A 115,820-nucleotide genomic window follows, 5' to 3' on the forward strand; every position below is an offset into this window, starting at 1 on the left:
ATCGTTTGAAAGAGGTAAACGAATGATCATAGTTAAATTTCGATTCAAAGCTTTCGTGACTGCAGGGATTCATCTTCTTGGTTCTTTCGGTAAAGTCACGTAGAATGGAAATAATAAAATAAAAAAATAAAAACATAATAAAATAATTATAATGGTTTATTTTTATTATTTTATTATTTCATAATAAAAATAATTATTATGTTTTATTTTTATTATTTTATTATTTCCATTCTACGTGACTTTACCGAAAGAACCAAGAAAATGATCATAGGAATGAAGAAATAAGAATGTCGAACATGATGTTGGGAAAGGCTGAGTGGCACTACCTTTTCCACCCATGCCCCCCCACACCCCACCATCCATACCCACTTAGTAATGCGTTGCCAGTGCTGCAAAGTAAAAAACACACCGGTGGTCCTGTGGGATGGTCATTAAGCCTGTCTCTGCTGCTTGTTTGGGGATGTTAACGTATTGCGGAGCGTTTTTTCTGGCAAGAGAACAGCCATTGTGCGTGCCCATGTCGGTGCCAAATTAACCGCTCGTAATGAATTCATTCCGCACGAAACCCAAAACAACGGCTCGTTGTAAACGAGATATATGGTACTAACTTGAGCTCGCGTGTGAATATATCTCAAACGCAATAATTTTAATTATGCACTAAAAAGAACCCTTGAAAACACCGGATAATAAACAATGAAAGTGAGCACATTTGGCCAATGAATGCTTGAGACTTGAGAGAGATGCGGTCCGTATGAGGATAGGAGAAGGAGCTTTCACTCTAATTATAATCAATCGTGACCTTTTTTGGTAAGATGCCCCAGGGTCCTGTAAAATCCTTGGAGATTAAAAGCAAGATCAATGGTCAAAAAAGAATGGGGTTTTTACAATTTGGAACAAATGAATACCAGAGGTGTGGACTCGAGTCATGTGACTTGGACTCGAGTCAGACTCGAGTCATGAATTTGATGACTTCAGACTCGACTTGGACTTGCATAACAATGACTTTGTCCCACCTCTGAGGTGTGGACTCGAGTCATGTGACTTGGACTCGAGTCAGACTCGAGTCATGAATTTGATGACTTCAGACTCGACTTGGACTTGCATAACAATGACTTTGTCCCACCTCTGATGAATACCATTTGGAATCAATGGTCGGCCTCAGCACACAGATGGTGTTTTCATTCTTCCATCTTTTGTTTTCAAACGAAATAGCTATTTACGTTTGTATATTTTAGACAAATATAATCTTGGGTGGTGGTGGTGATGCTGCCGTGTTCTTGCAATCCGGATGTCGCTGGTTCGATTTGCCGGCGAAGCAATGCTTCTTACATCATATTAATCTAATCTGTCTATTTTTACTTTAACACTTAAGGCCCACTGAGCTGTATAGCTCTTTTTCAGAAGAGACCTGGCCACAAATGATATCTCAACGAAGTGGCTTATCATGTGGAAATGTATAGCAGACAAATACGAAATGAATGTTTCTAATGTGGGGAGGGGGGGGGGGGAAATTCACGCGACCACGGGGAAAACACGCAAACTCGAAATATACAGACATCACGGTCGAGATCGAATGCACGACCTCCTGTATACCAGGCGAGGTAGTTAACATCTCGCCACACCTCTTGCCCACCAGGCAGCACCAATGGGTACACCACAGTCATTCATCAGGTCGCGTGTGTAGGGGGTGAAGTGTCAGTAACTCGCATCTCTTTCACGATGCCTGGCCATCATGAAATCTAAGGTTGAAAATTCATTTCTTTAGAACTTCTTGGTTCTTTCGGTAAAGTCACGTAGAATGGAAATAATAAAATAATAAAAATAAAACATAATAAAATAATTTTCACGACGTTTCGGCCACAACGCAAGCAACCGTCCTCAGGTGGAGAACAGGTCTGTCGAGTAGACAGAGTCTGAATGACAGACCTGTTCTCCACCTGAGGACGGCTGCTTGCGTTGTGGCCGAAACGTCGTGAGAAGTTATTTTATTATGTTTTATTTTTATTATTTTATTATTTCCATTCTACGTGACTTTACCGAAAGAACCAAGAAGATGAATCCCTGCAGTCACGAAAGCTTTAAATGCGTTCAGTTTGTTGTCCTTCCCCCGCACATACGATCAGCACGGTTGGCTACGTACGGTGCGAAAGAAGTTCGAAAATTCAACGTGGAAGAGGAGACCAGGATACTTTCCAGAGGTAATCTCTGAAGCTCCCTGTAGTTGCAGGCCCTTCTGCCAAGCAGTGGTGTAACTTTTCATATTTTACAGCAGTAATCAGTATCGTGTCATCTGCAAAAAAATTTACCCTGGAATGATCCAGGTCAGTGCCCAAGTCATTTACATGAAGAGAGAACAACAAGGGGGCCGAGAATGGAACCCTGTGGAACCTCTTTTGTTATCTTAACACTGTTTGACCTCCAACCATCTGTGAATACAGTTTGGGTGCGAGAAAAGGGGTAATTTTTTAACCATTTTACTGTGTTTTCAGAAAAACCGAGGCAACTTAGTTTACTAAGCAGGGTGTTGTGGTCTACTGTATCAAAGGCTTAAGACAAGTCAAGAAAAATACAGGCGCAGTACTGCTTATTATCAAGGCTACTGTTAATGTGATTCAGAGACTCTAATGCAGCAGATGTGGTGCTGTATTTTTTTCGTAACCTAGATTGTTTTAGATGTAATAAATTGTTGGCGGACAGGAAACTGCTAATTTGGTAGTTCAATAATCTTTCAAAAATTTTAATCAATGGGGACAAAATTGAGATAGGTCGGTAGTTATTTGTATAATCTTTAGGGCCCCCTTTGTGAAGTGGACGAACATAGGAGTGTTTCCATTCTAGAGGAACTGATGCTTCTTTGATGGACAGGTTAAAAATATGGGCTATAGGTTAGTATATTTGGTGACCAACAGTTAGTAGAGCAAAGACGGGAATACTATCCGCTCCGCTAGAAGAGGACCCTTTGAGGCAGCACAGTTTTTTCAGAACATTACTTTCGTGCATAAACTTAATGAACACGCTATTTGTGTAGTTAAGTTTAGCTGAGAACACCCCGTGCCCATCCTATTTGCACGTTGTAAAACGAAAATCGCACGTGTGCCGCGACACCTCAGTGACACATTCATCATTCCTTATTGCTGTTACACTGTGTACAAACCGCCGACTGCATCTACACACCAAGTCAAACTAATTAGTGCTTCATAACTTTTTAAGTGGGCTTTGCAAAAACCAAACACTGCACTTTCTAATTTCGTTGTTTTCTGGTTGACAATCTGTGAAGTGCATTATGGGACATTTTTTGTCAGTATCAAAGTATGAAAAATAAAAATAGGTTTGACCTTTTCTGGAAATAAAACAGGTATTAAGATATTCTTGGTTCTTTCGGTAAAGTCACGTAAAAGGGAAACAATAAAATAATAACATAATAAAACAATACAATTCTCACGACGTTTCGATTGCCACACAAGCAATCATCATCAGGTGTGAAAACCACAGCAAGAAAATTTAAAAAAAAGTGGCGTTTTTTTTTTACGTTAAACAAACCTGCCACTTTTTTCAAATTTTCTTGCTGTGGTTCCTATTTACACGTTGTGAAAATTTGAAAAAAGTAGCGTTTTTTTACGTAAAAAAAACCCATCACTTTTTCAAATTTTCTTGCTGTGGTTTTCACACCTGATGATGATTGCTTGTGTTGCAATCGAAACGTCGTGAGAATTGTATTATTTTATATTTGTATTATTTTATTGTTTCCCTTCTACTTTGACTTTACCGAAAGAACCAAGAAAATGAATCCCTGCAGTCACGAAACCTTTAAATCCAAAAAGGTATTCAGATGTTCAAACACCAAATAGATACCTTATGCAAGGAATCAAGTCTACGTTAACCACACGGACTTGCGGTGAACATGCAAACAAACTCTGATAATGTATTCATTGTCTTTGCAACTCATTGGTCTACACCAGAGACATCCTTCTTTTTTGGCCTAGTCTTTTGTCAGGGCGAAGAGAAGATCGATTCTTCTCCTTGCATCATCTTCACGGTGTACATTTAACACAACTCCACAGCTGTGTGTTTCATCAGCAGACAACACCAGTAGTTATTACAAGCAAAATATAAATAACATGTGATGCCAATGAATCTCTCAAATCTATCTTGGCCGTATCTCTCTTTTCTCATTTCCCTACATCTCTAATTTTCTTCTACATTTCCCTTGTCTAGATCTCTTCTATGTGACTGGGAATATATTTAAAAATCCCTCCGACGTCCAAAACACATTCCTGCGGAGGGAGCTGGTAGGAACGTTGGGTTGCTCGGTCAATGGCCAGGGTCAACGGCGGCGTGGTGTATTCCGCAAATATGCCCGACTGTGAGGGCGGGCACAAGCCGGCGTGAGTAGGTTAAACGTTGAGTTTTATAAGGGCACCACGGGTGACCAGCCCCTCCCCACCCAGCCCCACCCCTCCCACCCCCCCACCCAGCCCCCACCCTCCCCACCCTCCCCACCCAGCCCCTCCTTCCCCACCCAGCCCCTCCCTGCACGACGGACGGACGGACACAAGAATCTCCTGTGGGCTGGTGTAACCAGGAGGTTCCTACCAGTATAATTTCTGCGTAGGACACTCCTAGTGGGCAGTGTTTTTTAGGTGTTTGTTTTGTTCACGTACAGATTCATGTATTGTAACGTGCAAATGAGGCGCTTACAAATTCCACCAGACGGTTTGTCGCACAATCACATCTTTATTAAACTTCAGTTCCACTATTTCAACAATGCAGTGGTCCATTCACTAATAAAAAATAATGGCCCTAACACATTAAGCAATGTACAACATGTACAACCATTACACTGGCTCTTTAATTACACCATATTCGGTTTTTGTACAGCACAAAAACTTGATGCACGGTTGTATGATTGACAAAGATGCAACTGAAGAAAGCTTTTTGAAGAAAGAAAAAACCCACTGTTTTTATCATTGCAAAGCACAACTTATAACTTATGGTGCTCATATACAATATAGTGTTCTTATTTGTGTGCTAAACTAAGTTGAAATCCATCAAATTGACGATGGTTTCAGGACAAGTAGACAATGAAAAAAACATCCACAAAAGCAGCAAAACACTGGCACCAAGAGATGTGTTCTACTTACGTAATGCACAATCGTATCGTCTATATGATGCGATTCGAAACATTATATATATTTACTCTATATATAAATCCACATTTGGTCCCGTGCAGTCATTTGTTGTACAAGCAAAGGACCGCTGTATCTCCGTGGGCGATGTTATAAAACTCTTCATTTTGTTTTCAATTCAAAATTATTAGCGGCTATGCGTGTTGCTCAGATGAATATATATAGCGACACCTTTGTGAAATATAATTGACTTTTTCTTCTCGTAGAAAGTATATACACAAATTTATAACATTTATTGCTTTTTATGCTTTGAATACACATGAACAAGACATGAAACATGTCAGTAGCAATGCACGGTCGTTGACGAGCTGATTTTTGTCTTTACAATGCCACAGCATTTGCAAGACCTGACCCTGGCCATGAGCATACATTTGTGTCTTTTGTAAAGCCAGTTGCATTTATTATTAGTATTATTCACATCGTTTCAAAATACAATATTAAATATAACACAAATACAAAATATAATGTACACAATTGTCACAATAATCCCATCATGTTTTGCACCTGCGAAAAAGAAGCCAAAAACAAGCACTTGTGCAAAATTAATTTAAAAAAAATTAAATTTGTAACATTAAAAAGGCAAATCAGACATAGAAATATAAGATTTTTTTTTTGAAAAAAGTAGTGATATCTACAAAATTTAAGGTACAACCTATTGTATATTTTCTTTCTGAAAGCATTTGTTAATTTTAATGAGTGTGGTTAAATATCTGTCCGTTAGGATTATACAGCCAAGATGTTGACCAACGTTTTTCTGAGATTGCTTTTGAAAAAATAAAATAATAATGAATCGTGAATATATTTACGTAGATAAGCGTATGATTTCATTTATAACATTATTTGCCAATATTAAACTTATGCCAAGCATAACAATGTGTATGTCCTTGCTATTATGATTGCTATATTCTTTCTAGATTAGGTATTTAGGGTCCATAACGTCAAAAATACCAGCAGATAAGAATCTACATTTCACACATTCACAAGATACATATCGTACTTTGCACACCAAATTTGCATGAAAGTAAAACCAGACGATTTAATATTAATTACACATCACTGAGATTAACTGTGGATGTTCTAGTGTCTATTAAATGTCCCCTGCCCCCCCCAATGTTATCCCCTTTGTGCCATCGGCGTCACGTCATGTGACGAAGTAACCTTTGGGGGTCTCTCACACAGCAGTGCAACCCTTCCTGTCGGACAACAGCCCACACGAGTGGGATATCACAGAAAAAAAACCTGACAAGGTCCGTTCCGTGGACCTCTGATCCACACACAGGAGAGGGCAGCGCTTTCCACTTGCTCTGCATGTGAGAGTGTGGTTTGAGAATGACATTCAATCTGATATTTTCATTCTCTGAGCTGGAATTTAAGCCGAATTGACTGCAGCAACCACATTTCACGTGACCTTTTTTTTGGTTCGGGGAGTAATTGGTGACCGGGCAGAGACCGTCAACTCATTAGAATTGAGGACCCGGTCTAACCTAAGGCATTCAAACCGAGGCCCTCAGCGGTGCCAGCTCATTGTTCTGAGGTCTGAGTTACCGGGCCAACCGAAACTATGCATATTTAATACACCATCATTGCTAAGTTACAGGGTCTCAATAAATTGCATCAGAGCACGTTGCATTTATAACTGTCTACAATGAACAGGTGCTCATGTATCTAATCAAACATCCATGTGGGACACAGTTTACACAATCATGGATACTGCATTATGAACATGTGTGTAGCAAAGTGTGAAAGCAATTAAAACTTGCGCTTTAAAAAAAATTTTGTTGTTGTTAATCATTACTGTTTACATTTACACAGCCTTACATATAATCGGGTCTCAGGGTAATTTACAAGGTATTAAACATTGCACCTCTCCCGCCTGTTTCCAAAGGTGGACTTTACAAGTAAGCAAATACCATATCAACCCCATCACTTATATAATAGTAAATACCATACTGGATGATCAAGTTATTAGCTATTAGATGTCAGCTAAATTTAGTGTTTTAAATCATCTGTATACTCTAATTGTCCACCAGTGGTTCATTCCATACTGTAAATACCATACTGTAAATATCATACTGTACATTAATAAATTAAACCAATAAAAGTTAAATGGCTCAACGTTCCACATTTACTCTTTATTAAAATTATATAATTATTTCTCTCCAACCATATGCACTCACTTCCCAGTCCTAATTCCAAGTTCAGGATCATTAATCGCGGCATGATCCATTTACTAATTAAAGCCATTGTGATCTCTGAAAGAAATTCACCGACGCTAATGAGATTTTTAGCTCCTGGCATCTTCACAAAGGTGGCAAACGTTAAGAGGTACTGTATGCAAATAGATTTACTTTCATACACGCATCTGCGGGTTTGGATTTCCGTCTGTGCAGCAGCAGCAGCAGCAGAGGCGTTGCGCTTAACAAGGACGCCGAGGAAAATTGGCTCTACAAAGTCCCAGTGAAACACTGCGAGATTTTTTTTGCCCCACCATTACGACGAACCAGCTGTAGCGCTGAGTGAACAGAAGGAGCCAACGCTTTGTTTCCCAAGGTCACGAAGATCAGATGCAAACCAGCTCAGACAGCGATTTCAAAGCCAACCGGGGTGGAATAACAACCGTGCCGTTGACGTCTTTTTTTTAGTTTTACAAATGCCACAGACGCGCATCTCGAGAAGACGAGCGAGCACGAGCAGGATAAATGTTGTCGGGTGAAAAAAAAAGGGTAGACGCGGATGGTTCAATTCAACGTCACGTCCTTTAATTTATGTTTGTCCTCTTTTTTTTTAAGTGAGACGTTTTTTTTTTCAAGTTGGATAGTGTTTTCGTGCAGACACTGCACAATAGGCATGCCCATAAAGACCGAATGGGTCTCTTTTTTGCTGGCAATGTGTGCTGACACAGAGCAAGCTGTGAAATAACGAAGCACTGGGAAATGTTGTGCAGATTGGGAATAACAAAACACCGTCGATAATTCGCATCGTACAAATGTCACGAGTGTGTCATACGCAGCATGATGCCCTTACGCATAAACGAAATATTACCTCGTGGTAAATCTTAGACAACAATCAAATTACGATATTATATGTGCGCACGAACCAGGCATTTGCTGGGCATTATAAAATGAACGCTAAATTCAGAATATGCCATCCATAATATAATAGAAGCATGGCCATTGGAATTCAATATGCTACTATATGTTTAATTCTAAGAGACTTTTGTTTTGTATGCAAACTCATTAAGCATTTTTGTGGAGCATCAATTATACAATAATGTAAAAGCAGAACTCCATACTGTATCTCCACATATTAAATAAAAACTGATAAATGTTTTAGTCTGTTGGCCTTCCAGACCGATATCCAGCAGTAATTGTTTGAAGAAGACTCTGGGCTGGTTTCAACCTTCTGTTGGTGAGAGGGTTCTGCTGATGAGACCCAGATTGTCGATAGCGATCCAGAGTTTGCTTGCTGGAACAAATGCTGCTGGATAATATTGTTCTGCAAAGCCAGTAGGTTGTTGGGCTAAAACACATTTGCACGTACGTGAGGACACACAAATGGAGTATTGCTTTTACGTGTTTTCATTTTGTGTTGTTGCCTAGAATAAGAAGCAAGACAAAGATTCCCCCCACTCCCCTCGTAGCTCTAATATGCCGTTTGGAGTTAATACCGTCAGCAACCACTTATGAAGTTTGGCACGGCGCACAAACGATGGGTGGTGTGATGTGACCACCAGCAGCAGCAGCAGGAGCACACACACACACACACAGTGCATATTCTTAGGTTTTTTCGGTAAAGTCACGTAGGTAAAAAAGTTAAAATTAATAAAAGTAAAATAAAAATAAAAATCACGACGTTTCGGAGGCAACACAAGCCTCCGTCTTCAGTTGGAACAGTCACAGCACGATAGCCTCCGAAACGTCGTTATTTTTTTTAATTTTACTTTATTAATTAATTTTTTTTTTACCTACGTGACTTTACCGAAAAAAACCTAAGAATATGAATCCTTGCAGTCGCGAAAGCTTCAAATATAGAATTCACACACGGTGCACACAGCGAACACGGACTCCCGCGTGGAATGGCTCAGTAAGGTGCGAAAAGAAAAGAGCCGTGAGCCTGCCGAATGGGTCCCGGGGAAGGCCTCAGCATGGCTGATGGCTGGCCCACTCCGAGCGGGGACGACGTGAAGATCGACGGAGCGGACGAGTTGGGCGGCCCTGGAGCCAGGCCCAGCGGGTTGGCCGCTGCGGCAGCTGCGGCCGCAGCGGCCAGGGAAGCTGGAAGGAATGCCAGAGGCTTGCCGCGCAGGTCTCTCGCAAAGGAGACCTTGCCTGCCTGTTTGTTTGTTTGCACACAGCATAAACAATTGGAATCGTATTGGATCGGTAGGCAGAATTATGGATTGTTTTTTTTTATGATATGATCGCCAATCGGATTGCCACCTCTGCGATACAAAACGACTTATCATTATCAGAGTTGCTTCTTTTTGTTTGCTTTTTTGACTACTTGTGTTGTGGTTATTGCAAACATGATGCCTTGAATAAAGGTGTCAGTTTTGTACCAGTTTAAAAGGGTAAAAACCTACGACTATACTTTGCCACTGGTAAAAGAGATCTCATAGTGTAAATCACGTAGATAGGTTCAACGAAAATAACAAAAAATAAGCAAAAAACTACGACGTTTCGATCGCAGCACAAGCGATCGTCGTAGTTTTTTATTTTTATTTTCTTTGAAACTATCTACGTGACTTTACCAAAAGACCCAAAGAATATGAATTCCTGCAGTCACGAAAGCTTTAAGTCAAGATTCATTGTGATGCAACGGATAAACTGACAAAATCGAGACGCGCGATGTCCCGAAAAGACTTACTGATTACACAGGACAGATTCCTTAAATTTAGGACGATCCGGGGTAAATCAGGACAGGTAGAAATCACCACTGGCATTAGTGAAAAGTTAAAAGGATATCATTTTAACTCTACAAGCACGACATTTCTATCAGAGTTTGATATATTCAAGATGTATGCAATTAAGAGAGAAAATTCATGCTACAAACAATAACCTTAACAAAACACAAATGGTATGAAAAATTGTGTTTAGATGATCATTTATTTCGTGCAGTCCACAATGTGGAATATGTGACTGTCCATCTGGAACTTACCGTGACAGGGCCGGAGTGGCGATGTTGCTTGTTATATGGAGAAAATTTTGGTTTTGGAGGTTTGCCCGCAGATCGGTCTTTGTGTCTTCTGCTCGTGATATGCTGCGGTGACAAACGGCCGTACAATATTACATGCGTCTGTGCACCCTGGTTGCTATCAAGAGTTGTGGGATATGCCCGTTTCATCCGCAAACTGTTCAGTGCAAACACTGCGAATGTGACGTCACTAAATTGCACTGAAGAAATTGACGAGACATAATGAAGCCTCGTTATTAAATTAATGATCGATGCATATCGGTGGCGCATTTTTAAAGCTATACATATCGGATACTTTTTTTCCCTGCAAAACACTACAGGAGCAGTTAGTCGATTGGCAGGTCACATACGGTGGGGTAATGTGTGGGTACTACCACTTGTTCCACAATGTCGAGCCAGTGTTGCAAGAGTATGAGAAATACCCTTTCTCGAGGGGCTTTCTAGAGCTCTCTTTAGCGAAGACGCTTGCCCTCTGCAATCAGCAGGGCAGCAAGTCTACCATCACCATGATTTTAACCGTAGAATGTGCCATTGCACATTGTTGCCAAGGACATTTAAGAGATGTAAACATTTACCTATTATTTTTACTGAGCAGCTTGAAGCGGCAGTCTTTCATCGACCGCCCATAGTCCATGTTCAATGATGAAAAAAGGTACAAATCCCATCGGAAAATACGGAGCGGATAAAATATATATCACAAATCAATGCGTCCCTCTATAAACTGACAACACTAAATAATTTTTCTTGAAAGAAAAAAAACAGCAGGCAGTTTGCCTGAGCATAATATTTCAGGGCTGCACCTTAACCTTTAACCAAACGGTAGCCACGAGTAATTGTCCAAAAACCTTACAGTCTACGGAGATCTATAAGGTGACCACACGTCACATTGACGGACATCTCTATAATGTATGCAGCTTCCCGGGGGGCAGGAAGGCACACCTGCTTCAGCTGCGTCTCCGAATTCACGTGGACGTCGCAGATCTCGCAGTAAAAGGTCTTGTCTTGAAGGCCGAAGCCTGCGGCGCTGCCATTCTGGCTGCTGACTTTGCAGCCCGGCCTGGGAAATGCTCTTATGGAACCGCCACCACTCCACGCTTCAAACATCGTCTTGTGCTTGACACCTTTAATATGAAAAAAAAAGCAGACGAACGTTTGTCGTTATCGTGAACGCGAAGCGATTTGCGTTCCCGTCATGTCGTAGGCATCGTGCAGAGTATGAATAAATTATTACACTTGTGTTAAACACCACTCATTGTTGACATTTGCCAAAAGCTTCTCAGACCTATTATGACATCAACACGTTATTGCTTATTCTTTGGGTCTTTCGGTAAAGCCACGTAGATAGTGGCTTCACCGAAAGAGCCAAAGAATATGAATTCCTGCAGTCACGAAAGCTTTAAGTCATGTTATTGCTTGTCTAGGCATTTGGCTGAAATATTTTGACCACTCCTGTAACGTTTTCAAATCATAAAAATAATCATCTACAAACCCCATGAGAATCTTTCATCCGTTAAGCGCACAGTGTATATGTTATGGGATACATTTTAAGCACCGCCATCAATGCCCTGGGTTTTCTGCCATGGTGCTGTAATGGGTTAGCCAAACTCCCTGCACGGGAGTCGAAACACTCGGTGCAGAAGGTCTTTATACCCGCTCGCCTCTGCCCACCCAGTGGTAAAAATGGGTAATAAATGGGTAAATGACCTGTCGATCGGCAGGTCACGCATGCTGAGGTAAAGTGCGGAGAGCAGTAGGCGGGGAGCGGTTAGCACTACACTGAGCTACGAACCCTGCGACCCGAGTTCGATTCCCGCTCACGGCCAACACCAGTGAACTGGTCCTGGGCCTCCCCCTAGGTCGACTCAGACTCAAATTAGTACCTGGTGCGGTGTGTAAACATCGCTCCTAGGGAGCGATGTTTACACACCCAGCACCCTCGTGTGACGTGCCGGCCTTCATAGGTGCTCGCTAACAGCACTTGCCCCAACAGTCTGTTAAGGCTATACGGGGGAGCTTTGTCTCTGTACTCACACTCCTTCTAATAAGATGTCTGGGTAGCATGGAAGAGGAGGGCTAAAATAGCCTCTAGAGCTGCCTGCAGTGGAAGCCCTTCCACCAGCGGGGCTTGCAAACGTTTAATTTGTCGACCGCTAATGTCCACGTGTCTGGCTCACCGTTGTTATGAGCATCCAGCTGTGACTGCGAGTTGACCACCACCTTGCACAGGGAGCAGTAGAGGAGGCGCTTCGATTTCTCGTCCTCCGTCTCCGTGCCCAGCGTGGCTGTGCCACTGTTCACACTGCTGATGCTGCTGCTACTGCTTCCACCTCCTTCTCCTCCTCCTCCTTCTAAACCTCCTCCTCCTGCTGCTGCTGCTGTTACTCCTCCAACTCCTCCACCAGAGGCAGAGGCTGGATCCGGCTGTGGTAGCTTGCCGTTGTCACCCGAGACGGTACTTGGGGACGAGGGTTTATCCGCGGTGTCCAGCTCTGCTACCGCTCTCCCCGCGCCGTGCGTCTCTCTCCCGACATTGAGATTCATTGATTTCACTGAAAATCAAGTGAGAGAATTAATAATATAATCCATTCGACGAGTGCAAGGAATACCTGAACATTTAACAATGCCTCAAAATATAAGATGCTACTGTGGAAGAATGGTTACCGCACTAGAGATCACCGGTTAAATTTGACCGCCACGGCTGTTGGAACGATGGGCACGTTTCTTAAATGCCACTGCGTCTTTCCAGTCGGCAGAATACGTGGTGTCCACGGCAATTAGTCTATCGGTGGGTCAAGTGTGGTGGGGTAAAGCGTGGAGGAGGTGGCGAAAATGCCCTCTGGAGTGGTTCCCAGGAGCTCCATCTCATGGAGGCTTTTCCGACAGTTGTGACAGAAGCAAGATATGGCATGGCTGCATCTTTACCAACGTTTCTAGCATTAATGGGCCATTACACATCATTGTTGAGTAAATTTGAGACATTTCATATTTGCTCATTATTTTCACCGAACCAGCATGAAGCGAAAGTTTTTTTTGTCAATTCCCATAGGCCCTTCTCAATGACGCAATCTGTTTAAATTTAAAAGGGGAATTTCGATTATAAAATAAATAAACAAACCTTTCTCATAAATGCCTGATTTCCCTGGAAACTGACAATATTATAGTGGTTAATAAAAAATGCAGTATCTAATAAGAAATTCAGTCTGCTTAGTACAAGCCTTTGACCAACTGATTGTAGGTTTAATTGTATCCTGAGGTGATACACCTGTATTAGTCATTCTGGTTTTGTAAATAGACTAAGGTGACACGATCACATGCACACAGCGTACCTTGGGACTTTGAAACATAGGCCCCACGAGATAAATACCAAGATGTGCGATATACAATAACAACTCATGTAATTAGGCAGGCAATTTACATTTTTAATATTACTTTTCTCACATGTCAAAAGCAATGTTTTGATCGGCGTATTAATTATGCGGGCGTCTGAAATTGAATGATCGTCACCATAATCATCGGCATCATCATAATTTCGTATGAATTTAAAATATAATTCAGCGTGAAAACTAAAATTGCATTGTCACACCACTCAAGACGCTCTTGGTTTCACGTAATTAAGTTCATGGATATATTTTTGTTCACTCTGCATAAGTGAAATATTACATTGGCAATGTTCCTTAAATGCTCCCTAATGAACAATAAACACCTGTTAATGCAAACAAGCTAACACGTGTCACTACTTATATATTCATTAATGAAAACACACATATATAAACCACACTATGGGTTTCGTTGTGGGATTAAATCGAAATAAAACGAGTTGATAAAAGTAGGCGGATGATAGCTCTCCCTGAAGATCAATCCAAAGAAAATGCACAATGTGAGCAGAGAAGCCAGAATGTGCCACGATGGAAACATTCCGAGTTAACTACACAGACTCCATGACAGCTCCATTATTAAGTTTGCCCTATCGTCATATTTGTAAAGCATCGTGTGATGCAAAACCAGCTCGATTATTGCCAGAAAGTTGATAGCTGGCGAGGCTCGAGGGAACAATTTCACACCAAAAAAACCCTTCAATTATTTATTAAGTAAAGCAAATTTCAGCCAAATATGTTTTTTCTTGGCAGCCACAATGATTGCTACGCAACTCTAAACGCCTACATCATTTTCACACCAATGGTTGCCAGATCCATTTCCTGAGAAATCGTCATTCCTTCACAAAATTATACGGGCCTTATATTTTTTTGTTGCACAACACTGGCCCATCTATCCCCCCCCGAGTCCAATATTAGCTGTTGATAAAATACTACGGTAATAACATTTGTGCAATTTTTTTCCTCATATATATAATATATATTATTCATGCATAGAAAGTTTCACAGTACTTAAACAGTCAAATTCACAGTGATTTCTTGCTCATCTGAGCATTGGCACGGTGGGAGCGAGTTTCTCAGTCATCTCTCTCATCCACATGGTGGGGGGGGGGGGGTGAGTCTACCACAAAGTGGTAGTTATTTTATCAACCCCAGAGAAGATGAGTGGAGTCAACTCCTGACCAAAATATGAATGCACAACTTTACGAATGTGAACCACTCGCCCTCCCACTGAGCCACTTGGCCAAGCTAATTTAAGCCGCTGTATTCAAGCAGTGGCATATTCCACGTGTGGTGATGAGAAGATTAAGCAGACTAATGCAATATATATATATATCATCTCGTGCTTAACAGAACCACATGAACGATTTATTGCCAGCTCAATTTATTTTTAAACAAATTACTTGAACACAAAAAAAATCTGCAAATTAATGTTTTAAGAACAAGGAATGCGGCTTACTGTGGTACTTTGGTATCTTTTTTATCGCTTCGTTGGGGCCTTTATTGCCCATAGAGTCGGGTTTAGATGCCCCGTTCCGCTTAACTTCATCTTTGCCAGAACTTTTACTCTGTTTGTGCATTCCACCCTCGAGTGATTTGAGTCTCTTGGCATGCTTGTTTCCTTTGAAGTGAGCAATGGCTTGAGTCTGGGGGAAAAAAAAAACAAAGACGCATGCACACACATCACTGAACACAATAAACATGCAGCTTGACCATCAAAAAAACATACGCAGAAGGACCACTTTTAAGTGCTCAGATTCACCAAGTTGTCTTTGCATTTAACCCACATAAAGCACACGGGGGAGTGAAGTGTGGATACTCATACTTCAGAATCAGAATCTTTATTTATCCTGGAAAAATCCAATGAGCTTTCAAGCAATTTTTCAAATAGGTACAGCAATACACCAAAAATGTGTCCGGTCAACGTAGAAGAGTAGACCCTCTAAATATCACTCGCGTGGAGGCCCTTCCTGCCAGCAGTGGCGTGAGCAAATAATTGACGGGATGCACCTTTACCGTTATTATTCATCATCATTATCAGCAGCAGCGATTCTCTATCCACTACTGGATGATGGGCTGCCCGGGTCGTGTGATGCCATGTTTATTCAACCTACTCAATGGTCTTCTATTTTCTTGCATAAATACCAATAATGTACAGCCCTTCATCAATATACTGCTGGATGAAGGTTGTTTGACCACACTTCACCATGCTGAGCGGATACATGTGGGTTAATTACGGAGGTTGGGAAAGATGGGGTGCCCAGGACTGTTTCAAATGTTACCTGCCACTGATTTTAGCCAGGGCCAGGAATCAAAAGGGCACCACGGTGGTGATATGTTAACTAGCTCGTGGGTTCGATCCCGACCCTGATGCCTGCATATTTGGACTTTGCATGTTCTCCTTGTGGTCGCGTGGATTTTTCTCCGGTTTATCCCTACACATTTAGAAACATGCATATAGAGTTTTAGGCTCCTATAAATTACCACGTGATAAGCCACTTCATTGAGATATCATTTGTGGCCGGGTCGCTTCTGAAAAAAAGCTATATCGCTCATCGGGCCTTACCTGCAAAATAAAGTGTCCATATATTAGGGGGGCACTCGCCAAATACTGCCTGTTTTTTTTTAATTTGTGCTCAGCCCATTTGAAGCAAGTAAAATGTACGGAGCTGAATATTAGCTTTGGGCACTGCGAGGCCATCCGTCATGTGACCATGACGGCAATGCTGCAGGGTGGGAAAGAATGTGGGGAGCGCAGAGAATGGGAGCTGCAACAGCAGCAGCAACAACAACCCTCACCAGGAACAAATGGTGAGACAGCAAGAAAGACAGAGACACAGGGAACCCGAAAGCAGTAGATATGTATGTATGTTGAACTTTTTTCGTCCCGTACGCAGCCAACCGTGCTAAACGGAGGTGCGGGGAAAGCAGTTCTAAGAAAATTGTTTCAAATCTAGATTTAAAAGTGAATAGCTCCAGTGGCTTCCTAATATTGGATGGAAGAGCATTCCAGACGGCTGCAGAAGCGCATTTGAAAGCGCGTGAAGCAGTGACCATCTTTGTGCAATGGCGAGCCAAAAGCCGTTGCGAGGATAGCAGCAGTTTGCATGATGGTTTATGCTCCTTGACGAGATCTGAAAGGTATTGTGGTTAATACTGGTAGGAACCTCCTGGTTACACCAGCCCACAGGGGATTATTGTGTCCGTCGTGCATCCAAAAATGGGAGGGGTGGGGCTGGGTGGAGAGGGGAGGGTGGGGAGGGGCTGGGTGAGGAGGGGAGGGTGGGGAGGGGCTGGGTGGGGAGGAGTGGGGCTGGGTGGGGCTGGGTGGGGAGGGGCTGGTCACCCCGTGGTGCCCTTATAAAACTCAACGTTTAACCTACTCACGCCGGCTTGTGCCCGCCCTCACAGTCGGCCATATTTGCGGAATACACCACGCCGCCGTTGACCCTGGCCATTGACCGAGCAACTCAACGTTCCTACCAGCTCCCTCCGCAGGAATGTGTTTTGTGGCAAGCACTTTGTGTGTAATGAGCGCGACCTTACAACGTTGAGAAACAAGACAGAGACACAGAGGCAAAAAGGAGAGAGACAGAAATACAGAGAGACAGGGAATCAGAAAAGGAAAAACACAGAGGGAGACGGAAGAGAAAGATGAGGGAGATAGAAAGATAGCAAGAGAGACAGGGAGATAGGGATAGAGAGCCATACAGAGGGAGACAGAGAGACAGAGAGAGAGAGAGGCAGATGGACACAAACACAAGGGGAGACAGTGATTTTTGGTCTATTGAAAATAACACGTTGACAAAAAAATACTACTCTGCTTCAATTTAAAATTCGCAGAATATTCAAGTAAATAATAAAGAGTGCTACTTGATGCGCCTCTACCATCTGCACTCACGTAAACGTGCAAGCACACCCACAGCGCACCCTGTACAAACAGATGTTACTGTATATGCGTAATGGCTGGTGGTTTAACACTCAAATTTACAAACACATTAAAAAAATCCCATCGAGATGAAAAATAAAAAATGGCATCAACGTCTTAAATAGTTGTACTGGATGCACGCTACGCTTATACTCGTGGCGAAATTCTTAATTCCTGTTGGTAGAGGCAACAACGATATACCATATTTCGATTTAAAGCTTTCGTGACTGCATGGTATATCATTCTTCTTGGTTATTTCGGTAAAGTCACGTAGAAGGGAAATAATAAAATAATGTATTATTATTCTTTCGGTAAAGTCACATAGAAGGGAAATAATAAATTATTTATTATTTCCCTTCTACGTAGACTGGAAATAATAAATATTTATTATTTCTCTTCTACATGACTTTACCGAAATAACCAAGAAGAACGATATACCATGCAGAGCATGAGAAATGGGTGACATGGCAGGAAGTGCTGTTTCCATCGAACGAGTGGGTGCGTGTCGGTGCGTCATGCGATGTCGGTGGAAGATGGGAAGGAAGGGGGGGGAAGGCATGTTTATGGTTTTACAAAACAAGCTCTGAAAATACTCAATTGAAATGTCAACCTGAAAGACAATAAGCAGAAGGAGAGATATTTGAAAAAAATGTGTAATAAAAAGAAAGAAATTCACACCACAGTAGTTTCAAAAGCAAACACATGCTGGCGTTGGGCAAGCAGTAGAGGGTTCATAAAGGAATTTCAAGATCAAGATATCATCAAGGCTAAAGCTGTTGATCCAACCACACTTGGCTAACTGGGTCTACTGTCTATCACAACCCAAAGCCGCTGCACTGTAGACACGTGACCTCTAAGATATGCCCCACAGTCTGGCCTTGGGTCTTCCCCCTTCATAATAAAAGGGGATTTTGTTGGGTTCGATCGTATGAATTTATTTTGTTTGCATTTGACTGCAAGTATTGTGGTTAATGTAAGCATGATTCCTTGCAAAAGGTGTCAGTTTTGTTGCCAGAAAAAAGGGGAAAACCCCTATTAGTATATTTTGGTACTGGCAAAGGAGGTCCCATGATGTAGCTGCTCACCCCGAGCTCTCATTACTCTGGTATTGCGTTGTCTTTGAACTGTGCGCCTTTTGGCGTCATCTGGTCGAACACCATATGAGACTAGGCTCTAAAGAAAGCTGTCTCTGGTGTGGACCAATCAGTTTCAAAGACAATGCATAAATGATCAGAGTATTGTTTTTTGTTTGCATTTGACTGCAAGTATTGTGGTTAATGTAAGCATGATTTCTTCCAAAAGGCGTCAGTTTTGTTGCCAGAAAAAAGGGGAAAAAACCCTATTAGTATGAAAGTAGTGTTAAACCTACCACCAAATTCCAGCTAGTTACTAGTTCAGCACAGTGGTGTGTTGGAGAGTATACCCACAGCATTTACAATTCGAGTACGACGTTGTGCTGGTGATTACAACAACCTGCTTTATCAGGCGATGAGCCAGAATTGTGAATAATTATTCCTGTCTCGGTCTTAAAAAACCTTCATTGTGGATTACATTGGTCGCGAAAGCTTATTTATTAAACGCAGTTTGCCTAATGGTTGCCGGACCCATGGAGACCACTCCAGTGCCTGCCTTGGGAACCGGCCATCTTCCATCCTGTCCTAGCCAGCACATCCTTTGATGCCCATTCGCATCTACAACACTCGCAATGCCACGTTCTCTTCAATAATTCTACGTTGCTTCTTACCCGGTCTTGCCATAAAATTCCTAACCTCGGTCTCAGACACATGTCCTTGAAATTCCAACAACTGATTTGCCATATGCTTAATTAAGGGCCAGCTCTGTGACTCATGCAGTCATACCAAAAAAACAGCACTTCCACCTCAAAATACCTAAATAGAAACAATGGGAGGAATTTAAGTCCACAAAATCGTGACCTCCTTATGCAACAATTCACGTGATGGAATACATTATTGTTTGAAACATTTATGGGGAATGCTAGCGCCTCCACCGGGGGCTTTCAGGGGTGATGTGACTCTTTTGCATGCAACAGGCACCTCCGAGTTGAACCTTGTCTGGCAGATGCTGCAGGAGTAGCTGTGTTTCCGGCGAGGTAAAATGGGTACTCCAAACGTGTGCGTGATGACCGCCTTTTGCACCGGGTCCACCTTTAACGAGAGAGAAACAGCACTCCAATGTGACGCCAAGATTACAGTGGCAGCGATTCTTTTTGTTGATATAATATATATCTTAATATTCCTCTTCCAAAATGTATCCTTAGTCTCATAGCATTGCACTGCAGAGCACTGGAAATTACATTGGGAGAAAAGACCAAAAAATACTTTTCAGACCATATTTTTACATCCTCATTTTTTCATATATATATACAGAAAGCAATTCAACGACAGGCTACTTTTTCAAAATTGCTTGATTGTCCATGGCAAGCATCATACATAACAACCAAGGTCACATGTCTTTCCCGCACTGTTACATTTCTTTCGAATGAACAGCTTTGTGCGGGGATCATGGGACAAAAGTAGTGCAATGCATTCTAACATTCAAGCGGTAAATAGAATTTTCGGATAGATTTAAGTCACGAAAATAAAAGAAAAACATTGCCACCAAATAGCACGAGGGACGGACAAGAAAAATAGGAGAACGTTGAATAACGTTTCGGCAAAAGTCAAGACACACTGCTTCACCTTGAATTTTCGGAGCGAGATTTCATACAGAATACTTTGCAAGCTCCGTTGCCGCACATTGAGTGGCCAGTGGAATGTGTCGATCAATACCAGGACATTAACATCCCCTGATTTTTTTGTAGAGGCCACGAGCAATGAACACGACCGACCAACGAAAACCCCCCAAAAAAAAATCCCCACTGCACTCATCAAACATGTTTCCCACCCGCATAATTTTCCAAGAGTAATATCCAAGCGGAGCGATGCAAACATTCCTGATTGATTACTTTTAATTGCTTTCGCTATTCTGCATTGCATAAAAGCACATGCGTGGGAATATTTGTTTTTAAGATGCGTGATCTCTGCAATAATTTTAGTTTAATCGAAGCAAGTAGCCTCCTCATCACTTGCACAATTTTTACGCCATGCAGCGAAATAACTGGAATGGTCTGTGCGCATGAGGTGCAATGAAAAGCCACCTCCCTTTTGAGTTGTGCGAAATACGGACCACTCCTGTTTCTGTTCAGTCTAATGGATTATAGCCCAATCTATAACCTTTTGTCTGATGGCCTCTGCACCATGATTCTACATAAACATAGCGTAGTTCTTATTTCCAGGTTTGCACCAGAGGACCTTATGCAATCTGACTGCATCATACAAAGCCGTCAGGACTCCTGAAGACAGATTTCCATGGAGCGCTTTCAGAACAATGAAAATGAATGCTATTATTAATCCTTACACAAGTCCATGAGTAAAATGTCAACATAGGTAGCTTTAAATTTTTGTAATTTGCGGGTGTAATTTTCTACACGAAAAATAATCCGGGTATCAATTACAACCACCTTTCATGGCAAATGTCTGAGCAATTTGAATAATTTTGCAAGCGGAAGAATGTAACTAGGCGCAGCTTCTTATAGGTGCATTGGTATGTGATGCATCTTGACGTTTCTAAAAGTAATGTGGCAAGGCTTGTTAAGTTAGGCGGAATGGATACTGCAGTTCATTCTAAAATGTTTGCTCAACTGTCCATATATTTTTGAACAAAGGTTAGAATATCACGCAAACTACTTGTGTTTTGTGGTGGAGGGTCTTGAGATGCATTTCTGTGTAGATGCTATATATTCACATTTTACTGTATTATACAGTGATCCACATACACAAAGGCCCCACTTACACAAGTGGGACCTTTGTGTATGCTCGGGCCAAGTGCTGTTTACAACGCAGCGGTGTGGCCTGACCACTGCGCCGAGAACCTCTTTGACCGATTCAACTGTTCTTCTTGGTTCTTTCGGTAAAGTCACGTAGAATGGAAATAATAAAATAATAAAAATAAAACATAATAAAATAATTCTCACGACGTATCGGCCACAACGCAAGCAGCCGTCCTCAGGTGGAGAACAGGTCTGAGGACGGCTGCTTGCGTTGTGGCCGAAACGTCGTGAGAATTATTTTATTATGTTTTATTTTTATTATTTTATTATTTCCATTCTACGTGACTTTACCGAAAGAACCAAGAAGATTAATCCCTGCAGTCACGAAAGCTTTAGATCGAAATATTCAACTCTTGACAATTATTAACATCGAAATGGTATCTGAATCTGCCTTAGGGCTTCCCTAGGCCATTCGTGGAAACTCGAGGCGTAGATTAATTTTTTATGTTAGCATGACAATTCCCAGAGCTACAATTGATGAAAATTGAGTGAAAAAAAAACAACAATTTTTTTTACGGCGTTTTTGTTCTTGTTGTGCAGTCCTTGATGACCTGGCCCAGACCATCAACTTGTCAAATTGATAACTTGGTTTGAATCAAGGTGCTCTTGAAATAATGTAGAAGTACCTTTCGGAAATTTGTATGTAATAACGAGAGACAGGGTTGCCAGTGTTGTCAGAAGAATAACTTTTGGATCCAAACTCAGCATCTCAGCGGTGCCAGCTCAGTGTGGCCTGACATTTATATTTTCAACGTCATTTTTATTTTTCCCCTCGGAGCCAGGGTCATTTCACCGCGCATCAGTCATCTTCCTTCGTGTGTCTGTTTTGTATAAAATATTCCGACCACACGCCACAAGAGGTGCACAACATCGTGTGACCTCTCACAAAAAAAGAGGAAACTTGCAAAATAAATACCTCATGGAATGAATTTACTATCAAATGTCTACCACTTGTGAAATAAGAAACGCTACCTGGGGCACCTCCTGGAAATTTGAGAACTTAGTTTGGCAAACAAAGATATATGATTAATTTTGGATAAAGGGACTAATTTTGAAAACCCAACAAGAATATACATTCCTAAGCCAATTAGTCAGAGCCTATCAGGATCAAATTGCTCAAATCATTAGGCGAACAAGTGTAAGGTGGAGTGTAGTTTTAAAACTGAATGTGATAATTAAAGGCAACATGCAAATGTGCCTGAGGAATAGCTTTTTAAAAGAGTGATTATCACCTTCGATGCAGGGCTTAATTTCTCATGGAATATTTTGCAGGGCACCCCAACAACTGGAGGGAAAGGGGGGGGGGGGCAGGGAAATATTTTCTGTAGCTCAGCCCCAGACAGCTCCGGTTGAAATTAAGCCCTGCTTCTACAACATATGGGTACAGAAACAAAGACTTTGGCAAATAAAATGGAGGGGTGAAAACTGGAAAGTGTCCAGAGGAACAGGGAGATATTCATGCTTGGAAACACACTGAGAGGCAAAGAGTGGAACACAACGAACAGAGAACAAACACGTATTGACAGATAAAGAAAATAAGTGGGCTTTGTCAAAATGTATTGCTTGAAGGCGTGATGGCTGATAGACCAGACTGGTTAAGGAATGGTATCCAAAAGAAAAAAATGCACCAGAGATGATGGTCACCATGGATGTGGATCAATGGGATTAGCTTTTGTGAAGAACTGAGATAGATTGTGGCATCACAAGGCCACGAGGGACGTTGACAGCATGGGGGTGCCTTCATCTAGCAGCAGATATGCGGTGGCTGATGATGATGGCAGTATTTGTAGCTCGTAGAGGAAGCAGCAACATCGAATACCGTGGACCACTGAAATCACAACTTGGTTTGAAACGTCTGCTGATCTTGAAGTGCAACTGAGACATAATCTTCCTTCTGACTTTGTCAAGGCTGCACAAAAAAAGCAGACATCTGATGTAAACCGCGATTCTCATACATATATTCGCGTAATTTGTATTTTCACGTGCTTAAGCACCAGGGGGAAAAGAGAGTGATTTATTAATTATAGAAAACTCCATGGAATGCCATTGTTTAAGTTTAACTGGATGGACATTAGGAGTGGACACATGGTTTGGGGTTAGTGGGTGTGAATTGGTTTAAGAAACGAACTCAGAATATTTAATCAATTACTTGTATTAAAGGAACAATGCACACACTGGGAATGCCTGCACATTTTAATTTCGAATAAGTTCAGAATCCATTCATTTGATTCTTAAAGGTGAAATGGCAGGTCCATATTCCAAACAATGGGCTCCATATTAGGTTCGAGGAGGTACCACTTAGCATAATAATCCAGATAAATTGAGTTCACTCCATTGCTCATGTCCCCAGAATGCCAAGCAGGAGAATGTGCCAAGGTCACATTAGTCAATTAGACGGAGCGGATTGAAATGAAAAAATGAAAGCCAGCATAGACCACACAACTTGATACAGCAAATCTGGCTGTGACGGTGATGACGAAGACTTGTGTTGCCTCCGAAACGTCGTGATTTTTTATTATTTGATTTTTTATTAATTTTTATTTCATTTTTTTTACCTACGTGACTTTACCGAAGTAATGAAAGCTTCAAATCTAGAATTGACTACACTATTGATGGAATGGGTTTTGTGAAGGAAGGCTTTTGATAATAATAAATAAAGGTTGTCGAGGTAACTATGAAGGATATTTTCGACGAAAACAGATACACGTCAAGGCGCCCTTCCCCCCTCCATCCCAGCTTAAATAGTCGCTCCAAGCCTGGAGTGTGTCATTCAGACTCTGTCTACTGCTCTCCACCTGAGGACGGCTGCTTGCGTTGTGGCCGAAACGTCATGAGAATTATTTCATTATTTATTATTTCTTTATTATTTCCATTCTACGTGACTTTACCGAAAGAACCAAGAAGATGAATCCCTGCAGTCACGAAAGCTTTAAATCGAAATTTAAACGTTCATATTTGTTTTTGTGCGTTGGGCGACGTGGCGGTCTCACGTGACTATTCTTGTCAATATCCCTCCGTCACCTGACGAGCTTGTCACCTCGACAAAGATATTGCCGACACGCACCAACGTATCAGTCAAATTGTGACCAACAAAGCGTCCTCCTCGCCAATGGTTTAGCATCGTTCCTAGCTTTATTTTGGTGATTTCGAAAAGTGTATTGGTTTGGCCATGTTTGTTTGTTGCAGTACAGAGTTAGACTGATGGCCTTCATCTAAGTTGTCTTGTGGTTGTTGTTGGTTGTTTGACTTGCATCCCACTGGGATTTTTGCACACAGCGTTGGTGTACGGTGATTTTTTTCTGCAATATTTTGCTATCTTTTCTTGGATTTTCTGTTTGCACTTAGTCACATAGTCACTTTAAGATGTTTTTTGTTCTTGTTTTTTGTTTGTTGCGGTTGCACCCGATTCAAGAGCCGAATGGCTCACAGGGCTATACCTAATAAATGAACTTGAACTTGAATGTGACATCGACACGCGATCACGACGTTTTTACTCAAATTGCTTTGCGCTTCATCAGGTAGTGAGCTCTGATATTGGGCTTCACCGCGTGGCAAGCGATCGGTTTTCTGAGATTGCTTTCAATTAATACGAGGGGTGAGAAGCAGTGGCACTGTGGTTGACACCAGACGACCCGAATTCATTTCTCAGCAATGGCTAACATTAGCAGGTGGGTGACATCTAAACCACTCAACTTCGCCAACCCGCACTGCGACCAGCGTGGTGAAGTATAGTCAAACAATCCCCGTCTTCGTCCAACAGAGGATTGACTAAAAAATTAACCCGTAAAAACAAAGTTTTTCACTATAAATCCTTTATATGCGTGGCGTCTAGAGTCCTCTCGTCCTCTGGCTTGAGATGGCTGCCACCTATGGGTCAGATGATTGCCTGCCACCATTAAGCAATTGGTAATTAAATATAAAAAAAATTCCTAAAAAGTGTAAAGTTATGGAAAAAAAATTTCACGAAAATAAATTGTCACGCACAACGAGTCTGTGTGCAAAATGTCAGCTCGATTGGTGGACGGGAAGTGGGTTAAAAAACGACCGAAATATTTGCACGGTCGTAAGCGCGCAAGCAAGCAAGCAAGTGAACTTAATATAAAGGATTTAAAAAGAGGGCTGTATTTACAGTATACGTGTGTAATTGTCCCTTGTGACCCACAGCAGCCACTAGAGCCAAGAGAAATGACTATATTCACTCCAATAAATACAATTAGGCTTGAAAAACAATGCCAATTGTGACCACAAAATCACGAAAGGAGCGAAATGATGGAGGCTTAGTTGGTATATTGGCCACGCTTAGTTGATGACAGTGGCAGGCAACCGACGATGTTGGCAAAGATCACACTTGCAATAACGTTTAAATTCAACATCGAGATATCAAATGTAAGCAAACGTGGTGAAAGTGTCTGCAGTGGTGGTGGCATTGGCATAAACTTAGCAGTCTGCATAATGCGTCCATCACCCCGACAGCTCAGTGTGCCCTGCATCACCTTGCCAAATCCCTCCACCTCTTTCAAACCCCGAAATGCCTTGCCTCCAATCAGCTGACAAACGGCTCGCCTCCCTTTAGCCACCACAACGGAATCTTACGTTTCTCGCCCGCGACAATATATAAGTAGGAGATTTTACGTTTAGGTTAAGACCATTAAAAAATAAAACTTTTAATTTGATTAGATTTTTTTTCAGTATAATTATATATATAAAAAGCCGTTGCAGTGTTTAACTGGTCCATAAACACGAGGCTTCTAATTACCGTAAGCAGAATTTTACGTTGCTATAAAATGTATTGGGGTAATAGGGCTGCAGATAAAAGGTGTTTGCCTGCATTAGCCTTATACATATCATTCTTTAATCTTGGGGATAGCGCAGATATAACTCCACACTGCAGGTTGAATATGCGGGTTTTTTTCCATGCAGAAGCCTATACGGGTGTGCCTTGCTCAACGAACGAGAATTTAAAAACGAGAAATTTTTACCAATTTGTTCGCAAAACGAGCAAATTGCTCACACAGCGAGCGAAGACCGATCGATCAAATGTGTCCGGAAGCTGTTTGTCTACCAGCTCTCCTGTGTTTGTGTTTGTAATGTGCAGGAGGGGATCACGTGGTGGCACTGTTACTGGATGGGTGATGGAGGGGTGTGTGTGTGACGGAGGGTGGCGGCGCTAATTAATTTCAGACGCTGAGGATGGGCACCCGTAAGCCCTGTAGGTTCTCCACGTGTGTTAAGTGTTACATTTGATGTGTTATTACTTTCATTTAAAATAATAATCAGTATTTCTCACGTAAAAAAAAAACTTTCTCAAAAGCAGAACATCTTGGGGCTGAAACGTTGACTCGGCTTCTGATATGGGGGGCAGTGAGTACATGGGAAAACGACGATCGTTGAACGAGTTGTCGCTTACCGAGCACATTTTCGCAGAAGGATATCTCGCTCGTTAAGCGACACATGCCTCTACAGATATTTATAAGGTTTCTAAGGAGCACCAATAAATCAACAGCAGTATCCGGAGGCAGACTTTGAAAGGAAAACACGGTTTTGAGAGAACAACGGTTGCCACGGTGGCGAGATGTTAACTACCTCGCCTGATATGCAGCAGGTCGTGGGTTCGATCCCGACTCTGACGCCTGTATATTTGGAGTTTGCATTTTCTCCCAATGGTCGCGTGGTTTTCTTTGTCCTGGTCCTCCAGTTTTTCACTCCACATTGTGAAACATGCGTTTAGAGTATTTGTCTGCTATACATTTCCACGTGATAAGCCACTTATAATTGAGCTATCATTTGTGGCCAATAAAAAATAGTTTACGTTTAACTGTGATGTTTTCCAACTGCAGCAGCTCGTGGAGTTGACTGGTTTGTGCTGAAGATAAATTTGATTTGTCATCGCGCACAATTTCAAGGAACTCCGTGGCTTCTATATTTTCTCACAATTCCCATTAATCTGACAAAAAAAGTGTCTTCTGGTTGATAATTGTTTTTTACCCTTCTATCTGGCAACAGAACTGACACCTTTTTTACAAGGAGTCATGTTTGCATAGACCACAATACCTGCAGCCGTAATGCAAACAAAAAACATAACTCTGATAATATATGCACTGTCCTTGAAGTTGATTGGTCCACACCCGAGACAGCTTTTCTTAGAGCCTAGTCTCACATGGGTTGGACCAGATGACGCCAAAAGGCGCACAACTCAAAGACAATGCACCATCAGAGTATGAGAGCTCAGGGTAAGAATTTACACCATTGGAACCTCATTTGCCAGTCAAAAAATATGCTAATTGGTTTTTTACCCTTCTATCTGGCAACAAAACTGACACCAGTTTTGTTGCCAGATAGAAGGGTAGTAAATAATGCATTATGGGATATTTGAAAGTGAACACAGCACACCGGTGGACGTGTCTGTACATCCCAATGAGATGGTGTTGTGCAAATCGACTTAATGGTCATTTTGGGACTTGTCGAGAACAACTTAGCCTGCAAGATTATTGAATGCTTAGAACTGTTCGCAGGTCAGTTTAACAAGCATTCGAGTGAGATATTGCCGTGAGAATTTGAACATTAGACCCTAGAGTAATGAATGTGTTAAGATAGTGAAGTAAATGAAAGTGAAAAGGTAATTTGATTCAGTCTCAAGGTGTCCCTTTAACTTTTGTAAACAACACTTCCACGTGGGTACATTGCAACAAAAAAAGTCTATTAAGCGAGACGGGTGGGAGTAATTGACTAAACAGAACGCCGCGTAACGAGGGGTGTTCTTTTGGCAAGGTACGGCCCGAGCGACGGAGCTCAGAGTCTCCCTTGAATCTGTCACCATAACAAACATTTATCGCTGAATTAATTAAAAACTGGGGATTGCAATGCCCATACGAGCATCGACGAGACGACCATGCCCGTGCATCTCTCAGGGGCACACCTGAACCACACAAAGGATTCCCCCTGCAAGCGTAGATAGCGTTGACAGGTAAGGCCACCCTAAAATGTCGTGCAGTTCAATTCGCTGAGTGTGGATACAGATCCTGGCCAAGGGGATTCCTCTGACTTGTGTGATGATGTAAATCAGTGCTGTATGTTAATAGAATTGCGTAAATGTGTACTTTTTCATAATTAATATAAACTGTTCCCCAGAGATGAGCGATGCTTTCTCTAACAGCCCAAAGGAATATTTTTTTTTATCCCACCAGTCCTCAATTATGGCAGCATAAATAAGTCCAGGCCTCATTAATAATATTTTTTTTTTAAATGCCCACTCTTTGTGGTGTAATTAGTCTGTTGTGTACTATTAAAAGCCACATTCGTTTTGGTAAAATTTTAAACATTGCCTTCGGGGGATAGCATTGAATATGAAATGGAAAGGGACTTACTTCACCAGATATACAGTAGCCACCTCCCAGTTATGTAGATTATGCTCATAGCACGCCTAGCCTGGAGCTCCCTCGTGTTTAATTCCACCTTAAAAATCTCCAAGATGTCTCGCTGTCCAAATTAAAAACTCATTTCTTTAGAACTGCTCTTTGTGTTTGGTCTATTATCGTTCCCCCGCGCCTCTGATTAGCACGGTTGTCTACGTATGGTGCGAACGAAGTTCAACATACGTACGTACATACAAACATCTGAAAATGAACCACCGTTTTCATTCCGCCTAACTTAACAAACCGTGTCGCGATACTTTTAGCAACGTCAAGGTGCACCGCAAAGCAATGCACCGATATAAAAAAAAAGCTGCGCCGAGTTACATTTTTCAACGGACCGTTTTCTGAATTTTGATTTAAAGCTTTCGTGACTGCAGGGATTCATCTTCTTGGTTCTTTCGGTAAAGTTACGTATTTATGGGAAATCCAGGTATGTGATTAGTACTATTAGTACTTAGTACTAATCACATACCTGCATTTCCCATAAATATGCTAAATTCCTCTTGATATGCAAATTATTTTGTCAAGGCGCCCTTCCCCCCTTCCAACCCAGCTTAAATATACGCTCCAAGCGTGGTGGTGTCTCATTCAGACGCTGTCTCCCCGACAGACCTGGTCTTCACCTGAGGACGGCTGCTTGCGTTGTGGCCGAAACTTCGTGAGAATTGTATTTTATTATGTTTTATTTTTATTATTTTATTATTTCCCTTCTACGTGACGTTACCGAAAGAACCAAGAAGATGAATTCTGAATCATTCAGAGCTCCACGAGCAGGGAGCGAAACGTCGGACATCGGTGGCAAACGACACGCGGTTCAACACACCGGAGAAAAACCGACGCAGCAGCGTCACCTGAGATCCTGTTAGGAACACTAAGCACCAACATTGGATATAGACCGAAACAATACTCTAGAAAAGCTTGCAAAGTAATATTATAAATATTACGCAAATGTAAAATCGTACCTACGCCATTGGGAATAAAATGCGTTTGTTTTTGTTGTTAAAGGCATAAGTGGAGGAAAAGTTTGCAAGTATGCATGGGTCAAGTACAAAAAAAAGTCGAAATGATTTCTTGCTCAATTGAGCAAGTGGTGGAAATTCCACATTCCGATGGTGGGGGCGAATCAATACACAAGACAACCCACTGTAGACTTTTTGAGCAAGTGGTACTCATTTTATATACTCCAGAGGGATGATGGAATGAGTCAGCCTCCAACCAGGATTTTATCTCACGAGCCACTTGCTCTACCATTGAGCCACCTCGTCCGTTTTACAGCCCTCGACCATGTGCAAATGTGCGAGTGGCGAGAATAAACCAGCATATGATAATATAATGCAACCCTCCGTAGCCACACAAAGACTCCTCCATAATATAACAGCATAATATAACAGCGGTGCACAGTACAAAGAGATATTAAACGCGAGCGCTCCCTTGTATTCTCACCTCTATCTGATGCGCTAATGTCCATGTCAAAAGATTTAAAACATGGAAAATAAAAGCATCCGACCCAACCTATTGATCACGCAGGCACACTATAGCCAGCAGCGCTGCTCCCATTTAGTCTAGGAATTAATTATTCCTGGCACAAGAACTTTTTAACAATGTCATTCTTCAGATTCTGGAAAAAAAATACGCACTAATATCTATTTATCACATAAACCCTACTTATATATACGTGATGATTCAAAATTACCTCAAACGTAAAACTGCACATCAAAAACGGAGGAATGTGGAGTCTGCCTTCAATCGGAAAGTACGCTATACATCTAGAATGTTTAAAAACAATTCTTTTCGCCTGTGAAATTTCGATTTAAAGCTTTCGTGACTACAGGGATTCCTCTTCTTGGTTCTTTCGGTAAAGTCACGTAGAAGGGAAATAATAAAATAATAAAAAGAAAACATAATAAAATAAGACAGCGTTTGAATAGACACTGTCGTTCCGACAGACCTGTTCTTCACCTGAGGACGGCTGCTTGCGTTGTAGCCGAAACGTCGTGAGAATTGTATTTTATTATGTTTTATTTTTATTATTTTATTATTTCCCTTCTACGTGACTTTACCGAAAGAACCAAGAAGTTGTCGCCTGTGCTTAAACGTAGAGGTCGTGCCCATAACAAAATCCACAGAGGTCAACGCGCGTCGTCGCAGACAGAGCTCACACCGTACGCTACCACAACTGAGAGCCTGTCCACTTTCTGCAAGCCCTTTAATCCTGCCCTCCATCTGCACCAGCAGCGTAACTAGCGTGGGGCAGAGGCCGCAACCGGGTACCCGTACCCGATACCCGGCTACCCGTTTGCGACCCGGTGCGGCCGGGTACGGGTAGACCGTGAGTCACTGGTGAGTAACTGTTTGTCACTCATTTCCCAACGTCTTGTCTCTTCTCACAATTCAAGTTCCTAGAATCAACCCACCCGCGCCTGCAACATGGCTTCATCCCAGAGGTCGCAATCAGGTACCCGATACCCGTACCCTACCCGTACGCAGCCGGGTACGGGTACGGCCGGGTACGGGTACCCGTTTGCGACCCTGGTGCGGCCGGGTTCGGGTAAGAAATCAAAACCCGTTTGCGACCTCTGGCGTGGAGCCAGGGGGTATCTCTCCCCGGTGGCCAAAGCTACGAGTTGATGCTCTCCTTGACAACCGCCGTGAGATGTGTTTTGAGCAGCATTTGGGGCCCCATCTGACCGATTGCCGTACCCCCTGAGCTGACAATGCAGATCACTCTGCCACTCCTGGGCACCATTCCATTCTCGCGAAAGGTGGCGGTAATTTGTCCAGGAGCTAAATGCCAATGCCCGAGGCCTGCTCGCCACGACGAGAGAGCAACTTCAGTGGAGACTTCGTGTAGTTTTGCTATTCCTCCATTGAAGGGAGACTACGGTTGTGATTGATGTATTGTGCAGTCAGACAGAGGTGTAAGAGCAGATAATAATAATGTTGTTTTTCTCCCCCAAGTGTGAGACCCTTTTTAAAGAATCAAAACGTTTTGCTTTTTTAAACGACTGTATATTAGAACAACGTTTTTCTGGCTGGCTGGCTGCCTGCCTTTCTGGCAGATGTGCGTCACCACCACGCACATCTGCGTGATGACATCACCCGCATCCCATAGGGTTGAGCCCGGTTCGTATGTATGCATGTATGCTGAACTTCTTTTGCGCCGTACGTAGCCAACCGTGCTGATCGGAGGTGCGGTCCGTGCGTCGCAAATGTGCGGGCGGTGCTCGTAAAGAAAACCCACGAGTTTCTAAATCACAGTGCCTTGCTCGCGATTTTTGACGAGTGCTTTTGAAAAACTCATGCACCCTTCCCATAGTACTAAACAAGGCCCTGTTGCATACACGCATTTTTAGCCTAAGAGTCACCGTCTCTACGTTGAATTGCCCTCCAAATTGTATACAGTGACCCAGGTAAAGACAAAGTTGGGTCTGTAAGCAGCTGGATGGGATATAAATACTCGGGCCAGACATGTAGTAAAAAGGAGGTACATATGGAAAATAAACTCAAAACATTCGGCATTAACAGTGCCTTACAACAGGATAATATAGCAGGCAATTTTTTTGGAACAATGGCGCATTCCTCAGAATTGCTCTGAAGAACGGAAAATTAGCTCTCCAAACCACCAGCTCGAAAGAGCTGAATACGCGGACATTAGGCCATTTGCACCACGGATCCCAAACAGTTGAGAAGTGTGGCCGTCCCAACAACAGGCAGCAGTGAAGCAAAGACACCAACCGAGAGCAGATTCGTCCTCATCAGAACGCATCATCACAGGACAATCGTCAATGTTCACCGCTGCCTGATACGCCTCCGAGAGCCCCGTTTGTGGAGCTCATGTACACCACAATACCATGAGGGGCGAGTGGCTTTAGTCTGGTGAGCCATTCATCCAGTAGTAAATAAATCGTGGCTGACGGTGAGGATGATCGTTTATTTTCTGTTATTAGGCAGTGCGGACGACAAACACGTTGGCACATTTTGATTTGTGTGCTGTGCACCACTGCCAAAATAGTCCCTTAATATGTTATTGCAAAAGGAGTCAGCTGAGCAGGTCCCGTCAAGGATCGTGTATCTTGCTCTAGCAGGCGCAATTTCCCGAGCCATGCGTGCCCGGTGCACTGCAATTGAGTAGCTTGACACAATCCACCGACACTTGCAAACATGCCGCACATCTGACGGTCTTCCCTTCAGGCGCAACGTGAAAGCGTATACCATCATTTTACGTAGCAAATATAAAAAAATCAGGCAAAGTGACCTTTTCAGCCGAGATGGAAAATAGAACACTTGGATGTTGGAATAAACTGCGCTGAAGCCATTTCCACACCACTTGTGCGGCTCGCCTCAGTTTATTTCGGGTAAGACCCACAGAGCCAAGAAGGTCCATGATACGTCACCAGTAACACCTGCTGCCGAGTAATGCCTCCCCCATGGCCACCAGATGGGTCACGCAATTGACCGCAGATTAGAGCGTGGGTGTTTTCCGTCACCGTGTCAGACAACGCCCTGCGCAACCGCTTGATGAGACCACTTTCCAATGGTGTCGATGACCGTCGTTGCTGCTGTTGTCGTTGGACTATCCTTGTCTTGTGTGAGTAGCGAGTCGTGGTTTTATCGCAAAATAGTTTGACGATCAATTACAGATGGGATCAGCGGTACACGGCAGAGGTGTGGACTCGAGTCATGTGACTTGGACTCGAGTCAGACTCGAGTCATGAATTTGATGACTTCAGACTCGACTTGGACTTGCATAACAATGACTTTGTCCCACCTCTGAGGTGTGGACTCGAGTCATGTGACTTGGACTCGAGTCAGACTCGAGTCATGAATTTGATGACTTCAGACTCGACTTGGACTTGCATAACAATGACTTTGTCCCACCTCTGAGGTGTGGACTCGAGTCATGTGACTTGGACTCGAGTCAGACTCGAGTCATGAATTTGATGACTTCAGACTCGACTTGGAACTTGCATAACAATGACTTTGTCCCACCTCTGAGGTGTGGACTCGAGTCATGTGACTTGGACTCGAGTCAGACTCGAGTCATGAATTTGATGACTTCAGACTCGACTTGGACTTGCATAACAATGACTTTGTCCCACCTCTGGTACACGGGATGATGTAAGGGAGACGCCACGCGGTGTTTCTGCCCTCGTCTTGGAGTTTTCATCACTCAAACGTTCGTGTACGCGATTAAAATATTCCTTTAACGCGACACCGCCCATCCATTGGATCATTCACCGGTCAACAGAAACAGCTTTCATTGATTGGAATAACTTACCATCTCATGCCTTTCCTTCTATCATAATAATTTTTAAAAATGCTTGAATCTGCAACAATAACAGTATGGCCAAGCTTGGCAGTTCTTTACGTGGTGTCTCCTCTCTATCATCATCAGCAGCCATGGTCAATCCGTTGCTGGAAGAAGGCGTCCCAAAGCTGCCACCGAATATCACAATCCTGCTGTGCTGTAATCCACCTATCAACTGCACACATGCCCAGTGAATTGCTCCAACCCCGAGGTTACTGTCCTAGCCTCAATAAAATGTCCACGAATGTTATTCAAGTGTATTCTTATTTGGGAAACATATTATCCTTATGGCGGTACCCCAGGGTAGCAAATAATACAAAATTGCCGAGACAATTAAATATTTTATTTCTGGGACACTAGTTTTCCCCAGGGGTGTTACTTCACTTCCGCGACTGGGGTACCAATCAATCTGAAATCGGTGCCACTCCGCGATGTCGAAACGGAGCTAGGACGATTGCGCTGAAACTCTGAACGCTCGCACGCACCACGTGGTGCATCGTGTACAGCTCGTCGAGATGAGTCGATTGCCGCATCGCCGACCATCAACAAACTAAAAATGACTGCATCACGGAAATTATGCGAGAGCCGGGGTACTCTGGTAGCCCGGGGTACCACCATAAGGTTAATATGCCGCATTTTACTCACAATAATATTTTATTTGGTGATATTTCGGTAATGGTAATCATCTTTAAAATATTCTTCCCATAGTTGTAACTTACATTATTACCCGTGATGTGTTTCTCAATTTACGATTATTATTTTTTTACTCCAAATAATTTGCTGTACATTTGTGGGAGAGAGTAATCAACATGTCTCGAAAGCATCTCCTGATCCCATCGTCCTTTTTCTGTTACATTTTCATTAAGAGTCCTCGACAAAAAAAATAGTATTGGCAACATTCCACAAGGTCATCACAGGTCAAAAAACCAATATCACAATTGTTTCGTAAGCTAATTTTCAATACTGCTCTAGACACATTGTTTCTACAACTGCATGACTCATTTTCCCCAAGCTGCCATGCCACGGAAAACTTTACGCAGATGTTTTCATTGAGTTTTGACTAAAATGCAGTCACATACGTACTATTAATATCAGTGTGCGCAGTGTGCACTTTTAATCATTACCCACTTTTAAATACATCGTGGCGCTAGAAAGTTGATGCGCAATTTAAAGTGCCGACGCTGAAGGTGCTAATGCAAAAAAGTGTTTGAAAAATTATCTAATTATAAGAGTTCATTGTGAGAACCCACATTGACATATTACGCATATTTTCATTAAGTAAGATGTGATTCATTGCGATAGAGCCCATTTTTTGGATTATACAACATATTAATGAGATATGGTCAAGGTGGGGGAAGGAGGAATTGACAATATATGTCTCTCAAAAGGATGATTGAGCGTGGGCCACTCGTGAGTGACCGCGCGAGCGTGCGCGTGCGTAACAGAGATGATACAACGCAGGCGTGCAGCGCTTCGGCTCGACAAATCGTCGCGAACTCATAGTCGCGATAAAATTCCAAGATAAATTATCTCTCGTTGTCATTGCCTCGCTTTGTGTTCGTTTCTCTCTTTCACTTGTGTCATTCGCACGCATTTGTTTGCTCCATAACCCCTGTAGTCGGCCTCGGCTTACTGAGCGGTGGAGTGAGCACAGCTCACGATCGGGAGGTTGCGAGTAAAAAATCCTGGTTGGAAATCAACGCAGCCCATCATCTCCCCCCCACGGTTTAATAAATAAGTACCACTTTTTGTGGAAGTTAACGGTAGTCGTCCTATGGATTAAACTTACCCCCTGTCATAGGAATGTGGAATTTTCACCACTGCCTCATAGCTGTTAAAGAGTAAAGAAGCCGGACATCACTTTGATTAATCATCCAAGAGGTAAAGGCGCACAGTGCAGGAACCGTCAATAATATAATCTCAATCGCGCAATTCGACGCACGTGTTTGAATCAGAATAGATGTTTTTTTTTTCTGGCATATTCCGATGAGATATAAATCTCTTTTTCACAAATGTCCAGTAGGGGCAGGTCAGAACGTTACAACAACGAACAACACAAACACAAAACAGGAGTGCAAAGTATAGGAAAGGTAATCGAATAACTTAAAAAATATACAAAACAAAACGAAACAATTTTAGCGAGCGCGCGAAAATGTCTTTTCAATCCGCGAGTCAACGGACTCCGTTGCGCGCGCCTGGCACTCGAAGGTGTAAGCGGGACGCACATTGTTGTTGAGGTTGGCGAGGAGTGGGAAGTGCAGCAACGGATTGATATCCAGACCGGGCTGCAGAAGTCCAGTCGGGCCCCGCACCATCGCAGGAAGAATCCCTCCCGGGCAAGCATTGGCTGCACAAGACGGGGACAGATGGACGTGACAGACAGACACACACGCCACTTAGGCCGTAAGGTAAGACGTTTTACGTTTAATCCCGTTCCCATATATGGGGCACATAATTTATTTTTATTCTAATAAAAAGATCTATTGTTTTTGGGCGTGAAAATAAAAGTTCTCCATGTGTAATCCTGCAGTTTATTTTTTATCACTGTTTAAAGTTGGCAACAGTTCTTTCCTCGCGTAATCATATTTTGATCATCAGTGATGAGGCTTCGCGGAACAATCGTCTGACCAAGAACTTTTAACATAAAGTCGATAATGGTTTTGTCTATGAAAAAATTCATTTAAAAAGTAGTGCCCAGGTGTGGGAACGAAAATCATTTTCTAGCCACTTTTTCCTAGTTCACCTTATGGCCTAACTCTCAAAACTTCCTTTTCATTTTAAATGCGTCTTCATGGCCACTGCACTGCCGTGATTATCCAAGCCGGACATGTTCACCGCGCCCCTAAACCGCCCAATGCTCTGCGCATAAAACCAATCTAAGCTAATATTGCAACTCGGAGAGCCAGAAAGAACAGGTTTGATGTTGCGTATAATTGGCGGCTAGTAGCTCGGCTCAGAAGGAAGGGTTGGGAAGACGTGTTATTGTGATACAACGTGTAATGCGATTTGTTTTTATTGTCGGATTACGAGTGTAATACAGTTGAGTTCTGGTTGGCGGGGCGGGTGTCTAAATTATGCTTATGTCGTTAACCTGTAAAAATTATTCTGTAAAAAGAGGGCCGTGTGTTTTTGAAAGGGGGAAAATATGTCTCAAAATGTTCAAGACGAAGACTAAAAAATGTGTTCCATATTTCTCGATTTTTTGTTAAAACACGGACGCCTGATTTTAATTGACCATCCTATTTTAAGCCCCCTTTTTAACGGCATTGAAGGTATAGTGCTAAAATACGATCCCATAAACCCGTTTCTTGAAAAAAAAATGAACGACCTGAAACCCATTACTGCAACATTATCTTCCTGCATTTCCTTTGGCTTCCTCTTTTTTTGCAAGGCTGATCTTTTCTATTGGCAAACATGACATTTCCCCACTGTCTGCACGAGTAATTCCTGTAGGCATTTTGCTGCGGCGTTTAATTGCAAAAGTCAGGTTGCTTAACATGATGCTTCATATTTCACCTCGATTCGGCACTGTTTGATTTTTTTCACTTTTCGGGATGAAATTTAATTTCCTCCCACCAAGTTTTATTTGTTATTGTTATAGGTAACATTTTGGTATGGTTTAACTTTTTTTTCATGCTACAAAGGCAAAACAAACCAAAGAGGCCTAATTAAACGTTATATACTATTTCAGAACAGATTAGGCAAAAAAAAAAATTTGCAAATGCTTTAATGCTCGGCGGTTGTGTGCACAGAATACGGCAATGGGCTTCGGGAAGCCGAGCAGTGCCTGCTTGCTGAATCACTCTTCTAAAATATGGAATCAGAATCCATTAACCTTTTTTTGGTGGCAGTCGAAACTGAAATAATACATTGTAATGCTAACAACCACTCCAGAGCCCAAGGAAGACACGGGACAAATTAGGATGGAATCCCTTCGCATAAATAAATTTGGGATCGGGGTGGGGGGGGGGGACACTGCTTATGGCACTTCGTAATATGTAAATGACATCATTAACATTGTAATAAGCAATAATGATGTTGGTGATCATCAGTACATATTTGACGATATTCACGTGTACAAATGTACCGTTATGGGATTGATATATTACGACTGTACAGGCTTTTGAGGTTGTGCTGTGCGTCTCTCCGACGTGTGTTTGGTTTCGCGCCTCGCGTTCTTGTTTCTTGCAGGAGCTCCCAGTACGTGCAGCGAAACGTTGGACATCGCGCCGGACGACGCGCGGTCGAACCCGAAAACGAATGGGAGAGAGCTGCAGATTCACTTATTGTTACGCAGCTTCAAACACGACACCTGTGTCGCTCTTCAACGGATAGAACACACACTTGTGTACTCCAACATGCAAACAACCAAACAGTCCGTGCTATCGCTCTCCATTCAGCTATTACGCTCAGCATGATGACAATTTCAATGTCAGACAACATCCAAATCGCGCTTCGGATCCATGTGCCACGTAGGCTTACAATGAATGCACAACACGTGGATTAGAGCACGGGGAACGTGGGTAGAGAACAAGTTGGAGACAATTCTCATAATCAACGTTTTTGGGTTTAGATCGCGTTATTTATAAATGTGTCGTAATCCTCCACCACCCGACACGGCCAATCGGGAAAAAAGTGTCACGTTGACAAAAGACAAATAGTTCACTGCTTTAGCCCACCGGTGTGTTGAAGCGTGAAACCACAACATTTACAATTTGAGTACGACGTTTTGCTGGTAATTGCCCGATGATGCTGGATGCAATTACCAGCGAAACGTCGCACTACTCAAATTGTAAACGTTGTGGTTTCACGCTTCAACACACCGGTGGGCTAAAGCAGTGAACTATTTGTCTTTTGTCAACGTGACACTTTTTTACTGATTGGCCGTGTCGGTTGGTGGAGGGTTACGACACATTTATAAATAACGCGATCTAAACCCAAACACGTTGATTATGAATAATATTGGTCGCGAAAGCCTGCCACGTGTTAAACTGGAGACAATTCTGTCTGCTGAGAAGGGTGAGTTATGGCTTCGGCAGGACACGTCGTGGTGGTCGAGAATTACTAAGGTGGTGTGCAGCCATGTGGCAGAGAGGCCCAACGGAGGAGCTGCAGCGATGAATTAGACTCACGCATGCAGGTGCTCAGGCGAGATGTTAACTACCTCGCCTGGTGTACAGGAGGTCGTGGGTTAGATCCAGACCTTGACAATGCCTGCATATTTGGAGTTTGCGCGTCTCTCTCTCTCTCTCCCCGTGCTCGCGTGGTTTTTTCTCCGGGTCGTCCTCCGGTTTTTCCCCTCCACATTTAGAAACATACGCCTCGATAGAATATTTGTCCGCTAGAAATTTACACGTGATAATCCACTTTGTTGAGCTAACATTTGTGGCTAGGTCACTTCTGAAAAAGAGCAATATAGCTGAGTGGGCCTTACTTGGAAAACTAAAAATAGTTTTAAATAGTTTATTATATCACGGAGTCAAGACATATTACAACGGCTTGGCAAAGCCTTAGTTAAGCAAGTGAATTGATCACGGCTGCTGCTGATAATGACGAATATACAACTTGAAATGCGAGAGATTCACACAACTAGCAGCACCCCAAGAAGTGGCCTTTCATAAGAATGCAACGTGCAATTGCTCAAATTTTCAATCTTGTTACAGAGACCACTCTCATCAATGCACGTGGATGCCCCTGTCAATGATTTACATATTGATATGTTAGAATTACCAAGTTGTTACAACTACAGCTGGTATTCCAAACAAATAATACAAGCACGCAAACATATATGTTGCTTGTGAAAAATTGCAAACCATTCACGTGACCAAATTGTGAAATGAAGCTGTTTTTTCCCCCCAAATTCAATCCCGATAATATTGCACCGATGTGTTTTCCGTACACATATCAAAAGTAGCCATTGTTTACAAAAAGAGATTAATTGTTTTCGTTAAATTGTGTTCTTTGAAAAAGATGGCGGGGAAAAATTACATTCTGAATGCTCGTTATGAATGGTCATACAACTGCTGTATTTTCCATAACGAAATTCTATTATGATCCACAGGGTGGAAGATTGTATGCGGTACATAGAAACATTGTACTCTGAAAGGCAAATGATGCCAACCTACAGATAACCATGAATACACTTGAGAACATGAATTTACAGAATCCCTGAGATAACTTTAACATTTATGCATTTTTCACAAATAGTTTCAGTTCGCCCTTTCTTATATAAATGTATCGTTTTTATGTGATCTCTTCTCCACATATAAACTCACCTTTAAGCGATAACCACACACGAGAGGCTTATAGAATTCTATAAGATAAGCCAACAATGGCTCAGATTTTTTGAGTCAATATTGAATCCTATTTATGTAAAAAAAAAGAAACCTGACAAAGCTTTAAAACAGTGAGTACCACACTGATATGCTCTAGATATTATATATAATACAAAGCAACATTTGTATTTTTTCATACAATACAGTAAAACAAAAGTAACGTGTTATCAATACAATTAAAACACCTGAAAAGTTGAATATTACATTTGTGAACATTCAACCTCTGAAATAAATATGAATAATGTACAGTAAGTAATAATTAGTCTTTGTTAGCCGTGCAGTAAAGTTCTTAGATTACAAAATGCAATTTCATGAAACATGGGACCTTCATTACTTTAAAATACGGCTTTCAAAATATAATATTTTATGGGCTTTGAATATTTAATTTGACTGACCAAGATTTTTTTCTCTAGCACCATGCAAAGCAAATTAGCAATTGTATTACATCTGCAGTCCTTTTTCTTTTAAACCCATATGTATACAGAGTATATCTAATACGAATCTGTAAATTGAGATCTGCGATTTAAGTTTTGCAAGAACAATGCATTGCATTCCTGACTCTTAAAAGCATAAACCAATCCAATAATAGGCCCTGGCTGGAAAGCTGATTTAACAGGCTCACACACAGCAAAGCCATGAAAAGCAAACGTTTATTTAATTTATGTCCCTGTGATTTGTTTTCTGTTCGGCAACGCAACACAACACATCTTTAACTCACCTAGAAGCATTTTTCTTCAAGAAGCAGCAGCAGCAGCGAGACTCAAAACAAATTAAAAAAAACCCCTCTATCTTGCTACAAAATAACACGAGCACAGAGCGATGATAATCCGTCTTCCCGACAATGGAGCCGTCGCTGAACCGTTTGCTGAGAATTGCAACGCGGAATAAGCGCGTGTCTCTGCCACACACCACACACCACCACAGGTGGTCGGCATGGGTTACGGCGAGAGAGGAGGAGGAGGATTGTGGTGGTGCTGGTGGTTGTGTTCATGCACGTTGCTCACACGCACGCACGCTCGCTTGCTAACCCTTTCCCTGCGCCCATCACCCGATCACCCTCCAACCAGCCGAGGCATCTGCAAGAAGCGCAATTCGGGCAGATCGCACGCGAAGAACGCGCCAGTCGTCACGGCGGCGATCTCTGCTCCGTTATCGTAAAAAACGACAGCGGTTTTTTAAAAATTGTTGCACGTTTAAACAACAACAACAGCAATGTTTTAGCACAGGCAGCCAGCCACACTCTGCGGCAGTTGAAATAAACGGGTTAAAGCGGACACTCGTGTTTGTGAGACGATGGTGGCATGTAGGGTGGAAGGGAGGAGGTTGGTTGGTTGGAGGGGAGGGTTTACTCGAGTGCTTCAAAAAATTAACCCGTAAAAACAAAGTTTTTCACTATAAATCCATTATATGCGTGGCATCGGTTTTATTTTATTATTCATTTCTGTTTTTCTTGAGTAAGAGTTTCATTTTTATCACATTGGTATTTTAAATGAAATATGAAAGAAAAAAAATCCTAAAAAGTGGAGAATTTTGGGAAAAAAATTTCACGAAAATAAATTGTCACGCACAACGAGTCTGTGTGCAAAATGTCAGCTCGATTGGATCACGGGAAGTGGGTTAAAAAACGACCGAAATATTTGCACGGTCGTAAGCGCGCAAGCAAGCAAGCAAGTGAACTTAATATAAAGGATTTAAAAAGCAGGGACGGAGGGTGGGTGATGCTCCACCCACCCTCCTTTGTCTTTCCTCCGAGCCATGGAGAATATTGAGTGGCGTCCCTGCAATTTGAATCTTGGGCCCGCGAGCCCCAATTTAGGCAGGGAGGTCCCCGACGACCATCCCTGCGTTTGGGTCGTAACACGCGGAGTCAACAACGTCGCCACGTCTTCCTGGTTCTTTCGGTAAATTCACGTAGAAGGGAAGAAATAAAATATTAAAAATAAAACATAATAAAATAATGTTTTATTTTATATAATAAAATAATAAAAAATAAAACGTTATTAAATAATGTTCTATTTTTATTATTTGATTACTCGCCTTCTACGTGACTTTACCGAAAGAACCAAGAAGATGAATCCCTGCAGTCACGAAAGCTTTAAATCGAAATTAACATCGCCACGGTCGGCAAAATAACGTCAAACCTCGCGAACGGGCTTCATGTGTGCATTTCTTTGCGTGGGTGGCGGTGGGGTAGTGGGGATGTGATCTCCTCTTCGCAATCGTCAGGTCGCCGTCGTCTCCACCTGCCCGCCCCACCTCTGTGCGCACCAAGAATTTAAAGACGCCGAGATGGGTTCCCGGGTTGTTCTATGTGACGTGCCACGTGTGCGCGTGACTAATGAAGATAATTAGGCTGCGGATATTGGCTCGACGTTTCCGAAATAGATAAATAAAAATTGCCCTTCTTTTTAAGTTATGACACCGTAGCGTTTTTCGCGGATATGAAACGGATCGTTTTACATATGGCACACACCTTAGATTAGAATGTAAATCAGATTAAATTTAAATCTTAAATCCGACGATCATAAAAAGATTGGGGCACAAGAAGTATATATATGTAGTTCTTATTCATTTGTATTCAATGGGCGTGTGAAATGATGAATTAAGAGATTTTGTATGACATCTTCAGTACAGTGGCCTTAATTAAGATGGTTATTAAAACCCGGTATAAATGCGTACGATGATATGTGCAGACCGATTCCCCCTAGCAGCCAAATACAAGGAGGGTTCTAAACAGCTCAGGGCATTATGAGCGGAGCAGACTGGGGATCTGCCAATTATCTGATAGAAATGTCATCAATCTACGAGACAAAGCCCGTGTGAAGGCAACACATTACATTCCCCCTGATATTCTGCCGTCTCTCTGTGTCTCATTCGTCCGCGTTCCTTACTCTCGAGATACAAAAGCGGCAAATCGTAAGATCGAAGGCCTAAGCGTGAGCCTGACTTGGCGGACGATATGCGCTCCGTTTCTTAAGTTGCGCGCGTCATAATTTAGATTTTGTTTCGATTCGTGCACCGTTGCACGTTAAGCGTGGTTTGCGCGATGCTTTTCATCCAATTTAAACACGTGGTAGGGCTTTCGCGACCAATATTATCCATAATAGAGGTTGTTTTTGGGTTCGATCGCGTAAATGTGAATGTGTCGTTAAACCCGCCACCACCCGACACGGCCAATAGGTGGAGTTTGTCACGTAAAAAAAAATGCCAATTCGTTGCCAGTGCAGCACATTGGTGTGTTGGAGAGTAAATCTCACAGCATTTACAATTCGAGTAACGACGTTCCGCCAGTAATTACAACCAGCCTCATCAGGCGATAGCCAGATGTTAAGTAACAAACCTTACTAATTGGCTGTGTCGGATGATGGCGGGTTGAACGACACATTTATATTAACGCGATCTAACCCAAAAAATATTTTCATGCACTAGAGGCTGCTACATTCACATGATTGACCATCTCGTGGTGTTTATTTACTTATATTCGTGCATGCCCATCACAGTCAACAGCAGCGTTGCATATTTGTGTTGCTACATACTTGAAAATCGAAACAACAAAAACTGAATCAATCGATAATTGAATTGTATCCTCGCCACAAAATCGGAACGGTTAATCGAATCTTTGAAAAGGCAAACCCTTGCACGTACAGTTTTGACACATGTATAGCCATTCGTATAGGCCACTGTCTGTCCACTACTTGAAGGAAGCTTCCTCGCTCCACTACCATTCGAATTCCTGCAATGCCACAGTCCATCTCACTCCTGCACAGGTACTGACCCCATTTCTCCATCTCTGCAGTGACCATCCACGGTGGCTAGGAAATGTTAATTATCTCGTGTGGTATTCAGGAGGTCGTGGGTTCAATCCCGACCCTGACGTCTGCTGTGTATTTGATATTTGAGTGTCTCTCTCTCTGTGGTCGCGTGGATTTTTCTCCGTGTCCTCCGGGTCCTCCGGGTTTTCCCTCCACATTTAGAATCAACATAACGCGTTTAAAGGTATGTGGCTGCTCATAGATTTCCACGCGCGATAAGCAACTTTGTTGAGCTATTATTTGTGGCCATGTCGCTTCTGAAAAATAGCTATATAGCGCAGTGGGACTTACCTAGTAAAATAAATAAATATACATAGTTTAATCCTCCGGGGAATATTCTCTCATTTGGCTGTCATGCTATCACTAATTTCATCCATGATCCCTTCTCATGAAGCGTCTTCACCCAAGCCAATTTCATTTCCTCTATAGTCAATATGGTGTCCGACTTCTGATCGTTCCCCAATCCATGTGTTTTTTTTGTCTCCATTATAAATACATGGAATATATCAATATATAGCTCATGGTCGAGGTTTAATGTGGTTTTGTTTCTGTCGGGGATGCTACTCGAGCTTTCTGCCAGCAGCTCTTGGCCATCGAGATAGAAAACACGTTGTCACAAAGACGACTTGTTACAACTCACACATCTGTACCAATGCAATGCACGCTCTCCATATACAACCGCACCACTAAACTCTTAAAGGCAAAGTTTGGGAGGTGCTCAATTTCTGCTTAAATAATTCCTGTAGCAGGGGATGGGGGGGGGTGAGTTTACCTTAATTGTAAAGCTACTGCTGTCTGCCCGCGAAGTGGTATGCATTTGTGTTGACCCCAGAGGCATGATGCACTGAGTTCCCGACTGGCGATTGAACTTACAAACTCCAATTGCAAGTCACGTGCTCCCATCAATTGCACAACTCAACCAGAATGACACATGCTGAATACTTAGCTATTAAATTAGCATGACAATCACGACGAGGCAGCTCTTTCAACGAAGTGGATTACGTGGAAATTTACCTTGAATCCACATTTCTAAGAAATTAGATCCACGCTTAACATTAGCGAACAACAGTTGAAAGGGGGAAAGAAGCAACTTGTGAAACGTGGCCGGTGCTTCCCAGCAATAGACAGGTTATCCAACAATCTACACATCTATTTGGAATCCCTGCAGGATTCTCGGCGGGTGTAGTTGTCAGAGAATTAATGCCACGTGTTCGCTACGCGTGCATCCTGCGCTTATTTTCCACTCGTCGGGAGACCTGCTGGTGTTCTACAGATTTAAGCATTAACCCCGAGGGGAGGGGGGCGGGTTATTGCACAGGATTACACGGCCGTCAAGAAAATAAAAAAGTCATATTCGGTGTTGGTTGCTTCTTTCACGGATTATGACAGAATCCGGCATCTGAGGGTTTACACAGCAAAGCGTCGCTCCTGCGTACATTCAAAGCCGTTGTTTCTGTGCGTCTCGCATCACCCAATGTGGCCCATAAATTTAATTTGGAGTCAGACAACTGTGTCTGTGGCCAAGGTGGTAACACAGTTCAGAGATACGCTATACAGCCACACGTCCCTAGCAACAACAAAAAAAGGCGAAACAATGACAGCGGAGAGTATTTCATTTCACGTTTATAAACCCCCCCGAGTGGATCAGATGTTGCGGCTCTGAAAACATTCATAGTTTACCGAGGAACGGGAGGCAATGAAAAATAAAATATGCGGCACTATTGGATTTGTATGTTCATTGAAGTAGGTTACCCCCCCCCCCCCCCCGCTATTCATGCATGCAGCAGTCATCGCTTATGAAAATGATGCATCAATAAAACAAAGGGTGACAATAGCAAAAAAAAACCATCGCGCATCACCATTAAGCTCGCTTGTGCATGTCAAAATCACTATTAGAATGTAATCAACGAGATATTTAATATGGATAGCTTTATATTTGACACCATTGTATGAAATTGCAGGTGACTTTTTGATTGCCATGCTGACCTCGACAGACGGTTCATGAATTATTTAGCGAGGGTCTTGCATTCTTTAGTGGCTTCTATTGTAATGAGGCCTGCGCGCAAGGCTCCGTGTCTCTCTCTCCGTAGCGAGTTACCCAAAGCGCAGGACAAAAAAACACCATCACCACGGATAACTCTCGAGTCAGAACTATACACGGTGAGTCAAATCAAAATGCACTTTCAAGGAGCCCACGTTTAAATGAACCCGCGTGTACATCAATCGGCGGAAGAAAGACATAATCGCAAGCCACTATTTTGTGAAGTACAAAACATGACTCATTAAAGTTTGACCTTTGGTATTATCAAACAATGTGGACTCTGACTCCCCGGTGAGATGATGTGTTGTGTTTTTTTTTCCCCTTGAACTGTTATTTCGCATTCTTGCACCGGGATTTTTTTGTTTACAGCCGTAATATCTTGCAAATGGATAAATAAATAGCTGTGAGATTGTAAACACACCATGGGCACAATCCAATATATGTTTGATTGGATCTTGTTTTTTCTGGATTAAAACTAATTAACATGTGGTGGGCGGTTGTTTTTGGTAATTTAAAAGTTAAATATTTCACACAAACAACACACAACTGTAAAACAGAATGCAATTGTGCAATGCTCTACTTGATGCCTAACCAACGACCATCGACATGAAACATTGATTCAGCAGCAAACCACACCTCCGATTAGTACGGTTGGCTACGTGAAGTGTGAAAGAATTTGAACATATATCCATACAACCGAAATATATTTTGGCTATTAATAGCATCTCTCAGGTCTCGACAATAGACCTTCTTTAACAACACACAATGTCCAGGTCTCGTTCGACATGACGTTCGACGTTTCGCACTACCTATCAGATCTTCACTCATAACTGCTCTAGAGGAGTTGTACACCCCTAGCTGCCACTGCAATTCAGTGGCCTCAAATACAATGTTTCGCTCCGGATGATCGCTGCAAAGTATGATCTTGTGTTTTGATTTAGTGTGCTGATCTTAAAGGTGCATTGAAAAATGTTGACACTCAGACTGATGCTCCTGCTGTTGTGGAGTGACTCATGCAGCCAGCTATGGCTGCAGGGTTTTGGTAATACATGTTGTTTTCGTCGTTTATTGTGAAAATTCGGTCACAGTTCCTATGATCACCTGTTTCATTGCTTTTATGGCTTTATTTTGGTGATTTTCTAAAAGTTTTTGGTTTGGTCATGTTTGGTTGTTGTAGTACAGAGTTAGACTGATGGCCTTAATCTAAGTTGTCGTGTTGTTGTTTGACTTGCATCCCACTGGGATTTTTGCACAGTGTTGGTGTACGGTGCTTTTTCTGCAATATTTTGCAGTCTTTTCTTGGATTTTCTGTTTGCACATAGTCACTTTAAGATGTTTTCTTGTTCATGTTTTTGTTTTTTGTTTGTTGCGGTTGCACCCGATTCAAGAGCCGAATGGCTCACAGGGCTATACCTAATAAATGAACTTGAACCACGCGATGATAGCTTCTTCAGTTCAATTCCTGAAGCAGCTCTCAGCGATGCACAAAATGCTGAATACATTTTGGTACAACTCGAAAAATATCGGAAAGCTATACAGCGCAACCGTACGAAGCTACACAATTGTAATATACAATTCTCGCACGCAATTTTAGGGCTCTAAGCGTTAGGGCCATGGGTGCGATTTTGCGACGAGTTTGTCCGTTGTCATCTGTAATTTCCAAAAAAGCAATTCCACCAAAATCGTCACGTGCAATGAGTGGGCCCTTAATCCACAAACAAGATTCTGCAGCCGATCGGTAGCTGGGGGAATGATGATGAGGATATGGACCATGCTTGCTTCATGCTGACACGCTCGGCATTAACAGACGGAAATGACAATCAGCCTCTGTCTATCTCTCACACACGTAGCACGCTCATTGCGTGTGCGAGACTTTCTCCACCATTCAATGGGGGTTCAGATTTGTAGGGCTAAGCCAAAGACTGCTTTGCGCTGCTTAAAAATAACGATGATGAAGACGACGACGTTAAAGATGGGAAAGGCGATAACGATAATGATGAAGACATAAATTTCGATTAAAGCTTTCGTGACTGCAGGGATTCATCTTCTTGGTTCTTTCGGTAAAGTCACGTAGAAGGGAAATAATAAAATAATAAAATAAAACATTATAAATATTATGTTTTATTTTTATTATTTTACTATTTCCCTTCTACGTGACTTTACCGAAAGAACCAAGAAGATGAAGACATAGTTCGAATGATAATAATGACAATGATTGTAATGATCAATGAATGTGATATTGATGATGATGATTGTGATAATGATAAATTCATATAATAAAGATGATGCAGACCGCAATGATGATGATGCTGTTCCTGCTACCGCTGCTGCAACTACTGAGGATCCACCAAGCCTTAATTCTTCAACCCACACCATTACGTACCCCTTTGTAATACACTCACAACCCGTGAGGCTGAGATGACCTCAAGAAGGCTACAGAACAGAAGCACGGCTAATGTGCGCTGCGTCCAGTAATCAAATGTAAGTCGCCGGGTTTAAAGCGTAATCCACAAGTTAGTGCACTACTACCACATACACACATTCAACAATTAAAGGCAGCAGATTACTAAACCGCCAAGGGAGAGATTAAACAAAGTAAAAAGATGGCTGAGACAGGATGATTTGATAATAGCAACGCCCGAGATCGCTAGTGAAAGTCCACACAGAAAAAAGGGTCCTTCACTTTCATAATAATAATATATTTTGTATAATATCTCGTAGTAATTTACAGACCTTGTCAATCCACTGCTGCATGAATGCCTCTGCATGTTGCGTCATCGTGGGAGATTGTTGTTTTTTTCCAGTGTAGGTTGGCGAATGAGAAACCAGGACAAGATTGAGATGCGACTTCACACCGACTGTTATAAGCCAGGGCCAGGAATCGAACTCGAGTCACCAGGTACATCGTGCAGAGCTGCTTTTCTTCCCCAACTATCTCTACCATTTGCCTTATTAAATAGCCGATTCGATGGCTGTGAAAATGGTTATGTATGTGTCTATATAAATGTGTTCATGTCTTCGTATGTGATCGCTAACAGGCACTTGCCCGAACAGTCTGTTAAGGCTATGCAGGGGAGCTTTGTCTTTGTTAATGCGCACTGCGCTACGAACCCGGCCACCCGGGTTCGATTCCCGCTCATGGCCACCACCAGTGACGATTATCTGAACCGGTCCTGAGCCTCCCTGTCTCGTCGACTCAGCCTCAAATGAGTAGCTATTGCTATGTAAACATAGCCACCTTGGAGACAAAGGCGGCCGGGCGTGGTGCTGGTCACCCACCCCCTCGTGTCCAGTGGCGGCCTTCACAGTTGCTACATGCTGACAGCACTTGCCCAGCCAGTATGTTAAAGCTATCCGGGGGATATTTGTGTAATGTAGGGAGTACAATAGTTTGTAGGAGCTATGCTCTTTTAAATCTAGATTGGAAAACTCTTTTCTATAGAACACATTTTTTGTGTTTAGTTTGTTGTTTTGTCTCTTCCACCCCACAACTCAGATTAGCACGGTGCGAAACAAAGTTCAACGTACGGGTGCGCACCTTGTGTAAAGTTACGAACTGCGTGACGAGTGTGTGACTAACCAGCCATGGCACAGATCGTTGGCCAAGTGGTACCTGAGCCTGCTGGCATCTCGTAGGTCAACTGAGACCAAAATGTGTTGCCTGGTGCAATGTACGCACGGTGCTTGCGATGGTTTACATCGGAGGCACGGGTTGGTTTGGACCACGTGCAGAATTGAGAAACCACCAAAACGGAGTGCAGCTTCGATAAGTAACATCGCTAGGTTACTATCAAGAGCTCCCAAAGTAAAAAAAGGATATATAACAAAAATGTAATTCTAAAATAATCATGAACTGCACATGTTATTTGCAACATGATCTACAAAACAGTGGCACGTGCTGTTAGGTACATCACAGATGTAAAACATTATTGTTTTTCGTTAAAATTATTTTGGGTGTAATGATAACTCGTCATTGTGTGTCTATGTTGTGTGTCTCTCTCTGTGTGTCTCTGTGTTGTCTCTCTCTGCTTGTGTGTGTCTGTCTGTGTCTGTGTTTTGTCTCTCTCTCAAATTTAGTAATCTTTGGAAGAACGTAATCAACCAGGTGAGGTGCTGACTGTTGTGTTAGCCGACTCTCTGTGTTGGATTGCATTGTATTTCTAAGTTCACTAGGTTTATTTGCTACCTGATGACGATTGCTTGTGTTGCAATCGAAACGGCGTATTCTATTAGTTAATTTATTTTCTTTCTACGTGACTTTACCGAAAGAACCAAAGAGTAATTCCTGCAGTCACGAAAGCTTCAAATCAAATTTTAATGACAATTATGTTTCGAGTCGGGTGATATATATGCGTTCCGCCCACGGAATGGAAAGCGTCTGAGAGGACGACCACTGATAGAGATGGAGGGATGAAATCGGATCATGTGCGGGTGCTGGGTGATTATATTGCAGGATCGTATGGAGTTAAATATAATTCTGGCATTTCCAGGAAACAAACATGAACACATATTGATTATTATTGCCCCCAACTTGTTTTTTTATATATATATATATAAATAGCAGTGCGTTGAATTTCCCTCGTGAATTTTAATACGATACATCTATGGGACTTTTTTGCCAGTATAAAAATGATGAAAACAACAACAAAAATAAGAATGGCCGTTTTAACTCCTAACCAGCAGTTGTTTTGGCCGTGGCTGATAATATATGTAATTGTATAAAACAAAAACAGTGGTACGATGGTTCCGACTTTTAACAAGCAAGATTTCAGAGCGACGATTTAATCACGTTGCATATAAGACGTAACAATTTGCGCATATCAATAATCATAGCAACAATTAAAATTCGAACCTCTAAAAAAAAAAGACCAGCCGAGCGCGCAACGGCCCACGATGACACAGTCCTCGACTACATTTCCACGGTTTGGCTCGTGGCAGAGGTCGCAAACGGGTTTTGATTCCTTACCCGTACCCGTACCCGGCCGCACCAGGGTCGCAAATGGACAGAGGTGGGACAAAGTCATTGTTATGCAAGTCCAAGTCGAGTCTGAAGTCATCAAATTCATGACTCGAGTCTGACTCGAGTCCAAGTCACATGACTCGAGTCCACACCTCAGAGGTGGGACAAAGTCATTGTTATGCAAGTCCAAGTCGAGTCTGAAGTCATCAAATTCATGACTCGAGTCTGACTCGAGTCCAAGTCACATGACTCGAGTCCACACCTCAGAGGTGGGACAAAGTCATTGTTATGCAAGTCCAAGTCGAGTCTGAAGTCATCAAATTCATGACTCGAGTCTGACTCGAGTCCAAGTCACATGACTCGAGTCCACACCTCAGAGGTGGGACAAAGTCATTGTTATGCAAGTCCAAGTCGAGTCTGAAGTCATCAAATTCATGACTCGAGTCTGACTCGAGTCCAAGTCACATGACTCGAGTCCACACCTCTGCAAATGGATACCCGTACCCGTACCTGGCCGGGTACGGGTAGCCGGGTATCGGGTAGGGTACGGGTATCGGGTACCCGGTTGCGACCTCTGGCTCGTGGTGCTCATCTGGTCGCAATGGGCATCATCACCACTGGCCCCCTCGTTGCAGGACGAGCGTTTGGCAGCGATTTAAAACGGCAGCGCCACAGCGCCACCACACGGGCGCTCTGCAAACTGCAACCGGAGTCAAATTATGATTTTTGTTTTTTAAAGGCGTGCTTTAACGGGTATATCTGTTTGGTGTTTGAATGGTCTTGACGCCTGGGGTTTTTTTGCCAGAATGGAGTTAAAACGCCCATTCTTATATTGTTGTTGTTTTCATTATTTTGATACTGGCAAAAAAAAGGTCCCGTTCATGTGTCGTATTAAAATTCACGAGGAAAATTCAACGCACTGCAATTTCTATATATTTTTAAACAGTGGCGGCCAATAATTAGATATTTTTTGATGTTGGTCTCCTGGAAATGTCAGAATTATATATCACGCACTTCTTACACGTTCACCTCTCAGTACTCAGCAAACGTCTTAATCAACATACATTACATATAAATACAGTACATATTAATATATTCATATATATATAATCGAAAGTTTGGTACGACAGAATCCTGTGCATTTCATACCTTTTATAAGAAGGAATCTCAGAAAATAATGTGGGGTAGCCACCTAAGGTGATTTTATAAACCACGCACACGACAGTATGAACATATTAACGTTCATACATTATAAAGAGAAGTGCATGAGTATTATTTCTAAAGTCTACGCTGTTAATTGGTAACTCTCACTTGCATATTAATTCACTCATTAACCTATGCCCTATACCCAGCAGTTAATGAGACTATTACACACATGGAAAGAAAAAAGAAACCTGTTATTTCTCAGTAACTCATTGTTCATGCAAGCCAACCACAGATATTACATCCTTCATGGCTACCCTAACCTTGGTGTAGATGTAATGACACAACAGCGGCGGCTGTTATTTGTTCATCTTTGAAACTGTGCAAAAAAATATAGATTTGAAGCTTTCGTGACTGCAAGGAGTCATACTCTTAGTTTTATCGGTAAAGTCACGTAGGTAAAAAAATGAAATTAAAATTAATAAAAAATAAAATAATAAAAAATCACGACGTTTCGGAGGCAACACACACTTGATGACGGAGACTTGTGTTGCCTCCGAAACGTCGTGATTTATATTATTTTATTTTTATTAATTTTAATTTTAAAAAATGTACCTACGTGACTTTACCGAAAAAACTAAGAGTATGTGCAAAAAATGTCTCGATGCCGACTCATAAGCATCATTCCACGAAATCGACGTTTCTCATTCAGAAAAAGAAAAAAAATGTCTGCGTAAATTAGTAAGAATCTTTCGCGAGGCTGCGATTATTTTTGGTTTGTTTGCAACTACAAATGTTCTGCTGGGCCCTCGCTCAACCGGAGGCGTATAAACCATTTTTGCCTCTCTCATTGAACGCGGAGCAGAGCTCCCTCTTGCGAGAGTGGAGACGCAAAACAGGGAGGGCGCCAAGGAGTGCAAGTCTATTGGGGTTTTTTATTTTCTTTTTTTTTACGATCAGTGGAAACAAGAAGATGCTCGGTGTAGTCGGCACTTTGCTTCGTTCATCATTTCGTAATTTTTTTTTTACTTTGCTTTATGTAAACCCCCACCTCTCGCTCTCTCTCTTCTCTCTCGTTCTGCACGCAGCCCTTCTCGCAGTCCGACGGCCTCCGACGGGTAGCTCATATCAGCATGCAGAGCTCCCCGTCATCTGCCACCGAGCACACGGCCTCCTCCATCGCCCACAGCTCCTTCTTATTATTTAAAGCAACAACCAGTGCAACGGCGACCTTGCTTTGTGCGTGCTGCAACGAGCCGCGAAGGGCGGTGTTTGTACGCGCCTCGATACAGATAAACACGACACGTGGACACGTCGCGGTGATAACTCACAATGGGGGGGTTGTGGGAAGGTGGGAGGGTGGGGGGAGCACGTGTGTGTGTGTGTGTCGCATGAATCACAATCAATCGATGATCTTTGAAATATCAAAAAAACATTTCGACCGGCGGCGAGCCTCTTTTAACAAGGGAGACGCGAGATAAATGCAGCGCCAGAACAATTAAACGGAACGAACGGCCAGGGGACGAACAGATTTTTTGCAAAAAACAGACGCGAGATTGAGTGTCGGTGGGGGACAGGGGCCGAGGATAAGGAGCCATAACCACACCGGGAGCCGGGTTCGCAGGGGTGGAAAGAAAGAATGCTCGTTTAGGTGGCCCATTATGTGTTTTTCTTTATGTCAGCTGTGTTTCGGTTATATCCCCCCTGTCTTCCCATTGTTATCCATTCCCCCTTAAAAAAAAAGTAACAATTTCCACCTTCGCTGGGACCCCTTGTGTGGATTTGGGCCAGCGTGCCCGTTCCCATCTTTCCTTATCCATCCCCACCCTCGCTTTTGAATACAGGTGTGGCTTTATGCTGACGGTGTGTACACGCGTGCGTCACAGCGTGATGCATCGGGCCCTCACTGCCTCTATAAAAAAAAACAAATGCATTAGAAAGAAATCCGACACGATATAAATTAAGAGTCATGATTTCATAGCTCAATTTACTCAATTCACTGCCAAGCCCGCCCCTTCCCCTCCCCACACACCCGTGTCGTTCAGTCATGGGGGGCCAGACGCGATTCGCCCACGAGGGTCGTTTTGTTGTGTTTAAGAACATTTAAATAGAACGATTCTTTCAACGTACAATTGCCTCGCGAAGATAACATTTTAAATTGTTCGTATCAGAAATAGCTGCGACGCAGCGGTCTGATGCGTGCCTTGGGGAGGTCTCGGGGCGGTTGCGAAGGCGTCCGAGTGAGAGAGATGTCCCCCCCCCTTCGTTGCGATTTAGCAGTTTCTTGGCATTGCAGCCACGCCGTTTGATACCCATTCAGGATGGTCAAACAAAAAATACCGTCCATGTCTGTAATGACGACGTCACAACGCAAGGTCGCACTGTGCAAATATAGCACGGAGGCTTTGGCGACCAATAGTATTCATGATAAAGGTTTTTGGGTTAGATCGCGTAAGTATAAATGTGTCGAGACCCTCCACCACCCGACACGGCCAATCAGTGAGGGATTTGTCACGTAAACAAAACGGCAAATAGTTACTACTTTAGCCCACCGGCGTGTTGAAGAGTGAATCCACAACATTTACAATTTGAGTAGAACGACGTTTCGCTGGTAATAACATACGGCATCATCGGGCGATTTGCCAGAATAGTGAAGCCATCCACCTGCTTCCGTCATCATTGAACCCAAAAACCTTCATTATGAATAGCAGGTCACAGTCTACACGCTCTAGGCTTTTGGCATTGTCAAAGGGGGGGGGGTTTGTATTGTGGACATTAGGGTCATGGGGACAGCATTTGAGTGCTTTATTGTTTCGTTTCGTATTCTTTATAAATGCCTACCGTTAGTAGATAAGGCAGTTTTATCACTTTCACGGGAAGGCCAATAACATGACGAGGTTGTTCTTAATTAGAACGCCATATTCCTAGAGGTCACTCACAACAGCGACAGCTGGTGACAATGTCACGAGCCCCAATTGCATCGGGGATTGCTTGAAGTCGACTTCGAGATGGTGAAGTCCGGTTCAGATCTCACCGCGCCAAGGGGCGTGGGGCTTGTGATGGTGAACCACTGGTTCATTGTGCAACGCGCTAATAATCAATTATTCCGCAAATCCACAGCTGAATGTGTGAACTTAGTACGCGGTATTATGCTTGACATGCCTCATTCTGCGTATGAGACACACGGTCAAAACCAGTCCACAATTTCGATTTAAAGCTTTCGTGACTGCAGGGATTCATCTTCTTGGTTCTTTCGGTAAAGTCACGTAGAATGGAAATAATAAAATAATAAAAATAAAACATAATAACATAATTCTCACGACGTTTCGGCCACAACGCAAGCAGCCGTCCTCAGGTGAAGACCAGCTTACATAAACGCTCCAAGCGTGGTATTGTTTCATTCAGACGCTGTCTGCCCGACAGACCTGGTCTTCACTTGAGGACGGCTGCTTGTGTTGTGGCCGAAACGTCGTGAGAATTATTTTATCATGTTTTATTTGTATTATTTTATTATTTCATTATTTCCATTCTACGTGACTTTACCGAAAGAACCAAGAAGATGAACCAGTCCACAGTTTGTTTTCTTAACAAAAATACTGCTCGATCACATTAGTCTAGAACAACTAAAGGGCTCATACATATCAGAAATATTAATGTAAATATATTAATTGGGCATAATTCCCCACTACAGCATATCATTATAATGTAATGAGGGTTTTTATTACTATCATTACAGACAACCAAAACTAAATCTTAAAATTAACACGAGTTCGTGGAGTATTATTAAATAATGCAAGTGCTCATTAGAAGACAAAAGACAGCCACTACATAAATTATTGCATTTTCTAATCTGCATTTAATGCCTTATTCACGTATAACCAACAAAGGTGTGGTTTCTCAATCACACTCATAAGTCATGGGTTCTTTCGTTTTTATTTGTGCTTCAGGAACTACAGCGATAAATACGTGTATGTAAAACACGGCACGTTTTCGCGAGTTGTATAAAAAAAAAAATCCGTGGTCCTACCAGTGTTTATCTGGCAGGAGGATCCTGCGTTCAGATGTTTGCCAAAATTCCAACTGATTCACGTTTAGAATGTAGGACAAAAACGTAATTACCTGGACAAAAGCAAGTAAGTTTCGCTCCACAAGCTGGGAGCTTATTCCGGAAGTGAGAGCGAAACGTCAGACATCGTACTGACCGGCAAGCGGTTCGACCTAAAAACAGAGAGCCGTACACAGCACGACCGCAAAAATCGATGGAGAAGCAGCTTAGGTATGTATCAATAGGATGCCATATATTCATGTTTTTCAAGTTATTCCTTTTAATATGTTGTGCTAATGCAACAACGCACCAGCAGGTGCAAGCTGGAAACGCCCACTGATATTATTTGCCTGGAGCCCAGAGTTGCTTATGCTGCAATCCATCGTGCTACAACACAGATTGCAACAAAAACAATGATACCGGAAAAATTGTGGAGGTAAAAAAGAAATACGATGTACAAATATTAGTTTTAATTAAAAATAAGTGAAAATAATTTCATTCCGAGTGATCCTTACAGTGTACATTTCACCAAGACTTAATACACACTTGTGTAATTCTGAGAAAATGTTTTTTTTTATTCGGCCACCATTAAAATAATGAGACTGGTGAGATGCCCTCGCTGTGCTTTTTTCCCCCGCGCAAGGTCACCAGAACGCCTCTCGCGGAACGACGCTCGACGCTCAACGCACGCGGCTAAAGACATCGGGGGGTTGTTCATTTGTTTCTTCAGAGCGCCGTCCAAATCAAGCGCACACAAATTTACGGTGGCATTTCAGCGCCCGGGGTCAAGGGACGATTCGACACTTTGTCCGAACGTATTCCGGTGGAGAAGCTACCGGTAAAATACGACAACCCTATAATCCCACCATCCTGCTACATCGATAATTTACGTGTAAAAATAAATGCGGATATTGAAAAAAAAAAAATTGCATTGCCGAGCTATTAACGTTCATTATTTTTGCGTCCCGTTAATACCGCGATTGTACCAATGAATTGTTGCATTCGCAGCAATTACGACCGCTCTTTGTTACCGTTGTTGTTTTATCTACTCGCATAGCCTGTGCTCGAATTGCTTGCGGAGTGCAACGACGCGAAGATTGGAGAATTTGCGCGGACGAGCTTGATTTTGTTGCACCGTTCAGTGCCCGGTGGATTTTTTGTTTTCTTTTTTTCTGTCTCGTGTTGTTTACCACCGCTTGCCACTAGTGGACGTGCCGCCGCTCGCCGAGTATAACGGGGGCAACGGCGACATCACCAGCCACGGGCTGCGTTGTTCGAGACACCACGCGGCCCTGAAATGTCTTGCCCCGCACCACCGCCTACGGAAGAGCTTCCGCTGGAGAGAGCCGTAGGGGCACCCGTCCAGAGGGCAAAACTATTTTAATTTTTAGCTCACTCTTCAACGTTGGCCAGACAACTCGGAAGTGGTGGGTTGCACCCACAATTTACACCATCACACGGGACCATGCCTAGCGCCTACCTGTGATGTATCCGTTTACACTGCTGAGTGAACAGAGATGATGGAGGCAGCAGCGGGGACGGGGGGCTATTTAAAAATCTGGTGACCTCTTTGTTTCAGGTCCAGTGTGCTAACCACTTTGGAGTTTGCCGTCCTTCCAACGCACCTCCGATTGACACGGTTCGCTACGTACGGTGCGAAAGAGGTTCAACATACAGGACATTATATAATGGCTCCTTCCCTACTGCATGTTATTTACCCACCGTTCCTCCGTAATGAGAACCGCAATCATTCATTAATAGGCATCTGCGGTCGTTTATATTTTACCGACGTGAAGAAACAGCATGCTCTTAAAAACAACTGCATTTTTTGGTATGCGTCTTCTTAATTGTCAGTGTATATTTTGAGAAATTCGAATGGGCCTTTTTAAAATTTTGATTCACGTTATTCGCTTGTGTCAAACAATTGCATTTTATCATATGTACTTAAACTATTATTTTTGTTCCGCACATGTATATGAACCGCATACATAGGCTGTCACAAAGACGTACTGTATGTATACAGCTACGATAATTGCCAGCTGTATTATTAAAATAATTCGTAGCATAGCACAATACCTGTAGAGCCATTTAAATGTAAAGTACCTGACCCGCACAGCCCATTGGCTTTTATGATGAAATTGCTTTGACCAATCTGGCTGCTAAGCAACGGTCACGATTCATTTAAAACTCTTCTGCTGTGGCATCTTTTTTATTATCAAACTAAGCTAAGCAGCAGCCACTTCAGACAGAGAGATACATACCCCCCTCCCAAAAAAAAGCCTCTCGAATACAGACAGGTGGCTGCTGTGATATAAACCTTTGCAATTGCTCATTCTTTCCGTTGCCGAGTGAACTATTTATTTCGGTCACATTTGTTCATTGTACGCTTGACCCTTTTGTTTTTGTTCCAGCATATCTGACATTGCCATGCAGGTGTCACGAAATCAATTTTAATTAACCCGCGGTCTTCTGCCGATCAGCGACCTCAAAGAACAGAGGAGATTGTCTTGATATTTCTGAAAACGGAGATGCAAACTGCAAAAGCCTCAAGTCCTTCGAATACTCAACACTGCACCGTTGTGTTTTTTTAAGCGTATTGACTTGCATCCACCTTACCGCTAAGGGCACCTTACACCATGGGCAAGCAAAGGCAGCAATATCAAGGTGCCTTTCTGCCAGCTCATTTTACGCAAAACCTATTTGTCAGACACTTCGGGGGTTTCAGTGTTATGAGCGCAGCTGTGAATTTTGTTTGCCAAGTGCAATGTGCGAATATCGTATGCAAGTCCCACAACATTCACCGCCACAACTCTAGAGGCTTTTTGAAAGCAATTAATTTATCAATTGCTTATCCGAAAGGGGATCCAATTAAGCGGTTTCCAGATTAGTCTTTGTTAAGTAAGAGGGGGGTGGGGGGAAAAAACATGTTTTTTTTTATTCAGTGGCGAAACAATGATTTCTACAATGGTGAATGTGAAGCAATTACTGAAACAACCCAGTGGCTCGTTTAAACACGATATGCATCTAAAAGGTTGTAAATAAGTCTTGAAATACCAATGTTGCATATTTTCTATATGTTTTAAGGAATTTTCCATTCGGGCACAATAAAAACGATCTAAAATGTCTGATTTCACCACATTGATATTCGTGCCAATATTAAATCGAAATAGTGCGTTAAAAATACCTTTATTTTGTGGCAGTGTATCAAGTTTAAGTAAACGGTTTTCCTTAAAATACTCTTTCAACTTTGCAATGGAGATGTTAATCAATATTAGATCACGAGGTCTCCGTGAATACCCTCCACTCGTGCACACAAAAGAAGACAGAGTGAGAGGTAAATGATTTAACAGCAAGCACAATTGCTTTGAGATTATAGTTCATATTCCATAAAGGTATCTTGCTGGTGCATCACTAAAAAGGCCATGGGCTTTGAACACAACTGCAACCTCAAAATCAATACCAGTGGGGTTAGAAACCCAACAGCAAATTCTAGATCCACTGAGACAAAGAGAATTTAGGGACATCTGTGGCACATCAGGACACAGCGGCATTTGAATCATTAACGCAGCTTACATTATAGAGGCACATCTGCCTACTGCCACATTCACATAATCATTTGGCATAGATTTTCTTCTCGTGGCTTCATGACCTCGAATGTGAGGATTGTTTTATTAATGTTGCCGTTATGTATGCTTGCTGAAGACAATTTAGAGACATTCCGATTCATTTACTCGCTCTAGCACAATCACAGATATCGCCTACAACCACAAAATACATTTGTGCCTCTTGCTGTCACTTCGGCTGATCGTGATGACGTTGTGGTAAGACATTTCCTTCATGGTTGTTGCGAGGGAGGGGGGGGGGGAGGGGAAAAAATGACGAGTAAAAATATCAACGTTCAGATATGATGCTTGGTAAAAAAAACATGCCATTTTTAAAATGGCCAAACAATTTTGATGATTATATATAAATGTGGCGAAGTATAGTCAAACAACTCCCATGACTAAAGCGGAGTTTCATCGAGCAATGGAATGACACAGTGGAATAAAACATAGTTATTGTTAAGCAATCTGCAATGCATCTCACAGACATAGAGAGATGGCCAGGAGTTTTCTTTCAGAATAGGATTTTGGACGCTTATCTTTGGCTTGTCAAATGGACCACAGAAATTACAATGACAACCATTACAAGTAAAGTATGCCAAAGTATATATATACAATATACAGTGAGGAGCCAAGTAATATTACGCTTCTTTACCAAGGAAAACCTCACCGAGCCTCAAGAATTAATTTTCAGGAGGGTCCTGCCAAGTTTTCACAGTCGGGAGGGGGCGGTCGATGTTGATGCATTAAATCACAATTGAATATTTTTGGGGTACATTTTCATCATTGGGATGTTAAGCCAATACCAATCACATAGTTATGTTTGTTAGCTACGAGAAGAAACCAAACAAACCTTTAAAACGATATATTTTTTTTTTACCAGGCAAGGCCCACTGAGCTATTTTTATCTCTTTCAGAAACCACGTGGCCACAAATGATAGCTCATTGAAATGGCTTATCACGTGGGAATTTATAACAGCCAAAAACTCGAAACTCGTGTCTATAAGTGTGGAGGGAAAAAACCAGAAGAGCCGGATAAAAATCCAAGCGACCAAGGGGAAAACATACTCTTAGGTTTTTTTCGGTAAAGTCACGTAGGTAAAAAAAAAGTAAAATTAATGAAAGTAAAATAAAAAATCACGAGGTTTCGGAGGCAACACAAGCTTCCGTCTTCAGGTGGAACCGTCACAGCACGATTGCTGTATCAAGTTATGCAATCGTGCTGTGACGGTTCCACCTGAAGACGGAAGCTTGTGTTGCCTCCGAAACGTCGTGATTTTTTACTTTTATTAATTTTAATTTTATTTTTTACCTATGTGACTTTACCGAAAAAACCTAAGAGTATGAATCCTTGCAGTCACGAAAGCTTCAAATCAAGGGTAAAACATACAAACTCCACTCCGAAAGATGCCACGTTCTGGAATCAAACCAAGACGCTTCTTGCCGCGAGGCACAAGTGTTACTGCCGTGCCACCCTGTCCCATAATAATGGCTAATTATGCGTCTACAACACTGGGAATTAAATGCAAGGGATTTGGCGACTAAAACACGTGTGCGGTGGTGTGTGTAATGCCTGGTGCGTGCCTATTTGCATGGGGCTGTATGGGCACACACAGAGCATTCGCTAATGGGGGCTGCAACACTAGCGCCTGCGTTTAAAATAGTATAATTGCGAATTATATCTATGGGACCTTTTTGCCAGAATCAAAATGATGAAGAAATCATAATAGGCTTAACCTGTTCTGGCAATAAAACAGTAGTGTGTTTAGATGTTCAGAGACCAGATAGATACCTATTGCAAGGCATCAGGTCTGTATTAACCACACATGCTTGTGGCAAAAACATGCAAAAAACATGCTCTGATAATATATGCATTGTCTTTGAAACCGATGCCTCGCAATAGGTATCTAATTGGTGGGCGAGCAGCTGTTTTATTGCCAGAAATGGTAAAAAGCCTACTCTTATTTGCGTTCATCATTATAATTGCAATGTCGTGTTGCACCAACACCTGCACACGCGAATACACGCATGTCCTGCCTGCTTGTATAGAGTGTTCCTTTGCACAGCTGGAAATATGTAGCTTCATGCGATACCACACAGACAAAGTGGCATACGCCATAGAAGCAATGATGCACACAATGACGGTGCTTTGGGGCCAGCATGCCAGTCTTCGTAAATGGTTAATTTTGTCAAAAGAAGAACAGGCATGGTGGCCTTCCTTAACAATAGATAATGCAAATGTACAGCAATTCTTTGCTCATGCCCCTTGCTGTAAGAAGGACCTCTGCTCGAGGACTCACTGCATTAGAGAACCTCTCCTGAACTTATTTTAGCCTCCTCTTCCACGCTTGCCCCACGTCTTGGAAGAGATGTGAGTGCCAAAACCTTACCCTGCTGTGCCGATCGACTGACTGTGATGTCTCATTTATACTGCTGCTGGGTGGACAGGGGTGGAGGAGGAGTAGGGGAAGATGGGAAAATGTAATAAGCTTGCCGATTTTAATTTTGGAGCTTTCGTGACTGCAGGAATTATTCTTTGTTTTTTTCGGTAAAGTCACGTATAAAAATAAAATAATAAATTAAATAATAGCATACGACGTTTCGATTGCAACACAAGCAATCATCATCAGGTATAATGAAAGAGCGACATAGAATATAACCAGAAAACTATAGACAGACATATAAGCAGACAGATATCACCAAGATACATAGAGAGAGCAACCCAGGTACAGAGAGAGGTGATCGTCTCTGTGGGGTGGCCTTAAATAGACAGAGGGGGGCGGAGGCAGAGAGGGGGTAGGGAAAACATTTACATGTCAATGAGTACGAAGGGAGGGGAGTAAGGTAAGCAGGCTTAGAGGGAGACAGAACACACTAAATTAAATAACCTAGCAAAGTATCGAAATGTTATGTAAAACGACACAGAGAGTCGGTCAACACACAATTGACCGACTCTCTGTGTCGTTTTACATAACATTTCGATACTTTGCTAGGTTATTTAATTTAGTGTGATAACCATTCGACCGTGGCAGCATTCCCATAAATGGGCACCGCAGCAGAATAAACATTCTCTTTGGAAGGATGCTACATTCTGTGATGTTGCTTCCACTCATACAATGATGGGGTTTTAGCAAATTACGGCTCGGCTCAAATATGCAGGCTAGAGCCATTCCTGCACCCCCTTGCTGCCAAAAAGAAAAATGTTCAGCCATGGACCTGGCGTTCGTGCCTCCTCCATGTAACCTACAATTACTGGACCATTGCCACAACTGGTCAAGCTGCAGTGAACACTCGAGGTGACTTTTCTACTTGCATGCGTGACGGCCAAGATTGTAGTCTTTGGTTCTTTTTTTCTAAGTGGCCATAATGCAGTGAAAGTACAGGTTGGAGGACAGCAGGAACGGCAATTTGGAAATATGCAACTTTTTTACAGACCATACTGCCACCTCTGCAACTCTTATAGGCTACAGCCAGTACCAAGGCATTAGTCCAACTTGAGGTAAGAATGGTGTGCCCCTCGTGTTTTATTTATTACTTTGCACCAAGTGTGTCTCGTTTGAGCCCATCAGAAAACTTGAGTTTTCGCCCGCACTTTTGTGTCTCCTCGCTCTGAAGAACCCACGGTGGGTGATAAATAAAACAAAGGTGAGCTCATTGCCTTCCCAAACTGAATCCATTCCTCACAACTGGCAACCTACCAAATAGGGGAATTAGCCTTTAATCCGTCATGTGGTCTCAGAAGTGTAGGATTAATCTGCAAACAACACCCACCACTACCTGGATTCAAATCAAACGTTTGGGTCCCTTTCCCAAAAATGCTAATCCACCTGTATATTTCCTTTGGCCCTCAGTGTTTACTTGAAGCATCCCGGAATAAGCATTGTGCATACAGTTTATAAAGCGTGATGGCAGATGGCACCATTTAAACAGTTAAACCGCGAATAAGAGGCCACAGGCCAGGGGACAGGGCTGCTTTGGCCATCTGGTTCACTCGCTGCCTTTGCGTGATTTCTTCCTACCACTCGGAAGGGCAACAAAAGTACGTCTATTCTCCCGGCAGTGGAGAACGTGTCCAAGTGGTGCGGCTGCCTGCTGTCCTCTCTCTCGCTCTCTTGCTGGTTTCCAGAAAATACAATACATAATCAGATTAGGTTCACTGAGAATGAACAAAGGTTAACGAATACCTTCTAAAACGTTTTGCAGTCGTGTCCTGTTTCGAGATGTCATTAGCCTAATGGAGTACATTTTATGAAAGTGCTTCAACTCTGATAATATTAACCTTGAAAATATCATATCACAGATACCCTCTTATATATATATATATAGCATGACGTCATTCACATAGTGCGGCGTGATGTGTACATGCCAAATATTGCCTTGTGGAAATTTGAGCCAGTGGTTTACCTAACCCAGCATTGGTGACGTTCAAACTGAAAAGCCACACATTTGGCAAAACATTCTCACATTCTCCTGCTTGCAAGGCAAACACTCAACACAATCATACTTGACTAAATATGTACACATTGCTTGGGAGTATGTTTTCCAATGGAATTGTCGGAAAAAAAAATATTTAGAATTTAATATCGAAATAAAGAAAAGGCATACAGTACCTGTGCAGACCAGCCAGCCTTTAGCCAGCTGCCGTATCCGTTTGCGGTGCGACTTCCCGTTGTAGTGGATCTGAGTTTGCGCTCGCGAGTTGAGCTGGATGTTACAGATTTCACAGAACGTAACGCCGGACTTCTTGGCCGCCCGGTGACCATCGACATCTTGAGGCCCATGCAGTCCTTCCTCGGGTGCCTCGGCACGCTGCGGGCATTCTCTCGGCAAGTCTCGGCCGACGTCCCAAATCATGGGCAGCCCAAACTCGTTTTGTGCCATCGCTGGCAATGGCTCAGCGCCGTTGCTCCAGCAGCCAGAGGCGGGCACCACGCCACTCGCAGAGAGATGCTGGGCCGGAGGAGCAGTGTCCCACGTTTCAGCCGGGGCGGTCACGGGATCTGCTAGGTTACCTGCCAGCTTGACGGAGCGAGAGTCACTGCGCGCCCAGGGCCCTTGCATCTCCGGGAGTGCGTTCCCAGTGTACAGCATGGGGTCTGGGGGCTTGTCAGGTCCCCCTGCAGCATCCCAGTATTCTGAGGTTGACGGGGGAACGATGGCGCGGTTTGCAGGGATTTCCCGCGAGAGAAATCCATTGCTCCAAGCAGAAGGATCTCCGTATACGTTCCTCATTGGACTCGGTGGCCTTTTCATAACCTTAGGGGGAATAATAGGAAGCAAAGATCGAGAACAAGAACAAATATAATCAGGTCCAAAACAACTTTAACAAATAAATGTAAACCGTGCACAGATTACGTGTGCTCTACTTTAGCGAGCACACGTCAGCGATTCATGAAATAAACATTGCACCTTTGTTTGAAATGCTGAAAAAAAATACAATTAGGGTACACATTAAATATACGAACAAACAGCTGCAAAACAACACGTGGCTTCTGTTACTCGGCGCTTGTTCATCCATTTTAATAAACTGTATTAATACGTACATAGAATGCAAAAACAGACGACAAGTTATTTGTGCAGTTCATTGGCAATAAATATTCCTTTGAATGCGGATTTAGTATGAAAATGCAGAAATCCTCCAAAAGGATAGTGCAAGGGCCAAAATTCTGTTCGTCATTATCCTTGCGAGTGGAGGATTATATTGTGGCACTGCATCAATGCATAACAATGCTTGCTGTCACACGCTGAGGCTGTTTTTTTTATGCCAAGATCCCGGCGCTCTGCCTCTGTCCATGGTGCTGAAACTTGGCATCCCTCCCAAAAGTCAACATAACCTATCCTTCCTTTTCTCCCCCGATGGGACTTGGCGAAATCACTTTCCTAATGTTTGTTGAAACCATGACATTAAAAACTGCGTGATTTTTTTTTCCTTTGTCCTACTTCTCGTCTTTAAAAAAAAAGGTAAAGAACACGATTAAAATATCCCCGGCTTAATTAATGAAAACGTAATTAAACCATCGCAGTGATTTTTTTTCTTTCAATTAACCACACTGCCACATAAATCAGCTCACTCTGCTTATTGAAAACGACCACATTTATCATTTGCAATTCACAGACATAACCATCGTCACATATTGTTCTGCCAGCCGTTATTTTGCTGCTTAAATGGACACCAGCTGCAGCATTAACATTGGATGGGTATTCGTTGTTAAAGTGATGAAGAAAACTTGAAGATATTAGAAAAATTAATGAACATCAAAAAATCTAGATAATTGTTTTGTTTGCAGTGATCATGTCTCTATGTTAAACGTATTTATTCGCACAGTACATAGCCAACCGTGATAATCGGAGACGTATGTATGTTGAACTTCTTTCGCACTGTACATAGCGAACCGTGCTAATCGGAGGTGTGTGTGTGTGTGTTGAACTTAAATTTTGATTTAAAGCTTTCGCGACTGCATGGATTCATATTCTTGGTTCTTTCTTTACCGAAAGAACCAAGAATATGTTGAACTTCTTTCATAAACTTCTCTCGCACCGTGCGTAGCCAACCGTGCTAACCGTTAAACACGTAACAATGAGTAAATAACAACATTGGACTACTACAAATCATACTGGCAGCACTGGTATCCAGGCTGTGTCCCATTCTGTAATTCGCAAGCTGTGAGCAGCAATAAACTGAAGGTACTACATCTCAAAGGGCCACTTTGCATCAGACCTTGCCACCGTAACTCAATGCCACCCCTCCTATGCAATTCCAACCTCAATCTTCCTTCGTACAATGTGGTCTCCCAGGTGAAATGTCACTGTCGCCAATGAATTCATTTCGAGATAAATAGGGAGGGTTCAGGAGGCCCTGGGTCATTCGTGTCTTTTGTTAGCTGGGACAGTTTGACCTGTAAAAAAGAATTCCTGATGATGCCATCACACGAGTCCATTGAAGTGTCTGATGAGGTCTGGCCTACGATCACAAGGTAATGGTTTGCCCTTAAACGCAGGTGCAAGGTGATAAAAAAATAAAAATAAACAACAATAACAACAGTGTCTGGGACACCTTTCTTAACGCCCTCAAAGTACACGCTGATTTCGGCCACATTCCCTTGCAAGAGCTCTCGGCTTAACAAAAGTCTCTGCCCTCATTTCACAGAGTCACTTTGGTCGGGCAAACCTGATAACCTCTTGCAATTGGTTTTTCGTGTCTGCGACCGATGCATGTCGTGAGTTAGCGCACATTCCTCCGCTGTGGCCCTCCTGCCGAAACGATGTCAAGAGAAAAATTTCTCGGGGAAACGCTCGCAATCAATTTGACACTTTGATGCTTTGTGACAATTATATATATCTTCTTGGTTCTTTCGGTAAAGTCACGTAGAATGGAAATAATAAAATAATAAAAATAAAACATAATAAAATAATTCTCACGACGTTTCGGCCACAACGCAAGCAGCCGTCCTCAGGTGAAGAATAGGTCTGTCGAGAAGACAGAGTCTGAATGACGGCTGCTTGCGTTGTGGCCGAAACGTCGTGAGAATTATTTTATTCTGTTTTGTTTTTATTATTTTATTATTTCCATTCTACGTGACTTTACCGAAAAAACCAAGAAGATGAATCCCTGCAGTCACGAAAGCTTTAAATCAAAATTATATATATATATAATATATATTTGGATCAATAATCAGCATCTAAATTCTTTATTTATCTGTAATACCATTTCTTCAGGAATGCCTGACTACGTCTGAAGATTGTGTTTCATGAGGGTCCTGCTTCGAGGTGTCTAACCAAATGCAGTTCTGAGTAACACGTCACTGAATATCATTCTCACATTGTGTATTTTGTTTGACCATACTTCGCCACGCTGGTCAGTGCAAGATTAGTCACATTGTATGCATTAGAATAAGAAATACGCCAGTAAATATATATTGAAATGGAATTTTTATAACAAAAACACTGCATAAAATACCTTCATACAGCGCTGACAGTTCAACTTGGCATCCTTCACACTACGTTTATTCAAATTCAATGTCGCAATGCCAGAGGTTGCTGGGCAGACAATGCAAAAGTTGAGAGCCCAGCTCGAAAGAGGGCACAGCGAGTCCCATGCTGTCATTGCACTGCCAATCATCGTTAGCTTAAGGTTTAGCAGAATGACCTTCCCCCTGACCCACTCACACCCATCAACTTGAATACGGAAAAATATTATTTCCATGAATATGAATGAGGAACTGTGTATGACCACAGACTTTGCAAACACAATGCGTTCTGGAGAAGCTGCCTGCAACATTTATGTATATTATATATATAAGGGACACTGCTTAAAATACAGGAGACTATGATTGTCTCGGGCAATTAATGGAAGGAAGATCCAGATTTAAAAAGTAATAATAAAGGGCCAGACAATATCGTGGTTATGCACTTAAAAAAAACTGAACTGGATGATGCAAAATGGGGTTCAGAAGAAAGTTTTCAATCAGTCCACACTGCCGCTCATGCTATGTGATCCAGAATCAGAATGTGTATTTATCCTGGAGGAATCTGATGAACTATGAAGCTCTTTTTCACAGAGGTCCAGCAAGGGCGGGTAAGAACGTTACAACAAACAGTACAAACCACGATAGGTGTGCAAAGTACAAGAAAAGTAAACAATTCATAATCAACGTTTTTGGGTTTAAATCGCGTTATTTATAAATGTGTCGTAACCCTCCACCACCCGACACGGCCAATCAGTAAAAAAGTGTCACGTTGACAAAAGACAAACAGTTCACTGCTTTAGCCCACTGGTGTGTTGAAGCGTGAAACCACAACATTTACAAACAGTGAACTATTTGTCTTTTGTCAACGTGACACTTTTTTACTGATTGGCCATGTCGGGTGGTGGAGGGTTACGACACATTTATAAATAACGCGATCTAAACCCAAAAACGTTGATTATGAGGGATACATACATATGTAGTGACATAGCGCTGACTGTTGGACAGCAGCAGCAACTGCAGGTGGGCACTTAGCGCACACGCCGCTGAGCATATACGCGGGCGTGCCAGCAGGGCGGAGGAACTGGGACAAGGGTCATGATAGACTTCGTGTGGAAGCCCCTGGAACCCTCTAGAGGGTTCGAGAAGGGAGGCGCGGCTAGGGCGGAGCCAAGCCGCGCCGAGGGGAATAAAAGCAGCTGAGAGTGAGAGCTCCAGGCTGCCGGTTCTGGGATTGGACTCGTCATCGTTGTCGTCGTCGCCGCCCTCGTCGCTGCCACCTTCGCCCGATCATTGCGTGGCCAGACAGCGGTTGGCTGTCCCGGTCGATGCCTTCGGTGCAACGCGGACAGGGTCGTGTCTGGGATGGGTCGTGCGGCAGCGGGGTCGTGTGTGAGAGAGAGAGAGGGGGCCCAAGTGGTGGTGTGAGCTCGGCAACAACAACGAATAAAGAGGGCAGAGCGGTGCCTCCTGCGACCACCTCGTCTCCAGCTGACTGTGTGTGCGACGCACGCCACCCGCACGCACAGACGAAACTACACTTACAAGGGGATGACCACCACAGAGATGAAGCAATGAGATACCATCAAAGGACTCTGAGGGATGGTGACAGCTAGGGAAGGCCTTCATCTGTCAGTCAATAGACAATGTGTGATGAATAAAAATAAATCTAAATCATTAGACTATTCAATTAAAACACAAACAGACAGTCATTATCACTGCCGTCATATTTATAGCAGGGACTCTGTATACTCCGTGACACATGAGACTGTACTCTGACTTTAAACATTCGTTTCCGATCCAAAAGTAGAACGAGTAGGTACTGACGTGGCCAATCGAAAGCGGTTTAATGAACTGTGATACATTACGGCGTGGATCCAATGAGCTCACTTTGGCAGCGCCCGCTACGTGGTGGCGTGCCAGGAACAGTCCACCTTGCCCTGCTTTGGAGATGCGTGGCCAATGTCACAACTTTGCTTGACTCGATGGAAAAATAAAAAAAAAACCTCTCGAATGAGTAAACTGATCGGGAGCATTTCGATTTAAAGCTTTTGTGACTGCAGGGATTCATCTTATTGGTTCTTTCGGTAAAGTCACGTAGAAGAGAAATAATAAAATAATAAAAATAAAACATCAAATACTAAAATATTATTGTATTATTTCCCTTCTACGTGACTTTACCGAAAGAACCAAGAAGATGATCTGGAGCAGAGAACTGTTCAATTTTTATCCCCTTACTAGTGGGGACATTTGCAAAAACAACAAAAAAGTGTATGCTGAGCTCTTTAAAAATATCACACACCTACATCTTCTTGATGAAGGTTATTATATCGGTGAGTTTTTTTGAAAGGCGCTATTCACCTTGTGGCCCTATTATCAAGGGGGTTTATTTTATTATTTCATTGCAAAAAAAAACGTTGATAGGTTTCAGCACACCCTGTGTGCTGTGGATGCCACCCTATAACCTCATTTCACCAGCCGCAATGTCATCTCAAACCCAGTGTATTGTGAAACTGGGCAGAATGTCAGACACTTTGTTTAAACATTACGTACTGCGCATGGCGTACAGCAGCTACTTCCGAAAATATGTTCTATTTTCTCTCCCACAAACATTATCACTTGCGACCTTGACAAACCAAGCGAATCAGCTAGCTCATGCTGCTGCGTTTCCATGGCCACTGGATATTAATGTATTGTCTGAACGCTTAGAGAGCCATACAACTTCAAGGTCTTGGCCCCATCACTTTGTTGCTCAGCCCCCAACACACGGATGGTTTAGGTGCAATCAAAAACGTTGACGGAAGGGCCTCCACCCGAGGGAGCTCCAGAGAGCCCCTCCCGAGAGATATTTAACCTACTCCTCCATGCTCGCCAGATGTCTTGGAAGAGGTTAACCGTACCCACACTTTACCCCACCACGCGTGACTTGCCGATCGATTGAGGTGTAACCCAATCTAGATTTGAAGTTGGCATGACTGCAGGGATCCATACTCTTTGGTTCTTTCGGTAAAGTCACGTAGGTATAGAATAAAATAAATTAAATCACGACGTTTCGATTGCAACACGAGCAATCATCATCAGCTGGGAAAACCACAGCACTTCAGCATAAAAAAAAACTATTTCTTCCTGTGGTTTTCCCATCTGATGACGATTGCTTGTGTTGCAATCGAAACGTCGTGATTTATTTTATTTTATACCTACGTGACTTTACCGAAAGAACCAAAGAGTATGGGGTGTAACCCATTTATTCCGCTGAGTGGACACAGGCAAGGTGTGGGGGTCGAGGGTTTGAAGAAGAAATTCGCCGAATGCTTCGACTGCCACGCCGGGGATATCGCAAAGTCCAGGGCGTGAACCATTATACCACACGGGGGGCAGTTGTCGATTTAGATTACGTTTTCCCACAAATTAAACATACTGTGATTGTCATTTAAAATATTCCGCTCCGTGTGACATCATTACGGCCCTTTTCCGAGGGCTGTTTAAGCGGGCAGCGTGCAGCTCCCCTGCACAAAGCGAGCCACGGGCTACACAGCCTGGTCGCTGCTGGATTGGTCCAATATGTCAGGTACGCACGTGGGACTTCTTTCACACCGTACGTAGCCAACCGTGCTAATCGGAGGCGCGGGGGAAGGGCAAAAAACCTAACGGACAAAATCAGTTCTAAAAAAAATGACTGTTTTCAATCTCGATTTAAAGCTTTCGTGACTGCGGGGATTCATCTTATTGTTTTTTTCGGTAAAGTCACGTAGAAGGGAAATAATAAAATAATAAAAATTAAACATAATAAAAAAATTCTCACGACGTTTCGGCCACAAAGCAAGCAGCCGTCCTCAGGTGAAGAACAGGTCTGTCGGAAAGACAGCGTTTGAATGACGTCTGAATGACTGTCTTTCCGACAGACCTGTTCTTCACCTAAGAACGGCTGCTTGCTTTGCTTGCGTTGTGGCCGAAACGTCGTGAGAATTATTTTATTATGTTTTATTTTTATTATTTTATTACTTCCCTTCTACGTGACTTTACCGAAAGAACCAAGAAGATGACCGGGGGAGTTTGCGCGATAGACGAAGTCTGAATGTGGGGAGGAATCCAGGCTGAGCCCGCTCACCTGGGTGGCAAAATCTGGGACGGCTCACTTTTTGAGCGGTGGTGGTGGTGGGAACACAGCATTCAGCATGAGCACCTGTGGGTATTAGCTCGCACATGTGTAGGGTAAATCACGGAGAGCAAACTGGCCGATGAGAAGCATTGAGAGCAGAAGCTAGCATGACTGCTCAGGAGTTTTGGGTCCTTACTCAACGTATTGCAATATAGAAGAAGAAAAAATTAAGACATTGGTGTGAGACTTTGCTTCATAAAAGCCCCGGTATCTTGAAAGCAACACATTGATACTTAATGCCAATGCATTTTCTGTCTTGTCTTACACGCTTAGGCCTACAAGGCCTTCAGCAGTGCCGATCGAAAGCGGACGAGTGCTGCAAATCTGACTCTATACAGGCGTTATTACGGATTATATTAAAACTCTTACATATTTTCTCTAAACCGACCGTGCTGCATCCTATGATATAATGTGCATAATCTGACAGTTCGGTTTTTAATAGCATGCTTCAAAAAGCCTTCACGTAGTTGAAGCTTAGGGGTCTCTTAACCCCCGCCACCCCCACCCCGTTTTTTGGAAGGTAGCAATACGAAAATACAGACATGGCTTAAAAACACATCTCTTCCTCGGAGAATGCTTTTAGACTGTAATCCTATAATGCTATGACTCGTCTGTCAAAATACATGGCTAGAAATAATTGTATCTGCTAATTTATATATATTTTAAAATATATATTGCACGTATCAAGTATATGTATTTCTCTCGTCGAGGAAGCATACACCATCACGCAAACTCCGGTCACGATCGTAGCGGCCTTTGGCTAAGCCATCGAACAAAGACAGTCACTGTATCGGTCGTCTGGAACGTTCTTTCCTTCCGATATTAGGAAGCCACTGAAGCTTTGCACCTTTAAATCCAGATCGAAAACTCATTTCTTCAGAAATGTTTTTTTGTGTTTAGTTTGTTGTCCTTCCCCAGGCACCTCCGATTAGCACGGTTGGCTACGTACGGTGCGAAAGAAGTTGAAACATACGTACGTTTACACTTTATTACAATGAAAATTATAAAAACGACAAACCAACAACATCTTAAAGCAAGCGGGCCACCTATACTCTTTGTTTTTTTCGGTAAAGTTACGTATGTAAAAAAATATTAAATAAATTAAATCACGACGTTTCGGGCGCAACCACAAGCGTCCTTCTTCACATTTAAGCGGTGTTGCTTTCGCTAAGTTGTCCCCACCTGAAGAAGGACGCTTGTGTTGCGCCTCAAACGTCGTGATTTAATTTATTTTAATGATTGTTTTACCTACGTGACTTTACCAGAAAAAACCCAAAGACTATGAATCCTTGCAGTCACGAAAACTTCAAATCTAGAATCAAGCGGGCCACCCCACACCCCTGGGATCACAGACGATATTAAAAATGCCACCAATCATGCAACAAAATTTATTTCACCAAAGCCGCGTCACTCCCAAGACAAAACACTTTGGATAATATTTTAGATAACATTGGTCGCGAAAGCCTACGTGTTAAGATGAAGAAAAAAAACAATGTGCGTGTGTATATAAAACGACGCGCGTTAGGAATGCGCCGGGTGTACACACGCACAGCTCCGTAATGAGCCAGGAAAGTGTAAAGCCTACGCAGGAGACGCACGCTTTTTGTATGCAGCGCATTGTGAATTTACACTGCCGCATCTTGTCCGAGGTGGCTTCATTAATCTTTCTTAACAGGATGTGGTAAAGGGCACGATTGCACCTCTGCAAGAAAAATTCGGTCACGATGTGACTGCGTGTTGACCCGCTTCCTGTAAAGGGTGTTGTGAGACCCCATGCATCCCCTATGGCAGCATATGGGACCTTGGTATTAAAGACCCCCCTCCAGGATAATGGCATGCTTATTCATCACAGGGCTATAATTCATCGCAGTGGGAATTGGGAGATTGTGGTGACCTGAGATTCCGGTGAGAAACGTTGAATCTCATTCCCATCTTCCCGGTCTTCAAGTCTCATAGCGGCGGAAGTGTCCAGGTGACTCAGAGGTCAGGGTGCTGAGCTGGCACCGCCGTGTCTTATATTCGAATACAGGGGTTCAACCACCTGTGATTAAACCAGGTTTCTTAAGGGTCGTGAGTTGATGCTCTTAACCATCACATTCTATGGGAATTTACACTTAACTTGGATAAATTCCGCGTCTGAGAATTGAGTGAAGGCGAGGAATGTTTTGCACAGGCACTATATTGATCACGTGACTGCATTACTCTCTGTGGCAGGGCAGGTGGGTAAGTGCTACCTCATACTGCGCGGACCTGAGGTCATTTAAAGGGATCTCAAAGGTAGCTCTTTGATATCAATTTCCGTTGCCCGTGTTATAACACAAAGGGTTGCCCTGCTCTGTAAGACACCCAAATTGACTCCGCTTCTCATGACGTGGTGGCGCCAATAGCACAATCGGCATAAACATTCGGGGGGAGTAAACACTAAGACTAATTGTAGTGAGTGCTTATACTTGTTCCATATTCTCTGTCTGGATGACTCAGGGAGGAATGTTTTGCACAGGCACTACTTGCCTTCTCAAGCACAGCCCGAGGCCCTCACTGCAGCAGATCCAACCCTGAATGCATCGCTTAAAAGATTGTGCCTCGTTTTCCCACAATGCAATCTTTCAGTCACATTATATGTTACTGTAATTATAAATTAGCTTATTTAGTAATACATTTGATTGTATAAGGGTTTGTGTGTTGCCCGATGGCTTCTATTACGTAACTATTCACGCGCTAATTGAAAAACTGGTCAAAATAAAAAAGAATTGATTCTCACCAGGCCCCATGGCGCAAAGTGCAGTTTCCATCTCGTATTAACCACTCTGTCTCTGGCCTCTGTTTATGTGCTATGAAGAAGGAACATTTGCCAAAAACAGCGCCTATTCTGTATGTTTCTCTTAAGGCCAGAGTGTTATTGACGAATGTGTTTGGCTCTATATGAAGAAGAAGCCAAGCGAAGTTTAATGGAACTCAATGCCATGGAGGTCGGGATTTCAAAAGACAAAAACATATTTGGAGCAACAAAAAAACACAATTCCAGTTATCATGCTGCAGTAAAAATGGAAATGTATATTTAAAACGTTTTTAAGACCAAAAATGTGTTTTCCGTTTTTTTACTTTCATGAGTCCTGGTGAATTGTCATCTCATTTTTCACAGCTACAGTGATAAATGTGAAACATCAAAAACAGCTGTTTCATTAAGCGGCTCTTTTTTTGAACGCGCAAAACACGATGCCATAACTCAGCCTTAGCACCTTGTTTACATACTGCTACTGCATTATACGGACAACACCGCCCTGTCAGAAGATTGCCAGTGGACGATGCATCAGCGTGTCATCTCTCACACAGCATCCCATTAGGGAGATAGAGCCACGTAATTTGCTCGTCTATGTCACGGGCTCTTAGGCGGTCTATGACTCGGTGCGCCTTACCGGACTTAAAATCAGAAAAAAAATGCCCTCTGAAAGGCTTGGCAGCGTCGTTAGGGCGTCTAGCCAATACTCGGTACAACGACAAATGCCTTGGAAGCCAAACGCATTTCCACAACTGATTCAAATGTACAAAGCGGTGATTTTTTTTTTATTCGGGGAATCGCTGCACAATTTCGAGTTTCGTGAGAAGCTTCAGAGCAAGTCTCTGTGGCCATTGACTCACGTGACAACGTGTGGGTGTTGAAGTGAGTGTGTGATGTGATGTATTGCCTGCGAGCATTATCAACCAGAGGTCGCCGGATCAATCTCCCCAGCAAAGTAAGGATGGGTACATTTCTTCAACCACTCATCACGCCTCTGTCCACCCAGCAGTATAAATGGGTGTACCAGAATCAGAATGTGTATTTATACTGGAGGAATTCGAAGAGCTATGAAGCTCTTTTCACAGATGTCCAGTCGGGGCGAGTAAGAACGTTACAAAAACAAACCGTACAAAAACACGACAGTAGTACAAAGGACAAGAAAGCTAAACAAATCACCAAAACACGTACAAATGAAACTAAATCATCCCCATCCCACCAGGGAAAGCCCAATGAGGTATCAACTTATTCTTCAGAAGTGACCTCGCCCCAAATGATAGCTCAACAAAGTGGGCCATCATTTTGACATGTATAGCACCAAAATGATCGAAATGATCTTAATGCGTGCTACTAAATGTGGAGAAATAGATCCGGAGGAAAAATCAACGCGACCACGGGGAGAACAAACAAACCACAAATATACAGGCGCCTGGGTCGGGATGGAACCCCGACCTGCTCCGTACCGGGTGAGGAAGATGACATCTCAACACCGTGGGTACGCCACACTTAGTCAGGCAGCAGATCATGTGTGGTAGGCCAAAGTGTGGCCATTCCCACGCCTTCTGAGACGTGTGTATGTATGCTGAACTTCTTTCTAAGGACATCAAACAAGTGTGGAATAGAATGCGAAAAAAACCCTCTATAGGAGGGGGCTCTCCAGTGCTCGCTCGAGTGGAGGCCATTCCAGCCAGAAGTGGCACGAGTAAGCGATTACAGGGCATTCACCCTTTAACTTTTACCATTGTCATTTATAGTAAACTTTTTTTTTTAAATGTGTACACATTTTAAAACGGCGATAGACAACACCGACGAACCGACACGCCTTCGTTAATCGTAAGTTCATGACGATAAAATAAATACGGTGGTGGATCGTTTGTGCTGTCGTTTGGGCATTGTTCTATGAATCCTATGGCCCGAGTTCAATTCTTGGCCATGGCAGCCGTTAGCGTCGAGTGATATCTGAACGTGTCCTGGGCTGCTCAATTCACCAACACACACTAACCTGTGTGGTCAAGTATGGTTAAATCAACCTCCATGACAGCATGGGGAGGCCTCCACATGAAGAGGTGTATTTACATAATTATTTAAATGCAAAATTCCCAATGATTCCCACCGTCGCATTCAATTGTATTCACATTCCCAAGAATGTATGCAAGCGTATGACGGAGATGCAATAAATGCATGAAAGATTGACAGCTAAATTACAAAACACATCAAAGCAGAACATATTCCATTGCGGAGGCGTACATACACAATCAACCACAGAATGCCACACAAAAACAGCGAGGCAATGAACTTTTATAATAGCATTTAAGATAACCTTCATCCTCAAAATTAGAGAAGAAATTTACTTGTTGATTTTTCGGTTCTCGACTTTGCACTGTTAGCCAGGCGTACGCTTTTAACGAAAGCAATGACGTCCGCATGTGCACGAGTATATGTGCACGCGTGTGTGTGTGCACGCGTGTGTGTGTGTGTGCATGCGTGTGTGTATATTCGCGTAGCGGTTAGCGCGCTGCGCTATGAACCTGGCGACCCGGGTTCGATTCCCGCTCACGGCTAACACCAGTGACGATTATCTGAACCGGTCCTGGGCCTCCCCTAGGTCGACTCAGCCTTAAATGAGTACCTGGTGCGGTGTGTAAACATCGCCACTGGGGAGACAAAGGCGGTCGGGCGTGGTGCTGGCCACCCACCCCCTCGTTCGTGTACCGTTCCGGCCTTCATAGGTGCTCGCTAACAGCACTTGCCCATACAGCCTGTTAAGGCTATACGGGGGATCTTTGTGTGCGTGAGCATCATGTACGGAACTCTTAGGCCACGCCACCGCTTTCAGAAAGGAGTCCTCCACTGGAGGGATCTCCATAGAAGCCCCTTGAGAGGGTCCTTTGGCCTACTCTTCCATGCTGGCCAAGACGTCTTGGAGGAGATGGAAGTCACGCGCACTTGGCACCGTCACAAATGAGCTACCAATCGAGCGGTGTTACCAATTTATACTGCGAGCTGGAGAGAGGTTAAGGCAGGGGTCGGGAACCTTTTTGACTGGGAGAGCCATAAAAGCCAAATATTTCTAAATATATTTCATTGAGAGCCATGTAGTATTTTTAATGTATAATAAATTAAATATGTCTTACTTTTAATGCGACTTCTGGTCACGGGACACGTGACCCGAGAAATTTTATCTTCAAAACGAATTTCTGTTTACTTTAAAATGACACAGTATTATTAAGCAATATCACAAGTATTTTAAAATCAGTTCCAAACTGATTTTATTTTTATTTTTTTATTATTTATTTTTTCAACTCAAAATTGTCTGGGAGCCATATGCCGTCACCGGAAGAGCCATATATGGCTCGCGAGCCATAGGTTCCCGACCGCTGGGTTAAGGGGTTTTAGAAAACGTCACCATTGCTTCCACTTGCTGTGCCAGGAGATTGCACCGGCGACCTCTGATTTGTAAGTACAGCTTGCAACGCAGAACCAATTGCTGCATCCTTAGCTTTGAGCCATGTTTCTATATGAAACCGAAATAATAACAATAGCAAATAAATAAACCGTTATTCCATACGAGCAGCAGCAGCAGCAGTATCAGCATCTGCCTGTCAATCTTCTGCAGACTCACGGGCAGATGCAATCAGGTGCACGTGATTCTCACAGAAGTCGACCTGTGCTTTCCTCACGCTGCTCAGAGTGAAGATGCCACTTTGCAGGCTTCAGTGTATGCAGCATATGACCAGAGTCAATGAAGCATGCGAAATAGTAGACTGTGAGCTGGTCAAGCAATTTTCGCTAGGTCACAAATATAAAAGTGGATGTCATGCTTGATTTTCGTGGGCATCAAACTGCAGACCCGTTTGCAATTTTTGTTCATCTAATACGCAGTCAAGTATACGTAGGTGGGCGTATGTTCTTATTATTTCAAAATTGAGTAACTAAAGTAAAAAAAAATGGTTGCATACTACCTCCTATGACGCACTTCATAAACATGGTTATTAACAAAAACAATGGCATAAAAATGGAAAAGTAGGCAAATAAGTATTCATAAATGGCTTAGAAGTATATTTACAGAAAAAAAAAATGAAGGAACACGGGGATTAGAGAACACATGCAGATTAATTACATCATTAAACCCGTTAAGATGGTGAATTGTGGCTAGAAGAGATGATGGCAGATGACCAAGAATAATGATGAAATGGCAACTAAGGAATGGAGTGCGTCCAAGAAAATGTAAATTTAACTAAAACGAAACAAAATTTTGACTTAAAGCTTTCGTGACTGCAGGGATTCATATTCTTGGTTCTTTCGGTAAAGTCACGTAGAAGGGAAATAATAAAATATTATTAATCTAAAACAATAATTGTTTTACATTAAAAGTCACCTAGAAGGGAAATAATAAAATAATATTAATATAGAATAGTTATTGTTTTACTTTATTATTTTATTATTTCCCTTCTATGTGACTTTACCGAAAGAACCAAGAATATAAAACGAAACTATTTTTTTATTATACCAAGTAAGGAACGCTGAGCTATGTAGCTCTTTTTCACAAGATACATGATAGCTCAACGAAGTGGCTTATCGTGTGGAAACTAAAAGCAGTCAAATACTCTGAACGCACGTTGTTACATTTCTAGAGAAAACCAGGAGGACCCGGAGAAAAATGCACGCGGCCACGGAGAGAGAGAGAGAGACATGCAAACTCCAAATATACAGGCATCAGCGTCAGGATCGAATCAACGACCTCTTGTATACCAGGCAAGGTAGCTAACATCTCGCCACCGTGGCAGCCCATGTCCACTCAGCAGTACAAGATTGTGTGCAGGTGCTGGGTGAATTGTTACATGGCAAGACTGTGAAGAATGACAATGTGCTTGGGGAGCCTTTCAGCATTGGATTTAACCGTGGCTGATGACAATGAAAGTCTCGAATTTACAAACATCCCAAAAGCTTCACCCAATTGTTAATCCTTATTCAATCTGACCACAGGATTGGTAGCATGCATTAATTATTTATTTTCATTTATGTTTCTGTGCATATTGCAAGTTGGGGCAGCCATGCCCCGTGCCGTGAACCCGGTCAGCCGAGTTCAATTCCCGGCCACGGCTAACGTCAGTGGCGAGTGATATCCGAATGTGTCCTGGCCACCCAATTCACCAACTCGCTGTGAGCAGCGTGGCAAAGTTGTGCGTCAAGGAACCGCCCCCCATGGCCAACGCGGCGTCGATTGACAAAGGAGGCTGTGAAATATGTTTTAACCGCCGTGCTAATTGTGTATCGTCGATGTGTTTATCAGCATTATCAATGGCATCGCAACATAGTATTTCACGGATGGAAGCCTGCCATTCTTCAACATTAGCTCGTATCAGCAACCTTGCCATTAGTGATTTATTTATTTTTTGTCCCTCGCTTTTTCTGTTATGTAGAATTTTTAAGCTAAATCGATGCTATGACGGATCACCGGGCGCCAGTTCATGCCACGCGATTGATCCCACGGAAAACGTGACCGCGATGTCTGTTGCGCCCTTTCAACAATTTGCACGCACAATGATTGTGTTGCCATTGTTACAGCTGTGCCCCCCCCCCCACCCGATTTAATTTTCTTAGAGACCCTCATTTTGTTGCACGCAAATCTTATCATGCCTCACCCCCCATCCCCCCGTTATAACCCAGTGTTGAGTCTCACAACACCACTGAATTGACGTGTGTTTCACCTCTGTTATGTTCGCATGTATAGAACTGTTAAGCATTTCTCCCCCCCTCCCTCCCCGCCTGCGGGCCACTCTGCCGATGCAAACATTTCCGTGCACCACCCCAGCCAGCTCGGCTACCCCTCCCACCTCTGGTGACAAAACGCATTCACGTCTCTCTCTAAATACCAGTTAATACAAAATGATTTATATAACTGGAACATAAAAAAAAAAATGACGCAGACATTAAAAAAAATTCTGGAGGGGGGTCGGGGTGGCATTTAGAGCTTAGGGTGGGTTAGGATCGTTTAATTAGGGTCGTTTACCGAACTTACAATTTTATAAATCAGTGGAGGCAGCTTCACTAATAATTTGTGGTTTCCTCCCTTAAGTCTCATCTTTTTTCTATAGCGTATCCCGAAACTGCTTCCTGTCCTTTAAGCCTTTACCATCCTCCATCCCTTCCCCTTCTTAACCTCGCCCCTGCCTTTCCCTATCATCACCCTTCCTTGCCATCCCTCCCACTCCCCAACACTCAAATCCCATCCCTTTCCCTATCATCACCCTTCCTTGCGATCCCTCCCACTCCCCAACAGTCAAATCCCATCCCTTCACCCCAGCAGCCAATAGGAATGCACCATTTATAATTATTGTAAACCGCGTTCGACAAAAGCGCTTTGTAAAATCCTGGAACAGATAGATAAGATAAAAAAATATATATAAGTAAAATGTGAATTCATGTCCGAAACAAAAGATATAATAAACGTCGTCATTATTGTGCGGGATCAATATGCGCATTTGCATCACAGCCTCGCAGACCATTTAACACAACGTAATTATGAAAATGCAATAACATAAATCTTCAACTACATAATTGACTTACATTCTTCTTCATCTGTCGCATGGTTATAGCAACAGTTGCAAAGCTACATCTGGCGAGATGTTAACGCCCTCGCCTGAGATACACAGTCATCCCTGCCGAGAGAGTTTATGTGTCTTTCTCCCCATGGTCGCGTGGATTTTTCTCCGTGTCCATCCCGTTTATCCATTCACATTTACAAACATGCATTTAGAGTATTTGGCTGCTATAAATATCCACGTGATAAACCACTTCGTTGAGCCATCATATGTGGCCAGCTCGCTTCTGAAAATGAAGCTAATAGCTCAGTGGGCATTACCTGGTCAATTAAAACATTCTTTTATTTTACTTCTATTTTTTGTGTGATGTCATTACCTTTCCGATGCTATATATTGTAGCTCAGTGGGCCTTGCCTGGTAAAAAAATTAAAAACAAATGTGAATAGTTTTATAGTTACCAGATTGAATTCAGAGAGCCAGTCAAGAGCATCATCGGGTGCGGAAAGAACCTTCGTTGTCCTGTAGGGAATAAGTGAATATAAGGGACGACTGCCCACGATATGATCCGTCCATTGTTTGACGATCTCACAGCTGCAGCGTGGTTCGCCTTGTAATCATCGCCACTCGTGCATCAGATATGATCAACATCGCCCATGGGGAGTCCTCATGCGGTTAATGATCGCCGACTGCCACCGGGATAGTGGCTTCACAGTATAAACCAGTTTATGTTTTTTATATTTTTTATGAACGCTCATTCGTGTGTTCGCTGCGGCAGATTTCTACGCGAGGTAGGTATCTCCTATGAACGTACGGCCCAAATTTCGATTTAAAGCATTCGTGACTGCAGGGATGCATCTTCTTGGTTCTTTCGGTAAAGTCACGTAGAAGGGAAATAATAAAATAATAAAAATAAAACATTATAAAATAATTCTCACGACGTTTCGGCCACAACGCAAGCAGCCGTCCTCAGGTGAAGAACAGGTTTGTCGGAAAGACAGCGTCTAAATGACGCTGTTCTTCACCTGAGGACGGCTGCTTGCGTTGTGGCCGAAACGTCGTGAGAATTATTTTATCATGTTTTATTTTTATTCTTTTATTATTTCCCTTCTACGTGACTTTACCGAAAGAACCAAGAAAACGTACGGCCCCTTTTGTTTTTTTCAATCCACCGGTTGACGATGATGACCGTGTTTCACCACATTGGTCAGCGGGGGTTGGTAAAGGTTGTAGAGGATCGGCGTGGAAGCATAGGAAGTACAGTACAATACAAAAAATGAGTTTGCAGCACTACCTTCTCTTGTGCACAGCGTGGTCCCTAACCAGCCTATAACACCTGTTTCATGTAGGGTGGTCACCCAATACAAGCGCTATCCAGACTCAACCCCGCCTAGCTTCTAAGATTTGGTATTATTGGACACGTTTTGGACGATTTATTCGCAAGACAAAATACAGTTTGAGAATAATTAATTTGAAAAAAATGTTACAGCCACCACCCCCGTGCCATGTAAGACGTGGGGCTCGTTTGACCATACTTTACCACGCAAGACATGGTTGAATTTGGGTCCCGGGACCGGTTTAGATGTCACTTGCCACTGATGTTCGTCGTGACGGGGAAATTCACTTATGTCATGGGCTTCATAATGCAGTACACATTCACCACGCCACTACTTATTTCCATATATATATTAACCAGATGATAATTCAAGAGACAAAGATACTTTCATGTTTTTTAAAGTGACTTGTTCAACCACTGTTATTACAACTACAATGTTGTTATTATTCATGTAAAAAAAACCATGCAAATATTAACTTCCTTGGCGACAAAATTAATTGCAGCGTCCAAAGTATTTTGCACGAGGTGCAAGAAAATCAACTCTCACGTGCACAATTCGCAGCGTGCGTCGGTGATCGTAGGAATCAAATTTGTATCGACGAATACGATTGCGTTCACTCAGGAACACCGTGTGCGTCTGCAAATACGAGTTGTGAATACTGGCAAACCAGATTCCGGCTCTCGCTCTACATTGTTTCATCGTGCGGTCTTATCGCTGCGAGGGTCACGTACAGCGCAGCACCATCAATCATTTGCCGCGATAAGCGAGCCCGTGCGAGACTCAAGTTTAATGCCGCTGTAATAAAAACACGGGGACGCTGCCATGGTTAGCAGCGCGCCAGACTCATGATCCAGATTTGAAGCTTTCGTGACTGCAAGGATTCATATTCTTAGGTTTTTTTTTCGGTAAAGTCACGTAGGTAAAGTTTTTTTTTTATTAAAATTAATTACGTATATACTGTGTTGTTTTGTTTAGTTTTTGGACATTATGCACATTAATTTTTATTAAAAAAAATTTTTATTAAAATTAATTACGTATATACTGTGTTTTTTGTTTAGTTTTTGGACATTATGCACATAAATTTTAATAAAAAAAAAAATTTACCGAAAAAACCTAAGAATCATGATCCAGAGGTCGCCGGTTCGATTCCATCTGTCCCGGAGTGGCAGTTCTAAACGATGGAAAACTGTTTTTCAGTCCTCCCTGCCTCTGTCCACGCAACAGTGTGTTCGAATGTGTGTTTATACTGCGGGAGGAATCTGATTAGCTGTAAAGCGCTTTGTCACAGATGCCCAGGAGTGTCAACGAGTACGCCACAGTAAAGCGATTGGCAGATCGTGTGTGGTAGATAGTGTAAGGTGTGGGTCCCTCAAACTCTTCTAAGATGTGCCTCTCGCGTGGAAGAGCACGCCAGAGAACACCCCCCCCCCGCCCCCCCCCCCCCCCCCCCAGAGGAGCTCTCTATAGAGCTCCCTCAAGCGGAGCAGCAGCATGAGCAAGCAACTGTCGGGTCGCATCTTTACCTTTACAATATAGCAGACGCAGTTTATTTGCATGCACATCCAATTAATTTGAGCAATGTTCAGAGAGGGGGGGGGGGGGGGGTGCCCATTCGGGACACTTTTTTTCCGGTATGCGTGTGTGTACATTCCAGTTGCTTCTTGTTAATGCAAGTGGAGCTATGGACAGGACGAATTGCTGGGAGGGATGACGGGAAAAGTAAGAGACTAATGATGGGATGGCTACCAATGGAGAGACATCACATCAGGGGCACCGCTGAAGGGGAGATGGATGAATTGAAATACTGACATGTATTTCAGCTGCACAGTACCAGAGATGGGAGCGAGTGAAATAAAAAAACATAACTTTGATAATGTATGCACTGTCCTTGAAGTTGATTGGTCCACACCCGAGACAGCTTTCCTTAGAGCCTCGTCTCACATGGTGTTGGACCAGATGACGCGGCTCTAAGGAAAGCTGTCTCGGGTGTGGATCAATCAACTTCAAGGACAGTGCATACATTATCAGAGTTATGTTTTTTGTTTGCATTATGACTGCAGGTATTGTGGTCTATGCAAACATGACTTCTTGTAAAAAAAAGGTGTCAGTTTTGTTGCCAGATACAAGGGTAAAAAACCAATTATCTATTTTTTACTGGCAAATGAGGTTCCAATGGTGTAAATGCTTACCCCGAGCTCTCATACTCTGATGGTGCATTGTCTTTGAGTTGTGCGCCTTTTGACGTCATCTGGTCCAACCCATGTGAGACGAGGCTCTAAGGAAAGCTGTCTCGGGTGTGGACCAATCAACTTCAAGGACAGTGCATACATTATCAGAGTTGTGTGTTTTGTTTGGATTATGACTGCAGGTATTGTGGTCTATGCAAACATGACTCCTTGTAAAAAAAAGTGTCAGTTTTGTTGCCAGAGAGAAGGGTAAAAAAACAATTATCATATTTTTTTACTGGCAAATGAGGTTCCAATGGTGTATATGTTGATCTTCTTTGGCAGCGTAAGTAGCCAACCGTGCTAATAGCTAAACACGTAACAGCGATTAAATCCCGTGCAGAAAGACAAATTGCAATGAGCCCGCTGCTCCTGGCTGCTCTGTTTAGTTTTACTCGGAAGACGTTGTTATGTAAGACCCAACACCGCCAACTGCCGCTCATGCACATTACGTTTTCTACTCGATCACCTCCTCCACCCAGAACAATGTACGTGTGTACGTTGAACTTCTTTCGCACCGTACGTAGTCGACCGTGCTAATCGGAGGTGCGGAGGAGGAGGGGGGGGGACTAACTAAACACAAAAAGCGGTTCTAAAGAAATTAGTTTTCACTTCCGAAAATTGTGTGCGGTGCCTCTGAGAGAAGATCGAGGCCGATCTCAAAAAGTCGCATGTTGGAACACAAATCCTTGCTCCAAGCGATGTCCTACGGAAAGTGGAATTAATATTGATGCACAATGCGTCACACGCGTGTACATGTGACCTGCATACGGCATAACCTTCATAAAAAGTTGAAACAATCAATATTGAATGTGTACAGTAACGGGTCAATTAAAAACGAGCAAATGGTTGTATTGTGTCAGTGCGTGTTGTCCTTTCGCATATTGGGGCTTTAATATGAGAAAATGTATTTGGTCAGCAGCAACTGCAAAATTGGACCTTTTTTGCCAGTATCAAAGTATGAACAATTAAAAAGAAGTTTTGCCCTTTCTGGCACTAAAAAGGTGTTAAGATGTTCAAACACCAAATAGAAACCTTTCGCGAGGAATCAAGTCTGCATTAACCTCACGGACTTACGGTTTGTGCTGATCATCTTGTGTGGTTCTCTGGTTTGACACTGGTGAGACCAGGCCCAAAAGAAAGCTGTTTCTGGTGTAGGCCAATCAGTTTCAAAGACAATGCGAATATTATCAGAGCATGAGTTGTTTGCATTTCAACCACAAGTACGCGTGGTTAATGTATCATTGATTCATACTCTTTGGTTATTTCGGTAAAGTCACGGAGGTGCGAATGAACCAAAGAGTATGGATTCCTGCAGTCACGAAAGCTTCTATTCAAGATATAATTGATTCCTTGCAAACGGCATCAATCTATTTGGGTGTCTGAACATCTATTCACCTGTTTTAGTGCCAAAAAGGGTCAAACCTATTCTTAATTCTTCATACGAACTGCAACAGTTATTGAGTTCTCGAAGCACAACAACAACAATAAAATCCCCATCATTCACAACGGGAACTTCAAGCGGAGCATCGGAAAGGCTTTCGTTTGGCGACGAAAAGCAACTTTCATCAACTCGCTCCAAAGCGGTGAACTCGATCCATCGCCGTCAGTGTCTCTGCCGACTGTGACTTGGCTCGTTGTCACTGAATTCCTAATGTGACGGAGGGCCGTGGAAGTCGGTCACAGCGACAGCGTGCACCATGAAAACTGACGGGTTTTTCTCACCGGAGAGGAGGAAAGGGAATTTTTAAAAAAACCCGCAGTCGGTGGCAAGGGATGACGTATCCTTGACAACGCTCGCCGCTTCAAATAACAAGTTGACGAAGGACAAACTTTGGTCACATTCGAGCGATATTTCAGCTCAAGAAAAAAGTGTATAGGGGGCTTTAACAAAAATAATGATTTCACGAGAACGATGACTGCCTCCCGCTCGGTACAGGACATACAGTCTGTACCACGGAATACGCTATGCATGTAATGTGTGCCCGTCTATATGTGCACGTGTGCACATGTACGTGTGTGGACAAGAGGTGCATCTGCCAGTCATCTCAGTCAGTCAAACCATAACACCTGGGTCTCTCCTGCGACCTCCTGCCAGCGAGCGTTCGGCACTGCGCGTGGCCTCAAGCTGCACCGAGCCTGTTGTCCTTCTTCCACCGCACCTCCGATTGGCACGGCTGGCTACATACGGTGCGAAAGAAGTTCAACGTGCATACACAAGCACCGTGGCGATGTCACTGCCACTGCATGATGAACGACGGTTGTTGTTGTTTCTGTTGTTGCTGCACGGCATGTACTCGAACGGCGTGGTGGTCTAAGTGGGTTTCTCAATTGGCTATGAACACAACTAAAAACGTTCGATTCTTAGCCACAGCTATCAGTGAACCGGTGGTGAGCCTCACTAGAGCATGAAGACATCGACATCGTGGAGACAAAGGCAGCTAGGTGTAGCCCTGGCCGCGACACCCCCATCATGCATCTTGGCCACCTTCATAGGCGCTCACGAAAATAATCTATGGGTAGGGGAAGGATCTGGGGAGGGAGGGGGGGGGCAGAATTTGTATTTATTTAAATATCTATTATAAAGAATGGCAAGGTGTGATTGGTAAAAAGGGTCACGTTATGGATTGGTTGTGCTCAGGGCATGACAAATTGTTTGGGTGGTGTGCACGATGCTTAATATTGTCGAGCATTTCAAAAATACCACGCACTTTTATTCAGTGCTGCAACTCAATATCCGTTTCATTCGTTCTCAATTCGAGGCATTTTTCCATACTTTTGACAGCATCAGCAATTCAGAGATGAATGTGTTATTTTTGTTTAACTCACTAAAGCCTGGCCCCGTGCCAACTTGACTCATCGATTGATTGGTTGTGTTTGGTGGTGGCAGGTACATAGCTCCATCTCGCCGCCAAAAATCACAGATGACGTATTAATAACATCGGTGGTCAGGGCCCAAGTATAAAATGAGCAAAGCTTCTCGTGATTTGAGGCGAACACAACACAACCGTGGAACACATCGTTACGCAGTGCCCCGTTCACAAATACGAAGGAGGAGGAGGAGGCATCGTCACAGCGATGCTGCGCCACTCTCCGCTACTCCCCGCTACTCCTGACGCAAACATCTGGCGCAAACCGCTGCGACGTCCATTACTCTACATCGGCATCGGCCATATGGGGAAGAAGGGGAAACAGCACCGAGGTAGACCACTACAGCACTACATCTTGTTTACATGATGAACGCGTTCACGATCATGTCCAATTGTGCCGATTATCCGCCCGCTAAAGCATCGGTGAGTCTCGAGGGCCTACTCAAGAGGGACGTGGCGCATTGAGATGCTTGGGGTGACACTGAACCGTGGCAAGTTATTCACCTTGAAGAGGTGTTCAAGGTGAAGATGAGCAAAAGCAAAAGTCACGTAGAGAACGAGTTCTCGCCAAACAACTGGAGATGTTTGTCGGAGGGACGTAACTGTAAAACACAGCATAATGTGTACCCAGGATAGTTATTGAAGGCAAACGGAGACCAAAAATGATGCTTGAAGAACAAAATGTTTAATGAGTGCATACGACCCGCTATGAGATATACAATCAATTCAAATTATACCGAGAGGTATCCACGTACATGTTAAACTTCATCTTCTTGGTTCTTTCGGTAAAATCACGTAGAAGGGAAATAATAAAATAATAAAAATTAAACATAATAAAATAATTCTCACGACGTTTCGGCCACAACGCAAGCAGCCGTCCTCAGGTGAAGAACAGGCCCGTCTTTCCGACAGACCTGTGATAATTATTTTATTATGTTTTATTTTTATTATTTTATTATTTCCCTTCTACGTAACTTTACCGAAAGAACCAAGAAGATGATTTCCTGCAGTCACGAAAGCTTTAAATCGAAATGTTAAACTTCTTTCGCAAGCATACGTAGCCAACCGGAGGTGCAGGGGTGGGAAGGACAATAGACCAAACACCAAAAAGCAGTTCTAAAGAAATGAGTTTTCAAACTGGTAAGCTATTTGCTAACTCTCAAAGAGAGAATGACTCGGGAGGCACAACAAGGGACCGGAGAGAAGCGGGAAGGCAGTGAGGCAGTGAGCCGACACAAACAATTGCCCAAGATCTGCGATCCTCCACATTTGCAGATGTTGTCAGCCAATGAACGAGTGTTTACACGTGGAAGGAAACCGGAGCTCCCAGAGAAACTCCACGCCGTGCGAGGGGGGGGGGGGTTAAACATTCTACCCCCAGACAGATGGAACTGCAGGAGTTCCACATTGTTTTGCTTGAATGCCATTGCTCCTGGCAAGCAACGGTATGGCTTCTCCCCCCTCCACACCCAGTGGCATTAGTACAGGCGTGAGACACTGCCGTCAAAATCACAGAACATGGACCATCATTAATGAACGAAGACGTAACTGGAAGGTGGCAGTTGCTCAAAGAAGTATGGAAAGAACACATGCTTGGAATTACACGCACAGAGAGAGCGAGAGAATGACTGGAGCACGCGGATGAGAGAACACGCACAGGCGTTAACGGAAAATGTAAGCGGGCTTGGGCAGAGACACGGCACCAAAAAGGGTTAATGCCCATTGGTGGAGACCGATGTAGGATCGGAGGTCAATGGAGGGGGACCTCACCTGAGAGGACATCAACTGTGAAGATTGAGCAACGAAGTAAACTTGTCTGCAGGGGTAGGGATGGATTGCTACATCTCGGGCCCGTGAAATATGTTAACGGCTTAGGGGATTGTCTTCTTCCAAGAGTGTATTGACCACGACTCATGACGACGATGATGATGATGACATAATACATATACACACACGTATAAAGTAGGCCCCAATATTCTCCGTTGTGCATTTGTACATACGTTTTTTTTTGTTGTAGGATGGCAAAGTCATTTAAATTAATAAAGATAAAACAAAGGTCGTTCGGGATCACCACGGTTTACATTGTGCACAAGGGATTATGTGATCATGAGATACGTTTTAATTGGAGAGGGAGTCTGAGAATGTGAACGCATTCCTGTTGTAATGGGCCAGATTAAATCAGCATTAAAGGGCCAGTGTAAGGTCAGTTCTTAGAGGAAAGGCATCGACTATCTTTAATGGCCTTAACAAGATCTGGCAAAAAAACAAAATGTTTCATTATGTATGGAGGGCTGCGACTTAAAACTATTTTATTCATCGGTTGAGGCAATAAGCGGATGTGGAGCTCTGACTGCAGGCAAGGAGAGGGAGAACAGGTGTAAATATTTCAAAGATAATGGTGTTGGTGAGAGGAGAACTTTCAAGAAAAGAAAGATCTATGCAAAGATTACAGAAGTTTGTCCTTATATTTGAAACTTTAATGTTGGATGCGTCATTGGGGTGGATTGTTTTTCCTCCAACATTTACTGCATTGCCATGTGATTTTTTTTACAAAATTTCTTCTGGCTCAGAAAAATAGTCCTAAAATATCGGCTTCGACAGCCAACTGGACAGAAAACTGCGTCGTCAAAGTTTGATCTGAGGTCGGGTCTGAGTTACCTTTTTCAAAGTAGAGGCTCTTAAAAAATGTTTACACCCAGCGATACATTTTGAGACTGAGATTTATGCCAGCCAACCTGCAACGAATGATAATTATGTTCCTGAGGATATTACGACAACATAAAGCCATCGTGATATGACGGTGGCTTTAACGATGCTTTAATTTGGAGCCATGTGAAAAAAACTACAGTCTGAATAATTATAGATTTTAAGTTTTCGTGACTGCAAGGATTCATACTCTTTGGCTTTTTTCGGTAAAGTCATGTAGGTAAAAAATAAATAAATGAAAAAAGAACTAAATTCAATCACGACGTTTCGGAGGCAACACAAGCTTCCGTCTTCACTGTGATATCTTATCACAGTGAATTTGGCTGTAACGGTTCCACCTCAAGACGGAAGCTTGTGTTGCCTCCGAAACGTCGTGATTTAATTTCGTTGTTTTTTCATTTATTTATTTTTTACCTACGTGACTTTACCGAAAAAAAACAAAGATCACAGTCGGAATAACTTATTTATAAATATATATAATGGAGACCAGAATTGCAATCGTTGTTGTCATGATGGAGGTGTATACTCTACTGTCGTGTGCTAAGAGGTTCTGGGGCTGAGGGAAGTGGACCTGAACCGTTTCAGCTAATACTCGATATTGATGTTCGCTGTAGCCAGGAATCAATTAAATACCATTGGTCTCGAGGAGGGAAATCACCCCCTATTGCCCTCCCTTGGACCCGCGGTGGCTAGGAGATGTTAACTACCACACCTGCTATACAGGAGTTCGTGGGTTCAATTCCGACCCTGACGCCTGCTGCTGTATATTTGGAGTTTGCGTGTCTCTCTCATCGCGGTCGCGTGGATTTTCCCCGGGTCATCCCGGTTTTCCGCTCCACATTTAGAATCAACATGACGCGTTTAACAGTTTTTGGCCGCTATAAATGTCCGAACGTTAAGAAGCCGCTTCGTCGGAATTATAATTTGTGCGGGCCAAGTCGCTTCTGAAAAAAAGATCTGTATCTACAATGAGGGAAAAAAGTATTTGATCCCCTGCTGATTTTGTACGTTTGCCCACTGACAAAGAAATTATCAGTCTATAATTTTAATGGTAGGTTTATTTGAACAGTGAGAGACAGAATAACAACAACAAAATCCAGAAAAACGCATGTCAAAAATGTTATAAATTGATTTGCATTTTAATGAGGGAAATAAGTATTTGACCCCTCTGCAAAACATGACTTAGTACTTGGTGGTAAAACCCTTGTTGGCAATCACAGAGGTCAGACGTTTCTTGTAGTTGGCCACCAACTTTGCACACATCTCAGGAGGGATTTTGTCCCACTCCTCTTTGCAGATCTTCTCCAAGTCATTAAGGTTTCGAGGCTGACGTTTGGCAACTCGAACCTTCAGCTCCCTCCACAGATATTCTATGGGATGAAGGTCTGGAGACTGGCTAGGCCACTCCAGGAACTTAATGTGCTTCTTCTTAAGCCACTCCTTTGTTGCCTTGGCCGTATGTTTTGGGTCATTGTCATGCTGGAATACCCATTCACGACCCATTTTCAATGCCCTGGCTGAGGGAAGGAGGTTCTCACCCAAGATTTGACGGTACATGGCCCCGTCCATCGTCCCTTTGATGCGGTGAAGTTGTCCTGTCCCCTTAGCAAAAAAACATCCCTAAAGCATAATGTTTCCACCTCCATGTTTGACGGTGGGGATGGTGTTCTTGAGGTCATAGGCAGCATTCCTCCTCCTCCAAACAAGGCGAGTTGAGTTGATGCCAAAGAGCTCCATTTGGTCTCATCTGACCACAACACTTTCACCCAGTTGTCCTCTGAATCATTCAGATGTTCATTGGCAAACTTCAGACGGGCATGTATATGTGCCTTCTTGAGCAGGGGAACCTTGCGGGCGCTGCAGGATTTCAGTCCTTCACGGCGTAGTGTGTCACCAACTGTTTTCTTGGTGACTATGGTCCCAGCTGCTTTGAGATCATTGACAAGATCCTACCCGTGTAGTTCTGGGCTGATTCCTCACCGTTCTCATGACATTGTAACTCTACGAGGTGAGATCTTGCATGAAGCCCCAGGCCGAGGGAGATTGACAGTTCTTTTGTGTTTCTTTCATTTGCGAATAATCGCACCAACTGTTGTCACCTTCTCACCAAGCTGCTTGGCGATGGTCTTGTAGCCCATTCCAGCCTTGTGTAGGTCTACAATCTTGTCCCTGACATCCTTGGAGAGCTCTTTGGTCTTGGCCATGGTGGAGAGTTTGTAATCTGATTGATTGATTTCTTCTGTGAACAGGTGTCTTTTACACAGGTAACAAGCTGAGATTAGGAGCACTCCCTTTAAGAGTGTGCTCCTAATCTCAGCTCTTTACCTGTATAAAAGACACCTGGGAGCCAGAAATCTTTCTGATTGAGAGGGGGTCAAATACTTATTTCCCTCATTAAAATGCAAATCAATTTATAAAATTTTTTACATGCGTTTTTCTGGATTTTGTTGTTGTTATTCTGTCTCTCACTGTTCAAATAAACCTACCATTAAAATTATAGACTGATAATTTCTTTGTCAGTGGGCAAACGTACAAAATCAGCAGGGGATCAAATACTTTTTTCCCTCACTGTAGCGCAGTGGGCCTTAATTGGTAAAATACCAAAAAAAATACTTGGTAGTTTATGGGTTCACAGCGCACCATCAATCTCTACAAGCTGCACTGACAAGCTCGGTAGGGTATCGTCAAACAAGCCCCATGGACTGGCAAGGCCCGAAGGAAGCCATCACTCAGTAGTGGATTGACGAAAGGGCTAAACATTTTATTATTATTGCACGGTACAACATCGCATATCTTATCCTAACATAATTTACATAGCGCCTTATACAAGGCGCTTTACACAGAATTAACAACGGCACGTATGAATTTAATGGTGGAGATGAGGTGAATGAAATAGATGCGAGGAAGCGGCGGGGGCAAATCTGTGACGCGTGAATTCGGTGAAAGCGAAATTGATGGCAGTAAATGATGATGCATGGGTTGAATGGATGGCGATTGAGAAAATGAAGAGGGGAAAGTAACGGTGGTGGTTATGCGGGGAGATTAAGAAGGTCCGTGGGGTGAGCTCGGGAAAATAAGTGAGTCTTGAGTGCGGAGCGGAAACTTGGTGGCTCGCCGAAGACGGAGATGCAGTCTACGCAGATATGTGAAAATGTCAGATTTGTGGACATCGTATCGTGAATGACAGTTACACCATCATACACAAATACTGCACTGGGTGTGGGTGGTTAATTGGGCACCTTTACCTGCTACTGGACATCTGCAACAAAGAGCTTCATAGCATTCGGATTCCGCCTGCCTCAATAAGGATTGCAATTCAGATTCCGAATACCAAATCTGCCAAAGCAATTTTACAACGAAAACAATTAACCCCCAGCCAAAGATATCCACGGTTTTAGCCCCGTGAGCATGGTTGACAAATTGTTGGCAGCCCAAACGTCAAGACGATAAAAAAAAGCTGTCAGTGGTGATGTACAATGCCTGCAATTGGCGATTGTGTCCTTTGCTAAAATAACCCTCAATGTATGGTCATCTCAGCATGACCCCCCCCCCCCCCCCCCCCACTATAGCCAGCAATATATATCAGACAGCTCAAAGGCACTTAATGTGAGGGGCGCAGGTACAGGGTTCATGGCTGAGACAGACGTAAGGAGATTCCTGCTATTTTATTGCTTCAGGCACCGCAGCCAAGTCTCTGGGTTCTATGTGAGCAGGGTTGTTGGGGTTGAGTGAGACGATGATAATATGGTCTTCTGGTGATATGATGTTGACTGATATGGATTAAAAGACTGGCAACTGCTTTCCTGTTTTCTCCATCTCAAGGTCAAGCACTGAGCCAAGGGTACAACTGTTGTTTTTTTTTTGCTACAAATACCTCACATATGTATCTTCAATGGGTGAGTGAAGATTAAATAGAAAATAAATTCAGAGTGCTGAAAGAGTTGAATCAATTCCAGGACTTTATCATTCCTGACATAAATCTATCTCATAATAAGCATTCGTTTTTTAATGTTGAATGTGTTTTTGAATATGAATAAATGCAATTTTAGATAAAGACCTACCCTGCCATAAATACCAATGCGTATTTTAAAACCGTCGCATTAGGCGCTACTGTACGGCACTTCGTAAAAGCAATGAGTAAAAATTTCACTAATTGCCCACGTGTGTATTATCATCTTAATTCGGAGGAAGACTCAAAATGAGCTGGAAAACAGCATTGAAATTATAAAGGCGCCTTCTACATAGCAAAGTCAAATACGTATAAGGTAATTTTCCATTCGTAGTCCAAATGCGGTTGTCGAGGACTTCTTTGAGTGGGACTACAATGAAATTATATATACTTTATTCAGAGCAGGAGAAAACTCTCCAGAATGTGTACAAAAGCATACAAATGCCCCCCCCCCCCCTCACTCCCGTAAATTCTGCCAAGAAAATGGTGCATCGACAGTCAACCCCGGGTATGAGCATAATGAGATATGTTTGAGCTCTTGGAAGAAGAAGACAAAACCCGGTCCTGCCAAGCAACCTTCATAACATCCTCCCCAGAGGACAATGACGCACTCTGTGACGATGCACTTGCATCACGTGATGCGAGCCGCTTACAGCCATGTGATCTCCGTGGTGTCAGGGACAAGCATTCTTATAGCGAGGTGCCCCCAATAAGTAAATAAATAGATGTGCGTGTGTACATAGAAATGAGCAGACACAACTTGAAAGTGTCTGACAAATTATTTTTTTGTTGTGAGCAGGGCACAATTTGGAAATGGAGAATATGGTCTCTTCGAGAATCCATTACATATTCCTGGAATTAATTGCGTCTATAAATATATATTCATATTACCATAAGCGGGATATGCGATTCAACATCCAGAAAATGTGTGTTACTCACTGAGCATCCATATATATAAATGCAAGGTAGAGATTGGCATTCGAAATGTATTTCTACAGAAGGATACTGCATCTAAACTGGACCCAAAAAGTGACCAACGTAAATGTCAGAAAAGGTTGCGCATAAAAAAAGAAGACCTCATGATGTAGGCAGTGATAAGAAGAAGGAAACTGGCATCATTTGGACACATATGTAGGATACATATCAACAGGAACATTTCAAGTGTGCTGTTGGGGAAAAAATGGAAGGAACTGGAAAGAGAGGAAAGCCAAACATCAAATGGCTTGACGACAATATCCGAGATTGATGCCAGAAAGATGTTGCACTGCTTGAGCATATTGGCACAATACAGAGGACAGTGGAAACAAATTATGAAATGTGCAGTGGACACCTATGGGGCTATCTGCCCATGGACCGTGGTGATGATGATGATGATGAAGGTCAGTAGAAGTTGGCCAGGTGGCTCGGAGATGAAACTGCTGAGCTGGCACCGCTGAGATCGTGGGCTTGACTCTGGCAAGCCGCTCTAAATTAAACCGAGCTCTCCAGTGTCGCGAGTGGATTGCCTCGGCCTATTCACCGACGCACTCTAAAGTAATCACGTTAGATCTTCTTGGTTCTTTCGGTAAAGTCACGTAGAAGGGAAATGATAAAATAATAAAAATGTAAAACAATAAAATTCTCACGACGTTTCGACTGCAACACAAGCAAGCATCTTCATCATCAGCAATCATCAAGAAAATTTGAAAAAAAATATTGCTGTGGATTTCACACTTGATGATGATTGCTTGCGTTGCAGTCGAAACGTCGTGAGAATTTTATTGTTTGACATTTTTATTATTTTATTATTTCCCTTCTACGTGACTTTACCGAAAAAACAAATAATATGAATCCCTGCAGTCACGAAAGCTTTAAATCAAAATGTAATCACGTTACACTTTAGTTTTTCTACCGAATTCGAGCAAATTTCCAGCTCTGAGAATGAAACGCAAATGCGTTGCCTGTCACACAACGAGCATTGCTCTCGACGGATGTGGAGGGCCAATGATCACGGTGAAGAGATTTCAGATCAGCTCTGTCGCATATCCTTCCAACGAACCGTTCTCTAACACGGCGTGTTGTGTGCACTGCTCCTCGTGAGTAGCAAATTAATTCATCTCAGGACGACGCCAGTGGCGCAAACAATATAAAATTGGAAATATGGGGGGACTAAAATTGTTTAAATACAATGCGGTGTGGCTTCTTCAGTGGGTTGACCGATTCGAGACAAATTCACAACGTGCAGAAGGTTGGTTTATTGCAACAGAAAGGTCACAATGCCCTTCGTAATGATAACTCTCCCACACTGCTACCATAAATTCACATTTGCCACGGAATGCTCAAACTGTTTTTTTTTTACTGAGGAATGGTGCACTAAGAAAATTGTTGAAGAGCCGAAATGCATTGCATGGCCTATTTTTTCTCCCTGAAATCAATTTCAATTTATAGCAACAATCCCAATTTGTGTTTCGCAAGTCCATAATTAAGTAGAACTCCCTGAATATTGAAGACTTGTCGTCAAAACTGTCAGCTCTCTTCTCCCATAACCTTACAGTAATGTGTTCCAAAAACACGTGATTAGGCAACATAGATAATTTCCCTAAGCTGTGATATATATGGCGTTTCATGGGGAGCCTGAAGTAATGAACAATGAGATATATGGATATTCTATTTTTCTTGCTGCCCAAAGCAGTCAACTTTTAAAATGACCATTGTGGTGTGTGTGTGTGATGTAGGACATTTTAAATGTACAAACACAAGTGAAAGTACAGGATAATAAAAATGCTGTTTGGAATCATTATTCTTATTTATATAATTTAATCAATCAACTTCTGGAGGAGGGCCTCTCTACTATGTGTTAATCTTGGGGGTTATTTGAGATCGTTTGGTTCATAGTGCAGTGCGCTGACCACTGCACTACCACTTCATCACGTATTCGACAATTACATAGTTAATTATAGGCACGTAACAGCGCATCGATCCATCGATTACAACTGATTACTGCACTTGCGATACATGCATCGAATTGTGTAAGAAGCAATTATTTTCTGTACGTATACACTGTATGTAATTGGTTGACACGACCCCTGAAGCTACCACCACGCTCACCAGTGTAACAACAGGTTATGCAAAAATCAAATGGTGACAGTCCAATCGACAAATAGAGGGGAATGTTTGTACCCCTATTTTTCGAGACATTGTATATGTACAAACGTAATTTAGAGTACAGGAAAGCAAAATAATGGTAAAATATAAGCATGTGAAGAAAAGCCGTAATATGATATCCTGAACCAAAGTTTTTACATGGTCATCCATACTACAATAGTTAATCACAGCCATTGCAAAACTGAAATTAACAGGCAAAATGTAATTCTGCCCTACAGAAATACAATACAAAGATACGCACGCTTGGAATTACAAACACATTAATGTGCAAGAGCGCAGAAGAGCGTGGAAGCGTGGTCAACACATCTACGCCTCTATATAAGGAACGAAACAGTTAGACTTCTCCACAAATCTGGCTGTCGCCTGATGAAGCTAGTTGTAATTACTGGCGAAACGTCGTACTCAGTTTGTAAATGTTGTGGCTTGGCTCTCCAACACACCGGTGTGCTGTACTAGTGACGAATTGGCACGTTCTGTTTACGTGACAAACCTTACTAATTGGCTGTGTCGGGTGGTGTCGGGTTTTAACGACACATTTACATATTTACGCGATCTAACCCAAAAACCTCTATTATGGATGATATTGGTCGCGAAAGCCGACGTGTTAAACATGAATGTAGCAATATATTTATTTCTTTTTGCTAAAAAATGTGCTTTTTTCATTTTAGTGTTACCATTTCAAGGGAAATTACTAAATGAGAGGTTAAAATAAAAAATGGTTGACATTTATGTATGTTAGATGTGAAAAAAACCCCACACTCCCTATCTCCACGGTACCAATTTCTCTGCATAATTATGGTTGATTGAAAGTCATTTAGGGAGTCGTTTGCTGCAATTTTAATGTAAAACATTTTTTAAGAAGTTAAATGCAAGTGACAATACTGCAGTTTATATTTTTGGGACTTCCTTTTTTTCTACTCGTAACCGAATAATGTTTGAAGCTCATCCAGTCAATGCAAATGCAATATGTTTAATCTCTACAATCAAGCAATAACTTTTCAAAACATTATCAATATGAATGCAATTTTGAAATTGATTTCTTTTTAAGCTGACATCGAAATCTCATTCCGATTGAAGGCATAAGCACATTTTCTAAAATTTCCTAAGCCCGAAAAAACACGTTTTTTTTTCCCAGTGTATCACGATAGCTTGCAACACCATCGAAAAAAACGCCAGATAATTCTAACAACACGTATATCAACGATGACGTTAAGGTTTAATAATAAGAAAAACAATACATAGATTTTTGTTTAAATAAAAATACGTCTTTCTTTTTTTTTACAAAAAATCTCTAAAAAGTCTCAGAATACTTGGCAGAATGTAGCAAGGATTCCATTGTACATTTGGCAGCGTTACTCTCAATCAATGAGCCCCCTCCGTGGCAGCACATCCCATTAAGCAGACGAGCCATGCCTCGAAGACTTCCAGGCACTGCGCCACGCTCGCGTATTTGACGTCGCTCAAAAAATCGCGTCCGTGGGGCACTCTCGCCTTACTTTGACAAGTTCCTCCCACAAGGCCCCATCCTTTTGTGCTCCTCCACTCAAGCGCCGCAAAAAGGCAGACGCGGGGCACTTCTTGGTCATCCGGCGGACAGACGGCACGAACCCACGGCGGGCAGATGGTGGACAACAATCCCCCCCCCTCCTCCACACCTCTAATTAGCAGCATGTGCAAAATTAGCTCCTTTTTTCATTTAGCCAGTCGGTCACACGCACGGATTGTCAAGCGCTGAGGCCGTTATGAGTGGCCTCGCAAGTGGGAAAGGTGCTTGGAAGGAAGAGCTGCTGTCGGGGGGGAAAGGAGCAACCTTTTTCAAACTATTCACTCGCGCAATGAATGATAGAAGAAAAAAAATGTGCTTTCACCGTCTTCAAATCCGTCGTGACCTTGACGACCTTCCCATTATATTCTCCCCCCCCCCCCGCCCTCTAATTTCATCTTTGCCCTATTCTAGCAGCCGCTTCCTCTGCGCCGTCAATCCCAACAGGATAATAAGCCAATCCTCTTTCGCTCCTGTTATGTTCCATTATTCCTGAACAAGGACAGAGAGAGAGAGAGAGTGGCCGAGCAGCGGTTAAGCTGCATTGTAATCTGAACCCGGTGACCTGAGTTCGAATCCCACCCGACGGCTAAAATCAGTAGCCGAGTGTTAGTTATCTCTTTGTATATTTTTTTAGCTATCGCTGTTATTGATTTTTTATTTTCTTTCAATATCGTTTTGTTGTTTTGTCACCGTTGACATACGATTATTCAGCTTATCTACCAATGTAGCAGCTTTTTTCCGTAATTTTCTGCTATTACCAACCCCCAGATTACAAAGCTTAGTTGCTTATTGGCTTCTTCCGGCTTAACAAAGAAAACACTCGAATTGTCGACGTCTCTTATGCGTGCGAGTGATTCAGGATTTGCACGCATTAATCGCTTAAATGCCACGGCATATCAAAGAGGCCTGCGAATATATAGGAGACGCAAAACACATCAGGGCAAAAATACAGAGGGATGAGACGTGATCGATGCAAGAGTCCCAAGACCTGCAGAGAGTCCCAATGAAGCATGGGATGTACACGAAACGATCTTATTTTACCAAGTAAAGCCCACTGGGCTATTAGCTATATTTCAGAGGCAATCTGGCCACACAATGAAGATAATAGCCCATCGAAGGAGATTAATCGTCATCGTTGTCATCGCCACATGTGCGGTTTTATAGTAGCATGGCCAAATCATCTAAATGCACGAGTGGAAATGTGGAGGGCAAAAAAATCCACGTGACAAAAATCGTGAGACATCTGATAACTGAAGGGATCCTGGGTCTCCAATTCAGCAAGCCACACTGACCGGCGTGGTAATGTACAGCATTGCCGAAACAAACCCCCTGAATTAATGCAGCAATGGTTTGACAAAGGGTCATACATTATTCGTATTGTTCACAAACGGCCTTCCCTTCATTCACACTTCTGACCATTTCACATTATGATGGATTTTTTGTAAATTTAATTTCCTTAATCCCACCGGCCAACCCCCGTACAGAATTGTCAACACAAGCAGATGGAAAGATAACATAAACATCCCATCCTCTGGCACCACTGAGAATCCTGATTTTGAATCCAGGTAGGAAGCCCGTGAGTTTACCAGGTTATCAACCGCAGTGAGTTTATGGTCTCAACCTGGTCACCAATAACTGCACAAACAAAACGCATTAATCAAATTTGGTTCTCCACTTAATTTGGCCAAATTCCAGCTCTGACCATTAAATATCGGGCTTGACTTTCATGCGAACGAACCTTACTCTCATTTGCAAAGTGCGTGAGTAGAGTGCTTGCCTTTACTGAGCTGACCAGAGGTCACCTGAAGGCATATCAGAGATAACTTTATAATATCCACTTCCAATGGCTGTTCTCTCATTGGAAGGGTTGCGATAGCACAATCAAAGCAAACAATCCAATTCCAAAGGAAAGCACACTCTGATCCATTATTTGTAAAGCATCACCAGTGCCAGCACCAGGATGAAGGTCTTAAGATGACAAAGGCGGGACTAATGGCTGGGTACGTTTGCCTGCCTCGAGAAATTGTCAACGGCTATATATACGTACCGGGAAATAGGAGCCCGTATTGCTTGTCAACCGTTGACCTTGGTGCTTGTAATACCTGCCTCGCACTCTGCTGGTCCGAATGCCCCCTCGTGCCACTGTAATAATGGCCACGTTCACAGCCAGCAATCACCGAGACACTAAAATAATTGGCTGGCGAGCACCTCTTTTTCATTGGCAACAACTGCTCGAGTGCAAGCTGAGATTGCTGTGCAGACAAAAGCCTGCATCTCATTACGCCGTATAATTATCAAAATAAAATAGTCATATCTTTTTACTCCGGTGAGTGTCCCGCGATGTAAACCCAATGCCATCGACTTAAATTCCTGCCCACGTCTGACGACTAAATATATAAAATGATTAATGGCATACCGAATCGTTCATGCAAAATTGCATCTCACCTTTGCTGAGGAATTACAGACACAGCTGGAAGTCTGGCAAACGGTGAGCCGGTGCCAACAATTGCTCTGCAGTTCTCTATGTCAATTTAACACGTAGGCTTTCGCGACCAAATAACGCGATCTGACCCAAAAACCTATATTATGAGTTTTCTATGTGTTAAAATGTGTTTAGCCAATTGCTATTCATACATGTGGGAGGAATCTTAAATTTGGGGTTTTCGTGACTGCAGAAATTACTCTTTGGTTCTTTCGGTAAAGTCACGTATAAAGATAAAATAATAAATTAAATAATAGCATACGACGTTTCGATTGCAACACAAGCAATCATCATCAGGTATAAATGAAATAGCGACAAAAATCTAACCAGAAAACTATAAACAGACATATAAGCAGACAGATATCACCATTTCATTTATACCTGATGATGATTGCTTGTGTTGCAATCGAAGCGTCGTATGCTATTATTTAATTTATTATTTTATCTTTATACGTGACTTTACCGACAGAACCAAAGAGTAATGTGAGAGGAAACTGGAGCACCAGGAGAATAGCCGCGCATGCGAGGGGACAACACCCTATCCCACACAGAAGGGCCGGATGGACGTTAGTCAACACCATGCTGTCCTGCATTCTGCTGGCAAGCCAGGGCATTGTACTTCGATGTCCACGGGAAGAAAATCTCGCATACATTTTGTAATTTGTCCGGCGATCCAACAACCCTCGCGGTCTCCACAGGGCTGGAATACACACGTGGGCCGCCACAACAGAGGCAAATTGTTATCCAAACTGGGGCTCGCCAACCCTCACCGAGTAGCACTGTAAAGTATGGACAAACAATACCCACGACCGAAGCGCCATCGTGGGCAAGCCTTCATTCATTCGTGGATTGATAAAGGCAAAACTATTGTAGTTATTCAAACTAATTAACACGAAGGAATGTCTATGGTGCAGAATCGTCCAGAGAAACAACGGCCAAATCGGTATATATTTTCGGCAGCACTCCTTGTGTGCCTTTAAAACACATACATATATTTCAACATTACGAAATTCGTCCAATGTGATTTGCTGAAAGCCAACGCTATAAGACCGGCAATAAAATCCTCTCGTACCCACAAAAATGGATTTCAACGTGAACCACATGGCAGGATATTGATGGAAGTGGCCGTACTTCATCATGGTTCTGTAACAGTGTCGTAACTAAGGCAGGGAGGGTGGGTGGGTAGGCGTCCTAGCGGCGTGAAAACAATTCACAAGCCACCCTCATGGCGAGAGACACGAGGATTTACCGGTCGGTAAAGAGCCCTGCTGAAACCAACACTTGCCCCACTTTTGGACAGTGCCCTTAACAGCCCCGACTGTGCACGCGCGCGTGTGTGTGTGTGTGTGACTGTGTCTTTGTCCTACAACCGACCGTGGTGTTCCTGAATGAATGAATGCCATCTCATTCGAACTCAGAGGCTATTCAGTAGGGATGCCTGGTGAGTATCTGGATGGGAGACCATCTGTCTTGGAAAGCCGGGTGTTATATTAACCGACACGAATGCTCGCTGGGCCTATGCGGTGAAGCAAGGTCACGTGATCAGAACAAAAAACGCATAAACCAGCGGCAGCTTGAATCTCATGCATCAGCAGAGGTTATCTGGGCCACCACCATGCTGTAGCAAGGGACATTTATTTGCTCGTATTCATTCGTTGATCAAATAATGTTTTTTTTTTTACAATCTACTCTATTCAAGGGGGTCATGGCAATAGGTTTGGGGAAAAGATGCATTCCACTTAACACTGCGAGCATTTTTCCTTTATACTGCATCAACGAGATTATCATTGGACCTTTTCTTCCCAGTATCAAAGTATGAAAAAATAAGAGTCAGGTTTTACCCCTTTCTGGATATGAAACAGGTGTTAATATGTTGCAGGCCAATCAGTTTAAAAACCAATGCATAGATGATTAGAATTTGTTTGCACGTTCACCAGACGCGACTCCTTGCAAAATGTTTCTATTTGGCGTTTGAACATCTTAACACCTGTCCTTATTGCCAAAAAAGGGGTAAAAACCTATTCCCATTTTGTTTTTTGTTTTTTTCAATTCAACGAGATTGTTGGACATCGTCAGTCGCAAGTTTCCCACCTGTCACGAAAGGCTGACGCAGGCGTGCCGAGGAGGGGAGATCGTCAAGACTAGGTGGTTCTAGATTTGAAGCTTTCGTGACTGCAAGGATTCATATTCTTAGGTTTTTTTCGGTAAAGTCACGTAGGTAAAAAATTAAAATTAATAAAAGTAAAATAAAAATAAAATAAAAATCACGATGTTTTGGAGGCAACACGAAAGCTTGTGTTGCCTCCGAAACGTCGTGATTTTTTTTTACTTTTATTAATTTTAATTTTTTACCTACGTGACTTTACCGAAAAAAACTAAGAATACGACTAGGTGGCTTTGCGGGAAGTGGAACGATGTGCATCATTCGTGCGTCCAACCCAAATGTGCGATCCGATATACAGCCCAGATTTCTACACACTGACCCCCGTAGATTGACTCGGACCAGCCATTCCCCCCGCCCCCCAGCTCAATCTATATGATCCGACACATCGCACTCTGCTTATAGCGTCCACAGATCAACATGTGGTTTAGTGTTTAATAGAAATTACTTTCATATATAAACTCAGCAGCCATATATACAGATCGATTCACAATCCGAAGCATTACCTTCTGTACACCTGTCCGCAGTTGAAGTACGGCAAATTTGCATTTTAACAAAACTTTGGGGCGGTTGGTTGAGGTAAAGTGGAACAAATGTACAATTAGAAAGGATGACTTTGCCTAAAATGTAACGGCATCGCACCCGCAGAGTTTTCACGCAGCGATGCACAATAATATCACACTTCGCCAGCGCACAATGTGGCCTTGAAAGGAAAAAAAACGATACACCGCCAGGAGACGTTTCGGGCAACGGCCCTTTTTCATAGCAGCACGTGGAATATACGTGGCAAGGCAGGCATGCACCATTTTAGGTTAAAACCCGCAAGGCGTTAAAACGTTCAAAACGTGTTGATCCCATTGCTGCCGTGTTTGCTCGTGGTGTTTGTACACCCCAAAATAAACAAATACACTCAAATGATCAAATCCCATCGACACGTTCACAAACGGGAACATTCACAATCAGCGTTGGAAGGGGAGGCGCGCATACGATGAGCGCGCGTCGTAGGAGCAATGAAACACACACAGAGACAAAGATCCCCCGTATAGCCTGTAACAGACTGTTGGGGCAAGTGCCGTTAGCGTAGCACCTATGAAGGCCGGAACGGCACACGACGGGGTGGGTGACCGGCACAATACACGGCCGCCTTTGTCTCCCCAGTGGCGACGTTTGCACACCGCACCAGGTGCTCATCTGATGCCGAGCCGACCTAGGGGAGGCCCAGGACCGGTTCAAATAAATCGTCACCGGCGTTAATGGCCGTGAGCGGGAATCGAACCCGGATCTCCCGTGTTTCATAGCGCAGCGCGCTCACCGCTCCCCATTGAAGCACAGAGACACGCACGCGGTCATACAATCTCATCGGCGCCTGCTATCCAGTGCCACACCGACGCTGGCACGGCGTGAACCGATAAAAAAAAGATACAATCGACGCGAACGCCGCCGTGACTCGTTCCGCCTGCCACTCGTGGGCTGTGGACGAATCTCTCCTGGAGTCGAGTTGTTTGATTGAAAGCGCTGGGCAATCTCGCGCACGCACGCACGCACGCACGCACTCGATACCGGCCAACAAACAATTGGTGACGCTTCGTGATATGAATTTCTTTTGCTGCTGGCATTGGCGTCAGTTGGTGTGCGCGCGTGTGTGCGTGTGCGAGCGTGCGTGCGTAAGTGCGTGCGTGTGCGCGCGTGTGTGCGTGTGCGCGCGTGCGTGCGTGTGCGCGCGTGCTAGTCTGTGCGTAAGTGCGTGCGTGTGCGCGCGTGTGTGCGTGTGTGCGCGTGCTAGTCTGTGCGTAAGTGCGTGCGTGTGCGCGCGTGCGTGCGTGTGCGCGCGTGTGTGTCTGTGCGTAAGTGCGTGCGTGTGCGCGTGTGTGCTATGCGTAAGTGAGTGCGTGTGCGCGTGCGTGCGCGTGTGTGCCTGCGCGCGCGCGGGTGCGTGCGTATATTTTTTGCCCAAGTGTTAAGAGGAGAGAAGGGGGCATATTGCCGTGCAAAAAAAAAAACCCCACAGCGCCGGCACCGCTGAGCGCAGCTGGAGGATTTAACCATAGTCGCCGACGCCTCCGTGCAATTTCCACCCGACTGCTGAATCTCACACTCGCAGAGAGACGTGGCACCAGTCATCGAAACGTATCGTAGGCACGGCAGATAAGGCAATGGGGCGGGAGCTTATTTTGCTTCCGTTGTAACAATGTTTTTTTTTTGAGTGACCAAGAAAATGGATATAGAGTAAACGTTGGATATAAGCACACCTCTGGGGAGCAATGCCAGCTGTGATCGTATCAGAAAGGACCCTTTGCCTTCAACTCCTGCACCAGTGTGATATTAGGATGTGTTGCTTATATCAGAACCGTGCTTATGTAGAGTGTCCTTATTACCAGATTATACTTTATAGTTCAAATATGGCTAAGACTCACGTGCTAGATCACCAACCCATGGCATGGAATGCCTTCCGTCCACTGTCATATTGAACATAGAGCTTATGTTTAAGTATGTTCGGTACCGTAAGCTATGTAATGGCGAGGGGTGGAATGGGAGAGCAAAGTTGCTGGACATCTGTGAACATACCGGGCATCCGTGAAAAAGATCTTCATAGCTCATCGGAACCCTGCGGTCTAAATAATAATTCTGAGACTCTGATTCTGCAATGAAGTTGGCGCATGCGCTGGACAGCAACGAGCTACTTAGCATTGGATGATCGCGAACGAAATGCATGCAGTCGTGATCCAGGGGATGGAGCAAAGCCCTGCAAATGACTGACTCCTCGACTAATGAATGGGGGCATGGGAGCCAATTATTGAAATAACATATGTCACGGCTGCTGAGGAAATGACCTCAGTGTTTAATTGGACGCTTCAAATATTTAAGCACGAGGCTAGCCACACACTACGCTACCTCGAGCGGCAGCGCACTTGACACCCCTACTCCTCCTTCAGCCGCGATGGATAATATGGGTCAACTGTGCAATCGACTCGCCTGCATTTGTTCCCAGGAGCAATTAAGTAAAATATAGTTTTTCAAACAAAATTGATGATGAAATAAAATAGAGAAAAAAATCCGGCGAACGCAAATCTGTCTCGTGCATCTGCTGCGTCAGTCACACGGTTGGCTCATGACGCGTGTGGAACAATGAGTGATACGCAACGCGGCGTCACTTCAAGGTTGCCACCTATCTTGGTTTTCCCAGTATTTCCTCTTTATTTTATTGAGGTCGCTGCTGTCCTGGGACATCTGTAAGTCTTTCCTGGGATGTTAAAAAGTACCAGGTTTTTTTTGTCAGCTGCATAATAACATTATTATAATTATAATAACACATCATGCTAGTTTTTTGTCGGTAAAGTCATGTAGGTAAAAAATAATTAATGTTTTTCATTTTTTTCCTATTTATTCATTTTTTACCGACGTGACTTTACCGAAAAAACCAAAGAGTATGAATCCTTGCAGTCACGAAAACTTCAAATCTAGAAATAACACATCACTCAAGTCAATGCATTTACATGCAGCTCACTGCCCTTCTGAGTATTGGTAAATGTTATTTGCCCCACGATGTGTGCCGGTTGTTTGTACCTACTGGAGCGTTCGCGAGGCGAGAGTCACTGCTGCGATAAGAATGTTTTCCCTTGCTTCTTTGACATGATAGGAGAGAGAGAGCGAGAGAGCGAGCAGATGCTAATCCAAAGTCTTTTTTTCTCAGTAGGTAAATGATAATGGCGATCATCAACACAAACAGTTATTCTATATTCACTGATGAATGAAAGCCTCCCCGTGCCTCGGGTTACATGCAGTTATAATCCATCTTGCACCTAAATGCGCTATAATTCAATTTCCCCGTCTCTTTCCTGATTGCCCATCACCGGACTCTCTCTTCCCCTGTGCTGTCATTCTGTCACCCCGTCCGTCTATCGATCATCCGTTACAACTACTCATCCTCCACCCCCCGCCTCCCAAATAAAATGAAGAATATATGGATTTAATATTTTCTTCAGGCTGCCAATGCCAGTTTATATATCGTAACCCGCGCGGGTTTAATACAAGATTCTATATATATAATTATGAGCACACATATAAAACAACATGCGGCAAGATACACATAATATCGTCTCTGTGTTATGTTGTTTTTGCGCGCAGCGCGCGTGTGTGTGTGTGTGTTTCTAATAAGGCTCGTGTAATTGCGTTTGCATTGAATTTGCGTAACGATCATTTAGGCAGAAGCAGCGGTTTCAAGGTTTTCAGCCGACGACGGCCCATTATCATCATCATCATCCTCCACAATCCTCTGCCGCAGCTGTTCCCAACGAACCAGCGCTGTTCGTGAAAGTTCTCTTCGCTTGAGCGCTCCAGTCGGAGACGCGCGCGCGCGCCACACCGAGCACACCGGCAGAACTACACGCGCCACATTTTGCCACCACCCGACTCGACTGGCCCCCCTTCTCTTGCCGAGTCAACATCGTGACTCGTGAAGGAAACGAGACGTCCGTCGGAGGCAATGCAACGGCGAGTGGGCACACCTGGCAAGTGGGCACAGGCACCCCAGGTGAGGGGTTGAGGTGTGTGTGGGGGGGGGGAATGTTGTGCAGGACAGGTAATTGGCACGTAGGTAATGCAGATGTAGTTATTATTTTTTTTTTGCCACGTGCTATGGAAATACAGACGAGCCCTCTCCTCCTCTCTGTCTCTCTCTCTCTCTCTTGGCTACGTTGAAGCGCAACTTCCCCCCCCCCCAACTCCCACGGCTTTCTGAGATCGCTTCTTGTGTTGAATTTGTGGTAGGTCAAAAGACGATCCTCTGGCGATCCGAGATGCGTCTGTTCGAATTAAAGCACGTGGCGTGGTCGTTGCTGCAGGACACGTCAACTTGACACGTGCTTGACTCTCTGTGGCATTGCGTAAGCACGGAGGGGGTGGAGGGGAGGGTAACCTCCCGTGCCAAAGAACGCAATGTTTTGAATGCATCCAGATTCAAAGTGCAGGCGCGTGAGTTATGAACACCAATCATGTTCACTCACCTCTCGCCATATTCTCAACCGAAGGCGCGTTGACTGCTTAACAGCTGCTCATGAGAGCCATTGTACGCGATACAATAGATTATCCACTTATTTGCTTAACTTTAGATTAAATAATCAATTTAAGACACCTTTGTACTATGTGCCAAGGCAAAGGACACGTATATCCCGTATAGCGTTTAATAGACTGCTGGGGCAAGGGCTGTTAGCGAGCACCTATGAAGGCCGGCACGGTACACGAGGGGTGGGTGGCCAGCACCACGTCCCGGCCGTCTTTGTCTCCCCAGTGCGGATGTTTACACGCTGCGTCAGTTTAACACGTAGAAGGCTTTCGCGACCTATATCATCCGCTGCGTCAGCTACTTATTCTATAGCGAGTGGATCTAGGAAAAGCCCACTTATCCGTCACGTATTGGTCGTGAACGGGAATCGAACTTGGCTCTCCGACTTGGCAGCTTAGTGAGGCAACCACTGCACTACCCGCTTCTCATATTCTTGGGTTTTTTTCCGGTAAAGTCACGTAGGTAAAAAAATAAAAAAATAAAAGTAAAATAAAATTTAAATTAAAAAAATCACGACGTTTCGGAGGCAACACAAGCTTCCATCATGATTTTTTTTATTTATTTTTACTTTTAGTAATTTACATTTTTTACCTACGTGACTTTACCGAAAAAAAACCAAGAATATGAATCCTTGCAGTCACGAAAGCTTCAAATCTAGAATTAATAACCGCTTCTCCCTCTGTGTGTGTGCGCGTGTGTACGATGGGGACACACACACACACACAAACACACACTTCCCGGAGCTTAGAGTTGCCCTTGTCTTTTAGTCCAAGTCCCAATGTCATGCCCTACCGCACTCAAATTGTTATTGCAATAACAATAATTGGTGAGTGCCTTACAAAAAACATAAAGCTGGCTTCGTGCCCTTGATTAGATTTTATTTATCAGCCGCGTGCCACAGAAAAGAAAGCAACTTGCAGACGCAGCAAACTCGTTATACGTGCACACAATGCAGGCGCACTCCACAAATTAGATATGCATTCACAGAATTGTATTTAGCAATTTGCATTAATGGCCATTGTTCTCGGCTGGACGCGCGTCTGATATTAGTAAGACAATGGATTTCATCAAAATGCTTCATCTAATGAAACCCCATAGAATCCGGCACACCCGAGCAAATGTACCAGTCTGCCCCTCCTGGCGCAAATAGCAAAGCCACGGAAGACTTCGAATAAAACTCGTTTGCCCGCCGATGTACTCTCTGTGCTTCTGCTTCACACTTGCATTAGTGGCCGCACGCGAGCTCAAAGCGTTGAGCCTCTCGCTGACCTCTTCAACAGAGACAGTCCGATGTCAGCTACAATGCTGGCCTAGATTTACTAAGGCTAACTTGGAGGGGGGTGGGGGGGGGTCCATACTCTTAGTTCTTTCGGTAAAGTCACGTAGATAAAAATGAAAATTTTAATTTATAAAAAATAAAAACAATAAAATCACGACGTTTCGGAGGCAACACAAGCTTCCGTCTTCAGGTGAAACTGTCACAGCACAAAATATGTATCAAGTGGGGGGGGGGGGGTCCTCCCAGCAATGAGTATTTTATTTTTTGTTTGCCCCCTCTCTTTCGGCTATGTTGAAATACATTGACACTGTTGCGCCACTCTGAAATTTGACGGGGATGAAAACGCCTGTACGCACGTTTGCTGAACGAGTTTTTGTTCGCACAGTGCCGGAGCCAACAGCGCTTCAGCAAAGAGTCAAGCGTCTTCTTAGATTCACCACCTGGGCGTCGACACCTACATTTCGTAGGCAGCCTTTATTTTATTTGTTACAAAAGCTCTCCGTTATTTTCACGGTTTGTTTTCTTCTTTATGCGAGCTGTGAATTCCGGCAGATGATTCACCACTCTCATTCCGCACACCCGTGCCCTCATTTACCAGTCGCCTTCTTGCCTCTGCACATGTCACCGAGTACGATGTTGCAATTCGTTTATCCCTGTTTAGTGGTCGGCTAATGTCCCCATCAAAAATCGGGGTCTGCTTATTCATCTCTGTAGTTTGCTGTTGAAGTGAGCGTATGATCTCTACGTTGTAGCGTTTTGAGAACATTTGACGTATTCACTTGCATCTCTGATTTCATCATCCTTGATGACAGCAGTGTAAGAAGTGTAGCTGTAACCGCAAGCTACATTAGGAACCACTTGGTAATAACATCAGAGTGTAAGGGTCTATTTACCCCTTTGGTGTAAAAGGCTATCTACAATTGTCTTTGGGGCACCGCGGTGGTGAGATGTTAACGACCTCGCCTGGTATACAGGAGGTCGTGGTTTCGATCACGACCCTGACGCCTGCATATTTTGAGTGTGCGATGTCTCTCTCCCCGTGGTTGCGTGGATTTTTCTCCAGATCCTCCGTTCTCCCCCCCCGTCCCCCACATTTAGAATCAACATCACGCGTTTCAAGTATTTGTCTGCTATCCATTTTCCAGTGATAAGCCACTTCGTTGAGCTATCATTCGTGATAGCCAAGTCGCTTCTGAAAAATAGCTACATAGTTCTGTGGTACCTTACCTTGGTCAAATAAAAAAAATATATAGTTTGTGTTTTAGTAAATACACACGAGGGCACCTTCAAAATTAATTCCACGTGCTGGCCGATATTCTCTGCGCTTCGACTCTCACACTTGGAATGGTAGTGGTGACACTTCGCTGACCCCATCAATATTTTCCTACACGCCTGGTGCCCCCCCCCCTGCCCCCCCACCTACCAACGCTGGTATTTTCATGCGGAAAGTAAAAGAGCACGTGCAAACAAAGTGGAATGAGCCCGCTGCTCCTGGCTGCTCTGTTTAGTTTTACTCGGAGGACGTTGTTATGTAAGACCCAACACCGACAAGTGCCGTTCATGCACATTACGTTTTATACTCGATCACCTCCTCCACCCAGAACAATGTACGTGTGTACGTTGAACTTCTTTCGCACCGTACGTAATCGACCGTGCTAATCGGAGGTGCGGAGGAGGGGGGGGGGACAACTAACTAAGCACAAAAACTTGCTCTAAAGAAATTAGTTTTCAATCTAAAAAGAAATTCGTTTTCAATTTGAACAAGACAGACATTCGTCAACACATTGTTGTAGGGGAGGGTAAGCTTGAGCATTAGCAATATAAGAAGCATCGTTTAATATATCGTTATATATTTCACATCATTAGTTTACGCCCAGACGAAGCAAAAACTATCGTTATTTTTTTTCAAAAAATATTTTTTTTTTATAAATTTGACAAATGTCTGAAATGCAGTACAATCCTGTAACGGAAACACACCGAGTGATGCGACTCAGCGGCGTCTTTCTGAAAAGACAAAGCCCCGCACCGGTAGAGATATTGCTCACCGACCGTGCACTTTCCAAGCACACTTTGAGTCGCGTACACCAAAAAAAAAAGCGTAGCAACACCAACCCAGGGAAATGGACACTGGAGATGAACACTTAAAATGACCACTGTCGTTGGCGATGATTCGTACTGAAATAATACACACACACACAGACACACAAATTCACGATAGCAAGCGCTCAATACGGCTGTCGCACATCGTACCGTGCGCGAAAGCCGCTCGCGGTCCCTCCGCTTCTCACCTGTGCCGACTCGTGTCGATCGGGGTGGCTTGAGGCCACAGGCGTTGCGAACTCGCCTTGCTGGGATCTGTTTCACCTGAGCCCCGCGCTCACGGTCTAACGCTGGAGCTCACAGCCGGATATCGAACGGCACAACAACCCCCGTTGCCCTTCTCTATACCAGCAGCGGCAGCAGCAGTAGCAGCAGCAGCAAGCAGGCAGACGACATCTCACAACACAGCGAATCTCGTGCGGAGGAGCTGCGTGCACCGCGCGCGCGCACGCGTACGGCACATTTCACGAGAAGAGGCGCGCTGCATGTCGCGGTTACTGATCTCGCGTTGTGTTCGATTACTGATGCCGGTCGCCTCGCTTCGCCTTGCCTGCCTGCCTGGCTTCCCACCGCTCCTCCGCTTTGTGGATATGAGCGCTTGTTCCAAGCGGCTGGTGCGAGGGAGGAGGGAGGGGGGGGGGGTGGTTTTGATAGAGAGACCCCCAAGAGCCGGGTCGCACCTCCCGCAAGCTACGAAGCCTCCCAATTGCGTCGCGAGCAAAGGAACGATCGAACATTCACCTCGCTCTCTTCACACCCGCCCCGCCCGCCCGCCTTCTCGCTCGCTCGCTCTGTCTCTACCACCTCCCCCCCGCCCTCCTCTCTCTCTCTCTCGTCAGCACCACGCTCTCGGTTCCCTCTTTGCTGAAAGCGGTGGCGTGCGGGAAGAGCGAAAGGCGCGCCGGAAACTCGCGTCTCGAACGGCGACGTCAGCGAGTCGGACGCGCTCCGTCTCGGTTGGTGACGCTTCGTGCGCAACGCTTGAGCGGCGGTCGTCGCGATCGTCATTATCGCCATCATCACCACGAGTGGAACTTTGTTGTTGTTGTTGCTGTCCTTGTTTGTCTGCCGTGCATCGATTTATAGCGGCGGCGGTCGCGTGTTTTCAGCGTGTTCAATCACAGCGCCTTCGCACCGAACCACCGACGAAACAAAAAAAAACACCACGGTCGTGATTTGACGATTGGCAATAATATCGAGGATGATGATGATGGTGATGGGAGTGTAAAAGTTGCACAGCGGACGTGATGTTCCCAGGCACACTTTTTCCGTGTGCTTCTTCTTAACCGCAAAACACACGTGGCGCGCACGCCGCCGTGCGTGCCACACGCTGCGCTGAATATTAAGCAGCCGAGGGGGGCGGGGTGGAGGTCCCACATAGAGCCCCCCCCCCCTTTTTGACCCTTCAACCCCCCCTCTTTTAACCCTCCAGCCCCCCCCCCCATTTTTACCCCCCAGCCCCCCCCTCTTTTAACCCTCCAGGCCCCCCCCCCCATTTTTAACCCTCCAGCCCCCCCCTCTTTTAACCCTCCAGGCCTCCCCTCTTTTAACCTTCCAGCCCCCCCCTCTATTTTTAACCCCTAAGGCCAAGCCCCTTCTTTTAACCCTCCAGCCCCCCTCCTCTTTTAACCCTCCAGCCCCCCTCTTTTAACCCTCCAGCCCCCCCTCTTTTAACCCTCCAGCCCCCCCCTCTTTTAACCCTCCAGCCCCCCCTCTTTTAACCCTTCAGCCCCCCTATTTCAACCCTCTAGCCCCCCTCTTTTAAGTCTCCAGCCCCCCCTCTTTTAACCCTCCACCCCCCGTCGCTGGATTCTCTGTTAGAGCCACGCCAAGCTTTAACGCGGCCGTGGCGTGATTCCAAACGTTTGATTATTTCATTCGTATTTGAAGCGAACATCATTCGATGGAGTATAAGAATACATTTTGAGCTGCCCTAGGTCATTCTAATAGCCAGTTCTGACCGTGTACGTGCATAGAAGCATAACACCGTTGTGTCTACACATATAAATATATATTTTATAAAATGTGTTGTCCGTGAACCTATTTACTCGATTGATTTTCCACAGAAATATTCTCAAGAAAAAGCATTTTGTTCAAACAAGCAAAATTGTGGGGCCAGGTGTCGGCTTAATGGGTCCCACATCAGCAGACCCAGGCTTGTTAAACAAATGCTACTGCGTGAACAAATGTCACAGGTAAGAAGAGCAACGCTTCCTATAAACTAGGAGACCCTCGTTTAAGGAAGGGGAGGTGGGGTTTGCGGGAAGAAATAACAGCGTACAAGAGAGACGTATGTATAGGCAATACCTGCAGACCTGCCCTATGCAAGTCGGCGTGACCCATTGAATCGTCACGTGATTACAATCAGACGCGACTTAAGGGGGGAAGGGAGTGGGGGGACACGGTTAAACTACGCTCAGGGAGTTTTAGCTCGAACGCAGCGTTGGCGGTTAATCACGAGAAAGAACTCGAAATTCAACGCAAACTGCAATCCCAAGTCATTCAGGATCGGGTTCTCTTAATTTGTACGGCTGCTCGGCTCTCTGGTGAATATCGCACACGTGGCGTGTACGAAACGCGCCGTTACGAGCACAGTGAGACGCTGGGCTGTGAATGATGGCATGCACCCAGCTTAGGGGGCCGTCCATAAATGACGTCACGCGATTTTGGACTATTTTTGACCCCCCCATCCTCGTCACACGGCGCCACAAAAAGGCAGACCCCCCCCCCCCCCTCAAATATGACGTCACAAAGTTTTGCACCCCCCCTCCAAAAAAAACCATGCTTCAAATCGCTTTAAACTATTGTCATTGTAATGCGTATTTAATGTGGCGCTGCACTTTGATGTTGTCGGAGAAAACATTTATTAAAACGTCTATTTAATTAAGTAGAACGTGTTGTCTATATTTATTTAAAGTTGCGTATTTTTATGTGACGTCACATTTCTGAAACCCACCCCCCCTGGTAACACATCGTCACAAATGTCTGACCCCCCCCCTCCCCCGCTAGGTGCGTGACGTCATTTATGGACGGCCCCTTAACCCGAGTTCTATTCCCGGCCAGGAACCCAGACCCTCTTGCCTCGTCCCCAGCATCACCAACACGCACTGACCAGCGTGGTGAAGTATGGTCAGACGAACCCAGATGTACCACACTGCGTGCCGATGCCTTCACTATGCATATAACCACACCTTGTATAAGCACAGTTCTGATATAAGCAACACATTGCATGACACTGGTTTGGGGGAGGGGTGCAAAGAACACATTTTTATACGAGCACACCACTTCGG

At 43.5% G+C, this 115,820-nt stretch overlaps 1 protein-coding gene across 4 annotated transcripts; it reads right to left on the reverse strand.

Moving 5' to 3' along the window:
• Window positions 1-4,725: 4,725 nt before the first annotated feature.
• On the reverse strand, window positions 4,726-113,223 carry LOC133357337 (zinc finger protein 385D-like). 4 transcript variants are annotated; one of them, XM_061575239.1, is made up of 9 exons: window positions 112,719-113,223; window positions 64,839-65,484; window positions 36,516-36,637; window positions 19,736-19,846; window positions 15,213-15,399; window positions 12,554-12,928; window positions 11,319-11,500; window positions 10,344-10,445; window positions 4,726-9,518 (listed from the first exon to the last, which is right to left on the reverse strand). In XM_061575239.1, the coding sequence occupies exons 2-9, from the start codon at window positions 65,479-65,481 to the stop codon at window positions 9,267-9,269; spliced, it is 1,974 nt and encodes a 657-aa protein (XP_061431223.1). In that variant the 5' UTR covers window positions 65,482-65,484; window positions 112,719-113,223; the 3' UTR covers window positions 4,726-9,266. The 4 variants fall into 4 exon arrangements, with proteins under 4 accessions (XP_061431223.1, XP_061431232.1, XP_061431241.1 ...); XM_061575248.1 differs by having other exon boundaries at window positions 112,681-113,223; XM_061575257.1 differs by lacking the exon at window positions 112,719-113,223 and adding an exon at window positions 101,494-101,730.
• Window positions 113,224-115,820: the final 2,597 nt, after the last annotated feature.

Source organism: Lethenteron reissneri, chromosome 7 (genome assembly GCF_015708825.2).
Source record: "Lethenteron reissneri isolate LAM-NWPU_2019-01 chromosome 7, ASM1570882v1, whole genome shotgun sequence".
Taxonomy (NCBI): Eukaryota; Metazoa; Chordata; class Hyperoartia; order Petromyzontiformes; family Petromyzontidae; genus Lethenteron; species Lethenteron reissneri.

Excerpts from the sequence above, each read along its gene's own strand:
- LOC133357337 (XM_061575239.1), bottom strand. The coding sequence starts at position 65,481 with ATGAAAAGGCCACCGAGTCCAATGAGGAACGTATACGGAGATCCTTCT. Across the intron at positions 15,400-19,735 it reads AGACAAGGTTCAACTCGGAG|ACTCAAGCCATTGCTCACTT; the intron begins GTGCCTGTTGCA and ends TTTTTCCCCCAG. Across the intron at positions 10,446-11,318 it reads CGGAGACGCAGCTGAAGCAG|CATATCACGAGCAGAAGACA; the intron begins GTGTGCCTTCCT and ends TTGTCACCGCAG.